This window comes from Haliotis rufescens, unplaced genomic scaffold (genome assembly GCF_023055435.1).
Source record: "Haliotis rufescens isolate VD_foot unplaced genomic scaffold, xgHalRufe1.0.p SCAF_20, whole genome shotgun sequence".
NCBI classification, from domain to species: domain Eukaryota; kingdom Metazoa; phylum Mollusca; class Gastropoda; order Lepetellida; family Haliotidae; genus Haliotis; species Haliotis rufescens.
In genome coordinates, this window is record NW_025963891.1 from 15,435,714 (window position 1) to 15,579,892 (window position 144,179).

At 41.0% G+C, this 144,179-nt stretch overlaps 8 protein-coding genes across 10 annotated transcripts; 6 read left to right on the forward strand and 2 right to left on the reverse strand.

Moving 5' to 3' along the window:
- The first annotated feature begins 1,018 nt into the window (after nt 1-1,018).
- LOC124133832 lies at nt 1,019-8,455 on the forward strand. 2 transcript variants are annotated; one of them, XM_046498377.2, is made up of 7 exons: nt 1,021-1,259; nt 2,003-2,196; nt 4,362-4,475; nt 4,682-4,760; nt 5,962-6,129; nt 7,937-8,037; nt 8,359-8,455. In XM_046498377.2, exons 2-7 carry the CDS (start codon nt 2,047-2,049, stop codon nt 8,431-8,433), a joined length of 687 nt encoding a protein of 228 aa, XP_046354333.1. In that variant the 5' UTR covers nt 1,021-1,259; nt 2,003-2,046; the 3' UTR covers nt 8,434-8,455. The 2 variants fall into 2 exon arrangements, with proteins under 2 accessions (XP_046354344.1, XP_046354333.1); XM_046498388.2 differs by lacking the exon at nt 4,362-4,475 and having other exon boundaries at nt 1,019-1,259.
- A 4,531-nt stretch (nt 8,456-12,986) lies between these two features.
- Nucleotides 12,987-18,644, forward strand: LOC124133835. The gene is made up of 6 exons (XM_046498403.2): nt 12,987-13,188; nt 14,217-14,330; nt 14,539-14,617; nt 17,246-17,413; nt 17,840-17,940; nt 18,487-18,644. The coding sequence occupies exons 1-6, from the start codon at nt 13,039-13,041 to the stop codon at nt 18,565-18,567; spliced, it is 693 nt and encodes a 230-aa protein (XP_046354359.2). The 5' UTR covers nt 12,987-13,038; the 3' UTR covers nt 18,568-18,644.
- A 5,841-nt stretch (nt 18,645-24,485) lies between these two features.
- On the reverse strand, nt 24,486-38,011 carry LOC124132376 (ADP-ribosylation factor-like protein 6-interacting protein 1). Its single transcript, XM_046496267.2, has 6 exons — nt 37,966-38,011; nt 33,272-33,423; nt 32,664-32,783; nt 31,915-32,032; nt 30,942-31,026; nt 24,486-29,300 (listed from the first exon to the last, which is right to left on the reverse strand). The coding sequence occupies exons 1-6, from the start codon at nt 37,999-38,001 to the stop codon at nt 29,185-29,187; spliced, it is 627 nt and encodes a 208-aa protein (XP_046352223.2). The 5' UTR covers nt 38,002-38,011; the 3' UTR covers nt 24,486-29,184.
- Nucleotides 38,012-38,214: 203 nt separating this feature from the next.
- Nucleotides 38,215-47,130, forward strand: LOC124132384 (ubiquitin-conjugating enzyme E2 S-like). The gene is made up of 5 exons (XM_046496280.2): nt 38,215-38,368; nt 41,479-41,626; nt 42,998-43,188; nt 44,242-44,378; nt 45,834-47,130. Exons 1-5 carry the CDS (start codon nt 38,360-38,362, stop codon nt 45,967-45,969), a joined length of 621 nt encoding a protein of 206 aa, XP_046352236.1. The 5' UTR covers nt 38,215-38,359; the 3' UTR covers nt 45,970-47,130.
- A 4,825-nt stretch (nt 47,131-51,955) lies between these two features.
- LOC124132399 (RNA-binding protein with serine-rich domain 1-like) lies at nt 51,956-58,243 on the reverse strand. 2 transcript variants are annotated; one of them, XM_046496312.2, is made up of 6 exons: nt 58,150-58,243; nt 55,992-56,102; nt 55,392-55,565; nt 54,404-54,636; nt 53,839-53,980; nt 51,956-52,718 (listed from the first exon to the last, which is right to left on the reverse strand). In XM_046496312.2, coding segments are annotated over exons 1-6 (774 nt in total). In that variant the 5' UTR covers nt 58,152-58,243; the 3' UTR covers nt 51,956-52,606. The 2 variants fall into 2 exon arrangements, with proteins under 2 accessions (XP_046352268.1, XP_046352260.1); XM_046496304.2 differs by having other exon boundaries at nt 58,022-58,214.
- A 48-nt stretch (nt 58,244-58,291) lies between these two features.
- LOC124132393 (protein-lysine N-methyltransferase EEF2KMT-like) lies at nt 58,292-70,372 on the forward strand. The gene is made up of 8 exons (XM_046496291.2): nt 58,292-58,407; nt 62,130-62,270; nt 63,945-64,055; nt 65,757-65,834; nt 66,734-66,789; nt 67,481-67,986; nt 69,170-69,322; nt 70,129-70,372. The coding sequence occupies exons 1-8, from the start codon at nt 58,297-58,299 to the stop codon at nt 70,230-70,232; spliced, it is 1,260 nt and encodes a 419-aa protein (XP_046352247.1). The 5' UTR covers nt 58,292-58,296; the 3' UTR covers nt 70,233-70,372.
- Nucleotides 70,373-97,142: 26,770 nt separating this feature from the next.
- On the forward strand, nt 97,143-132,850 carry LOC125371610 (protocadherin Fat 4-like). The gene is made up of 96 exons (XM_048401027.1): nt 97,143-97,292; nt 97,409-97,473; nt 97,759-97,999; nt 98,183-98,392; nt 98,506-98,622; nt 98,731-99,198; nt 99,533-100,036; nt 100,143-100,274; nt 100,402-100,725; nt 100,842-101,351; nt 101,465-101,605; nt 101,740-101,934; nt 102,049-102,381; nt 102,491-103,276; nt 103,465-103,656; nt 103,796-103,924; nt 104,038-104,223; nt 104,349-104,495; nt 104,937-105,260; nt 105,376-105,561; nt 105,675-105,797; nt 106,240-106,746; nt 106,871-107,200; nt 107,345-107,479; nt 107,637-107,957; nt 108,097-108,273; nt 108,402-108,530; nt 108,685-109,305; nt 109,427-109,609; nt 109,730-109,858; nt 110,004-110,516; nt 110,741-110,881; nt 111,204-111,395; nt 111,504-111,638; nt 111,775-111,960; nt 112,104-112,427; nt 112,548-113,006; nt 113,158-113,478; nt 113,587-113,772; nt 113,884-114,021; nt 114,155-114,667; nt 114,793-114,924; nt 115,060-115,566; nt 115,677-115,814; nt 115,971-116,159; nt 116,318-116,644; nt 116,889-117,020; nt 117,135-117,311; nt 117,460-117,771; nt 117,887-118,009; nt 118,117-118,302; nt 118,411-118,539; nt 118,646-118,828; nt 118,944-119,066; nt 119,190-119,504; nt 119,591-119,773; nt 119,888-120,010; nt 120,160-120,468; nt 120,600-120,782; nt 120,917-121,069; nt 121,354-121,539; nt 121,710-121,835; nt 121,949-122,131; nt 122,248-122,370; nt 122,528-122,845; nt 122,990-123,175; nt 123,288-123,425; nt 123,555-123,863; nt 123,982-124,164; nt 124,278-124,400; nt 124,515-124,829; nt 124,942-125,130; nt 125,263-125,388; nt 125,502-125,684; nt 125,812-125,940; nt 126,090-126,272; nt 126,386-126,520; nt 126,656-126,847; nt 127,032-127,154; nt 127,279-127,461; nt 127,597-127,719; nt 127,869-128,051; nt 128,139-128,477; nt 128,579-128,698; nt 128,808-128,993; nt 129,109-129,237; nt 129,360-129,542; nt 129,651-129,782; nt 130,235-130,420; nt 130,602-130,721; nt 131,004-131,186; nt 131,319-131,441; nt 131,848-132,039; nt 132,181-132,309; nt 132,424-132,606; nt 132,719-132,850. Exons 1-96 carry the CDS (start codon nt 97,143-97,145, stop codon nt 132,848-132,850), a joined length of 21,303 nt encoding a protein of 7,100 aa, XP_048256984.1.
- On the forward strand, nt 132,725-143,998 carry LOC124133517 (protocadherin Fat 1-like). The gene is made up of 27 exons (XM_046497927.2): nt 132,725-132,835; nt 132,992-133,309; nt 133,432-133,614; nt 133,778-133,900; nt 134,116-134,436; nt 134,620-134,805; nt 134,984-135,115; nt 135,329-135,652; nt 135,964-136,143; nt 136,284-136,589; nt 136,741-137,073; nt 137,348-137,470; nt 137,700-137,897; nt 138,161-138,325; nt 138,473-138,676; nt 138,840-138,971; nt 139,139-139,260; nt 139,497-139,636; nt 139,976-140,125; nt 140,288-140,451; nt 140,709-140,933; nt 141,156-141,349; nt 141,502-141,570; nt 142,159-142,431; nt 142,811-142,910; nt 143,306-143,439; nt 143,613-143,998. Exons 2-27 carry the CDS (start codon nt 133,013-133,015, stop codon nt 143,659-143,661), a joined length of 4,827 nt encoding a protein of 1,608 aa, XP_046353883.2. The 5' UTR covers nt 132,725-132,835; nt 132,992-133,012; the 3' UTR covers nt 143,662-143,998.
- The last annotated feature ends 181 nt before the right edge of the window (nt 143,999-144,179 follow it).

Genomic DNA, 144,179 nt, shown 5'->3' on the forward strand with positions numbered 1-144,179 from the left:
CATACAGGCCATTTAAATGGGGGCATGAACTAAAGCATTTACATGAGCAACCAGAAATTATAATAAAAGCACAAAAACCCTTTCCATAGCCAAGGGAATCGATTGTATGATCCCTAATGTATCGTGAGCATGTGTTTATGAATCACTATAAAATAGTAATGGTACCAGGTGTTCGCGAAAAGGTGAGCGTATCCTGCCCCACCCGTGGCACCCGTCACAAACACATGCAAACACTTGTAGAAGTTACTCCGATATTTTGTTTTAATATCGAGTAGAGTGCATATTTCTGAAGAAAAGAAACGCTGCGAGGTGTGAAATGTTTTCATTGTATCGACACCCTGTGGGCTTTTGGGGAGGCGTCTAAGTGTGACAAACAAAATGAATTTCTTCGATTGCCAAATGTTTCATTAAGTGAAATGTATTACTTGTCACACCTTTCTGTGGTGAAAGATGTATGTTGAGGGACAACAAGTGGTAAGGTGAAATGGCGTTTGACGTCGCGTCTAAGAATATTGCACTTATATAGCGACGTGCATGTACGTGTGTGTGGGGCGAGAGCTGCTTGTACTAGTCCGGAGTGATGTCGATTTATAGTGCTAGCACACTGAGATACCATGCTGCAGTTTAACATGAATACCCCACTCAGACACAGTATACTGACTCCGAGCCGACCAGTCCTTGTTTTAGCCCCTTAATACCGAGCGCAAGGCAGGGTAACAACAAGTAACAACAAGTACCATCTTTGGTATGACGCGGCCGGGTATCGAACCCCGGACCTCCCGCTCTCCGGGCGGACGCTCTACCACTAGACCACAGAGGTGATCGGTTAAAAAGGTAACCATCAAAACAAAGAATAACGTTTAGTTTGTTTTCATCTGATAGGGTTGCTTCGGGAACGCCAAGTGGTATTGCTGTTGGACAACGCCCCATCCCATGCTACTGTCGACATAACTAATGTGAAATGTCACTTTTTGCCAACAAACACCACATCGCACATTCAGCCGGGATGCCGGGATCATAAAGAATTTCAAGCTTTATTATAAGAAACAGCAAATGAAATTACACCTCGACAATGTTGATGCTGAAGAACCACAAGCCCTAGACGTCAAGCGAGCAGGGGACTTTGCGAAATGTGCCTTCAAAATGTTAGAAACAGAAAACACTGACAGACTATTTTAAGTAGATGAAGCAAGTTGTTAAGACAGTAGCACTTGCATTTACACGAGGAAACGTGTGTCGTTGATCATGTGATAAATTCAGTGAGTAATGTCTCTATTGTTATGTATAAATGGGAAAATTATTATTATTTTTGCACAGTCATTAATTATAAATTAAGGAATGAATGAATAAACAACATAACAATATTAATATTTCGTTTTTAATGATTTTATTACAAGGTACACACACGGTTATTATCTATCGTGAAGACGTCCGATTTTCGATCACAAATCACTTAATTTCGTTAATCCGACATACTCGTTCATCTGACACAATCATGTGCAACCAACGATGTCGGATTAACGAGACTTGACTGTATATATAAAATGGTTTGATCTTTGTTTTTGATTGACTATTTTGACATTGTTTTAACATTGTGGCGGATGCCACCGGTCGGGCAGGATACGCTCGTTTTTTCGCAAACATCTGGTATCATCATTATTTGATAGTGTTTCATAAACAAATGCTCATGATATACAGTAAACTACGGTTATTACGAACTCAAAGGGACCACTAATTTTAGTTCGTCATAGCCGTAGTTCGTTATAAGCATATATACGGCATAACTACAGCATATAGTCGGGACAAGAAAGTGAGTTCGTTATACCCGTCAGTTCGTAATAAGCGTGTTCGTTATAAACGTAGTTGGAATGGTACAACATACTTTTACTTTTATAACTGCTTTTACCAGAGATTTCCTGTAATAGTGAAATGGTTTTGTCTTTTCTATTTATGTCATGTTATCTTACATTTACCAATGCGACTTTTAACCCGTGGCCTCCAGCTTTCCTGTGACGTGGGAACATTGGCATTCATCACAGTGTTACAATGCTGTCCTTCTTGTTGTCTGCCATCATCGTTACATCAACGTTGGCAGCAACTCCATGTTGCACAGACCGCCAGTTTGAGGCCAGGTTTGGCGAAGTTGGGGGCGGAATATTCCCAAGTAATGGACAGGCCGCACCTGCATTGCTAAATGTACGTATACATGAAAGATCTAACAACAACATATCTCCTTGCAGGGTTTGTTGTTGTGCCAAACCTGTAACGCAATCAGACACGTACATTTGGGTTAATATTACTACATAATTATTATTATTATTATTATTACGTTCATGTAGTGAGGAGAGGTGAAATGGGGTTTAACGTCGCGCCCAAGATTATTGCACTTATGTAGGAACGTGCATGTGTGTGTGCGTCTGCTTGTACCAGTCCGGACTGATGCCGATTCATAGTTGTATCCCACTGAGATACCATGCCGCAGTTTAACATTAATGCCGAGCGCCAAGCAGAGCAACAACAAGTACCATCTTTTAATGTCTTTTGGTATGACGCGGCCGGGACCTTTCGCTCTCCGGGCGGACGCTCAACAACATGACCACAAAGGCGGCCTTATTTGTGTGAAGATATTTGACAAGTCATGTGCGTTATTTTACCATTTATAAAATTATTCCCTCACCTCAGTAACAGAGGATGCGTGAGAAAACAAGATTATCTCATAACGTTTTCTGAATGATTTCTACAATATTTCTTGCGTAAACTTGCATGCATGGAAATCTCCTCTATAGCTATAGTTTGCTTGATTAACATAAGCCAATGAAATAAATAGTAGACAGTCTAGCGGCGCAGTCGCATTATCTACATAGGGACTCGGCCTGGTCTCCTGAAGTAATAAAATAATATGCATTTTGGAATATCGAAGGACTCCTCAATAAAATCGAAACCCGTGAAGATCCAGGGTAGAATAGGTCTCCAACAACCCATGCTTGCCGTAAAAGGCGACTATGCATGTCGTAAGAGGCGACTAACGGGATCGGGGGGTCAGGGTCGATTTGATTGATGCATGTCATCGTACCCCAATGCTCATGATGTCAATCACTGGATTGTCCAGACTGGATTATTTACAGACCGCCATCATATAGCTGGAATAGTGCGGCGTTAAACAACAAAGAAAGAAAGTAACAATAAAATCGATGATACTGTTTTATGGACTATACATTTGACACTATAGGATTAACGGAAACATGGATACAGGACTTGATATTTCCAGCTACTTCAATAATTACAGCATCATTTCTCAAAAGTCTGACTAGTGTAAGAAATTCACTTAGCGATGCCAGGGGAAGTTACCCAGGTGGTATCGCAGTGCTTCTTAGAGACATCTTCCCGAGACGAACTATGCTGGAATTCCTGGGCTCGATCGAAGCGCCACCAGTGGTTATTCCGAGTTATGTCCTTTCTTTGCCTCTCCTACAAGCTCCTTCCCAGCGCGTGACACCTTCGTTACACTCTCGGTACCGTAACATCGCGATAGTATAGAGAGCTCCGCGAACGGGCTATCGCTGTGAGGAGCTTGCCTCTCCCATGGATCAGTCAGATTCAACTTCTCGTATCACTTGCATTTGTTTCAAACAAAATGGCGGCGCCCAGTCCAGACGATCTGCCCAAACCCAACAGTGGATATGATTCCTATAATCGCCATGATATTGATTCTAAGTTTTGCTCACACAATAGTGGCTCTAGTGCTAGTAGGTTACGCGGTCCTTGTGCAATGTCATGATATTACTGACATACTGCTTGCTCAAAGCAGCGTTAAACCTGCGAGAACAATCAACCAGACTGATGCTCAAGCAAATTAGTTAGTGGCAAAGAACTGATCATTTTGCTTGATAACGGTGTTAGAATCTACACCGAAACGTCGCCCAATTGTAATAAAGAAGTTGCTCACCCATAACAATTTTGTCTTAGTTACCATTCCAACTTCTAAATGCCACTCAAAGAAGTTTGTAGAGACTATTACTTGTGGGGACAAACTTTCTCCAGCTAAACGTTCGTCATAAGAAGTGAGTGAGTGAGTTTGATTTTACGCCGCTTTTGGCAATATTCCAGCAATATCCCGGCGGGAGACACCAGGAATGGGCTTCACACATTGTACCCATGTCGGGAATCGAACCCGGGTTTCGGCGTGACGAGCGAACGCTTTAACCACGAGGCTATCCGACCGCCCCATATGAAGTGTATGATTAACATATATTCTGAAAAATAGGTTATGATGTACATTGGGAAATGGGGGAACCTTAGTTAGTCCACAATGTAAAACATTTCACCCAAGCATCAGTGTCCCCTGTTTGCCTTTTATACAGGGCGTCAACATCATCAGCTATGACGCCTATTCAAGGAAGATGGCAATTGAAGTAACGATGTTCTTCACCAACGGCACCAACCAAACCACCAACGTCATCCTCGATGACAATACGGTACAGACACGCACACAGACACAGACAGACAGACACACACACACACACACACGCACGCACGCACGCACACACACACACACAAGCACAGATATATGCATGCACATCACTATATTAGTGCACTTAAATTCGGCATAAATTATTTTGCTAGTGCATTTGGAACCTCTTTATTTTCTGTAACTATACTCTTTTGCTCTATAATTTAATAGAAGAAAATGACCATACTGACGAAGTATGCATGTTACTTGATGGAAGATACTGCTCCCTTCATAGAGACCTGCATACCAGGTGAGGTTATCATTATTTTCATTTCTTTCTTATCATATCAATAACGAAATATATCTTTTTTGTCTTTCGAATATCTCTGCTGAACGACGAACTGCTTGGTTGTATGTCTTCCAGACCCCCTCTGTGGTCTAGTGGTAGAGCGTCCGCCCGGAGATCGGAAGGTCCGGGGTTCGATCCCCGGCCGCGTCATACGTACTTTGTGTTACCCTGCCTGGCGTTCGGCATTAGGGGGCTAAAACAAGTACTGGTCGGCTCGGAGTCAGTATCCTGTGTCTGAGTAGAGTATTCCTGTTAAACTGCGGCATGGTATCTCAGTGTGCTAGCACTATAAATCGTTATCAGTCCGACAAGTACAAGCAGACACACACACACATACATGCACGACGCTCTATAAGTACAATATTCTTGGACGCGACGTCAAACCCCATTTCACCTTACCACTTGTTGTTCTTCAACATACATCTTTCACCACAGAAAGGTGTGACAAGTAATACATTTCACTTAACGAAACATTTGGCAATCGAAGAAGTTCATTTTGTTTGTCACACTTAGACGCCTCCCCAAAAGCACCTAGCGTCTCGATACAATGAAAACATTTCACACCTCGCAGTGTTTCTTTTCTTCAGAAATCTGCACTCTACTCAATATTAAAACAAAATATCGGAGTAACTTCTACAAGTGTTTGCATGTGTTTGTGACGGGTGCCACGGATGGGGCAGGATACGCTCACCTTTTCGCGAACACCGGGGCCCACTTGCACAAAACGATCTTAGCGCAATGATGATCATAACTCCCATACTTTAACATGGCTTACGATAGTCTTAGCACTAAGATTGTTCTGTGCAAATGGGCCCTGGTACCACTACTATTTGATAGTGATTCATAAACACATGCTCACGATACATTAGGGATCATACAATCGATTCCCTTGGCTATGGAATGGCTTTTATTATAATTTCTGGTTGCTCACATAAATGCTTTTGTTTATGCCCCCATTCAAATAGCCTGTATGGTGTCTGTTTAAATCAACAACAGTTGTAAAGATCTCAAGATCCAAATGACAGACACACAGACGGACAGACAGGCAGACAGACATTGTACATTCCACAAATGTCTGTCATTAATTCAAATGATATGCTTTTTTACTGTTGATGTGGAACCAGTGTCCATCTTATTATATTGTCAAAACTGGATTTTTCAGACGATGCTGTCAAGATACGAGAAAGCTATATCGGATTTGGCGTCAAGGCGATTCCCTTCACAACCTGGCAGTTCTTGGCACCTGGAACTGACAATGTTGTGCGACTCTCTGTGACGGATCACGGATGCATTCCTATTTTCGAATCATTCTTTGGCACCCTCCAAGGAGGTATGCTAGATGTGGCATTATAATCAGTGTACCAGTCGAAATCCTGTAATTAATTGTACTTCAGGTGAGGACCTGCCCAGTCCTTTATTTCCGGTTGAGGGGCTGAAATTTACATACAGACTAAGATAGCCCTAACACTAAACCTAACCCTCGCCCTAGCCCGTGTCAAAATAGGTCTCCAGTAACCTGTGCTTGTCCTAAAGACGGCTTGATGTGTTGTGTGATCTTGCTCGATGACATGGTTGAATGCTTGTTATTGTACCCCAGGCGGAGTTGAACTTTGCTTATAATATTAATAAGTGGTTTGACTAGCCAAGATTCCCGTGATATAGCTGAAATATTGGTGACTAAAACAACAAACAACAGCGGTAAACAAAAAACAACAAAGCAACTTTAAACCTAGACCTAACCTTATCCTTGACCTAACCTTATCCCTAGACATAACCTGATCCCTATCCCTAACCTCATCCTAGACCTACCCTTATCCCTAGACCTAACCTTACCCCAAGACCTAACCTGATCCCTAGACCTAACCTGATCCTTAGACCTAGCCTTATCCCTAAGCTTATCCTAGACCTTACCTGATCCCTCGACCTAACCTGATCCCTCGACCTCACCTGATCCCTAGACCTAACCTTATCCCTAGACCTATCCTGATCCCTAGACCTAACCTTATCCCTATCTCTAAATTTATCCTAGACCCAACCTTATCCTAGACCTTACCTGATCCCTATCCCTAACCTGATCCTAGACCTACCCTTATCCCTAGACCTAACCTTACCCCAAGACCTAACCTGATCCCTAGACATAACCCTATCCCTAACCTTATCCCTATCTCTAAATTTATCCTAGACCTTACCTGATCCCTCGACCTAACCTGATCCCTCGACCTAACCTGATCCCTAGACCTAACCTGATCCCTAGACCTAACCTTATCCCTAGACCTTACCTGATCCCTAGACCTAACCTGATCCCTAGACCTAACCTTATTCCTAGACCTAACCTGATCTCTAGACCTAACCTTATCCATAACCTTATCCTAGACCTAATCTTATCCCTATCCCTAACCTTATCGCTTCCCATAACCTTATCCCTAGACCTTATCTTATCTCTGGACCAAACCAAACCCTTTAACCCTAAACTAAGTGACATAATACAAAATTATGCATAAAGAGGATTTCAATATATGAACTACAGGAGGAATTGTTTAAAATATATTTAGTTTAATTGTCACCAATTTATAACTAAATGTGTCCGTTTAATATAGACACAGCATGGCTTATCATATCACAGGTTTTTCTCTCGCTGTTTGAACCAGGGCATGTCCTGATTTGGTGGTAAAAAATAGCGACTCACCATGTGTGAGATCATGGGTGACAGAGGAATGTAGTGTGCATATACCCGCAAAGTACTGACGATGTGTGGTCATATAACACTCGTTATACGGTGGGGGCACTGGTGGCCCAGTCGTCTAAGGCGCCGCGATTCGTTGTGCAGAGTTGCGTCCCCTGGACACACCAAAAACCTATGATTGTGGGTTCGAATGCCGGTTCACCCCGATTATGTTTCTAGGTTTGTCAGCACCATACCCGTGCTCGTGGGTTTCACCGAAGTGGTAAACGTCTGAGACCTGCATCACTTCGGGCTTTCCTCCCACATTAAGCTGACACGCCGCGATATTATTGGAATAATGTTAAAAGCGGCGTTAAACCCAACTCACTCACTCACTCAGTCGCTATACGGTCGTTTGCTCTTTTTCAAACGACAATTCATTGTGAAAGATTAAAAAAATTCTGACTTTTTGCAGGTTTCGCGGATATTCTCTACGTCATAACCAACTTCCAGCCTGGGATCAGAAACATGAGCGTCTTCAATGTCCCCAGCAACTGCATCTCTATTCCTCCTAATGTAAGCCCAGTTAATCAACATCCCAAAATACCCATGTGACTATCTTGGTTAGACTAGGTCTTCAGCAACCAATGCTTGTGGTAAGAGGCGACTAACGGGATCGGGTGGTCAGGCTCGCTGACTTGGTTGATGCATGTCATCAGATTCCAATTGTGAAGATCAATGCTCATGATGTCAATCACTGGATTAGTCACTCGATTATTTACAGACCGGCGTCATATAGCTGTAATATTGCTGAGTACATCGTTAAACAACAAGCAAACAGCAAACCTAATACTGACATTTGGATGGTTTCTCCACTTAACGATTCTCGACTTTCAGGATGCTCCCGATGTGGTCAGGCGCAGCATTGACAAGGCGGAGAGTTTGATGAAACACTTCCGGATGCAGCTGTAGAATAAATTGACAGTTGAGTGAACATGGTTCTTGTCGTATTTCTGAACGACCAGCCACACGCAGGTTTCTGGTGTGCCAAAGGGACGCAGCTCTGCTCAGCGAGTTCCGGTGCCTTAGGCGAGTGGGCAACCTGTGCCCCTTGCGTAATTATGATAACACAGTCCCGTGAAAACCGTATGAACGTCAAAATGTGTCCTCATGAACGTCAGTTTTGAGTTCATGAGGCCGACCCCACGTCCAATGGAAAAGTCGTATATCGTGTAAAAAATGATCTCATTTTAAAGCACAGGAGAGTATGGGTAAGTTATCAAAATGTATGCTATCGGTCTGGTCACAATCAGGGGGAACATGTTTGTTGCACTTTTTGTTGAAACAACAAGTGCAATTAAAGCGCTTAGTGGTGTAAGTAAATAAAACCTCTATACTTGCACTGAAATCTATACTTGGCCTGAAATTTCTTTTCTTATTTTAATTCGGTTTTGCCTCAAACACATGATAAACATCCCATGGGCTACGGACACTACAAAATGTTATATAACATTGAAGCTATATAAAATGTCTCTTGAAATTGACAGTGTATTCAGCAATTTTTTCAGCAGTATTTAAATGTGAGATACTCATTTAAAGGTATCTCTAAAGAACACCACGCTTCGTAATTTAAATGTGAGATACTCATTTAAAGGTATCTCTAAAGAACACCACGCTTAGTAATTTAAATGTGGGACACTCATTTAAAGGTATCGGTAATCGGATTAATTAATTACCCGCTAGAATAGGTGAAATGCACTCAGCTGGAAATGTGGCCCTACCGGCAATAGCCATTTCTGAAATGTGGCGCTCCCGGCTAGACACCGGGCAGGTATGTGTTCTATTTGACTGGGCCCAATAGGGCCTTTTTCCCTGTCTGAGAAAGCAGATGAAACATGAAAATGAAGTAAACAAACTGAAAGTAGCCGTTTCTCTTCTGAAAACACCTGGTAATCAATATCTAGTAAGTTTTATCAAATCCTTTTAAAACTTTTAGATAGTAGTATAGGGCAAACTTGTAATCCAACAAGTGCAAAGATCAATATCAAGGCAACTGACTCGTGTGCCCTGTACTTAGGGCTACGGACACTACATTTTGCAAAGTGTCTAATTAGTGAACAGACAAACTGTAATAAGATAAAAACTAATGTTAAATTCAAATAGATAACTTTTTTGTGTGGAAACTACTCAATAAAAAGCAAAATATAAACATCTAAAAATCTGGGGCTAAGGACACTGCATTGTGTAAAATGTCCAAAATATTTAAAAGGAAAGGAAAGAATCCGATTAATGTAGGTCTACATATGAAATGAAATGAAATATCTCCTTTGGTTAAGTTGCTAACTGAACTGTTCCTTCAAAATATCAGGTATTAAACAGGGCTACGGACATCCGTGTTCCAGTGACACAGTTGCAAGGTAATTCAAACAACTCCACGAAAGATCACTTACTTGGGATAACGTGTAAAATATATATTAAAGCACCAACAGTCAGCTGTTGTTAGGTACTACAATAGCCATAGGGCTACGGACACTAGATTTTTTAACAAAGTTGGTATTCCGAATGTTGGAAAAAGCAACAAAACAGCTACACATAAACACAATTTGTTGACATATGAGAAGTACAAATTTGTATGTAAAATTCTTGAAAATAATTATAGCAAGCATACCTTTTTTGTGAGTAAGTGTCAACTTGCCAAATTTTCAGATGGAACATTGAGACAAACCTTCAACTGAATAGAGATTGCTACTCTCTTACGCTAATGTAGTAACATACAATGCATTCTTAAATCCTAACATTCAAGTTTCATCAAAGTTAGTGAAAATTTAGGCTTCAAACTATAACGAAAGAAATTCACGTTTTGGGGCCATTGCCTTGGCAAAAAATCTAATGACAAACCATATCAAGACAGTACAACTGCAAAATGAAAAAGTACATCTGACCTCCTGTTCACCCTGTAAGTAATCATCCAAGTCCTTGTAACAAGCTTGTCTAAAGAATATTTTCCCTGATTGTGACCAGGGTCCCGTTCAAGGAAGCGATTTAAGCGCTAAGACGATCGTAACTCCCATACTTTAACATGGATTTACGATGATCGTAGCGCTAAGATCGCTTTGTGGAACGGCGTCAAGGTCTATGTTATTTCGTCCACTAATTCCTGGTTTATATATGAAGTTAGTGAAAGTTAAAGGAAGCCCTCGGAGTCCCCATAACCCTGCAAAAACTATCAACTGAAGTTCACATAAGACAATTATTTCAATTTAATTTACACTCTTCAAAGGAACGAAAAGGAAGTATGTAGTTCATTGAACCTGACTACACAAGAAAATCCGGTATATAAATTGGATATATGTTATAGGAAAATGTTGGTGGCCTGATATTCGACAAACGGTGCGTCAAAACGCAGCCATTATCGATTTGCAATGTCTTAAACGGCATTGTTTTCACACTTGTTAAAAAATGCCATGGAGGAAAACAGTGAAACAAAATGCACGTGCAAGTTATGGCATTCGTAACTCGTGGTAGTGGCTATGAAAAGGCAAGCAATAAGCCAATAATTTTTTTATTAAATTGTCAACATTTTTCAAGTTCGAAAATGCCGAAACTCAGCGCTGCCGATCGGAACGTCCCCATAGGACGTATCCAAAGAGGGGAATCGCAGTCTTCTGTTGCACGCCACTTCAACATCCACCACAGCACCATTTGCCGCCTTTGTGACCGATACGCACAGTTCAATTTTACTGCAGACCGTCCGAGAACCGGCCGACCAAGACTTACCACCCCTGCACAGGATCGCTACATTTGACTGTTCCACCTACGTCATCGCAATGCCACAGCTACGGAAAGTGCAGGACGCATCCCTGGTTTGAGGGGGATATCGGACCAGACTGTCAGGAACCATCTTCGCGAGGCTGCTGGAATCCCAGAAGACCAGTTATCGTCCCTGTTTTGCAACAGATCCATCGACAGCGACGCTTGTGTTGGTGTCATACCTTACAGCCTTGGAATTTGAGAAACTAGAGACGAGTGTGGTTTAGCCATGAATCACGATTTTTTTCTTCACCGGCGAGATGACGACAACGTGTTTATCGTCGTCGAAATGAACGTTTTGACCCAGCGTTTTGACGTGAATTCGACGAATTCGGTGGCCCTAGTGTCATTGTTTGGGGGGCCATATCCTAGACCATGAGATCTGACTTGGTTGTGGTTCAGGAATATTTGTTAGCAAATCGCTACATAAATCAAATTCTTCAACCTCACTTTCTTCCAATCATTGACCGCCAGAGGGAGCTGTTTCAACAGGACAATGCCCCACCGCACACAGCTCGTGTCACGGTGGACTACCCACCATAATGCCAACATCAACGATTTGCCCTGGCCGTCAGGATCTCCAGATCTCAACCCAGTCAAACACCTCTGGGATGAACTCGATCGACGTGTACGTCAACGTCAGAACACGCCACAGACACTCCCACAACTGGCCAACGCGTTACAAGCAGAATGGCGCAAAATTCCGCAGGACAGAATTCGTACACTTATCCAGTCTGTGCCGAGGAGATGCAGAGCCGTGATTGCTGCCCGGGGCGGTCATACGAGATGCTGAGTTCAGCGCAATCTTGTGGCCTTATGTGACATGACAATGAACAGTTTTCAATGCCTTTGTACAACGACAACATGTGACTATCGAGCTCCAAAATTTCATATTTGTATCAGTGATGTTAAATTAAATATATCGACTTTATTAGGTACAATAAATTTACTAAAAATCTACCTGTGCGGTTTTTTTTTAAAGAGTGTAAATGCTTGAAAGGAAGCAGAAACTTTTTCATAAGCATTATCTAAAGGTAATGTGCTCATGATATACCACGTTTATTCATATCTTGTATGTTTAGGTTTCTTTAAGTTCTTTACAGTTCTAAATTTATGTGACCGCCTCCGTGGTGTAGTGGTAGAGCGTCCGCCCGGCGGATGTAAAGCGAGAGGTCCGGGGTTCGATCGCCGGCCGCGTCATACCAAAAGACGTTAAAAGATGGTACTTGTTGTTACCCTGTCTGGCGTTCGGCATTAAGGGGCTAAAACAAGGACTGGTCGGCTCGGAGTCAGTATACTGTGTGTGAGTTGGGTATTCATGTTAGATTGCGGCATGGTATCTCAGTGTGCTAGCACTATAAATCGGCTCCAGTCCAGACAAGTGACACACACACGTACATGCACGTCACCATATGAGTGCAATAGTCTTGGACGCGACGTTAAACCACAATTCACCACACCTCACCTAAATTTATGTCTTTAAGATTTCAGATATATCATTTCTTCTATCGTCAACATTTGTGTAGGACATTTACATTTAACCTATTGTATACACAGCCCTCAGTCAGAATCAGAATTGAGCAAGTCCTTATAAAACATTATTTCTGAGCTGAACGCGTTGACCTGCTGCCAGGTATTTATAATTGTCCGAAGATATCAGAAGAAATGGGCTTGTCCTTTAATGCCCTGGCAATGGGATTTTGAACATATGGCCCAATTTGTGATATCAGTTCAAGCAAATACGTCCCTCAGACGAGTTCTGTTAATATGTTGTCCTTGTTGTTTTCTGGCATCCTCGTGGCGTCAACGCTGGCAGGCAAGCCATGCTGTATGGACCGCCAGTTTGAGGCCAGGATGGGTGAAGTAGGGGGTGGCATATTCACCCAAAAGGGAAAGCCAAATCCAGCTTTGATAAATGTGAGTAGACACGTGGCTAGCAATGTCCGAAACGTAAAGTCCCTCTGGCTGGCACATTAAAGTTTTAAGTAGAGCAGTAATCTACTTCCACTCCCCTATCAATTAAGATATAAACAATGTGTGGGAGTTTGTTTATCGTACAATAAAACGCTGCAGGGAGAATAAACGATGAGGGCCCAGCACCGAGTGGTTTATTCTCCCTGCAGTGTTTTATTGCATGGTAAACAACGACCACAAGTGGTTTATTTATTATATGAGATATCAACATTATGTACAGCCTGTTAATGGATGGTGATAAATTGTACGAGCTTTAAAACTATTAACCCGTATTAAATAATGATGACTCCCTCCGACCTCGGCAATGTCGGACAAGTCCATTTTATGCACAGGTGGGTATTTCCCGCATACAATCCTCACGTCGATAACCTGTACCATTTCTCCCAATACCGATTGTCATATCTCTCCCCCACTTGGGATGCGATTTTTCCGCCATCGCCTTTATATGCTTTGCCCGGCTAAATCCAGGGGGAAAAACTCACGAGACACTAACCTCTAATAAATAACGTCGTCATATGTACGACGTCAAGTTGCGAGCGCATGTTCGAATCTCCAGAAATGACGTCACGATGGAACACTGTTTTATCGTGAAAAAACACGCTTCGTTCTCCATTGTTCTTTGCGATGTGTGGCATAGCTATCTTATATTATTGGATAAGGCGTGTGTATCTCAAATGAATGATTACCTTATTTCCGATAGAATTACATGTGTGTTTGACTTGTGGGCTGTTTCACTATTTCTGCCAGAAAAGGCTTGAAACCAACAGTATTGATCATGATATTTGCCTTGTAGAGACTATATAATCCGTTAAACACATACTTTAACAACGTAAACATATTAGCAGCCCTGTGTATTGTGAAATCAAGGAAATCTAGCATTGGATAGCGAGTGATTGCTCTTCAGTGCCACAGAGGTGACTAGTTTTTTAAGAATGAAAACGCCAAAATAATATTCCCCGTATGCATTTCAGGGCGATAACGTCATCCACTACGATTTCTATGCAAGGAAGACGATGGTTGAAGCGACGATGAATTACGCCAACGGCAGCAGTGTGACCAGCAACGTTGTCATCGATGCCATTACAGTGAGGGCCCATCTTAGTCTTCATCAGATTCTTCTCATCCTTATAAAACGCTCTTTTAAGTCACCAACAAATTCACATCCTGAAATATACATTGCCATTGTAATATATATTGCCACAATCTTGTAATCAGTCATAAACTCTAATATGGTTTGCGATATGAAGCATTGTCTTGAATTTAATTTATGTTTTTTTCATTCTATTTAAATAGAATCAAATGCATGTAATGACAAAGGATGGATGCTTCACAACCAAAAGTTATGTCCCAATGCTGGAAGGCTGTGTTCCAGGTGAGATTTGACACGTAGATTTATTCGTTATTATATCCCAAATAGACAGAGATTCTTGGACATGGTGTTACTATTAATGAGGAACCAATCATTAGTTGTTGAACTACCGATAACGGCATTCAAGCTCTTCCCTTCTTCCACAAGGGAGCAGCCATTGATTTTCAAAGAGGGGCGGTCGGGTCGGGGTTCGGGGTTATTTCTTAAAAAATAATAAAACCCCTAATTTACTGAAAATATTCACATTTGCCTCGCATTGTAGGAACAATTAATGTACCCCTTTCTTGTAGACAGTATGTATCTTAACATTGCAAATATCACAACTTTTTTATTCAACTGTGATCTGACCAATACCGGGGTGGCATTTGGGGACAAGCGGCTATGGGTAGATGCCTCAGGCAGAGGGGTCTCGTTAGCCTTGACTAGTTGCTCTTCCAGGAGAAGGAAGACTCTCATTCCAAACCCCTGCTGCTTTGCAGCTGTACCCATCCGTGGAAAAGTCTGAGGGAAGTCTGAGTAAACACATGCTCATGACAAAGTCAGAATCGTACAATCGACTTTTTGGCAGAGACTTCTTAATAACTTGGAAAGGTTTTGTCGCTTTTATTTCTAAGGCAGTGTGCTGTTGTCTTCAAAATCCTTCAGTCAGTTCTTGTGACGCCTCTGATACTAAGCAGTATTGGCTTTTGCCTTTCCCTTGTATCTGTCAGTGAGACATGGAGACTTCTTAATAACTTGGAAAGGGTTTTGTCGCTTTTATTTCTAAGGCAGTGTGCTGTTGTCTTCAAAATCCTTCAGTCAGTTCTTGTGACGCCTCTGATACTAAGCAGTATTGGCTTTTGCCTTTTCCTTGTATCTGTCAGTGAGACATGGAGACTTCTTAATAACTTGGAAAGGGTTTTGTCGCTTTTATTTCTAAGGCAGTGTGCTGTTGTCTTCAACATCCTTCAGTCAGTTCTTGTGACGCCTCTGATACTAAGCAGTATTGGCTTTTGCCTTTCCCTTGTATCTGTCAGTGAGACATGGAGACTTCTTAATAACTTGGAAAGGGTTTTGTCGCTTTTATTTCTAAGGCAGTGTGCTGTTGTCTTCAAAATCCTTCAGTCAGTTCTTGTGACGCCTCTGATACTAAGCAGTATTGGCTTTTGCCTTTCCCTTGTATCTGTCAGTGAGACATGGAGAAGGACAACAGCTGGCACTCCACATTTAGCTGCCAAGGTCTATGCGCTAGAGCGACACAACCCGAGTCTACTGGTGATGAGCCTAGGTTGATGGGCGTAGAATATAGTACAAAAGAGGGGATACGGCAAGAACAGCTGCAACTGCTTGGCGACTTCAATGCAAGAGTGGGTACCAAATATTAACCCTGGAATACGGAATTGACAAGATAAATGAAGATGGATGGCTTCTCGAGGGAAAGACTCGTATCGATGTCAGTAAGTCAACGGTCCTTTACTCCTTTACTAATGACGTAGATGATTATCTGGTTAAAGAACATCCACAGGGAGATGCCAAGCAAAGATGGAACTAACATGATCTTCTTAGTCTGACAGCTGCACGATAACATCACAGAACAGAAGCAGCCAAGCTATGTCGCATTCATCTACAGCATGATCCAGTCACTCCATACTGATATCTTGCAGTTGGACGGCTCGTCCTCTGAGGCTTTCGACATCTGCAGTGGAGTAAAGCAGGGCTGTCTATTTGCTCCTACCCTGTTTGGAATCTTCTTCACAGTCATGCCGAAGCATGCCTATGAACCTGTCTTGGTCCATCTCTTGTTAACAAGAAAAGAAACTCAACTCCTTCCACATGCATGAGGCGCTTGCTCGGAATTAGCTGGAGTGACCGAGTCACACTCATTGAGGTTCTTGCCCACGCCTAAGTCTCTCAGCACGGACTTCACTGGCTCAGCCACAAGCAATGTATCCAATGTAAACACTAAAGGGCCTCCTGTAGAGCGATCAGACCTCCCACCAAAGGGTACATAATCGTCCTTCTAGTGATTGACTTCATGAACATCGATCCACGCAATTGGTATACGATGACATGCATCAACCAAGTCAGCGAGCCTGACCACCCGATCCCGTTAGTTGCCTCTTATGACAAGCATAGTCGCCTTTTACGTCAAGTATGGGTTGCTGAAGACCTATTCTACCCCGGATCTTCACGGGTCAGATGTAAGTCAAGCAATTAAATCGACGGGTCTCTCGTCGATACAAAATATACATGAGTGTCTAAAAAACACATATCGATTTGTTTTAATTATTTAAACAAATAATAATGCCCTTGTTTATGTTGGAAAAAAGTTAAGTTCCTAAACATAAAGAAAAAATGCTCATCTCAAACCAAAATCAACCTCCCCTCCCCCCACGCTGAAAATCAAATGACCGTTCCCCAAGGGAGTTCCAATCCTAGTTCGCCCCAATTATATTCTTCTGCAGCACACCCGTAGGTTTTTCCAAAGTGGTAAACATCTAAGACCTGCATCGCTTCATGCTTTCCTCATGCATCAAGCTGAAACGCGGTGATATGTCTGGAATGACGCGTTAAACACACGCACCAGCCCAATCCCAACTCTCTCTCTAGAACCAGTGTCACATTCTTGTGTTGTAACACTTGACTTTACAGACGATGCTGTCAAGGTACGAGAAAGTTACATCGGATATGGCGTCACTGCGATTCCTTTTACTACCTGGCAGTTCCTCATTCCTAAGTCGGGCATTGTAATGCGACTCTCCGTTACTGACCAAGGATGTGTGCCCATCTTCGAATCTCTCTTCGGCGACATTGGTGGAGGTAGGCAACACGTGACATTGACTTCTTGCATCCGAGGTTGAATCACTCTTATTTCGATTTAAGAAATACCAAAATATTATTTTTACATTTTCGTAAACAGAAGCACTTCAGTGGCACTTTAACTTTTGGAAATCACAGAGGAATGAAATATGGCTTGCAGGTTGGACTAAAATAGGAAAAATCTGTACTGTTTTTATGTGCATTATTACGGTAAAGTATAAAATGGTACATATTCTTGTTCATTTGGCTATGAACAAACCCCTACCTTTGGTAAAAATATGTAATTCATCAACCGCTTTTTACATATAGATTATGCAGCCATGAATATAAATACATGGTCCTTACAGCACCAGCACAATCAATAATCATATTTTTCTTTCACGTTTTCAAACAATTAATTGTAAATACCTTAAAAAATGTTTGCAGGTTCGGCGGATATTATCTACATCCTTACCAACTTCCGGCCTGGAATATCAAAGCCTAATGCATTCCAGGTCCCCAACGACTGCGTGCCTTTGCCGTCTAATGTAAGTCTTTTGAACCAGTATCCAGACGGAAGTTTTAAGTAGCTTAACTGAGCGTGCATAATTCATTACTGTCTCTGTGTAACTATAAAAAGCGTTCAAACGTTGGGCGGAGGCCGTGGATCACAAGGCACGGGTGGCCCTATGGCGGCCATACCTCGCGTAGTATAAGTAAGGGATCTCGTTTCGTTTCTAATTCTGGTTATCTCAGATAATGGTTCTAAGTTTGTCAGCACCGTATAATTATCCTCGCTTATGGGTTTTACCAAGATCACTTCGGGCTTTCTTCCCACATCAAGAAGACATGGCGTGAAATATCTGAAATACTGTTCAAGGCGGCATTAATACTCACTCACTCACTCGTCCAGATGTTTTGTTTGTTTGTTGCTTAACGGCGCACTAAGCAATATTTCAGTACAAGATTGTCAAAGCGGTGTTAAACTCACTTATGATCTTCTTCAACTAGATACATACCTTTTACAGCAACCACATTGTTAATAGTTTGCTCCAACTATTGTCCAGTTTATGATTCCAAGTCATGACTTTCAGGATGCTCCCGATGTGGTCAGACGCAGCATTGACAAGGCCGAGAGTTTGATGAAACACTTCCAGATGAACCATGCGCTGTAGAATATCACTGTGTTGCAACACGTATGATTCGTCAAGTGAAAATCTGTAACTTAAAATACTTATTTTTTTGGCACTTCTGTCATGTTCTTCTTTTTCAATATCGAATCATCCTTGTTCAAGACAAAACATTTAAACACGTTTCCTTGAATGTATGTATGTAAGGTAAGCTCCTATACAAACAGGATCGGGGTGCCTGGCTCGCTGACTTGGTTGGAGCATGTCATTGCGTGGATCGATGCTCATGATGTCAATCACTGGATTGTCTGGTCCAGACTCTATTATTTACAAACCGCCGTCATATAGCTGGAATATTGCTGTGTGTGGCGTAAAACAACAAACCAACCAACATGAGGTGGCCGCCTCCTTGGTCTTGTGGTAGAGCGTCCGCCCGGAGAGCAGAAGGTCCGGGGTCCGACCGCGTCATACCAAAAGACGTTAAAAGATGGTACGTGTTGTTACCCTGTTTGGCGCTTGGAAGTAACGGGCTAAAACAAAGACTGGTCTGCTCGGAGTCAGTATGTGTGTGCGTGAGGTATTCATGTTAAACTGCGGCATGGTATCTCAGTGAGCTAGCACTATAAAATCGACACCAGTAAGAACTAGTACACACCCACGTGCATGCACGTCGCTATATAAGTGCAATAATCTTGGACGCGACGTTAAACCCCATTTCACCTCACCTCACCTAACTGTACATGAGGTACTATGGTTCTTTTACTAACAATTCTTTGATCAAGAGTACTTTTCAAAACTATTGCTTCTTTAAAACACTCATTACATATTGAGAAGACCCATAAACATGGACCCCAAAAGCCTAGGGTATGATTTCAGGGGTTTGTTAAATGGGGAAGATATCCGCCAAAATCACGCATCAACTTTTGTCTTGATTCTCAAACCTGAAGACATGTCCATTCCTCTTTTTTCACTGGATTCCAACTTGTTTTTGTTTTGTTCCTGCACGTATGTATGTAACGCTGCATTCAGAAATAGTCCAGCTATATGACAGCGGTCTGTAAATAGTCTGGACCAGACAATCCGGTGATTGACCTCTGTTACAGCAAGCATGGGTTGTTGTGAAGACCTATTCTATACTCCGGATCTTCACGTAGCGTAGGCAGTGCGATGTTGATTAATAATTATAAGTTTTCTATGAGTAACTAAAACAGTCACTGCCGGTGTCTAAAACTGTTCACTCTCCACGATGATTATAGTTCACCTTATGGTGCACATTGGTTCGTGACCTGATGTCTTGCAGTCGTGGATGGACAGGACATAGATATTGGTGAATTATTGGTGTTCCCACTGCGCTAGGGCGAATTCGCTAACTCATCTGTCGTTGTAGCACTGTTCCCGTTTGTCATACGATGTTTGTTTGTTGTTTTACGCCGCACTCAGCAATATTCAAGCTATATGACGGCGGTCTGTAAGTAATCGAGTCTGGACCATACAATCCAGTGATTGACAACATGAGAATCGATCCACGCAATTGGGATACGATGACGTGCATCAACCAAGTCAGCGAGCCTGACCACCGGATCCCGTTAGTCGCCTCTTACGGCAAGCATGGGTTGCTGTAGACCTATTGTACCCCGGATCTTCACGGGTCGAGCGTATCGAGCGTATCACTTCCCACGTGCATGATATATTCGGAACCGTACAACGGTTTCTTTTGATCGAAATTGTGAGGGAGTGAGTAGAAAATGTCTACCTACCGTCTGCTGAATTGTGGGGCGGTCGGGTGGCCTAGTGGTTAAAGCGTTTGCTCGTCACGCCGAAGACCCGGCTTCGATTCCCGACATGGGTACAATGTGTGAGGCCTCTGGTTTCTGGTTTCCTCCGTCGTGATATTGCTAATTAAAAGGCGTAAAACCATACTCCCTCACTCTGCTGAATAGTAGTTTATTGAAGGACAAAAACAACCTGTATTTGAAATTTTTATTATCAATACGAATGATGACATTGAAGCACTATAATCGCTAAAATCTACAGCACCATTTCAGTTCCCTTGAAGAGGGGAAGCTAAGTCCAACCGACGATTATCCAAGCTGTGTCAAATACATGACTCTCAGCACTTTAACACCCTCTCTGGAAGGCACAACATTCCATAGAGAGACCACGTGCGATGTTGACAACTTCGTGGTCGTCTACGACATCATCGTCAAGGTTAGCAAAGCGATCATCACGAGTGTCAAATCGGCTTAGTATGTAGCTGTAGCACTCGCGCACCTGATGCCACTTTCGGTTTGCGAGCTTGACGAACACATCCCGCATCCCTTCGGCAACACACTTCCGGTTGAGAAGCAGAAGACCATGTCCAACATGGCCGCGGTTGCTCAGGGTGTCCTTGACTATCTTCTCAGTAATGTCCAAGATGTAGGCGTCCAGAGCTTGAACCTGTTCCAGCGTCTTGTCGTGGACGTCGATCAGGCCATACAGACGAAAGGAAGCGGAGATTGGATCCTGGGGCTCGGTTCTGAAGGGGTGCGCGGCGGGGAGAACGGTGAAGAAAGGCGATGTCATGGCCAAGTTGATCGGCTGATACTGAAGTATATGTGGTAAAGCCTTGTTGAGACTCTTCAGATTGGGGAACACAACTTGATAGACGGAGTTATGCGTTGAAGAGTTTTCCGTTTCACTGGTCTGGATGCGCTGATACAGATGTTGGTTTGTGGACATTTTATATACCCCATAACCTCGTCACGGCTTGTTAGTCCTACTCACCGGCATCCGGCTCCGGCATAAGCTGAGTGAAATAAACTGGTACTCGCAACGGGATTATGTCGCCCAAACACTGTCCATTGTTTTCGGCTCCGTGAATAGAATTAACGCCCGGCCGTAAATAATGATTTGACCAATTAGTGTTCTTAGGCACTGGCATATATATTGTTATTTTAATAGATTATTTATACAGTAGAATATGTTGTAACGACCAGGCAATATGACAGGTCAGCACTAATTCTTAGTTACAAAAGGTAACAAGCAGGGAGACGGTCCCTCAAATGTTGTTTTTTTAACTTGATCTTGGGGCGGCATTGTCCGAAAAACTGGATTATTCTTAATTTCAAAATAGGATAAGATTCTCATGTACTTATCGTTAACATATCGCCACAATCAATAGACACGCACGCGCGGTTTAAGAAAGCAATAACATTCTCAGTACCAAAGCAAAAAAAAAGAGAACAAATGCTTGCAACAAATCAGTATTACATAATTACACTCTTACCAAAACGGGGGCATGGGTAGCCCAGTCGTCTAAGGCGCCGCGATTCGCTGTGCAGAGTTGCGTCCCTTGGATACGCCAGAAACCTATGATTGTGGGTTTGAATCCCAGTTCGCCCCGATTATTGATTCTAGGTTTGTCAGCACCATACCTGTGCCCAGTGGGTTTCAGACCTGCATCACTTGGGGCTTTCCTCCCACATTAAGCTGACATGCCGTGATGTAACTGGAATACTGTTAAAAGCGGCGTTAAACCCAACTCACTATTATCAAAACTATCGAAAACAGGGTGACAAAAATGATATTGATGTTGATTTATCCCTAGTCGTCAATGGGAAATGGACATATCAGCATAATCAACATTACAAGATAATCAACATTACAAGTTACATGGGTGTTCAGCATAAACGTTTAACTCATTCCCCTGTTCAGAAATCAAACTATAACCTAGGCATTGATCATGATCTAAACGTAGATAGCTCTGGGACAGTGAAAGTAATGCGACTCGACAGCAACCACAGAAGAATACAAAATACTTTCAGTTGCCAGTTTTTAAATTCTTATAGAGTGAGTAAATATTTAACGTGGCGTCGTGAATATTTTTTTAGTGACATAAAATTCTTATGGAAATGTGTCTATCCAATTAACTTATCATTTAGGTCGTCCTCAGATATCAAGTTTTCATAAATAGTATACCGTGTGTGAAGATCCAGGTTAGAATAGGTCTTCAGCAACCCATGCTTGCCGTAAGAAGCGACTATGCTTGTCGTAAGAGGCGACTAACGGGATCGGGTGGTCAGGCTCCCTGACTTGGTGATGCATGTCATCGTATCGCAATTGCGTAGATCGATACTCATGTCAATCACTGGATTGTCTGGACCAGACTTGATTATTTACAGAACGCCATCATATAGCTGGAATATTGCTGAGTGCGGCGTTAAACAGAAACGAAACAAATAAACAATTATTTGCATTTTACTTGATGAATTTTTCAGCGTTAAACAAGCACAACTAGATATATATATGCACCGCATTCAGCAATATTCCAGCTATATCAAGCGGTCTGTAAATAATCGAGTTGGGGCCAGACAGACCAGTGGATGATGTTATGAACATCGACCCACGTTGGAGTACGATGACACCCGATCAAACAAGTCACCGAGCCTTACCATCAAATCCCATTTAGTCGCCTCTTATGAGCAATATAGTGCCAGGGTATTATTCTAATTCGGTCCCAGCGGGATGCAAGATACATTGTCTGGCCAGAGGAGCTGAACATAATATATATGTATCAACAAGTACATTAAAGTAGTGTGACTCTGATCTTGTACTAATATTACAACTATATTAGATGGATCAAATAATCAAGTGTGGACAGGACAAATCACTGTGTGAAACCTTTACATCAGTGAAGATGTCCGGGTGTAAGCAGGTCAGAACATCAAGATCACCCATTTTGTTGACTCTCTGTTGGACCTGTTGTATCTCCCAAGGCCTGTTTCTCTCCCTTGGACATGTTGGATCTCCCTAGGACCCATTGTCTCTCCCTTGGACCTGTTGTCCCTCCCTAGGACCTGTTGTCTCTCCCTAGGACCCATTGTCTCTCCCTTGGACCTGTTGTCTCGCCCTAGGACCTGTTATCTCTCCCTTGGACATGTTGTATCCTCAGGACCTGTTGTCTCTCCCTTGGGCCTGTTGTCTCTCCCTAGGATCTGTTGTCTCTCCCTAGGACCTGTTGTCTCTCCACTGAGCCTGTTGTCTTTCCCTTGGACCTGTTGTCTCTCCCTTTGCTCTGTTGTCTCTCCCTTGGGCCTGTTGTCCCTCCTTTGGACAGGTTGTCTCCCTTTGACCTGTTGTCTCTCCCAAGGACCTGTTGTCTCTCCCAAGGACCCATTGTCTCCCAAGGACCTGTTGTCTCCCTAGGACCTCTCTCCCTTGGACTTCTTGTCCCTCCCATGGACCTGTTGTCTTTTCCTAAGACCTGTTGTCTCTCCCTTGGACCTGTTGTCTCGAAATCCTCCAAAGCTGCGAGGAGTTTTACAACTGTTGTCGAAGCGAAAGTAATTTTAACATGTTGGTTTTGGACATAATCAACTGGGATATGGTTGTATTACCCACACAGCCAACAGACAGGCAAAACAAGAGCTGGATTTAGGATGTAACATTTGCAAATGACAAATATACCAATTGTATGTTAGTTTCAAGTATACAAGTACTGTCTGGCTATCAATAATGACATGGTCGTAGGCAGTTATTCAAAACTGGTTATTCTCTAGCTTTGACATTTTGAATTCTCAACAATCAGGCCAATTATCTCTGGATGCAGTGTTATGCCGTATGATGCAATATTCCACGTATGTCGGGGCAAGCTGTAAATAAATGAGTCCGGCAAGGAATAGGTGATGATATGCCCCACAGTCACTGAGTGAGTGAGTGAGTGAGTATGGTTTTACACTGCTTTTAGCAATATTCCAGCAATATCACAGCGGGGGGCACCAGAAATGGGCGTCACACATTGTACCCATGTTAGGATTTGAACCGGGGTCTTCGGCGTGACGAGCGAACGCCTTAACCACTAGGCTACCAGACCGCCCCCTCCACACAGTCAGTGTAGGATGACAAGCCACACAACCAGCCCAGTCTAGCACAGATAGGATACCCTATCCTGAACCGGGACATCAATGACAAAACTAATAATATTCCAATAAAACTTTAATCACAAATTGCGTACATATTACTCTATTACTAATGGATTAAAAAGCATCCAAAAAATCGACACTGTCTACAAAACTACCTGATCGGCAAGAAGATCTCTGTAGTGAAGGTATCCATGAACAGAATGTCTAAAAGTCTATTTATTTCAGCTGCCAGACATTTCTGATAGCTGGGACAGACGTTATGATTGAGCAGAAAGAGAGCCTATTTCATTCATATGATAGTTCATATAAATTAATTAAGCTAAATGAGTTTCGAACTGGCTAAGATAAGGTAGATTTTCAGATCCAAGAAAGACTAAGGAGAATGTATCAAGACTAGTCGTCAATTGGTGGTTGTGAGCATTCAAAGAATCAATGTTTAAGAATCCGATGACAGTAATAGCGAGGTCCTAAAGTGATGAAGCACCTTACGAGTTACATTAATTACACAACACTGACAATGAAACAACACTGGATGTAAAACGCTGGCATCGCTTTCAATGAAGTACCACAGAAAAAATAATTCAGTTTTAAACATTTATGGATCTTCATGATGAAGTTCATGAAAAAAATCATTGGAAAACTGGACGTGTCATCAGAACCCCAAAAATACCCTAAATGACAGACATCCATTAACTCTGACAGCCAAAATGATTTTTTAAAGATATTTTTCTGATATTTGTGAGAGAATTAATAACAAGATCCATAATCCCTTATCAGTTACTGGTATCAGAAATAACAAAGTAATGAATTCAGTGTCAAATGTGGCATGCAATACAACATCAAGTTTGATTTTTTGGCCATATCATTTACAACCAATCTTAAACATTAGATAACATCTTTCACAAAACATCTGATTTACCAACAGAATTATCACAATGTTTATCAAACAAGAACAGATTTATAACACATTTCTTTACAGCACATTGGGGGAGAAAGAAAGTGATGGAATATTGAGATAAAAATATCATAAACAACAAAACCAGAAGTCACAACCGTCTCCTCCGATAGATGTACTCTGGTCTTACCCTCCAACAAAAAACAACCTCATTTCCCCGACATGATAGCCCTTAAAATTTGAAATGTCAACACAAAACAAAATAATTGGGATATTAGGCTTTTAATTTCAATAATTCATAAACATCACCGAGCAGTGGTATGCAGGATATTAAATTTAATCTACTGAAAAAAAGTTTATCAGAGGATGAAAAGATTAATTTAATAGTGTTACGAAATGTTTAATAATACAATGTAGTATTTAAAGACCAGGGTACACCTATCACCCTCAGGGAAGTTAAAATGCACTGACTGAGACAAGCATCTCTTTCACTTGTCATAGATATTTAGTTAAAACATCTAATAAAATGAATCTTTAAAATCATCTGACTTATAAAATAGCCACTGAATAAACATAAAAAACCCTTCTTATACACAAGTCGTATTAATGAAATAACAGACCTGATGGAAGATTTTCTTGAATACTTAAATTTGACAAAACTGAATTCGTTTCAGTCTCGGGGCTTTTCATAACATCTCCGGTATGACATCTGTGATAATTATGATCAATAACATCAAGCCATCTCATTGGCCATTTTGAGGTCATAATGCTTGTCGTGGCATTACTTCCTTGCCATGTATATATGACTTAGAGACACCATCAGGAGGGTCTGTTAGGACCCCAAGAAAATCTAACTGTCACACCAACGTTTGATTTGTGACACGAGTCAATGGCAGGAATGTACAGGAGCATTAAGCTGCTAAAATCTGATACGCCCTGCTATTTAATTTTCGCCTGTGTTATTATTGCATCATGCTGCACAAGCTATCTTGCAACTAATCACTGTGAGAATTCTTGTATGTAACCCATTAAAATATCTATACATGTAGAAGTATCTAATCAAAAAGTGACATTCACGTTAGTCTTTGAATATCTGATTCCTAAAGATCTATAGCACTATACAGCCAGGTATTCATAACGTAATCAAAATGAAAGACTGAAATAAATCTAAAAATGTACAATCTATAAATACTTGATTAAATGTTTACACAGCATCAAAGATGTAAATAGAACAGGTGATAATAAATACCTTGGAATATTGAGAGCCTGGAAAGCCACACAGGAAAGTTAACAGAGCATCGACAATCTACTGTGTACAAAATGAATGTCAGCCACTAGACTGATAGGTGACATACAGAAGCTGTGATTGGACAATCACAATGATAATGAGTTAAAGCTTGGCACAAGGTGTTACTGATTTATACAACGGTTTATAAAATGCTTCTGCATGCTTTATGCATGGCGCATTGTACGACAGAGGACACACATAATCTCATGACACATATGATACTAATTACATGGTTAACATGGAGAAGAGAAATTGTATGTGAAAGAAATGTGAAGCAAAATAATTCTTCAGTACCTGAACTGTAATCGTTGCTACTTTTTCCTACATATAGGAACATTTCATAAACCAAGCACCAGCACTTTAAGCCATTTGACTTTCATTTAAAAATAGGAAGCTCTGGATAATTGACAGGGTAGAATACATGTCAAAAACTGGCGACTTCAAATGAAAGCCTGTATTCTAAAATAGGTTCAAAATGTTATGATCAAACAAATGAGCAAAGCTTTTCCTATAAGACATTTATGAAAATGAAACTCTTAACAAGAGCAATTAGTGTTTTGTGAGAACTAAAAAATGCTAAAAACACCCAGTTTCAAAAGGCGATCTTTGTAATACAGATAACCCACAACAGCACACAATCAACAAACCCACTTCTTAAATAGAAAATGTGTAAAAGTGAAAAGAGGCCATTTTCCATTGTTTTATTTCAAATAAGACCTAAATTATGTATTGACAGACAATTATTGAATAAGCCCAGACCTTTTGTTTATAAACTTACATTACCAAACAAAAAATATATTTGTGCATGTATAATATGAACAGAATTGTCCATAATTGAAGTTGTCCAACATATACTCAAATACATTTTGACTTTAAAAAAATCTACCTTGAGGCACTTTGATGGTAAACTTTTGTGTGTCTTACACATTTCTATTCTATTGTAAAGATGACATTCCAGAAGAACCACTTACTAAGTAACAAGAAAAGGACTATACTATTACAGTAGTATATAAATGTCTTCAATATTTAACATTAATAAGAAAACAATGAAAGGACATATCATTATTTAGTCAGTTCAAATAAAGGGATTTTTGATTGTATGCTTTCTTGCTATTTTCATGGTTATTTGTCTAATTTTTCACACTGACAACTTATCAACCAAGTTTGATCCAAATTTTGTATAACTTCATCAAGATGATATGTCCCTTACACTACCATGTAATATTTGGTACCATTATTCCATGATGGATATACATGCATATATATTCATATACACATATCAGTTAGAAAATATGTGTAAGAAAGATTAATACATAGAGATCTGTGACACCTTTAAGGAGGTTCTCAAAGAGAGAGTTGTAGTAATGACCTGTAGTTGATCATTACCAAATCATATTGTTTGTGCTTGAATTCAACTATAGTCTTGCACGTTCACGTCTCATAGAGAGTAAGTGAGTGAGTTAGGGTTAACGCTGCTTTAAACAGTATTCAAGTTATATCGTGGCGTGTCAGCTTAATGTGGGAGGAAAGCCCGAAATCGATGCAGGTCTTAGACGTTTACTTACCACTTCGGTGAAACCCACGAGCACGGGTATGGTGCTGACAAACCTAGAAACATAATCGGGGCGAACCGTGATTCGAACCCACAATCATAGGTTTCTGGCGTGCCCATGGGACGCAACTCTGCACAGCGAATTGCGGGGCCTTAGACGACTGGGCCACCCGCGCCCCCTTTGACCGTCTTGAACACGTTGCATCAACCCATAATGAACCCATACATATGCCCAGGTCATACCCTACGAGTCATTACTACAACCACACTGTGAGAACACTCTTTAGTTAAACCCTTGTTAATCTATGATTACAGTATCAACCGAGCTAGCCCAGTGATTTGATTACATGAATAATATTAAGAATACAAACAGGAAAGTTTCCCAAAACAGTCTGCCCCTAACAATTTAAACTATTCCCTAGGTCTTGGGGATTTACTTCAGTTGATGTTTTGACAGTTTGTGAAACTACATCCTTACAGAGAGATGTTTCAGTCTGTGAGTAACACATTCCCTTCAGCAATAACGGAAAGAACACACCCATCTGAGATCAACCCAAATTTAAGCCATAGCAACAAACACTAGCTGTGTCCAAAGCAGCCAAGGACATATATATATATAACAGAACCCAGTTCAGTCTTCAAAGAATTTAACTACTGTCAATATTTGTCTAAATGAAATACCATGGCCTTATTTCACTGAAGAATTTAGTCACTATACGTAATCAGAATAATTAAATGCAGAGCCAAATATTGCAAATAATTATGGTCAGACATCTATCTTCTAATACATCTATCTAATTTAAGCAACTCATCTGCGATTCGGGTAAAACCTAGAATATATGATCTAACGTTTCCTTACCTCAAAAGAGCAATAAATACAGGAAAGATAAATTTTGCACATATTACACCAGCAAGATTGGTCATATGTAAAACACTCAACAAGAACATGTAACACACCAATAACTGACTGCAGCAATATTATGCCCAACAGACATGACTGTCCATCAATCCTTCTTCAAAATATTCAGTTCTTCTTGTCTTTTCCCATAATGAGCCTCTTGAAGACCAGCCACACTCCACGGAAGTACTTCTGAATGATGCCATGGCGACGAAGACCGGGTACAAGCAGCACGATGTTGACTGGGGTTGGGAACAGAAGGAGAATAAATGTTTATTTCTATCATGGTTGAAACAGTGTATAACATGTGAAATTGTGTATCAGGAGGAGAATTTATGGATGTCAACTTCTTTATTATGACGAAACACAATGTCATTCATGTGATGCAGGAGTAAGCATATATACTCTGAAACGTTGTGTTTCGTCATAATAAAGAAGTTGACATCCATAAATTCTCTTCCTTATGTGTATCACTTCTAAAAGCCATTCAAAGACTTGACATTGTGTATGCTGAACTTTTGCCATGATAATGTTTGAAAAAGTATGTTAGTGAGTGAGTGAGTGAGTGAGTTGGGTTTAACGCCGCTTTTAACAGTATTCCAGTTATATCACGGCGTGTCAGCTTAATGTGGGAGGAAAGCCCAAAGTGATGCAGGTCTCAGACGTTTACCACTTCGGTGAAACCCACGAGCACGGGTATGGTGCTGACAAACCTAGAAACATAATCGGGGCGAACCGGGATTCGAACCCACAATCATAGGTTTCTGGCGTGCCCAAGGGACGCAACTCTGCACAGCCAATCGCGGCGCCTTAGACGACTGGGCCACCCGTGCCCCCAAGTATGTTAGTAAATATATCGGAAATGACAGTGCAGTACACACATCCATGGTTATAATAAACACTGAGGATTCACAAACAATACAAGATATCTGTTAACATACATTTAAAGTGCCAAAAATAGGTAATAAGTTTAAGAGCACTTAATATGCTATTTTTCAAGAAAACTTCAAATGATATGTTTGTCTGTGCTGTATGTGTGTATGTGTCTGTGGCCTCAATATTGAATAAATTGTCTGTCTGTCTGTGCTATGATAACATTTAGAGAGAGCATGGTGAGTGAGGGAATAGTACTATAATGAACAGAAATGTGTATCATCCAAGATAAGAATACAGCATGTGTTGGGCTGGAAGAACACATCTTCCCGAGGCAAGGGAGATAACTGACTATGAGATTCCAGTTTCCATCCTTGCCGAACTAGGCTGGTATTATGCAGTTACAGTTTGGCTGGACTAACAAGTCTGTGCATAGACCAGTCAAAATCGTGTAACAAAATCGACATCCGGTTAGACATGTTAGAAAACAATATTGATTTCAACAAGCAAATTTCAGTTGAATTCAGGATTTGCAAAGCATGTGTACCGTCAACTGGGTGTGACAGATATTTTGCAAATCTTTTCATGTTTTAATCAAGGTGCTCATGTGATTTGATGCACTTTGTGGGGTAAGACCGATTCTATTACAAAACAGATATTGATCATCAATCATATCGTCTTGACTGGGTGCCGCCAATATGCAAATGCAAATGCAAGTGATATGATAGGTGGAATCTGATTGGTCAATAGGAGGGACATAGAAGGGACATAACTTGTAATAGCCACCGGTGGTGCTACGATTGAGCCTGGAAATCCCAGCCTAGTTCGGCAAGGGTGGAAACTGAACTTTTCTAGATAGTTAACTCCCTTGCCTTGGGAAGATGGGAAGAACATAAAAGATTACTCTATTCAGTAAATAATCAAAAGTTGATAAAACAACACGTCGTGTTTTCTATTTCTTGAAACAAAATAATTAGCTTCATGACAAAGAATGGAAAGTGTCAACTTACCGAGGAAGTATGTGAGGAAGAGGTTATCGAAAAGACTTCCAACCCAGGCAAACACAACCAGGATCCCCATGACCAGGATGAAGTACTGGAAGAAGACAGATGCTACAGTCATGGTCCTATACAACTCACGGATCATATACTTCCAACCACCAGCAAGCCACTAACAAAACCTTAGAGTGAATGAGTGTGAGTAGGCTTTATGCCACTTTTAGCAATATTCCAGCACCGTGCGGGACATGATAGACAGGCTTCACATATTGTATCTATGTGGGAATCAAACCCGGGGCTTCAACGTGATGAGTGAAGACTTTAACTACTTGGCTACCCCACTGCCCCAGCAAAACTGAAGGAATCAAAACAACTGTACGCAACAGTAGTATGAACAAAAGTATGATTTATTTCATACACAATATGTCTGCGTTCAACTAATGTTGATAACTTAAGAGGACATTTGGTAATAAGACCTGTGAAGATCCAGGGGTAAAATAGGTCTTCAGCAACCCATGCTTGATTTAAAAGGCCACTATGCTTGTTGTAAGAGGCGACTAACAGGATCAGATGGTCAGACTCGCTGACTTGGTTGATGCATGTCATTGTATCCCAATTGCATGGATCAATGTTCATGATGTCAATCACTGGATCGACTTGTCCAGACTCGATTATTTACAGAGCGCCATCATATAGCTGGAATATTGCTAAGTTAATTGAAAGTAATTAGGTTTTGAATATTTGGGGGTGGGGTGGGGTTTTTTGTTACGCAAATACATTGCTTATCTAGATCTCTGTTCTAAAAAACAAATTACCCGAACACTTTGGAAGTTCTATTGGTATGAGACAGGCTAAGGTAATTCATACTCATGAAGTTAACAGAAAATATCAATAAATCCCACACAAATAACCTTGTTTCATAGTTGAGGCCTTTATCATCCTCGTTCCACTAGTACTGATTGTTGCATGGTTGATATCAACTCACCACTTTTGGTTTCTCGACCTTCAGTGTGCCCATGGTGTTCTTGAAGTTGACGAAGTGGTCGCGGGCATGCATCAAACGCAAACAGATCTGCTCATACTGCTGCTGCTGCACCACTGTCCTGAAGAGGGAGAAACACGTGTCAGGACAGATACAGTGGAAACTTGTCAATTTTACTTCAAGTACTGGGAGACAAACATATTTGTTTATCCATAGTTGAAGAGTGCTAATATTAGACCATAGTACCGAAAAGGATTCTGCAAGACAATAATATCATTCTGTCTTAAACTATCTTTTTATTTTACAGGACACCTAAAATATGATCTTAGAATATTAATATCAGACGCTCTGGGGTAGTATTTAAAAATCATTATGATGTATTGTAAAAATGACTGGTTGAAAAGGGGTCATACTATGCATGAAGTTGGAAACTTGGTTCAAGAATGTTTCTATGTCGGGGTCGAAAAAGAAAGAGGAATCCATAGTGTGAGATAGGATAAGTTTAAAAATTGCAACGTGATACAGTGCCAGGACTTCCAACAATAAAAAATCTGACCAATCAGCAGGGGTTTTACTCTCACTGAAATGTACGCAGCAGTGAAAGAATTGGCAGATTCTATACAAATATTTAATACTTTCTCATATTTTCCAAAATTTTCTTATTCCAAAAATAGTGCAATGATCAATGATATGATCATGTCTGCCTCCCTTGTTATGTAACCATGGTAACACAGTGATTGTTTATATCTCACCAGGAGCCAGAAGCAAACAGGGTTGGACCAACGATTGGAACGAGGAAGTCAATCAAACTGATGATCAGGCCAAACAGTGAAAAGGTAGTCAGTACCGATGGCTCAAAGTACCAGATTAGTCTGAAAGAAAATAAAGCCAAGGAATCACCCAAGTCTCATTTCTCTATGTCCTGGGCAACAACATGGTCAAGCAAGGATGCTTATATCAGCCAAGTTTATATCTGATTAGGGTTTGTTTTACACTCTTTTTGCTTCAAGCAGCAATAATTGTCAGGATGTCCTGAACATGTTAAAATTAAAAAGAAACACCCACTCTGATACACACTCTGATTCAAACTCTAATCACTTCATCATACATATGGGGCAGTTGGGTAGCCTAGTGGTTAAAGCATTCGCTCGTCAAGCCGAAGACCCGGGTTCGATTCCCGACATGGGTACAATGTGTGAAGCCCATTTCTGGTGTCCCCTGCCATGATATTGCTGGAATATTGCTAAAAGCGGCGTAAAACCATACTTGCTCACTCACTTATTATACATATAGAAAACAAAGCTAAATTACGCATTTTCAAGAATTGGATGAAGGTGCATTTTTGCAGGAATATTCTTACGCGAAAATAATTGTGGATAGGCCCAGTATAATAGCAGGGTGGTATGGCTTGTCCCAGTTGAGGAGCCTGGTCATGGGTAGAAGCACCTCTCTCCAGCCCTCCAGGTCCTTCTTAAGCTCCTCCAACTCATTGTGGGGGCTGGGACGAGGGCTCTGCAAATACAACACCATAGACAATTAGAAGAAATCACAGATATATGTTTCAGACTGTCAAAATCCATTAATTGCACTATACTGTCGGAACATTAAAATTTGAAACGGACATATATCTTGACAATAAAATATGACCGATATCAGCTTTGTCTGATGTTGGAAAACCTAATTTCTAAAAATGGAACAGCCCAAATGGCAAGCTCTTAGTTGCAGCCAATCAGAATTAAGTTTCAATAGTTGCCTAGCGGGACAGTTGTTTTTCATGTCAGTCACTGTCAAGAATAGGTTACGCCACATCATGTAAAGAGTTATAATATTATATAGAAGTTCCCTTATCAGTCCATATCAATCGGTTATCTGCAAATATAATAACAAATATTGGACATTACAAATTACATGTAATTAGATTAGCAACTGTGTAGGGAGTAGATAAATACTTAAAACATGACTTAAACAGCTTGATATTAAGATATTAAGCTTTAAATTATAAATTAAAATCATTACGAAATCTAACATCAATTAGTATTTTGTTAAAATGACCCCCTTCGAAAGACATATGACTCCCTGTATTACAGCTAAGGAGTCATTATGACCCCCAGTTTTAAGAGGCCAGGGAAAACCATGGTGTGTGCTTATCCATAATCCCATGCTGCCAGAAGTAGGATTTTTAAAGTTAAGCTTTTACATTATTTTGCTTCAATGTAATCACATTACTTTAAACATTCCACAAATGCACTATGGGGCCGAGCTAAGAAATGTAAACATAGCCAAAGTTTGGTGTGGCTGGTTTTTGTGTGTTGAGATGTTTTCTGTCGTACAAGTTGTAACCTTGTTTCCACCACTAATATTAGCAGACCGCAGCAACTGCAAGGCATTACCGAGTTTGTTGTGCTACATGATACCATAATCCACATGAATCCATGGCTGGGGGCATGAAATGGCGTCACTGTGGGACAAGCATGGGGGAAGATTGATTGTTTGTTTGTTGTTTAACGCCGCACTCAGCAATATTCCAGCTATATGATGGCGGTCTGTAAATAATCGAGTCTGGACCAGACAATCCAGTTATTGACATCATGATCATCGATCCACGCAATTGGGATACGATGACATGCATCAACCAATTCAGAGAGCCTGACCACCCGACCCTGTTAGTCCCTCTTACGACAAGCATAGTCGCCTATTACGGTTGCTGACCACCTATTCTACCCCGGATCTTCGATCTCATGGGGGAGGAAGAGCATGTAGCGGCTGTTTTGTCTGACAGCAGTTTATTGCTAAATGCTGGACGCTGAGCAACAGGTGTACATGTGGTTAAGAAACTTTTTTAAGGATTGATCATTCCTTCTTCCAAAGATAGACATAACTCGAAGGCACCAACACCTGCCTCACACAATTTTGTGACTGCTATGGCATGGACACAGTGGTTTGAATATGTTTGTGATGAGCCTTGACATGGGAGATGGTTGAAATAATCTTGCCGTATTTCTTCCTACATAATAATATTCAAATCTTCGACAAGTTTAAAGAAACTATTTCACCGAAAATTGATGTGGAACCACAATCTTGCTTGACAGTAATGATAAATGAAAGAACGATTTTACCAAGGATATATTAGATCACGGGGGAGGTGACTCGAACAGCGCCATGATGTCAGTCCATTATGACGTAACTCAAAAAGTGTACTTTATCACAGGCTAAAGTACAGTCGGGGCCTTTGATCTTTTAGTAAAGCCTCTTAGAATGTACAGAGCTACAGATAAGCAGAGTATTTGCGTAAAATAGCCCCCTAAAATATTCAAAACCTAATTACTTTCAATAAACTTGCATACAGAGAAAGGCATGCATTAAGGCATGCATTAAATGAAAAACTCAAATTATAAAAACAGCTTGTGTGAATACCCAATGAAGCTTTTTCAGCATGCGTACAAAGGAGCTTATAACCAAAACACATTTACGAGCTAAATTTCTTTCCGAGTCAATCCTATATATTTACAACAGTTATATACATCTGAAACATTATTTCATTTGATTAAATCTTAAAATTTTCACTAATTTTGGGAAAAACCCAATAGAGTGATGAATAGATAAGTGAAAAATATTGGTTACAATGGTTACCCAATGGAAAATGTAACAACTCAATTAAAATACAAACCCTGGAGTAAAAACTCAATTGCTCAAAAAGTTAACTGGAGCTCTGATGTGACATATGTGTAAGATTGGTGATGCTAAAACAAGGCTGTTTGTTTAGGAACGTTGGCACACTCCGACCCAGTGATGACTTCGCATCAATGAGGCAACAAGCAAGTTGAGTTTCACTTTGTATGATATTCAGTCAGAAAGTGCTTCTAGTCACTATTCACAAGTTCTATTTTTGATCAATCAGAAGTTAGTTGTCTGTCATTACGAACATGAACTTCCTGTAACCATGTGTACCTATATCAACGTTAGCAAAAACTTGTTTTTTGTCTTGGTCCTTTGTGATTAATAGTTAAACCAAGAAAAATGTCATTTGTCCTATATACACATACATGTTACCTACAGCATGTTGAGAGCACACTTCTTGCATGATGGGCTGTCCCAGTCGCAAAATGTGCTCACTATTATTTCCTGATCTCTGGCTGTGACTTAGTGTCCACATGTTTAATGCAAACCTTTACAACAGTGATAGTCTGTCTTACAGACCCTGATACAAATATATATCAAATACAGCCCATGCAAGTCTATAATGTTTGGCAAGTCTAGATCACTGGAGAGAGTCACTCGGCTCCTTTTTATTATATTTTTATTAAGATAACTGAACAACTGTTTTTTTATGTACGATATGTTCATTTCAGAGATTAGATGTTAGTCTACAACAGTGAGTGTGTTTAGATTAATCCTCTTTAAACAGTATTAGTAAAATCTAAATATTTTGTACAATTGTCTACTTATCCTGCATTACTCCTTTAAGCATTTACTGTTTACCTTACGACAAAGAAGACAGCGCCTTGCAAGGGTCCTGGGTTAAGAAAAGAAATGCTGTTTTTGACTCAAGTCCACATTATACAAGACCATCGCTGCAGTTATGTGTAAAAAGTGGACTTGTGTTGGAAACAGCATTTCTTTTTTAAACCCAGGACCATTGCGAGGCGCTGTCTTGTTTGTCATAAGGTAAGCAGTAAATGCATTAACGAGTAATGCAGGATAAGTAAAAATTTATATTTATATTACAGCATGTAAGTATTTGAAGTATGGAAGTCTGAAGTGATGCAGGTCTTAGACGTTTACAACTTTTGTGAAATCCACAAGCATCAGTAATCCATCAGGGCAAAAAACGGGATTGGCACCTACAATCCACTGGTTGTGGCACTCATAAGCATGTGATTGGGGATGCAACTCTACACGGCAAGTTGGGGCACCTTATGTGACTGGGCCAGTGTTCATCAAGGTCGTTGATGGATAGGCTTCTCTTTATGCTCATGTGCCCATTTGCTAGCTGTTGTAATAAGGGCCTTGATTGTAATAGCAGACTATGTTTATTATAAGGCAATCCGTTACTGCTAGATAAGAAAAGCATAAAAACAAGACTCAGCAGATCAATAAAGTGTTTGTCAATCAATGTAAATTTATGTGTCTTTAGACAAGTTAGAAAAATTATAATGATAATGATTATATAGATATGAAAAAAGGTGACAGGAAAAGAGATTAGAATTTCATGTCCACTAAAGGCAGAGCTTATTGTCACTATCATCCATATTGCTATCATATTTCATGGTCATTTTTGCATAATTATTGAAAACAAACGTCTTTCACACTTTTGATTTTGCAATATAAAGTTGTTATTGTAGGTGACTGCAATGCACCAGAATTTCCAAATATATATATGAAAAGGAAGATCGTTTGATGACAAATATGTTTTACATCATCAAACGATTGTCTTCTTTTTTTCCCTGACAAAGTGCGAAGTTCAAGACATGTGTTTTTCCCCTTATCTATAAATAGAAACTACAATGGCTACTTGTGTCGGGGTTGTACTTACTAATTTAGAAAACGTAACTTAATACATAGAGTACTACAACCCTGGTTGACTATAAGGATAAAAGAAAACATTTGTACATTTACTGATTACAGTGAAAACACATACCGCCAGAACATGGTGATATATTAAGAAAATTATTAAGCCTATTGGGATTAATGCGCTTTCAGCAGTTTCTGCACGAAATATACTGACAAACACAAAGCACTTTCAGTTTCTAGAATCACAAGCCTCATTCTGTTCAGTTGGCTTTACGTGATTGCTCATCTAGCTGTGATTGCGGTGAGAAATAGCTGAGCCCTACTCTATTTTGGAATGCGCCGCCCGATTAGGCGGAGACGACATATCCTGTGATTTGATTTGACAGCTTTATTTATTCTACTTCTTTCACGTTCCTACAATTAACAGGAGTCCTTCATCACATTTACTTGGCACGATCGGGTCCTTTCAAGGTTCATTCACATCCATGCAATATTCTGCACAGTAATTGTGAACACATTACATTTAAAAAAAGATATACCCACATCGTCCTGAGGCCGAGATTCAGTGCTATCCGCCATTTTACTTCTTTGTTATGATCTCGCAGGATCTTTAATTTCCGAGACTTTTCTTATCAAACTATTTTTATTTCTTTGTTACTAAAACACATTTTAAATAAATAATAATGATATTTTTTAATCCTTTGATAAAATAATGCGACCTTATTAATTCGAAGACTAAGCATTTCTGTTAACAATTTCTTATCACGGTATGGATTGGCTGATAAACTAGGTCACGTCTGTAAACATCGGTGTGATTGGTTAAAATTCATATATGGCCTACTTCAACGTTTACAGTGCAATAACAGAGAAGGTGATCGCCTAGGATTGCCAAATTATTTTCTAGATTACTACTTTCTACTTCAGTTAGTGTGTAAATATGTCGAGTGTAAGTATCTAAGTTACTTTTCTATCTGTTCTCGTCATCAGTAATGATTTTGGAATGGAAATATTGTTGATAACCAACATGATATATTCTGCGTTTTGTTCAACTGAGGATGTTCATTTCGCACAGCTGAGCGACCAAATTTGTGATAAAGTAATTTACTTAATTATCGTTATTTTTAGTCATATATATTTATAATTTTAGACAAATGTACTAACCTAACAACTTTATCTACGTGGTAGTCACGAAAAGCAGACAATTGCGCAATTTGATGCTCGCTTTGAAGACACAGGGTATCTATGTGTTTGGACTTGTTATTTATTGACAAAAAGTGAAATTCAAATTATAATTTTTATATCTTTCACTTCGTATTTTCTGTATGGCCTGCAATACATCACTGCACTACGCAAATGTGAATATAGTCTGCTATATAATCATATGCATTGTCATCGGCTAGTCATGGTCTGTTGGGCCTTTGAGTATAATGTTTCAACTGACTGAATAATTTCCCCCTTACAATCTTGTAATATTTTGTAGGAAATATGACAAGAGATCAGGAAATAATCCTTGTCCCCCATGCTAATTACCATGCAGAATTATACTCGACACTATCTGCCCCACCACTTTGTTTGAAGCTCTTGTACAGCAAGGAGCAATAGCAAGCATATTTGAAAAGCAATTTCTATAACTGTGCTAAGAAAATTAACAAAAAGGAGGGCTGATAAAAAACCACGCTCAATGAGTGATGTCAGATCAAGCAGCAGGGAACAGACACAGTTCAAACACTGATGACAGATATAACTAAACATTTTGGGATAAAAGTTCACAAGATTTACAACTTGAATTGTATTTCCTATTGTAGGTCTTTTAGCAACCCAGTCAATACTATCGCGTGTGATTTTCTCATATAGTATCCAGGAAATAGCCATCACATTGTTTAACCTTTGTTCCGAAGATTTAGTTTAATGACCACATCATTTACTTCGAAGAGATAAAAAACAAACATATCATTGTGCAACAAAAATGATTTTCACCCATCTCAGTATTTTGGTTACTCTTGCAATAAATATATTTATAATACCTTGTCAGTATTGCATTTGTCAATTTGACAAATTTGATCTGTATTTTTATCTGTAACAGACACAGTTATTTACTTTTGTCAAGGGGGCACGGATGTCCCAGTCATCTAAGGCGCCGTGATTTGCTTTGCAGAGTTGCGTCACCTGGCCACGCCAGAAACCTATGATTGTGGGTTCAAATCCCGGTTCGCCCTGATTATGTTTCTAGGTTTGTCAGCACCATACCAATGCTCGTGGGTTTCACCGAAGTGGTAAACGTCTGAGACCTGCATCACTTTGGGCTTTCCTCCCACATTAAGCTGACACGCCGTGATATAACTGGAATACTGTTAAAAGCGGTGTTAAACCCAACTCACTCACCTGCTCACTCACTCACTACTTTTGTCGATATGGATTTGTTACTCTATTTTCGCAAAATAAGCAAATGAGGGGATATAGTAACCAACACTAATTTAAACCAATAAGTACTGTATAGCATCATCTTCAAAAAAGTAAAAGATAGAATTTCATTATGCTTAAATTAATGTTATGTGTACTTTGATTGAAGCTCTCTCTGTAGGGGTGTAACTATCTAAGGCTCAGTTATTGTGATACTTTTTGCTACAATGTGACTAAGGTATCATGTAGATATGTATCAATACAAAATGATACAAGTACACAGTATTAGGAGGCTATGTAAGAAAATATGACAGTGAATTGTAAAATACTATTTTTGACCGTCTTCAGAAGTTCTGAAGCCACTGTTATTTCTTTTGACTCAGATTTTCTAAACTTGATTGAGTTGAGCACATTGAAGGGGTCTTGGAAAGACTTCTGCCCGTATCCACCCTCCAAAAGTTATAGAAACATGTATATGTAAGCATTGCCGCTCAGTCCTTTTATATACATCTTTGAGGTGAGGGGATACAGGCGGAAGTCTCAATTTGCTGGAATGCTTCAGGCATACAAGATTGCTAATCTTGATCCTCTGAGAGCAAACAATCTTCACGAGATCAAAGCGGTGGCCTCAACCATGGCTCTACATTATCATAGGAACTTTTCTATGAGAGCAATCACGGAAAGATGTTTTTGGAGGTCTGACACTGTCTTCGCTAGCCACTGTCTTAGAGATGTGGCACTTTAAGACGTCAAAGGTGTTTGTAGCTTTGGCCCTGTGGTTATAGCCCAGAAGGTAACCAACCCCTAACACAAATTATGAACTCCTCCTGTCCGGAGCCAGTCTTACCCAAATAGCACAGTCTTGTTGACACGACCGATAGGGAGATCATCAGGCTGTCAGCCTTGGCCCGGTAATTCAGTTTTTAGATTCTAGCTCACACTATTTTCTTCTTACTGTATTTTACCTTGACTTATCCTCAATTCTCGTTTCTCTCCATTGAGCGATTAATACCGATCAGTCCTTGACACGTGGGTCATATGAAGGGTTTATCCATATTGAGGATTACATCTGAAGGTGGCCGCCTCCGTGGTCTAGTGGTAGAGCGTCCGCCCGGAGAGCGGAAGGTCTGGTGTTCGAAATCCTGGCCGAGTCATACCAAAAGACGTTAAAAGATGGTACTTGTTGTTACCCTGTCTGGCGCTCGGCATTAAGGGGCTAAAACAAGGACTAGTCGGCTCGGAGTCAGTATACTGTGTCTGAGTGGGGTATTCATGTTAAACTGCGGCATGGTATCTCAATGAGCTAGCACTATAAATCGGCATCAGTCCAGACTAGTACAAGCAGCCACACACACACATACACGTGCATGCACGTGGCTATATAAGTGCAATAATCTTGGACGCGATGTTAAACCCAATTTCACCTCACCTCTTCAATGAGCACCATCGCTAGGTGCTGTCTTTTTGTCAAAGGTAAGCAGTAGATGCATTAAGGAGTAATGCAGGATAAGTATACAAATTTAAAAAATATGTAGATTTTACTTAGCTGCTCAGTGACATAGGGTTATGTGGATATTGATTTGACAACACTCATCTCACTTTGATGTGCCATGTATTCATCTGTGATTTCAGACTTGATTTCCATGTTCATTTCAGAGATCAAACGTAGAGAATCTGTCCCCACAAGTAATTCGACAGGTGTCCAAAGAATTAAGTGATCTAGCTACCAAACCCCCAGAAGGAATAAAAGTGTTTTTAAATGAAGAGGATATCACAGACATCAAAGCCATCATTGAAGGACCAGGTGAATGCTTGAAAGTCATGGTACCAGAGAGAAATTTAAAATGTTTATAAGAAACTCTTAACAACTATAACGATAACATGCCCACCTATCTTCTCATACACTGTATCATGTACACACAGAGAGAAAACTTTGCATTTTACATAGGATCACATGTCAGCTTAAGTTTCAGTGAAATATGTTACCTCTGTGTCATGTACTTTGCTCTGCTGGTGGAATCTTCTATTGCAAGTTCACCTATTGGCAGAATAGGACCCTACATCAGGTGCTTGTATTGCGAGCATGTTCAAGCATTGTGTCGTCCCAGTGTGTGACTTCATTTGGCTAATTGTGTGTCATTGACCAGAGTTTGTCTGGTCCACATGTGAATATAACTCATATGAAACGGTGGAATGATCATGTGGAATAACTTTCCTATATTTGAGAGTGCATATTTAGAGATTCTCACTTTTGGGCAAAATACGATATGACGTCCTCCATTGTCCATGACATTACAAATTGATTACATTACGTCATCTGAACAATAGGCTGCCTTCTGACATGTCATACTTTTTCTTCATTTTCTCTCATAAAATGTCAATAAGTACTATACAGAATAACCTATCAAAACTCAGAATTACAGTAATTTGTCCCTCGTGAATACATGTTGTAAGTTCCTCGCCAAAAAGGTCGGGACTTACACCATGTACAGGGGCGGTCAGGTAGCCTAGTGGTTAAAGCGTTTGCTTGTCACGCAGAAAGACCCGGGTTCTTTTCCCGACATGGGTACAATGTGTGAAGCCTATTTCTGGTGTCCCCCGCCGTGATATTGCTGGAATATTGCTAAACATCATGTACACTATTCATTCACTCAAGACAGATAATTCCACTGAGTTTGTTGGTTATTCTCTCATTACTGACCAGGTTAATGTGTGACTGACAGCAGGCGACATGACGATCCAGGTTTGAATAGGTCTTCAACAACCAATGCTTGTTGTAAGAGGCGACTAAAGAGATCGGGTGGTCTGTCTTGCTGACTTGGTTGATGCATGTCATAGTATTCTAATTGCATAGATCGATGCTCATGATGTCAATCACTGGATTGTCTGGTCCAGACTTGATTATTTACAGACCACCGCCATATAGCTGAAATATTGCTGAGTGCAGCGCTAAACACCAAACAAACATAGCAGATATATTCTGTTGTTCACAAGCCTCCAGGGTTATAACTAACTGAAAAGCTTTACTAGCCCGGGTAAAGATAAAATGCCCTTGTAATGTTAAAACAATAGGGAAATTTGTAAATTTGTACAAGCCCGCAGGAATTTGTACTAGCCCCAGGCTAGCTGGATAGTGTTTATTTCTAACCCTGTGCTCACTCCTATCTACTTGCAGCTGGAACTCCGTACGCTGGTGGTGTGTTCCGCATGAAGCTTGTGTTGGGCAAAAATTTCCCATCAGAGCCACCTAAAGCCTATTTTCTCACCAAGATTTTCCATCCAAATGTTGCAACAAATGGAGAGATTTGTGTGAACACACTAAAGAAAGACTGGAAAGCAGAGCTGGGACTCAAGCATGTGTTACTGGTGAGAATGTGCTGAATACAACTGGCTGGTGGTCATCATGGCTGTGTGCTACATGTGCCATATTTGACAGACATGTATAATGATATAACCCCCATGCTTGTTGTCAGTCGAGTGATAAGGATTGAGTAGTGAGCGGTTGGGCATAAAAAAAGTTACCTTGGTGTTCCAGAAACATTTGAACCTACAACTAGGGCTGGGGCGGGTAACTGGGGTATTTGGGTCGGGTGGGTAATGAGTAGGACCCGCGTACCCACAGGACTACCCGGACCTGTGGTCAGTCACGTGATATGTTGTTTCAAGACAAAAATATGTAGGACTGTATGTTTAAACTACAAGTCACTAATGTTTGCAGTTCTTCCTGACTACTTCGCCCATTCCTTCTGACTTTTATATGTTTGAATAAAACTAAAACTTCAGTCAACTTCAGTGTATACACCAGATCGTTTTATACATGTATTTAAACACATTTTGCCAGGGCTACGGTCAAACATTTCTCAATCGGACAGTTTGTACCTACCTCTTGAGACCTACATCAGGTATCTGGGTAGGGTCGGGTCCGGAAATAGGAGGTGGGTACCCGGGTAGTAAATTTGGACTCGTCCCAGCTCTACCTACAACCCTGAACCTGTCCTTCCACATCTTTCTCAGTTGATAAGACTTCCTGCCCTAGTTTGCAGATCAAGGCACTGCTATTGTCCCAGTTAGGCTTCGTTATTCCAGGGGGCATGGGTGGCCCAGTCGTCTAAGGCGCCGCGATTCCCTGTGCAGAGTTGCGTTCCTTGGGCACGCCAGAAACCTATAATTGTGGGTTCGAATCCCTGTTCGCCCCGATTATGTTTCTAGGTTTGTCAGCACCATACCCGTGCTTGTGGGTTTCACCGAAGTGGTAAACGTCTCAGACCTGCATCACCTCGGGCTTTCCTCCCACATTAAGCTGACATGCCGCGATATAACTGGAATACTGTTAAAAGTGGCGTTAAACCCAACTCACTCACTCACTCACTCGTTATTCCATGTTGACGGTCATGTAAAATCTGCCATTCCTATCCTCAGACAATAAAGTGTTTGCTGATAGTGCCAAATCCGGAGTCTGCCCTCAACGAGGAGGCAGGCAAGCTGCTGCTGGAACAATATGAAGACTACTCTCATCGAGCGAAAATGTTCACAGAAATACATGCAAAACCTCCGAAGTGAGTAACATCGTCATTTATTACCCATAAGGTTAGAAATAACCGAGTACATAAAAATTGTATGTGCATGACTGCATGGCATTGTTATGTCCATCGAATCTTATTGTGACCAAAAATTGGATGATGATGCCACACTAGAAACGATGTCATAGCTGAAGATTGTTGACGACATTCGACAATTGTGGTTTTCTAAGACAGCAGTCGTGATCAGTGCATTTTTCTAAAGGGGAGCTCAAAAGAATTAAGAAATAATGGGTAATATTACTAATAAAGAAATTATTATGCAATGTACAAACTGATTTAACAAAACTTGTGTAAGAAATGAAGTTTTACTCTCCCTCTGGAAATACAAAAATTTCTGACACTTTTTTGCAAATTAATATGACATACATGCTCATATAATAATCTCTATGTACTACTCAACATATGCAGAGGACCACACCTTTAACTACAGATTGAATACTGTTGTCCAATGAGGCACACTGCTCCAATAAAATGATGAAAAAGCACTCACACAAGATCCAGGGTAGAATAGGTCTTCAGCAACCATTTCTTGCCCTAAAAGGCCACTATGCTTGTCATAAGAGGCAACTAACAAGATTGGGTGGTCAGGCTCACTGACTTGGTTGATGCAGGTCATCGAATCCCAATTGCGTGGATTGATTCTCATGATGTCAAACAGTGGATTGTCTGGTCCAGACTCGATAATTTACAGACCACCGTCATATAGCTGGAATATTGCTGATTGCGGTGTTAAACAAACAAACTTATTAATAACTTTCGATTGTTATTGAAAGCCAGTGACTATGTACTATTTCCAACTGTCGTGGGGATTCCGGGTTAGAAAAGGACACCAATAACCTGCACTTGTAGTAAGAGGTGACAAAATGGTCAGGCTGACTTGATTATATGTAATACCCACCCATGTGGGGTGTTGCTCATACTATCAACCATTGGATAGTCTGAAACAGACTCGATTATATACAGGCTGCTGTTAATTAGGTAAAGTATTACTGAAGTGCATTAAGTTACAGACTAAAAATGTTGCTAAGGCTAAAAACAATATAATAGTCTTGGTTCTCAGGCACCGCCTGCATCATCCTAAAGTTCGCCGCACGTTTAGTTTTCATTTCCATTTTTAAAAACAACCCCAAAAATCCTTAAATATTACAAGTCCAACATGTCCAATGGTAGTCAAAAACTGTATTCAAGTATTTTACTCATCAAGGAATACATTTATGTAGGGAGTCCATTCCCCCCCCCCCCCCCCCCCAAAAAAAAAAACCCAAACAAAAACAACAACCAACAACAAATAACAACAAACCCCCCACCAAAAAAACAACACACTGCCCGCCCTATATTTTCAAAAGCCATTGCCTGAGAACCAATTCTTGTATTTTTTTAAGCCTAATAATTTCATTTTTCAAATGTAAAAAATGTGCTTATTTCATTCAGACTCATGACAGCCGATGCATATAATCCAAAGGAAGACAAACTTACTGATGGTCCAATGGCAAAGAAACATGCTGGTGACAAGAAGCTCTTAGACAAGAAGAAAAAGGAAAAGAAAAAAGTGTTGAAGCGCTTGTGATGTGCTTAACAGACATATTGTGGACCGAGTCCGCTATCTCAGTACTGCATCAATGCCAGCCCTCCTTTTCATGTGATGGGGCCGTACAGCGACCGTGTGGGTGCATGTCTCGGGTGGGGCAGTTTGCCCTGTGTGAATGTCTGGGGCCTCAAGACGGACGACGTTGTGCCCTGGCTCGATCTGTCTGAAGGGTCATATTTTAGTTTGCCTGCTGACCAGGAAGTCATGTGGGGATGTCTCTAATCTTGACTTTGCGTGTCTTGCAAATGAAAACCTAATTTGGCTGTATTTGAGCATACACTGTATATGTGCATGGGTTGTACATGTGACATACTGATAAAAACGTTATATGTTGCCATTTATTCATTGTGTGCTCAAATACAGTTGTGTCTACTGAGAAGTCTGTTTTTTCTTCATTCAAGAGACCGCATGTACTTACCATTTCACCTGCTTAGAACAGTGCTCTCAATTTTATATACCTCAATCATTAAGATCATGATACAGCTTGTCTCAGTAAAGATTATGATCAGGGATTTACTCATTCATTATCAAACTAAAGTTAAGAATTCCAAAATGCATCATAGTTGAAATAAACACATGATCCAAGGTCATTGGGGTGCACGCGTGGTTTAATAGTGCTGTTAAATATTTCCATACATTCATTACAATCACTTCATGCAAATTTAGTTTCATCAATAAAACAATTTTTATGAATCCAATGTCATTTTCATAATCTGTCAGGAAAAAGTTTGTATCACAACACCAGCTTTCCAGCCAGTATGTCATTCTCAGCGAGCATTGTTCTTTACAAGTGATGGGGTTGGAGATGCATGCAGTTGTTAATTACCTCAAGAAAAAGAACTGTAATTTCAGATGTCTCTGAATGAACTTTATTCTGTCTATTATGTTCTTGACATTTTGTCCTCCTGTTACATTTGTATTATTTATTACTCAGTGAAGTGATCCTGTGCAGGTTTGCAATTTTACATTTGCAGATTAATGTATGTTGGTCTACAAGACTTGTACATATGTACACTCATCTGTGAATATATCTCTTTTAATTTATGACCGAGTCTTATGGCCCTGAGTGCATGCATGTGTGTAAATGTCATTGTCATTTTTCATAGATCATCAAGATAATAAATTTGTACATACACTTAACGGTGTCTTCTGTTATCTCAGTGTCTGGGGTCATCAAACATGGAGAAACATCTGGAGCATTAACTGTTATTTAACAATCAGTGCAATTTGTAATTGTGTGCCTCCTATGCCAAACAATGGGGTCTATAGCGTTGTTGTCCATAAACCGGTCGAGTAACAAGTGCATGATTGTCAAAATATGGTGCAACAGGATTGACTGTGTCCAATTTACAGTCATGAGATATTGCACCCCACACCATGATGGAGCCTCCACCATACGTGACTGTTGGTACACCATGTTCCTTGGAAGTATTTCTGTCTCCCCCCCCCCCCCCCAGCCATGTGACGTGCAGCAAGAATATGCTTTCTTCAGACCAATAGATCCATCGCCACGTCCTCAGAATCCAGTCATACACCAAGCCAATCAAGGTCGCCAATGATGGGCAAATTAACAAGGGATGGCTGATGACCCTTCGTGACTTCAACCAAAATAATTCTAGCTGTTGTTGGACAGTTCCCTGGTGTACAGATGCCTGTTTAGTCCATGAGCCAGACCCCTGATTTTTATGTTTGACTACCAAATGGAGGGACAAATTTCCATTGTGGTTTTCAGAGAGCCTGATGCCTAAACTACATGAAATGACATGATGGACATCCCACATGTCCAGCTAAATGTCATTTTGGCCACCATTTTCAAGATGGCCGCCATTTTCTTCCAATTTGCACAAAATTTCAGAAATGAGCATGAAAAACAGAATTTACAATTCCTAGACAACTTTTGTGTAATGAAATGTGTCAGGCACTAAATTCCACACATTTTGATATACGATTTGTATGCTTTTGAGTGATAAATATTTCTCTGTTATCAAATTATATTGTAAAATCTATTTTATTTTTTTTCATTATGCAAGGACATTAAGAATTGTTTACTTCAGTGTTATGACTTTACATAGCATTAACATTTTGTGATTGATAACAGCTGTTGGTTGTATTTGTAATAATAAGTGATCACAGAAATTACATTGTTTTCTTGCACTGCAAAGCCTGTTTTCCTTGCTCAAAATGTTCTCAAAATTTACACACAAATTTCAGAGTGCTAACCCCATGTTTGAGAAATCTCTGCATTTCAGTTTAATACAAAAACAATTACATTTTGCAGATATTACCATAGTTAAAATAAACATTATCTACTTAAAACCCTGCAAGAAAAAAAACCCAATATTTTCTTTCATATGAAGTTTAATTACTCACTTATAATGAGACCTAAATTTGTGCAACAAAAAATATAATTCCCAAAATAAAATCTGAAACTACTGTCTGTTGTCAGTTAATGGATAAATACAATGCATCTGTGTTTATATAAAATTGATAAGGCAAGATAAAGTTAAAACAACAACACTCAGACAACTATGGTACTGTCAATACAAAAGTGTCTTACAGTATTAATTATACTGTTCTTTAATAAAACCTGTCTAACATGAGCTGTCTGCTATGTGGACAAGAAAGAGAAGCAGCGAACAATTGAGCCTTCTGATCAACTACTTCCTATCTACACTGAGTGCATTGGCTGGTCACGGCAAGCTGAGGGCTCTAAAACTGCTTCTAAGATGAAACTTTCAGAAAGGCTTTTGGAGTGGCATCTTTCTCCTGAAGTGTTTAAGATCATCCAATCCTTTACCTGTCAGCTATATTGCAGCAACACAACGGTAAACAAGGTCAATGAAATGCGTTACCAGATATTTCGAGGTAGAGGCGGGGATGTTGAATCTGGACAGCTTCCACCACGTAAAGATGCGCCTTTCCAGCATACCCTCCGTGCCAGTCAGCGGTTTGGAGGAGGAGCCTTGAAAAATCTCCAGACTTACCAGATCCCTCTGCAGGCCATGGTTGGGAAATAAATGAGACAGGAAATCTGGCAATCAAATGGATGACGGGCTTGCCAGCTCCAGAAGTGGTCCTTGGCTTGCGTCATGCAGATGTTCTCGTACTTGTCGACCACGTGAGTGCACATGTATATTAAATGATCTTAAATGTCCCTCTGCCTGCAAGTTGTCACCCTGCTCCAACATGGATGACAATGGTGAAGAGATACATCAAGATGCAAAAGACTCAAGCGATGAAGATGACTGAATTTGACAGTTGGATGTGTATCACATAGCAGGTTTTTGGACGGAATAAGACATCCTCATTGTTGAAATTATTTATAGACATTTTCTTGAAACTGTTACAAGTACTGGCCATATTCATGCTAAATTGTGTTACAATGTTAATGTCAACGGCATGAAACTCTAGAAAACAGTCTCCTGTTTAATATGGTGAGTTGATATTACTAGATGCTGATTTTTAAGAAGCAGGAGATTTGTGAAGTAGAAGGACTGTGGTAGCTTTTGAATTATGAACACGTTATATTTGTCTGCAAATGTTATTTTTTATAAGAAAATATAACGTTAAGTTGGTACCAGACATTGATCTATGTTTCTTAGAGATCCATTTAATTGCAGAAGGGTCAGGTGGGAATGAAAGTGGAATTTTGTTTATATGTATAATTTTGATGTTATTATTAAACACATATAAATATAATATCACAATGTGTACATTTTAACTTTAAACACTTTAGATTCTTGGAAATTTAGCTAGGAAATATAAAAACAAGTTTTGGTTGCAATATGTACGACTTTCTTAATTTTTTAATTATCTGTGAAAAAGTGCACTATATTGAAAAATGGCTGCTTATGTTTATGCACTATCGTGTTTTAACTTCCGAATGGTATTTTATATATGAAAATACATTAGACAATTTTTATCTATCATAAAGTGTGAATTATTACTCAACAACGTTGCATTGGAAAGAAACAATGTCAGTAAAATGTTAAAAAAGGGTAATTTCTTTATATAATTTCAACATTAATTCAAAAAGTTTAACTCAATGACATACAAAAAGCATAACAGAATGTGTGCAATGTAGTGCTGAAACAATATCAGTAAATAAAAGTTGTCTGAAGTTAATAAATTCTGTGTTATAAGCTTATTTCTGAAATCTGTAGAAAAAGTGAAAAAATGGCCGCCATCTTGGAAAATGGCCACCAAAACCGTATTGAGCTGGGCATCTGAAATGTCCATCACATGAAATTATACAGTTGAGACATCAAGCTATCTGAAAATCATATTGGTAATTTGTCCCTCTGTTTGGTAGTCAAATTTTCTCTGGCTCATGGACTAGTTGGGAAGCCATTGTTCTTTTAGAGCTCTACTCATAGCAAATAGGTTGTTGCCTCAAAAGACGTGCTAGAGCCCTGTCTTCCCATACAGTTGTCTTTCAGGGTGGCCCTGGTCGTGGATGGTCCATTACTTCATGTGTCTGTCGGTATTTTCTAAAGAGTCTGCTGATGACAGTAAAGTCATAGCCAAGTTGACGTCCAATGGCTCTGTGTGATATACCTGTGTCATGCATTACAATAATTAGCCTTAGTGCCTTTGTTAGACTCCCGCGTGCCATGGTTACATGTGCTGACTAAACAATCAGCTAATTGCCACTTTATATACCTTTACTTGCATCAATATGAATATACTTGAGGGTATCATGCTTCATGTTCATATGTCTGTGTGATTGGGCGACAGTCAGTTATGTCATGAGTACTAGAGAGTGACAGCTATTTCATGAATGTGTATCATGAAACTTTAATTTTCATAAATGGTTATTTCACTGTTCTTTATTATCCCCCGCCACGAAGTGGAAGGGGGATATAGGAATAGGTGCTGTCCATCCGTCCGGCCGGCCGTCCTTCCATCCGTCCGTCACATTTTGTTTCCGGAGCAGATCTTGAAAACCGTACCATATTTCTTCACCAAACTTGGCACATAGATAGTTCTAGTTGTGAACTGGTGCCTTTTGATAGTTTGGGATTTAAAAAAATAATTTTTTTTCGTGTTTCCATGGCAACGAATTTGATTTAGACTGAAAATTGCGGTAGTCCTTGTTTCCGGAGCAGATCTTGAAAACCATACTATATTTCTTCATCAAACTTAGCACATAGATTGGTCTAGTGGTGAACTGGTGCCTTTTGATTTAAATTTTTTATATTTTTTGAGTTTCCATGGCAACGACTTTGATTTAGACTGAAAATGGCGGTAGTCTTCGTTTCCGGAGCAGATCTTTCAGGAGCCCTTAATTTCTAGGTGTATATAAAGAGTTGAGTCCCTTGGTAACATGAAACAAAAATAGAATCAAGTCAGATCCAGAGAATTCTGTGATTAACAGGAGCAACAATCTGTGCCATCAACCAAGTTGCAAAAGCGATACCAGAATAGTTTGCCAAGGACAAAATCTAACCCGGAATCGCACGGGTTGTTTAAGAAATGAGCAAAACATTTATAAACACTCGTGAAAGATGTCAGAAGTGTTTATATAATGAGAATTAGACCTCTATATTTATCTATCCACTTGCACAGTTTAGACTGCATTGGTGATGCCTAGATGTTTCCAAAAGGAGGACTTGAAAGGTTTTAGGAAGACTTGTATAAATTTGACCAAAGCTAATTTTCTCAGATGTAGAGAGAGAAAGTACAAAGGTATGGTTCATGTGATGTCACCCTTTTGTGGGTGTGTTCTCAGATCTTCACCCAGATTGCATGAAACACACTCCTGATGGCCAGCATAGGTTGCTGTGAACCTTTCAAACCCAGAATTCTCACAGGAAAAAATAATTACAGAGTTACCTCCCTTGCACAAAGACCAGACCTGTGTACATCCCCATTTGCCAGTGACAAACAAGTTATGGATAAATTCTTGGCAACGCCATCTACCTATTCAACTGTATTCAGTTCAAAAGATAATTGGACACAAATATATCTGCTGTAAAATCTTTAATGAATAAAATGAACATGATTACAAATGAAGGACAATTTCCCCCCAAATGAATGGGTTTCACACACAATTAGTCTGCTATCTGACATAACATTGTACCTGTGAGGAATATGGTCAGGCATTGACATTCAAGTAATGCCAGAATAAAATGAATCGAAATTAAAAATGTCTCAACAAAGCAGAAATTTTGGACACAGGAACTATTATATACGGAACCAAAAAAAGGTTAGGGATTATGAATATTTTTAGGGATATTTTTATGAAATCATGTGCTCAGTCTTCACTACAAAATAAAAAGTTCATGACCCTAATCGTTCCTTATTCAGTATAAATAAATATCTGACAAATTTCTTTTATCAATTGCAAGATAAACACTTAGATGTTGGTGACATTGGTTGTTGGAACATAATTTACATCACGCAAAACCTTGACTGTATACACAGGAACATTTGATTGTAACATGCTTAGTGTAACAGATGACTTCACTGCCAAATGTTGGAACCTAAACACAATATCATTACAATGTGTATACATGCAAACCAAAAGACAGAAGAGATAAAATCGTTGTTTACTACCAAACAGTACATAAAAATGTATGCTTAAGGAATGAGTCAGTGATGTCAAATGGCTATACTATCGTGATGAGCTGGAACTGGATCGACTGTACCGCCTACGTCTTGCAGGTGACCTTGACCTTGACCGGGATCGCCGTCTTGGTGGTGAACGTCGTCTTGGGGGAGGAGATCTGTTGATGAATAAACTCATTGTTTTACTTCTTAGCCAACATTTGATTACATGATGCAAAAAGCTTTCTCGAGATATCATAGAAACGGAGTGAGTTGGACTTGCCCATTTGAACATTATTTGAGTAATATCACAGCATGTCATTTTAACATGGGATAAAAGCCATCTCTGATACAGGTCGGAGACACTTTATAGCACCTTGGTGAAACCCATGAGAATAGGTATGGTGCTGAAAAGACCAAGAACCATAATCCGATCTGAACCCACAACAAGAGGATCCTGGTAAATCTGCACAGCCAATTGTAGTCTCTTAGACCACTTGGAACCCATGCTCCATTTAAATGCCCCATTTCAAATCCAACGTAGTCAAATTAAAAGTAACCTTTTTCTTCTCGAGGGAAAATATGTCCTATAGCCGCAACATCACAATATAGTTAAGTGAGTAATTTTCAGATAGTGAAATTTATTTAACAGTTACCTTCATAAATAACCGTTTCCAAAATATCAGTATCATTTTTTGTCTAATAACCACTAGATATAAGGGTTATTGTTAACAATTTGAATCATGTAAAGGAGCCATGTGTATGGTAGTTTGATCAGTATGAACAAACAGTAGAAATCAATCTGAAACAATGACCAGCCACAAAAGAGATAGTATAGGTGAGGTGAGGTAAAATGGGGTTTAACATCGCATGACTATTGCACTTGTATAGCGATGAGCATGCACGTGTGTGTATGTGTGTGGCTGCTTGTACAAGTCCAGACTGATGCTGATTTATAGTGCTAGCCCACTGAGATACCATGCCGCAGTTTAACATGGATACCACACTCATAAGCCCCATAATGCCAAGCGCCAGACAGGGTAACAACAAGTACCATCTCTTTAACATAACTAACCCACTCGGACACAGTATACTGACTCCGAGCCGAACAGTCCTTGTATAGCCCCTTAATGCAGAGTGCCAGACAGGGTAACAACAAGTACCATCTTTTAACGTCTTTTGGTATGACGCGGCCGGGGCGGACGCTCTACCACTAGACCACGGAGGCAGTCAAGTGATAGTATAAAGAAACTGTAACAGCACAAACTGTTCCATCCCTTGAAGCTAAACACTACCCACCTCCTCCTGTCTCTGTATCTTGGGGGTGACTGCCTCCATCTTGGGGGTGGTCGACGTGGAGGACTGCGGCGTGCTGGGGGGCGTGGCGCCGGTCTTGGCGCCAACACAGCAGCTGCTGTCACCTCTTGTCCATCAATCTGACCTGCAATAGGGAAATCAACATTTGTTTGAATGATTCACTTACTACAAAGAAATCAGTTCGTGTAACACATTTTCAAGTATGTATATTTGTTGTTTAACGTCACACTTAGCAATACACACTGGCTACTTAACCATGGCCTGTGAATAATATGATCTGGAACCTGTTTCACAAAGCGAACGTAGCACTACGACAATCATAACTGTCATACTTTAACATAGACTTATAATGTTATCAAGTAATCAAGAGTCTGGTGCTGAGAGACTAAGGAACAAAATCGAGGCTAATCTGGGATTTGAACCCATGACCAGCTGATCCAGGCAGAGCTAACAGATGCGCATCTGAACAACAATTTTTTTTTACCATTTGGTCATTTGTATCCATCTGACAAGAAGTAATAGCTGCATACAGCTTCACATCTCTTACCTCCATCCATGTATTTGATAGCCTTCTCTGCCTCCTCAGGGCCTTCATATTCCACATAGGCGAAGCCCCTGTGGTATGGGTGAACTCTCTCGGTGGGCATCTCAATATTCTTGATGGTGCCATACACAGAGAAGATCTCCTGAATGTGTTCCTTGTTAACATTTCGAGTCAGTCGGCCAATGTGAACTTTGCAAGGCTTGGGTGTGGGGCTACGCTTGCGTTTGCGTGGAGATCTATAATTATACATGAAGAGAAAAGTTCAAAAGAAAATATCAGAGTGAGTAAGTATGGTTATATGCCGGTTTTAGCAATATTTCAGCAATATCACGGCAAGGGACACAGAAATGGGCTGCACACATTGTACCCATGATGGGGAATCGAACCCGGGTCTTCGGCATGATGAGCGAACGCTTCAACCACTAGGCTACCCTAATGCCTAGAAAATATTTGAACCTAGAGGCATAAAAAATTCATGTGCATCATTTCTAATAATATTTAAAATCAGAAGGAAAAAGTGCAAACATATCATAAAGTATCATGCCTTCCTCTTCTGCAAACTTCTGACTACCAAAGAAAGTCACAACACTGGTAGCAAGTTTGGTAATATGAGTGCTGGAGGAAGCATATTGGTAATCACCAGGAGACCTTTTGAGTTATATCCATTGTAATTACAGATTAGAGTTTCCAATGAATGACATTCCTAAATCACAGAAATTCAATTATTAATAGTTTCCTTTCACAACTTGTAATATCAAATTATAATATCAAATTGTAAAATCAGCAGAAATGAAAACTTAAAACTTTTCATTTCTATCTCACACATATACTACACAAAATTCAATCTGTCATAGCTGGTGGGTATTGCAACAAACAGCCTTCCAATTGTGGGTGTTCTGAGTTGAATACATCCAACAAGAAACCCTTTACCATGATTACTTCTTATCACTTCTCAAGACATGGCTCAGTGAAACAGTAAGGCAAGACTCACGATGACTTGCGTCCTCTGCTCCGACTGCGACTGCTACCAGAGCTGCTACTTGACGATGACCTACTTGAGCTGGAACTCCCTGATCGGGAACTGCTTCCGGAGCTGCTGCTCCCTGAGCTGCTGCTTCCAGATGACGACGATGATGAACCTGATCTGCTTCTCGAGCCTGATGAGCTAAAGATGGAAAACATCAATAGTAACTGATAAGGATGACACATCTCGACTATCCCTGATACTATACATATTGCAATACTTTGTTCACAATATGAAAGGAATCGTGATACTTTGTTCACGATACGATATGTATTGCAGTACTTCATTTGCAGCAATCTTGAGTGAATTTTCATATTTCATAGGGCATAAACACTATATAAAAGGCTTGGAACTTTCTGAATATCAGGTTTCAAATTTGAAAATATGTATGAAGGAAAAGACTAGGACCGAGTTCAAGCTTAAAACTATGTACATTGTACCATGTAGATACAGCATAAATTAATAATAATGTTCTCAATATGAAGTTATGATTTAAACCAAAGTTACTTTCTTTCATGAAAACCCTATACATGATATTATTGAACTTGAAGTCAAAGGATAACTTACGAGCTACTTCCACTACTGCTAGATGCTGCTCTCTTCTGTCTATCTCTTCCACGTTCCTTCTTTTCAGTGGCACCTTTCTTGCGCTCTCTGCTTCGACTCTGGCTTCTTGCCCTTTCAAAAATAATGTTCATGTAAAATCAAATATTCTTGGTTAGAGTGTAATGTTGCCATCCCTTGAAGAGAGTAGTTCAAACAGAAGAAGGCACGCTAGAATTAGCCTTGAGGCCAAGATAACTCTGTTTAAGACAACATTGTTTACATTAAAGTGTATAGTAGTGTTAGCTTGTGTATTTGATACAGTTGTCATTTGCAATTCGTCCGTATTTGACAAGTTTTCATCCGTACAAAATGTCAATTATGGAGCACAAATTGTATATCACATGACTTACCAAGGATCCAGGTAGACCCGTACCCGAGTTACCCACACTTATATAGCGATATGCATACATGTGTGGCTGAACCAGATAATTAATACTGTAGTGTTCATTATTGGTTGAAGTGCACAACTAGCACTGCAAACTTACCCTAAGATTGTTAAAGGGACCCCAGTGTTAAAACACTGAAAGCAAGTAGTATCAGTGAAAGGGAGGTCATGATGGATCATAGAGAAAATGTCACCGTGGAAAAATGTCCCCAGACAATTTGGAGAAAATGTCCCCAAGGTTTAGTCATGTTAGTGAAAAAGGGCACCAAATGTTGGAGAAAATGGCCCCAAATAAAACTTAGTTGATACATTGTTACATGAGACCCTTGTCTCCCTCTGACATTATTAATTGTTTGTTTTTCAATTAGTAGTAAGCATTGTCACCAAAAAAGCCATAGGGCCTGTGAAGATCCGTGGTAGAACAGGTCTTTAGCAACCCATGCTTGCCGTAAAAAGGCGACTATGCTTGTTGTAAGAGGCGACAAACAGGATCGGGTGGTCAGGCTTGTTGACTTGGTTGATGCATATCACTGTATCCCAATTGTGTGGATCGATGCTCATGATATCAATCACTGGATTGTCTGGTCCAGACTCGATCATTTACAGACCACCATCATATAGCTGGAATATTGCTGAGTGTGGCGTTAAACAACAAACAAACAAACAAACAAACAAACAAACAAACAAACAAACAAATAAAATACCATAGACACATACTGGGGGGCATAGCAACTTCCAACAGAGGTGCAAGCAAAGGAAAGTTCATTCGCAACTCTGTGACAGATATGGACAGCGGTTCCAGTAGTGGCAACAGTATGTGGCTGGGCAGATGACAGTTTCCCGAATACTGACCATGCTGACGGGAGTCCAGTGCGATCCATGGACATGATGGACCACTACGTTGGGAAGAGTTGAAGATGGACTTCGAAACCATGTGACATTTGAGACATTCCAGAATATCCAATCAATAAGTAAACTAAATGTCTAAAATAAGAAATTATGTCACTACAGATTGTGTTAGTATTGTTTCTTCATTATTTGGGGACATTTTCTAAAAATTTGGGGCCAATTCCCTTAAATGTGGGACCATTTTCTCCAATTTGTCTTGGCCCTTTTTAGCACGGGGCCATTTTCTCCTGCACCCGGTCATGATAAGCAAGACATTAGGCTCCTGCACCCTGTAAAGTATCATCATGCCAAAAACGTATGGTATACATCCACATATCTTTGGAATGGTTTGTTGTTTTATGCCTCTGAAGAAGCTGGTTAGCCATACTTTTTACACTCAAAAACTTAGGAGAAGGATTTGGGGGGCTATATTTTGTTCAATGAGCATGATGAGATTGTTCCACGGAGGTTGAAGAAAGGATCAGATAATTACCCTAACAAGTTTCTCATCAAACCTTGTATGATTAGAGACACACGTAGTCAAAGATAGATGCAACATACTAAATCAAACATCTAAACTCACTCATACTGATACAAAAGTTTTTTTACACGCATTATGCTGTACAGAGACTTGAGTGTTTCCGTTGTGAATGCTCTGGCTTCAACAAGCAAAAAGTAAAACGACATGCTGTTAACAGGTCAAATTAGTTGAACTTACATCTTCAAGATTTACACCGGCGCACAACCACTGTTTGCCGGGTGAAGTTACTGACAATAAACCACAACCACCAGCGAATGTGGGTTTTCTTCGGTGACAGTGTACCTATAATTTCAATCTAAACTCACATGATCAAAACATAGAGCACACGTTTTTGACGAACACCAGACGCCGACACACCGAAGAATTATGGTATCGGAAATTTGATTGGATTGAACCGACGACTACACGTCACCAACCAATGACAGCCCTCGATACAAAGCTAATTAACCAAGATGGCCGCGTCCTGTGAAGAGAATCAGAATGCACCGTGCCGAGAAGAAATGCTCAGAGAACTTAGCTCACAATTCCTAGAAATGGTGCCAGTTCGCAGAATGAAACTTAGGGCGAGTTACATGTCTGGTTATTTTAGTAAGGGATGAAAACTAGTAACAGCTGAGATATGGTCAATTACATGGCCGACATATTCGTGAATCGTGTTTGTCTTTTCGGAGCACCTTTGAGTGTCATTGAGTTTGACTGTTTGTGATGGTTTCTTACACTCAGAAAGAAGTGATCAGTTCTAATTCAGTTATAATCAGATCATGAAGGAATGATTAAGTCAAACGTTTTATTTTGTTGGAAATCGACCCAATCGGCATTGTAATGAATCACGATCATTTGACATACAACATATTTTCCCAAACTGCTGATAATATTGAGATGAGGAAGAGAATATATGGATGTCAACTTCTTTATTAAGTGAATACATGGATGTCAACTTCTTAATTATGAAGAACACAACGTTTCGCAGTATATGACTCCTTCATCAGGTGAAACAACGTTTGGGAGTATATGCTAACACCTTCATCAGGTGATGAAGGAGTAAGGATATACTCCCAAACGTTGTTTTCCTCATAATAAAGAAGTTGGCAGCCATATATTCTCTTCCTTATGTGTATCACTTCTAAATGCCTTTCCAAGACCTAATATTGAGATGGATGTGAAAACAACACTATGACAATTGCACACATTTCAGCCCATGAATGTCAAGGAATATCAGGTGCATGCAACTTTTTGTAAAATATACAATACCATGTATACTGACACTACAAGTTGATAAGTCTCCATATATTAAATCTTAGATGATTCATTGGAACATAAAAATATATGAACTTTGAGTTAACAGTGTAGAGATACTTTGCCATATTAATTGTGGCACCTATACTCAGTAGAGTGCAAACATTTTGTTTCTTGTTGATGGGTTGTCTTGACTACAGTTCACACACACATCATCAACTCTTTAACTGCGACACATACGGTAATGACACACCATGCATGAAACTAGTTCATAACTCATTTCAGACAGGTGGCTTTGGTATCTTAACTGCATTAACTGCAAGTAATACAGAAGCAGGGCACTTCAAGATTTAAGGTTGGATAATAAACCTTAGGTTATAAGAAATATTCCCACCCTACCCCCAACACTTAATTATTGAATTAACACCCTCCAACATGTCCAAGAGATTCTTTTCGAAATAAAAGTCCCTTGAACTAGCACAATCTTTCTTGTATTTCAAATTGATCTTGCATCACCAACGACCATGATGGTAATGATGCTGTTCAAACCATCTACATGGTGTAGTGGATAAAGTATCTGCCCATATTACAGAATGTTGGTGTTTTGAACCCCTGACCATGTCATACCATAAGACGTTGAAACATGGTACTTGTTGTTACCCTGCCGGATGGTAGGCATGACAACAAATTAGTGCATGCATGTCTCGATATGTGTGCAATGATCTCAATATAATTAAAATCTGTTTTTAGTGCTTGCTACCGCTATGTAAAAATCTGAGGACATCCCATTACAGGTCACTTCTGAATGACCTTTTGTGAACTTAGATCTACCAATAAAATGACAAACAAGAAGTTGACATTAGCCAGTCTGAAGCAGCGTTCTTGAACTTTATGGCATCAGTTTCAACTGGTGACTTCCTTTCCCGACTACGTTTTGAAAAACATATCGACAAAGTTCTCGATTCAAAATTTAAAAACTGAACAAGATTTGTCCTTAAAATCCAACATAATAGATGATTACATAGCAGCACTCCCATGGGGTATGGAAAGTCACTTCCTGTTTCAAATGTTTATCCCACTGAAGTGAGCATGGTGAGTGACCAAGAGTGACTTTGACTGAGTCTGTTGTACTGCCCGTAACTTTTTTGAGGCGACATGATCAGAAAACATGTTTTGATTGCTCAGATGTCTGTTGTGACACGTCAGATCTTTGTTTAGTGATAGCCTGCAATACGATCTAATTTTTATAAGATTGCAATCATCTTGAAGGATGAGCGATGTTAGATACTATTTCACCTCACCTGATGCCGATCCTTTTTCGTGTAAAGATATGAAGATTAGAACTTACATTTATTGACCTGAACTGTGAAACTCCTGAAAGTTTATCGAATTGTAAGCTCGCAAAACTGTTAATCCACCTACCCCTAAATTTAAGGAAATGAAATAACGAACAAATGTTATATTTGGGATTAAACTTTCTCATTCAAGTACAAACTCTTGTACATCTTTGGGTTAAGTCCATTCCAGGATTCAAACCAACACTCTCAGGGTGAGGGTCGGCAGCAATCAAAGTCAGCAATCTAACCCACTCGGCCACTTAGGCTTCCACAAAATGAAAGTTAAAGTCTGACAACTGGTAGCCTACATCACATATATTGTGTATCCCTCTGATAACGTTTTTGACCACTTTCTAAAAGGCGTTGTGTATTTGTAGCTTTCAGCCATGGGAGCCATGACAAGTTACACTTGGAAACATAGACTCTTTACTTCATTCAGTGCACAACCACTCAAAATTTAATATCTTGAACGATAGTTTGCAAATGTTGAGAAGACTACTTTTTCGTTGTAAATTAGGAATAATTTTTATTACCAATTTCTAGATTTTTCACGGTTCGCCCGATTATGTTTTTAGGTTTGTCAGCACCATACCCGTGCTTGTGGATTTCACCGAAGTGGTAAACGTCTAAGACCTGTATCACTTCCTCCCACATTAAGCTGACACGCTGCGACGTAACTTGAATACTGTTAAAAGCGTGTGAAACCAAACTCACTCACTCTAGATTTTTCATTTCCTCATTATACATAAACAAGAATATAATATTTTCTTCTATAAATAGAAAAATGCTGTGGTTGAGATGTATTTTAAGCTTACCTTATATGGCAGTAATATTTACTGTAATTGTTAGGGAGTGTAAGGTTGGTTGACTCACCTTCTCTATGTAGTGCATCACTGGAGCCGACGTTCTTGCTATAATTACACAAATGGATTTATCATGATTGCTAGTATTATTGTATCTACGTATCGACATCAACAAACGTTTTTAATAAGTACTATAACGTGTGAAATTATGTAACAAGGCAATATTGAGAAAAAACACTTTCTATCTCAAAAGCCTACAATATATTACAACGCAAGTCTGCACACACCATAATACATGTATGTATAAAATGGCTGGCCTAAGAAGCCAACAGTGGTCTTCTTTGGATTCCCTTTTTAAAAAATTTGTTTTATTTATTTTTGTTTCCCGAAATACATGTACACATACAGCAATAAACAATGTCATGTGGATCCTAGATTATTCATCATAGAATACCAATAGTGTTTACATTCACACACAAGATTAGTAAAATCTTGGCTGTTTCTCTTTTTGAGAGGTGATAGTAATAGCAATTATTATATGGACATTTGAAAATATTGAAGTGTTAATTCCTTAAAATATGTTTATAACGAACACGCTTATAATGAACTGACAGATATTACAAACTTAATATTTGGTCCCCACCATTTCTGTATTAATGTTGTATATATATGCTTATAACAAACTATGGTTATCACGAACTAAAATAAGTGGTCCATTTGAGTTCGTCATAACCATAGTTTACCGTAATTAATAATGTGAACAGAGATTAGTAGAGTTGTTGCCATTTCTCTTTTTAAGAAATGAGAATACTACACTAAAAGTACAGGGAAAATCAGATAGGAGGAATTACTGTGGTCTTTTGTATTTTCACCTCAGGAATCCTAATGGTAAATGTGTGATTTATTCAGGATGAGTATGCAGACAGTTTGGTGACTTATGCTGAAGGACAGAGACGCATCCTGCAGAGCACCATCCTGCATCCAGTGTGTCGGGTGTACCCCCCCTCTCTCAGCTACAGGAGATACTTCATGAAGCAGCTCATCCACAGGGTCAGTTCCTCACCACATGTACATTCAGCTCGGAACAGTCGACCGCCTCCGTGGTCTAATGGTAGAGCGTCCGCCCGGAGAGCGGAAGGTCCGGGGTTCGATCCCCAGTCGCTTCATACCAAAAGACGTTAAAATATGGTACTTGTTGTTACCCTGTCTGGCGCTCAGCATTAAGGGTCTAAAACAAGACTGGTCGGCTCGGAGTCAGTATACCGTGTCTGAGTGGGGTATTCATGTTCAGCTGCAGCATGGTATCTCAGTGTTCTAGCACTATAAATCGGCATCAGTCCGGACTAGTACAAGCAGCCACACACACATATATACACGTGCATGCACGTCGCTATATAAGTGCAATAATCTTGGACGCAACGTTAGTCCCCATTTCACCTCACCTCACCTCAGCTCGGAACATACAGAAGTCCTTTGATCTCACCTCTCAATGATGTCATCTTTCATATATCCTAAACATGACTAGATGTCTTGTATATCACTTGTGCCACTAGCAATATGGAATTTTGACTTTCTGTGTGTGGCAATGTTCCAGCTATGTCAGTGTGGCTCTGGCATTAAGCTCATCATCTCGGATTTTTTAGGTCTCATGATAAAAAAATATTTCCTTTCATCAACCAACCACCAACATCACCATTGTCATGTGATTAATATGTTAACAAGTTTGACATCTTCCCGGGGTAAGGGAGTTAACTGACTATAAAAGTCCAGTTTCCACCCTTGGCGAACAAGGCTGGGATTTCTGTGTCGATCGTACGCCACCAGTGGCTATTATGAGTTATGTTCCTTCTATGTCCCTCATATTGATCAATCAGATTCCACCTCTCGTATCCTTTGCATTAGTTTCAAACGAAATGGCGGCGCCCAGTCGAGACAATCTGATAGATAATCAAAATCTATATTGTGATATAATGTCTCCTTATTTGCGAAGTGTACCAAATCAGGTGAGCACCTTCATTAAAAAATGAAAAGTTTTGGGAAAGATCTGTTGATGCCGTGTTGGCGGTACCAATGCTTTGCAAATCCTGCATCAACCAAAATCTGCACGGCAGTTTACAAACTGGATGCCGATTTTGTTACAGGATTTTGAAATGACTATGCATAGACTCGTTAGTCCAGCCAAAATATAACTCCATAATTCCAGCCTAGTTCGGGAAGGGTGGAAACTGGACTTTCAATGTCAGTTAACTCCCTTGCCTTGGGAAGATGCAAGTTTGATAACTGTGATCAAGAATAAATATTTTACATAATTATGGCCTTGTTTATTTATTGTTTTAAGTTATATTTTTTTCAAATGAGGGTTGGGTTTGCTTCAAGAGCATAACTCAGAAACGGTTTTATATATGTTATGAAACCTTGCATATACTTCAAGCAATTGCTGAACTGGTGGCTTTTTATGCTATTCCAAGGCAACAACTTCAAATGAGCATGGGATTTGGTTTTGGTTCCAAACCTTTTGGCTTTTTTCCCCATGACACTTTGCTAATGTATAGGCTTGTAAGGACCGGTGCTTCTCGTTTTCACAGAAATCTAGAATCATTATTATTACAATTGTAAGCTTGTGAGGGTGTTGTTGACACTGTTTAGAGTTGGGTCTCCATGTACAGGGTTTCAGTGTAAGTTGTCAAGCTAGTGCTGCTGATACCAGGATGTATGTTTGTGCAGCTGGAGGACTACCCCACAGAGGTGTGTGATGAAGTGTACGAAGCCTACACGGACCTGCTGGGGCAGCAGGAAGAGGAGGATGACACTCTCTGCTACAAGACATACACGCTGGTATGTTTATTTATTTGTTTGTTGTTTAACCCAGCACTCGGCAATATTCCAGTTATATGATGGCGGTCTGTAAATAATTGAGTCTGGAAAAGACAATCCAGTGATTAATATCATGAGCATCGATCCACGCAATTGGGATACGATGACAAGAACAGGTTGCTGAAGACCTATTCTAACCCGGATCTTCACAGGTCCGCTGGTATATCAGAGCTACCATTTACTGATTACTGATAAATTGTGTGTTTTTTTACATTTGCACAGTTGTACCTATGCAGCTAATCAATAGAATATTTTGTAACTATGGCATTTTAGACTGTTTGAAATAACAGAATATGATACACCACGTCTATTGTTTTCCGTCCACATTATTCTCCCTTATTATTTACTAATTAAACATGTTAAATAGGTGCTGTCAAATAAATAGGTTATTATTTCAAACACAATTGTCCTGTTTTCTGAATTAATGATTTTGTCATTGTAATTGCAATTCATTATATACAGAATTGTTTTCCTTTGGATAAGGAGGATTCTATTATCCTGGGATATGACGACAGTTTGTCGCTGATTTAAGGTCCTTGGTTTGTCAGCACCACACCCTGCTTGTTGGTTTAACCAGACTGTTCAATGTGTACGAGGGGCGGTCGGGTAGCCTAGTGGTTAACGCGTTCGCTCGTCACACCGAATACCAGGGTTCGATTCCCGACATTGGTACAATGTGTGAAACCCATTTCTGGTGTCCCCAGCCGTGATATTGCTGGAATATTGCTAAAAGCGGAGCAAAACCATACTCACTCACTCACTCACTCAATGTGTACGACCTGCGTCACATGCAATATTATAGACTGTTTACCAAAATCACTCCCTGCCATAATACATAGTGATTAAGTGCACAGCTGTAATAAACAAGTTTCCAGGTGAAACCTACTTGTTGAACTGGCATAGAGAGAATCTTACCTAAATATGAATTGACATCAAATATATCAACATGATTTGAAACTTCAAAGTTTGGCACTGAGGTTTAAATTATTAATGATTGTTGATACATGTGATAAAAAATGCACAAAGATGTACAATATCATTCATCCAAGACTTCATTTGTAAACAATAGTAACCGATGTAAAAAGTACAGCTAACCAGTTCATTGCAGAGAAGTTAGTGATGTCATTTGATTCTGATGGCGTTGTAACTTATGACATCACAATGACCTGCGAAGCATTGTGATGCAATTTCATTGTTGCGATATCTCACCGAAACCAATTCTTCTGTGGAAGCCAGTTATGGATGATGAATGCATTTCCTAGTAGTTGTGACCACCTCCGTGGTCTTGTGGTAGAGCGTCCGCCCGGAGAGCGGAAGGTCCGGGTTTGATCCCCTACCGCACCATACAAAAAGACGTTAAAAGATTGTACTTGTTGTTACCCTGTCTTGCTCTTGGCATTAAGGGACTAAAACAAGGACTGGTCGGCTCGGAGTCAATATACTGTGTCTGAGTGGGGTATTCATGTTAAATTGCAGCATGGTATCTCAATGAGCTAGCACTATAAATCGGCATCAGTCCGGACTAGTACAAGCAGCCACACACACACATACACGTGCATGCACATCGCTATATAAGTGCAATAATCTTGGACGCGACGTTAAACCCAATTTCACCTCACCTCACCTCATCACCTAGTAGTTGTACATTCTGTACTGTTTCAGCCACTGGGTGATCAGATATCTCTACAAGAGTCCGTGCACCTCGTGTCTCAGGGCACGACTGGCCTCAGCACCTGGCAGGTAAGGGGGACAACTCTAGTACAGCGTTGACTACTGTTCTGACAGTAGTCAGCTCAAAACGATATACATCAATGTAAAACCTGTCCACGGACCAGACTTGAATTTAAATTACTGGAATGTATTTTGCTCCATTTAACTGAAGAGTTTACGGGATTGTATGTTGTGATTCCCAAGGGTGTGGGTTCCAGAAACAATGGTACATGTATGTTAGTATGTTACGTGTCTGTAATCATAATAAAATCTCATGAAAACTTGGTAATCAGCTCTTTTAGTCTGTTGATACGACAATGGTTAAAATGAGGTCTTTATCTTTGAACATAAAACTTGAACGATGGGATATTAACGTCATGAGGGCAGTTTATCCAGGGGTTTGAAACATTGGGCTTGCACACTACCCAAGTCATGTGTACAGACACATGTGATGGGTGCACCTCCTTATGTTGAGGCTAGTAAGGTGGAAGATATGGTTGCTTAGCATAATATGTGTTTGAATGAAAATATGAATAATATGCCAATCTACGAAAATAATCACAAGGACTGAATTTTCATAGACACTGGTTTAGAGAGGGTAATTATTTAGCCTTCCTTATGCTGTCTGCTGTGAATGCGATTGCCTCTTGTTTTTCGACTGGTATGACTTCTATCTATAGTGTGCATCTGTCCAATCAAGACACTCCACCCGTATTATCGGAAGTGGCAGTAGTCAAAAGAGACACTAAGATAAAATATCGTCAGGCTTTGACTAGAAGAATTTTGGAACGTTGGCAGCTGTGTCCATGTTACCATCTATCTAATAGCAATAATGTCAATATGAACTTCATGTGACAGTGTGTATACGTTGACGTCTCGCTATCTATCACATCACATGATGTTGCTGATTGTGTAAATTATTCTTTCAGGCAGCACAGCATTTGGCAGAATGGGTTTTTGAAAATCAAAATATTTTGCAGAACAGGTAGGTTGCTTGAGTGACTCATTATAGTGACCACCTGGCCAACTGACTATTAATGAAAAGAGGATAACATATACATGTAACTGTGAAATAACGAAAACATTCTTAATTTCTTCCAAGGCAAACAAACAAAAATGTGTGAAAATGATAAAACCATTTCATGAAGATACAAGGTTTTTCAAATATGAGTGTTCACCGAACAAATGCCAGTCCACTTTCACCAAGGTTAGTATTTTAAGGATCGAGGTAGTGTGACTTGGTCATGTTGGTATGACTTTAACACTGTTCTTCTCAAATGGTCAAATATGAGTGTTCACCAGACAAATGCCAGTCCACTTTCACCAGCGCTAGTAATTTAAGGATCGAGGTAATGTGACTTTGTATGACTTTAACACTGTTCTTCTCAAATGGTCAAATATGAGTGTTCATCAAACAAATGGCAGTCAACTTTCACCAGGGCTAGTAATTTAAGGATCGAGGTAGTGTGAATTGGTATGACTTTAGCACTGATCTTCTCAAATTTGTTGAAACCTGACTATAACAAAACAATGGACAGGAATTAGGCCATGTTAGTTCCATACAAGGACAATAGCATCTGCTACCTTCCCTTGGTGGTTTCAGAGCTATTTAATCCCCCTTCTAGGAGAGTAATTCTTCAGGTATCAATGCTTGTACCTATCTGTATCTCTTTCAGGAATGTGTTGGAGCTGGGAAGTGGCTTGGGGTTGACGGGCGTGGCTGTCTGTCGCCATTGTGGGGGCAAGCTCATCAGCTACACCTTCAGTGACTGTCACCCTCAAGTGTTGTACATGTTAGCTAGAAACATTGAACTCAATCTCAACCACAACATTCAGAAATCCGATCCCGGCTCAGACAGGGACAAGAAAATTCTCCGAAAAATACGAAGGCAACTCAGCCTGAATGCAGAAACAGGCTTATGTGATACTGAGAGACTTGAGAATGAGGCTGTGACCTCCCCCACAAGGTCAGAAGAGGAGACAAATCATAACGAGGACCCTGATGAGATTCACACTGATCTGGAGGACTTGGAGCTGAGTCACCGCCACTGGAAGCTGGATGAGACAGGCTTGCGGGGCACTTTGAAGAAGGATGACAGAATTCGGATTGCCAAGCTTGACTGGGAATGTGTCAGTGATAAGCTGGTGGAGAAACTCAAGCCAGATGTTATTCTGGCAGCAGGTGAGCATTCACTGTACAGAAACAAACAGTTTCAGAAATGGAAGCAATAATGATAATTAACTTCCTCTGTGATCTATTTGACCATGTTTAGATGGGTTTTTTCCTACATTTTATTTGTCAGATTTCATGTTCTTTGTAATGTTGAAAAACTGATTCTTGACTTAAGCCACCTGCTGCAGTAGTCACATTGTTTCTCACTTAGACTGCCGACCCATGAAGATTTGGGAATAGCTCTTCTGCAACCCATGCTTCCTGTACAATGCGACTATGCTTGTCGTAAGAGGCGATTACAGGATAAGCTGGTCAGACTCGATGACTTGGTTGATGCATGTGATCGTATCCTAGTTGGATTGTTGCTCATGATGTCAATCACTGGATTGTCTGGTCCAGACTTGATTATTTGCAGACTGCCGGCATATAGCTGGAATATTGCTGAGTGCGGCATTAAACAAGAAACAAAACAAAACAAAATCATTAGACTGCCATGATGTCATAAAGAATACATACTACAGTAGAACATTATGTAGAGTAAAAATTCTGCATATCAAATTAAAGGCTATAGGGAACAGTGCTCACCCCAAAGAGACATACAATAATGTTTTATACTTGAGAATCACACTGGTGACACTAGTGTCAGTCATCCCCAGGCAAGCATGTCCACTAGCTTGTATCAAAGCCTAGTTTCTATCCTTGCCACATCAAGCCCACTTTCCTTGGCTTGATCGTGGTGCCACCTCGCGTAGATCACGAGTTGTGCCCCTTGTCATGAAAACGCGATATACAATCAGATGTCTGGTCTCAACTCGTATAGCTTCACAAAGATGACGACTACCATAGACTATGACCTGATCGATCAGATGATACGAATGTGTACCAGTTGTGTTTTATGACTGTTCTCATCATCATACTCCTTACACATGTTACAAGCAGTGGGCAAATTGATTTAAAACTTGGAAAGACTTAGAAAATACTTGTCTTTGCTTAATTATTGAAAGAACTTTAGCACAAATTCGACAAGCTATATGGCAGTGGCCATGTTTTCGGAACCTGGATGGGACCTTTGGGACCGTATAAGGTCAAAGTAAAACCCTGTTTTAGGAAGGTGAATTACAAGCCATTGCAAAACATCCCAGAACTTTTTGTTTCTTTGTTGAGCCATATGCCTACTGTTACCCTGTTGCAGATGTGGTGTTTGACACAAGCATCATCCCGGCCCTCGTGTCCCTGCTGCGTCAGCTCCTCACCTGCACCCCCGACACAGGGCAGGACCCTGTTGCCTACATCACCTCCACCGTCAGGAATGAGGACACCCGCGACTGCTTCCTAATTGCCCTAGGTCAGATGTACTGATTTTTTCTTTGTTATTTAAGGCAGTGTTCCTGCTTTATGATGGTAGCCTGTAAATATACAAACAAACCAGTACTGGTAGTTAAGTACAGTACTTGCAATTAACCAAGTCACTGAATCTGTCCACCGATCCAATAAGTCGTCACTTACAACAAAGTTAGATAGCTGGGGACCTATTCGAACCGCGCTCCCAGTGTGGTGTATTCATGATACGTGCCAAGATGTTGTGAAAACTTGTCATTCAGTCCTCATTCTCATTAAAATCGCCAAACAAAGATCTGAGGACATCCCATTACGGGTCACGTCAGAACGACCTTTCTACGGACCAGCAAAGCATCGCTTACCAGATGATGAAAGTGACAGTCAGAATGTGTTTTCTTATCATGCAACCTCGAAAACGTTAACATGGGGTATTCCAAAGGACAGTTATGGCCCGTAAGATTGATTCCGTCAAAATTATCTTCTATCTCCCACTTCCGTGGAATAAACTTTTGATCAGAGGAAGCTTTGCACAGTATGTGGGAAGCACTGCCATACAATCTCAACCTTAAATTAGTCATTCCGGAATGCTCGATTATTTTCAGACTGCCTTCATATAGCTGGAATATTGCTAAATGCAGTTTTAAACAACAAACAAACAAACAAACATTGATTAAAAGAATGACAAACTTTGGTAAAAGCAATTTTGGGAATGAAAAAAGACCAAAGGTTTTGCAATAATAGTAACAAATTGAATGATTACGTATGTTGCTCATTGACATTTGTGACTAATTGAATGTTTTGTTAAATTTACAGGAAATGAAGGTCTGGCATATTCTATAATGGAGCCGCCAACAACGCACATATTTCATTATGACAGATCGGTCCCTATCGAGATAGTGAAGATATTTGTGCAGTGAAGTGTCCCAGCATATTGACTGTGACATGACCGTGCATGTATGGAGAGATATGTCGGTCTGTCCTCAGTGTGACAATCACGTCCCCACACCGCTGATGTAACTGCACTGTGTCTGTGTCATACACAAAAGCTTGGACTTAATCACTGGGTGGGTGGGTAAAGGGAGGGACTGGGGGGGGGGGGGAGGGACGAAGATGGGTATTGAGGATAATCTTCCTCATCTTCCTGAGGCAAGGGCGGTAACTGACTATAAAAGTCCAGTTTCTACCCTTGCTGAACTAGGCTGGAATTCTGGAGTTACAATATGGCTGGACAGACGAGTCTGTGCATTTTTCATTCAAAATTGTGTAACAAACTAGATATCTTGTTTGTAAGTAACATGGATTTCAATGTGCAGATTTCTGTTGACTAAAGGATTGGCAAAGCATGTGTACCACCAACTGGGTGTCTACAGATATTTTGCAAATCTTTTCATGTTTTTGATCAAGGTGCTCAAGTGATTTTATGCACTTCGCAAGGTAAGGCTAGTTTTATTACAATATAGATCTTGTTTATCGATCAGATCGTCCTTACTGGGTGCCGCCATTTTGTTTGAAGCAATTGAAAGTGGTGAAGAGGTGGAATCTGATGGGTCAATAGGACTCCGATAAGGAGGGACATAGAAGCGACATAACTCGTAATAGCCACTGGTGGCGCTATGTTATAGCATAGAAATTCCAGCCTAGTTCGGCAAAGGTGGAAACTGGACTTTTATAGTCAGTTACCTCCCTTGCCCCGGGAACATGAATCTTCCTGGCAATTGCCCTCTTTTGTTTAGGACACCATCCAATATAGTTAAGAATCTGTTGAGAAATGGCATTAGTAATGGCAATTTATAAAATGATCAAATATTTTTGTTCATCCTTCCTTTTTATATATAGCAGAGCAAACTAATGTCTAACATAATGCTGTATTTCCTTGTGATCATGTCAACTCTCTTGCTTATAGGGTAGCCAAATGTTACATTGTTTTGTTCATCATTCAGTCCCAAGACAGGTAGGACGATGAGACATCAGTGATCCCTTACGCGATATGTGGAATAATATTGATAATCAACATGAAGAAATGATGAATAGGTAAATAAACTGGAAATGTTAGGAACTTGTGAAATTGGCAGTTTTCTAGCATTTGTCGGGTTCAAGTACTACCTATGTGATTATGTTAATATTTCACTGGAAAATACCATGCAGGGCGTTTCAGTGTGTGCTTTAATGAAGCGGACATAAAATTAAAGGAAATGTTCTAGTCAAACTGTTAATGAAAGTAATGTATCCCAACTTCCATCTTGATGTGCCAATACAAACATAATGTCAATCGACGCATACATTTTAAATAAAGTTATTTTTTTGCTTGTTTTCATGGTGTAGAGCAGACTTACATCCTGGGGTCAGCCTCCAGAAATTGTATACAAACGAGAATTCAGACTTTTCATGTCTCAGCTAACGATATGAACTCTTCTATCCTTACAAGGGGTACCCAGTGGGGACTCCGATTTGGAATAGGTCCCCAGAAACCTGTGCCTGTCCTAAGAGCGACCAAATGTATTGGGTGGTCAGCCTTGGTGAATTGGTTTGTAGCATGTCTTTGTACCCCTCAGCATGGATCTAGTCCATAGAGTTTTTTCCCCCCTTTAATAGATTTCTCCATCACAACTACCGTATGGAGTTGTCTCCCCTTTATTATGCAGTATCTTCTGTCACCACTTTCAAGAAAAGTTTTAGTGAAATTTATTGAGTGTAGAACTAATGTAGAACTGCCTCTGAAATTTCTTGTAGAAAAATGGTGCTTGTAAACTTTTAATCTGTTTGATGTGATAATCCAGATAATCAAAAGAAAAAGTATGGGTATTTGCTGTGGGCAACAGGAAAGAGTGAGGTGAAGTTTTTATACGTTTCCTTGTCTGTTTATATATGAAATGTGTTTAATATGTTCCTATATTTATATGTCTTCATATATATTTGTTTTGATGAATGTAATTTTCAACTTTTCTACATCAGTGTCACATGTACTTGTATATAGATGATATAGAAGCTTTAAGTCTGACTGTATGAAGAACTTGCTCCATAATAATTCTACAGTTGATATTTGTTTGAAAAAATACCACTTTGTTCTCAGACATTTTTGTTTTATTGAAATGAAGAATTGATAGTCCCTGGTGGCGTATGTTTGCTAAATAAGAAAAAGTATCAATCTCATTAAAATCAGACCTTAGTTCTACCGCTAAACTAAGATCTGAAGACATCCCATTAGGGGTCACGTCAGAACGACCTTTCATCTGACCAATCAGTGCGTCGCTTACCAGATTATGAAAGTTAGAGTCGGAATGTGATTTCTAATCATGCAATCTCGAAAACATGAACATGGGGTATTCCGAACGATAGTTACGGGTTTAAAGACTGAATCCTTACAATTTAGACCATTCCAGAATGTTTTTTTGTTCAGGTTTCAAATTTGTAATAGAGAATTTGTCAAAATATGTTTTGAGGCGCAGTCTCCAATTTGAAATTAGTGCCGTAAAGCACGAGAAAGCTGCCTTCTGATTGGTCATTCCATTGGTCGGTCAAAGTTCGCGCAAGGTCGGTCTGACGTGACCTGTTATGGGATGTCCTCAGATCTTTGTTAAGCGGTAGCAAGAACTAAGATCTGAATTTTATGAGATTGGAAAAGGTATAGGACATTGAGCCAAATATGTCTGACAGTTTGATGTGATGAGAACTGAGCCTATTTCTTTTCACTGCAAGACCTGATATTCAATATGTCTGACATTGTCTGTGGTACATTTGGATTATGTTGATGAGTTGGTTTATGAAAGTAACTAGGGCCTTTTCTTAGATTACTGGGTTCACAGGTCTGTTTTCAAATTCTTAGCTCAAGAAAACAGAAAACAAATGTGAAAAGAAAGATACATACTGATAAAAATGTTTCTTGACAAAAAAGAGAGTGACCTCCCTTTCCATATTGATCTCCAAGCTCCTTCCCAGCGTGTGACACCTTCGTTGCACTCTTGGTAACATCGCTGCCACCAGTGTGGGTGCGGGCATTACAAGAATCTTGAAATTTGCCCTCTAACCCCAAATGTAATGTTTATACTTTTGTTTATGTCTTTGGGAATGCCATCATAGTGAGTTTTGAAAAGGTTTACGACTGACCATATTTCCCAGATGAATTTACCTTTTTGTTTGTTTGATCAGGTTGGTTCGAGATTGCAGATGATCAGAAAATCAACCAAATTCTCCTTTACATTCTTACTATTCCAATTACATGATAGTTGTAATGAAACAGAAATTCAAATTGACAAACAAAGGAAATAATTTAGCAGGGGTAAGAGATTTCAGCTTCAAGGCAGTCATCACTTGTTTGGATACATCATGGTCAGTCGGTTGCGAGATCAACTCCATAGAGAGTATAGAGAGCTCCGCAAATGGGCTTTCACTGCGAGGAGCTTGCCTGTGCACCATACACCACATCTTCCTGTTCTGCAGCTGTTGTCCCAGCCCTAGTAGGGAGCTTTGACTGGTGGCAGCGATAGTATAGAGAGCTCCGCAAAGGGGCTATCACTGCGAGGAGCTTGCCTGTGCACCATACACCACATCTTCCTGTTCTGCAGCCATTGTCCCAGCCCTAGTAGGGAGCTTTGACTGGTGGCAGCGATAGTATAGAGAGCTCCGCAAATGGGCTATCACTGCGAGGAGCTTGCCTGTGCACCATACACCACATCTTCCTGTTCTGCAGCCATTGTCCCAGCCCTAGTAGGGAGCTTTGACTGGTGGCAGCGATAGTATAGAGACCTCCGCAAATGGGCTATCACTGCGAGGAGCTTGATTGATCTCCATCTTCCTGAAACATGTTGCTCTATACCTGAAATATTGTTTATTGTGACATTAAATTTGATCTCACACTCAATATCAATGAAATGTCTTAGTATGTTAGACTGGACAAAAAATACTTTAAATAATATTTATGGTCAGTTTAAGGATGATCTGTGAACCAAGTACTTCTAGAAACAAGCTTGCTAGAAAGGATGGCAGCTGTCCTCCTATTGTTATATTGTGTTGTACCTTGGTACAGATGGCTGGTTGTTGACGTCGATGGGAGTCTATGTAAATATCACGCAGCTTTACAGCAAGCGTTGTGTCTTATTCCTCTTATTAAGTTTATGGAAGACTGGTTACCTCTTGTACAATTATGAACAAGATCGTGTTTGTTATGACACATCTCGTGTGTGTGTGAAACTGGGGTCTTGACCAAGATGTGACAAGTATAATTGTTTCATGGTCATTGTCATAGACTCACGGTCAGACTGGATCTCTTTGTCGTGGGAATGCTGATCAACTGAAAATGTGTTTCAAAGTTTGCATTATTGTGGATATGTTTCATGTGGGTCATCCTATTCCAGTTGGGTATGTTATGAAATACTTAAATTTGTTTTTGTGAAGAAAAGCATGAACATCATTTGTAGGATAGAGTATTATAAGTTGTAGCAGGATCACGAGGGGTACATGTGTTTTTTATGCGACCTAAATTAGGTTTGTGTGGCTTGTATAAAACCTAACGAAGGACATATAAAACCCCATGTACCCCGAGTGATCCTGCTACAACAAATTTATCGTACCGACATGTTTTAAAATGACATTGTAAAAGAATGAAAAATTAAAAATTGATAGAAAACAGCTGTTCGATTGAGCTGAGGTTAGCTTGCGGTAAGTTATGTGGCTTCCATTGACTTCGGAAAAAGCGTGAGGCTTTTTGCTTTGAAGTTGGTATAATGGATTTTTTCTGTCTCCGAAATCCAAGTGCAGCCTGACATGCTTGTGCCGGGGTATAAGAGATTTATTCCCCTGCAGAGAAATTTATTCCCCTCCAAGGGGGGATACACAGTTTTTTATCAAGATCACGTGGACCAGTCAGATCTCATCATTCTGACGTGGAGGTATGGTAAAGTCATTTGTGATACAAATTGCTGCCAGACAATCTCTGTAGCATCAACAGAATTTTAGAGTTATTCAGTTTTACTAACCTGAAGGCCCATGGATCAACGTGGCTGTTGTAGTCCTGAGTGACTAAATATTGTTGTTATTTTTTGGAAAGAAAGTAATCGTCTTTACAAGCAGGACAACTCTTGGGTATCTTTTGAGACAGCGGTAATGCATGATCTCGGCTCATGTGTGGATTCACAGTTCTAGGTATGTTATCACACAGATAGGAGTTCCGCAAGAGATACAAGTTATCACACAGATGGGAGTTTGACCAGAGAGATACATGTTTGAAACATGCAATGCTTTGCCTTGTTTATTTGTACATTTCTCTTTACATTCCTTGTTTATTTGTATATATCTTTATCTATATGGTGCTCAATATCAGTGCTGCCTTCGTACGTTGTTGTCAGCCAACACTCCTTTCACACAGACTGCCAAAGAGGTCATGCCCTGCTGTTCTCCATGTATCTACAACAGGTTGAATGCATGTAACAAAGCTCTGTTGCTCTGTGGGGATTCGGGGGCACGGGTGGCCCAGGGGTCTAAGGCGCCACGATTCCCAGTTCAGAGTTGTGTCCCTTGGGCCCGCCTGAAACCTATGATTGTGGGTTCGAATCCCAGTTCGTCCCTATTATGCTTCTAGGTTTGTCAGCACCATACCCGTGCTCGTGGGTTTCACCGAAGTGGTAAACGTCTGAGACCTGCATCATTTCGGGCTTTCCTCCCACATTAAGCTGACACGCTATGATATAACTGGAATACTGTTAAAAGCGGCGTTTAACCCAACTCACTCACTCACTCACTCATTGTTGGGATTCCAGATTAGAATAGGTCCCCTGTTACCTGTGCTGGTCATACAGCGACTAAGGTTGGTTAGTGGTTTGGCTGATTGCATGTCATCATACCCCGACTGTGGATCTTGCTCATAATATCAAGTGAATGGTGTCTAACCAGACTTGATTATTTACAGACTGCTGTGGTATGGTGAGAATGTTTCCTGACTGCAGTCAAGATGTAACATGGCAAGAGTCATGCATGTAAAGGGTTTGAGAACCATGCATGTGCTCATGTCAGAATCCATGCATATAACTTGACTAGGATGCACATATATAGGAATATGCATTCGGACTTGGTCAGAATGCATGTAGCTAGGTTAGAATGCACACTTCTAACTTGACAGGATGCATGCATGTAACAAGACTTAAGATGCATGCAAGGGTTGTACTAGACAGCATGTACCAAGGCATGCCTTGCTTACTCTCAGAGACATGGACTGATTTAGACATCGTATTTGTTGTATACATGGACTTGATAAAAACTAGACAGTCAAATGGTTGAATATGAATATTACTGGTTTGGGGACCAATTTATAGCCCACAAAATCAACAGCACTATTCATTATGCGTTTCTCTGAAACTGTTTTCCTGAACATTTGCACAGATTTCAAATAAGTGCAGAAGTGGTTCTTTTTGATTAGGTTATTTTAAGTGTTTGAATGGCATTTGGAGACTGTTTGATAGGCATTACTTAGAAGTTGACGGATGACAAGGTAGACACAATTTTATGGATAACAACTTCTTTAATACTGTAAAAAGCGATGTTTCGGTATAGATCCTTATACCGTTGTCAAGCAAGACTGAATAAGGGACATAGTACAGAATATATATAGTAGTTGGAGGATTAACAGTAGAGGATTAACAGTAGAGGGGGGGGGGGGGGGGGGATGGGGTGTGTTAATCCTCCACCTACTATATATAGGTGTTGTACATAGATCTATTAGATGAAATACACACATCAACCAAATGCTGATGTACATTTTTTAGTTTTTGTTAACCAGTATATTGGGCCCAAAAAATAATAGTCTTGATTCTCAGGCACTGTCTGCATCATCGCAAAGTCTGCCGCACATTTCATTTTTATTTCCATTGTCCCCCCCCAAAATAAATTCTTAAATATTTCGCATATCGAACACATGACACTGGCAGTGAAATGCTACAACACTTAAAAACAGTGTGATCCAATATAGCATGTAGTTACTTCCCTTCACATGTGCACTGTCAAGCTCCTTCTTAGCGTGTGACACAATGAACACTTTTATAGCAAGATAGTGTAATAACAGGACTAACTTGCGTACTTGAGTACAGATTTCTTGACATGCTTCTTCTGGTGTTGTGTGCACAAATACTGTATCCAAGTATTTTACTCATCAAGGAGGCCCTTTTCCAGGTTGGGGCGGTCGGGTAGCCTAGTGGTTAAAGCGTTCGCTCGTCACGCCGTAGACCCGGGTTCAATTCCTGACATGGGTACAATGTGTGAAGCCCATTTCTGGTGTCCCCCGCCGTGATATTGCTGGAATATTGCTAAAAGCGGCGTAAAACCATACTCACTTACTTACTTTCCCAGGTTGATTGTACACACCTGTTTATTGGGTTACATACTATTTGAACAATCCCCCCCATAAAACAACAACAAACAAACCCAAAACAACAACAACAAAACAAACTAAACAAAACAAAAAGAACAACGTCCATGTGCACTCCATGTATATATTCAAAAGCCATTGCCTGAGAACCAATTTCTTTAATTTTTTTAAGCCTTGTTGCTGTGGAAACACAGAAAGAACTATCAATTAAGTCATCAATTAAGACATCAAGAGCTTTTGTCCTCATGGCACCAAGCACACACATCCATGTGATGAGGAGGTTTCCAGAACTACTCCTACTTTTTCAATATCTGTTTCATCGCATTTTAAGAAATGTCCTTTATTTTTGTCATTTGTGGTTGAAGAATTTATCAAATTTGTTGTGATGTATGATTGAGGAGGAGGTCAACAGTGTTGTTTTGAGTTGCTTTGCCAACCATGAGATTATGATGGGGTGGGTTTGGATGAAGAAGGGTGGGTTGGAATGAAAGTTGGGGTGTGATGAAGAAAGTTGGGGTGTGATGAAGAAGTGGGGGACAGCTTGATACCACACGATGGTAGCTTCCAAATGTGTAGCCCCGCCCCTCCAATTTGTGACTGTATTAAGATGGCATCCTTGCAAAAATACCACCTTAATTGTTCTACTTGGGTCCAAATGTTGGAACTCGGCCTTCAATGTGTGGATGTTGTCAATCTGACTGTCGGCTTGATATCCAGATACCTTAGACAGCAATAGGACTAGATTACAGGCCATCAAGCCATCTAGTGATGTGAGGGTGATTTTGACCTTGCAAACATCCCCTAAGAGCCTGTTAAGATATTAGAAGACATGTTTCTAGCTCAACATTAGCTTTGTTGCCAAAGGGTAGCTGTGGTTTATGTATTGTTGGTGTATAGTGTGTATGTGTTATGAGTACTGGGTTTTGTTGGCATTATTGCTATGTATTTGCATGAGTTTGTGTTGGAATTATGATGTACAGGTTCTACAATGAAATATTACCAATACTCTTGTATTGTAACATGTCAATGGCAAATTTTATAAAATAAAAGTAATGTCCAAATGTTGTGTTGTCATATTTTCTGAAACTACTCACAGTGCTCAAACATTCTTCGAGTTGGACTTTGCTGAGTTGCTTCCCTTATCTACGTGAGGATCCACTGATGGTAGGTTCGAATCCCCGAGGGATTTCACCAAAGAGGTCAATGTGTATGCCTCTTGTGTTCCTTCCATATTAAGCTCCCATGGGGATACTGATGCAGAACTTATCCTATGCTTGTAAGAGTCGATGGAAAGTGATGAGTCAATCTCACAAAGAGTGATTTTCAAAAGAATATAAAAGAGGAAAAACAACAGTCATTGATCATATTCTATTTTTGGACATTGCATGAACAAAGAAATTGCTGTTAATTTTAGTATGGTAACAGTGTGGACTAACAGTATATGATATTTTATTGTGTGTTTGGAATGACATGAATGGATCCTGCATAAGTATTTCATCAGCCAAATAACATTCATTCCTGCTGAAAGCATAACAAATTCATTTGAATCATCATTTTATACTCCCTGAAAACTTGGTAACAGAGTGGCCACAAGGCTGGATGTTCGACTTGAGATTGAATGATGTTAAATTCTTATTCAGAACCAACTTAAGCCAGATACCACAATGAAGACAAGTGGAAGGTCAAAGACAGTAAATAGAATAACAGGCCAGCTTGGGAGCCAAATTTTGGCTTTGGTAACTATAGACACAAAGGTTTGGGATATGTATATTTTTGGTAAAATTAAAACAAAATACAAAATGAACAATATTTTTTAAATGGTTTACGGTTCTTAGGTGTGTGGAAGATTAATTGTCAATGCAAGAGAATAACCAGTCTAGATTATCCGCTGAAACATTAATATTTGGCTTAAAGGAAAAACCAGCTGTGAGAATGATATGAAACACTGAAAATTAGTGATAACACCAGGTGTGCGTGTAAAGCATGTTCTGCCTTATGGGTAGCACTACCAGAATATATATTGAGTGAGTGAGTTGGGTTTTACGAAGCTTTTAACAGTATTCCAGTTATTTCACGGCGTGTCAGCTTAATGTGGGAGGAAAGCCCGAAGTGATGCAGGTCTCAGACGTTTACCACTCCGGTGAAACCCACGGAGCACGGGTATGGTGCTGACAAACCTAGAAACATAATAGGGGCGAACCGGGATTCGAACCCACAATCACAGGTTTCTGGCGTGCCCAAGGGACGCAACTCTGCACAGCAGATTGCGGCGCCTTAGACGACTGGGCCACCCATGCCCCAGAATATATATTGAAGGTGAATAACCTTACCACAGTGCATTCATTATGTTGTCTTCTGAGTTACTATCTCTTGTAACCATTAAACCGCTTCAGATTTATAAGGTCTTGGTCATGGATTTGGACACACTTCGCAAAATTGACTCCGATATATTTTTCAGGCTGGAGCAGGCTCGTTGAGTTGTGTGTCATCATACCTGGTACTGAGGGAATGGGACGTTGCTCATGACATTAACCACCGGTTTGTCTGAACTTGATAAGTTACAGGCCACCAGTATATGTCTGACGGCTGCGTTCAATAACAATACACTCATTCACTAAAAACCCCATTACACAGGGCTGCGACCTTTGTGCCACTTTCGAGCGATCATAAAGTGGCCAGGACGCCCAATGGTCGCCTAAACCCAGAAAACCATGTTTCTATGTAACTGCTCCAGTAGTTGTTCAGCAGTAACTGCTAGAGTTGTTCAGAGTCTGCAACCACACTGAAACACTGCAGGTACAAGCCCTCTATTTATAGGCAGGCTGAGGAGGCACTACAGGTAGCTCAAAGGAGGCAGAAGCATTGCCATGGTGTCTCAAGGGTTGCCGCTGTCGCTGATGGAGGCGACCGTATTTCAGTTATATAACGACGCGTAAGCTTGATGTGGGAGGAAAGCCCGAAATGATGCAGGTCTCAGACATTTACCACTTCGGTGAAACCCACAAGCACGGGTATGTTGCTGACAAACCTAGAAACATAGTCGGGGCGAATTATAAGTTTCTGCCCAAGGGACGCAACTCTGCACAGCGAGTCGCGGCGCCTTAGACGACTGGGCCACCCGTGTCCCCTACAGAGTTATGACATCACCAATCACTTACACATTATTTACAAATATTGATGGGCCTATTATGAGCGAACAGCTCTCATCCATACAAACGTATTGTACTTCATATCTTATTCACTTCCTTTGCCAAGCAGGTGGGGAGTATTTATCTTTAATAATAGCTTTTATAGTGGTGTTTTTTTCCAAAAGATTGGGATACAGGTGTTATTATACCATTACATAAAAAAAGGTTTAATCTTATACTCCGTTCACATGCACAAGATTTACTACCGTAAGTCATTTTACACATGTGTAACTATACATACGTTCGTATATGTAAATTCACCATGCGTCCACATGCAAAGCATCTTAGGTGTGTAAATAAAGTATGTAAATTGTGTAAGGCACTCAGTCTGTTCACGACTTTCAACACAAAACAGGTTGTTTTCCAATCCAAGTTGAATGAGAAGAGAGTGACTTCACCGAAAATTTTCGCGTGAAGCAACATGTGTTTGATTAATTTGTACGCTAACTTTTGACTCCTTGAAACCAAAAGAAAACACCGTCCGCTCTGTGTATACGCATAAAAGTTGGCATCTGTTGACAATTTGTTTGGTGTTGGCAAAAGAACAGGTATTAATTAGATCATCTTCTTACATTGACATAAACGTTCACATTACAACATATACACACAGTGCAAATTTACATTTACACCTGCTCCAGACATGATGCAAATTTGCTCCTGGTGTAAATATACACACATGAGTAAACGCATTCACATGTAAAGTGTACTCACGTATGTATTTCTACAAACGTATGCACATATACACACATATTTATAGAGGCGCATGTGAACGGGGTAAAAGATAACTTTAGAGCTATTGGTTTATTGAGTATTTTGTCTAAAGTATTATAATACTAGATTAGTTTTTTGCAGAGATGTATGACAAAATATCAGAATGTCAATCTGGCTTTAGACGAGGACACTTGACAATTGACAATCTATTTATCTGAAATGCTATTATTCAGCGCTATTTAGGTATGTCTGGTCGTAAGTTATATGTAGTCTTTACAGACATTTCAAAAGCGTTTGACTCTGTTCGTCGTTCTTATTTGTGAACATTAATTTGAAAGCACGGTGTCAGCTCTAAGATGTCCAAAATGTTAAAGTCAATTTATAGTAATGTTAAGTCATGTGTCAGAAGTAATAACCTGTTGTCAAACCAATTTCAATGTAATTTAGGTGTTAGACAAGGTTACGTTTTAAGCCCTTTCTTATTTCAATTATTCAACTACATCCTGATATTATGCAAGTTTTATTATTGCTCTTTGCAGATGATTTGATTTTAATTTCAGTCACTATTAGGGGATTACAGAAGGAATTATCTACCTTAGATAAATATTGTGTGGACTGGAGTATGTCAGTTAATATTGATATAACTTAAATTGTAGTTTTTCAGAAAGGTGGGCGGCTGAATAAAAGTGAAAAATGGTATCTGAATTGATAAAATAAGAACAACGTTATTTTCTCTCGGATTCGGTCATGTTTGGTTATGACAATCACCCGGTAATGTACAGGTATTTACTTCGATGTTATTGCAACATTTGAAAAACAAATTCCAACAAATATGGCACAGAAGTTTATGTAATAGCTCTAACATGTCCTTTATTCTCATTTGGATGAACGAGTGGCCCCAGGCGTCTAAGGCGCCGCGATTCGCAGTGCAGAGTTGCGTCCCTTCGGACGCGCGAGAAACCTATGATTGTGGGTTCGAATCCCGATTCGCCCCGATTATGTTTCTAGGTTTGTCGGCACCGTACCCGTGCTCGTGGGTTTCACCGAAGTTCGGGCTTTCCTACCACATTAAGCTGACACGCCGCGATAAAACTGTAATACTGTTAAAAGCGGCGTTAAACCCAACTCACTCACTCTATTCTCATTTTAAATTAACTTTGAAGTGTGAAGAATATTTGTATTGTGTAACCGTGAGTAAAATCCAGTCATGTTTGTCAAGGTTTACATGCAGTGGCTGGAAATAGAAACCGATAGAAAACTTAACGTAAAGAAAGATTTTGCAAACAATGTCAATTTGGCCTAATAGAAGACGAGTTTCATTTCCTGTTAGTGTGCCCTGCATATTCTCACCTACGCCATCTCTATATTCCTTCAAAGTATTACACCCAAATGTCCATAAGTTTAATATTCTTTTATCTACAAGTAACACAAAGCTCATTATCAATGGACCCGTGAAGATTCCGGGGTAGAATAGGTCTTCAGCAACCCATGCTTGCCGTAAAAGGCGACTATGCTTGTCGTAAAAGGCGACTAACGGGATCGGGTGGTCAGGCTCGCTGACTTGGTTGATGCATGTCATCGATTCTAATTGCGTGGATTGATGTTCATGATGTAAATCACTGGATTATCTGGTCCAGACTCGATTATTTACAGACCGCCGTCATATAGCTGGAATATTGCTGAGAGCGGCGTAAAACAACAAACTAAATAAAAAAATCATTATCAATGTCGCTAAATATCTGTATCACAGTAAAGAAGATGGAACACGTATTTTATCACTGTGACTGTTGCCATAAATATGTCATACATTTCGTACAAAGGGCATGTGGCCTGTATAGTACTTAATAAAGAATTCAATATAATGTTCCATTCGGAACTGCCAGTTTATGTTCGTATTCGACAAACGGAAATCAGGTATCATATATTTAGCACCACGTGAGTAGAAGATCGAACTTGCGTTGCCTGCTTAAGTTTTATCTAGACTGATTGGTTAACCAGCCAACACTTTACCAAGGGGGCTATCGAACCTAATCAGTGCTCATAACCTAGTGATCCACTTTTCCTGTAAAACTTGGCGAGGTGAGGTGAAATTGTGTTTAACGTCGCGTCCAAGATTATTGCACTTACATAGCGACGTGCACGCACGTATGTGTGTGCGGCTGCTTGTACTAGTCCGGACTGATGCCGATTTATTGTGCTAGCCTACAGAGATACCATGCCGCAGTTTAAAATTAATACCCCACTTAGACACAGTATGCTGACTCCAAGCCGACCAGTCCTTGTTTTAGCCCTTTAATGCCGAGCGCCAGACAGGGTAACAAGAAGTACCATCTTTCAACGTCTATTGGTATGGCGCGGCCGGGGATCGAACCCCGGACCTTCCGCTCTCCAGTCTACCACAAGACCAAGGAGGCGGATTTTAAAACTTGGCACTCACTGTACTGATTTACTCCTGACAACATCAAATCAATTTGTTAAAAGAGTCGAAATACCTAACCTATTTTACCATACATTTCTCGTGGGATATGACATCACCGACTAGATAGAAACAGTTGATTTGTTTTGTCATTATTTAGCACATACAAGTTCGTTTCCCAGCCTCACACATTTAGGGGCGGTCGGGTAGCCTAGTGGTTAAAGCGTTCGCTCGTCACGCCGAAGACCCGGGTTCGATTCCCGACATGGGTACAATGTGTGAAGCCCATTTCTGGTGTCCCCCGCCGTCATATTGCTGGAATATGGCTTAAAGCGGCGTAAAACCATACTCACTCACACTTTAGACGATAAAACCACCCCTACCTCAGAATGTTCGTTACAGGTGAGGAGAGCTCACTTAAAAACCCATATTGATTTCACCGAAAAACATGTGTGACATTCAACACTTGTACTTGATAATAAGTGAGTTATGATTTAGCGTCGTATAGGCAATATTTCAGCCATATTGTCATTGGTTATGAAACAAACATCTTCCTTCTGACAACTTATACAACTGCTTTGGGTTACCAAATGCGGAATGAGAGATTATGTGTGTTAAGTATACTACAGGCGTGCTATTTGGGGCAAGGTCGTGGTCACAAGCTATTCAGGACTTCTGCAGTGACATTTTTTCCCTGGCCGTTGAGCTGGTTATGAAACTTAATATGGTTTCGTAATACCTGTTGACATGTACATTTACCGGTTCCAGCCGATGGCCTTGTAATTTACTTTTCAGTTGACCCGTGAAGATCTGGGGTAGAATAGGTCTTCAGCAACCCATGCTTGCCGTAAGAGGCGACTGACGGGATCGGGTGGTCAGGCTCGCTGACTTGGTTGATGCATGTCATCGATTCCAGTTGCGTTGATCGATGCTCATGATGTCAATCACCGGATTGTCTGGTCCAGACTCTATTATTTACAGACCGCCGTCATATAGCTGGAATATTGCTGAGTGCGTCATTAAACAACAAACCAATCAACTTTTCAATTATTCGATTGTTTTTCTTCGAGGTAATGTAACACAAATAACATTATTATTCTTACGGTAATTCCTCTTTAAAACATATAAAGTGGTTGTCGGACGTAGCAGATAGAGAACAAATGACAGTACATTATCGGGATAAATTGGTTTCGGATCTCGGAAGCCGTGCCTTCTCAGTCAGTCGCGAGTTTCTCTTTAATGTTAAAAGTACCAAGCATCACGTTTAGCATGAAATGCACTTGCAGACACAATCTTTGAAATCTGGTGACTGCGCTACATTTCTCGAAAGTGTACACCACGTGATCAAATGGCAATATCTCTAAGTGTTGCTGCAAGAGGTGGGGTGAAATGGGGTTTAACGTCGCGTCCAAGATTACTGCACATATATAGCAACGTGCATGTACGTGTGTGTGTTTGTGTGGCTGCTTGTACTAGTGCTGATGCCGATTTATAGTGCTAGTTCACTGAGATACCATGCCGCAGTTTAACATGAATACCCCACTCAGACACAGTATACTGACTCCGAGCCGACCAGTCCTTGTTTTAGCCGAGCGCCAGACAGGGTAACAACAAGTACCATCTTTCAACGTCTTTTGGTATGACGCGGCCGGGGATTGAACCCCGGACCTTCCGCTCTCCGTGCTGACGCTCTACCACTAGACCACGGAGGCGGTCCTGTTGTTGCAAGATTGTACAACCAAAGATCACATTTTGCGAGGGGGGCACGTGACCTTTAGATAAAGCAACAGTACTGATGTGCAGCATCGGGGGCATCAAATACTTACTTTAAATACAAATTGTGTGAATGGCAGGTGCTACCGGTAGGACATGCTTACCCATTTCGTTAACACTGATTTTCAATGGCCCCTTCATATAATGTTCTATTTTACCTTTTACGCCAAATGTAATCCGTTTCGGTGGATAATCTAGACTTGTTATTTTCTTGCACTGACAATGCATATTTACATATGCAAACCCCTTCTTAGTTCCGCCAGGGGGCTTCGTAGAGGAGTTGGATACCTAATCTGCATATCTACTGCAGCTTGTAATTTTGGTTATTTTTATACTCTATCTTACTATAATAAGTGCATTAATTCTCTAGCGTTTCTACTTAAAGAGATATGGGACAAAACAGTCGTCTTTTTGTCGCCTAAATCCTCTCCCCTCTACCCCGGCAAATAAATACATAGAAAATGACTTAAGATATATAATCTTCTTACACCGTTACCCTGAAGTGATTACTGTCACTAATACTGGGACAACACCCGCAATAAGTTCAATGGTGACGATTCTACATGACCAGCTGAAATACTCATTGGCGTTAAAATCAATTTTCAACTGCATTTCATCTGAGCTGTTTTATCAATAAACGTTGATCGTAATCCTTTACCGATAGCGTTTAGATGGGCGTGGTCACTGTATGATGTGGTGTTCATAATTATTTACACGGGGCGTGTGAGCGTTTCATTGCGAGTGAGTAACCAATTTCTAGGTGTGTAACGACAGATTGCAATAAAATCGATGGCATGATATAAATTAATACCACACAAGGCTTAACGGACTAGAGTTACGATAATTATCTACTGTTTTAAATACTGTACCATTCGCCTCATGGGGATTCGGGGTTAGATTAGGTCCCAGCAACCTATGCTGGGCGTAAGAGGCGACTTAATGAGTGAGTGAGTGAGTGAGTTGGGTTTAACGCCGCTTTTAACAGTTTTCCAGTTATATTGCGGCATGTCAGCTTAATGTGGGAGGAAAGCCCGAAGTGATGCAGGTCTCAGACGTTTACCACTTCGGTAAAACCCACGAGCACGGGTATGGTGCTGACAAACCTAGAAACATAATCGGGGCGAACCGGGATTCAAACCCACAATTATAGGTTTCTGGCGTGCACAAGGAACGCAACTCTGCACTGCGAATCGCGGCGCCTTAGACGACTGGGCCACCCGTTCCCCAGGCGACTTAATGGATCGGGTGGTCAGACTCGGTGACTTGTGTGTCATCAAACCCCGACCGTTGTTCGCGATATCAATCACTGGATTGCCTGGTTTAGACTGGGTTATTTCCAGACCGCCTCTTAAAGCTGGACTATTACTGAGTGTAGCGTTAATCAACAAACAAACAAAACCCCAACTTTCATGTGTTTTCACCTACAGACAGATCTAGTTCTTTAGAAACCTCGGTAGGAAATAGCGGACATGTTAGACTTTACATCGTGACGGACCCGTGAAGATCCGGGATAGAATAGATCTTCAGCAACCCATGCTTGCCGTAAAAGGCGACTGTGCTTGTCGTAAAAAGCGACTAACGGGATCGGGTGGTCAGGCTCGCTGACTTGGTTGATACATGTCATCGATCCCAATTGCGTGGATCGATGCTCACGATGTCAAACACAGGATTGTCTGTTCCAGGCTCGACTATTTACAGACCGCGATCATATAGCTGGAATATTGCTGAGTGCGGCGTTAAACAACAAACCAATCAACCAACATGGCGACGACTGAAAGCAGGAAGCCACTCCGCTGTTAGAATGTCGTAATAGTTATTACATTGTGACTAACCCAGTATATATGTATTACAGAAATCCAATCGACCCAGAGAATATCTTAAAAGCTCGGAAGTCTGCAGTGAGAATATCGTTATATACATACTTACTGGAATTATTCCGCGGAGCATGAAGTCCTAAGAAGCAAGGCTAAGTATCGGAATACTTCATGGGATCTACATGAGCTAATAATAATCTGATAATAACTTCAGACGAGACGAAACCCCTACGTGTTATCTTAACCAAGAAGCCATTTTGTGACAGTAGTTGGGGTACATACTTGAGAAAGCCGGTTATAACGACGAATACTGTAGCATAGTAAGAAACCTTACAACTTTATGGATAAAAACTTCTGGTTTATCGCATTTAGCGACGTTTTGATGTAGATATTTGTCCCTGGAAAAAAACGATGTAAGAATCTACGTTGAAACGTAGCTGAATGCAATAAATCAGTTGTTACACACGAAGTTGTACATTTTCTTATTTTCTCGCCACTTTTTAGAATACCAATTTACAGTTGGAAGCAGTATTCAGAGAATGTACATGAGATATTGGACCCGTGAAGATTCGGGGTAGATTAGGTCTTCAGCAACCCATGCTTGCTGTAAAAGGCGACTATGCTTGTCGTTCGAGGCGACTAACGGGATCGGGTGGTCAGGCTCGCTGACTTGGTTGATACATGTCATCGTTTCCCAATTGCATGGATCGATACTCATGATGTTAATCACTGGATTGTCTGGTCAAGACTCGATTATTTACAGACCGCCGTCATATAGCTGGAATATTTCTGAGTGCGGCGTTAAACAACAAACAAACAAACAAACATGAGATAATGTAGATGTGAAGTATAATGATTAACAGAACAGGTATAGATAAATGGTAACATATGCAATCATCGACTTTATTTTACCATTTTTTAAAGGTTGACAGGTTGAAACACAGATTAACGTTATTAACGACTCATTTAATATGTCTCTGTCCCATCACAAGTTGAAATACGTCACTGAACTTTCGAACTGTTTTCGTGACATTAATTAGTATTGTATTTTCCAGCTAGCAATCAGGCAGTCCTGATAGGATTATGCTGACAAGATCTGGACAACAAGACATTGTAATCCGCTGTATGAAACGTGTTGTTACAACAGGAACAATGTTCGGCCGGCGGCAAAAAGTGACACCATTGTTTTAATGGGCCAGGACAAGGCTTAGTGCATTAAGTGCTAAAGGCGGAATGAAATACCTGTAATGTGAATGCATGTGCATTGTGTAAACGCAGTAGAACAATAACAAAAATGGTGAAAAAATGAACCTATCTATGACATAATCCCAAAAGTGTTTTATCAGCTTGGGTGAATTACTTTTAAAAACTACAGCTACAGATGAAGCAGCCTCCATTCTTCCTACTGAAATTATTGCAATTTCATAATAGCTTTTTAAGAAAAACTTAAAATGTAGTTTGAGCAAAAGTATAAATAATATTTTTTTATGAGAGAAACTAAAAGATACCGAATTGAATAAGAAAATTAGCTATTTGACTTATCAAAAGGAGAATTGAAACATACTGCATATCGTAGAAAATATATAAGACATACTATAAATATCACGTTGAACATAGAATTTAAATTTCAGTAGAACATGGAATTCAACTCAATCATATTTAAATTACCCAATTTGCATATGTCCACTTTGTGATTATTTTCCAGCGACCACTATCTATTTTTAATTATTCCCCTCGAGTTTCTAGTTTATTTGTGTGTTGTTTAACGTCAAACGCAGCAATATTCAAGCTCTATGACGGCGATCCAGTCATTGACACACATTGGGATACGGTGACATGCAAATGAGACGTTAATAAAATCTTCTTCTTCTTCTTCTTCTTCTGCATCAAGTCAGCAATCCTGACCACCCGATCCCGTTAGTCACCTCTTACGACAAACATGGATTGCTGAAGACAACATGGATCTTCATCGGGTCGCGTTTCCAGAACTGATAGTAGAATGACTGTCTTTAAAGCACATGAAACGTTTAAGATGAATTTTATTACAAAACCAGATTTCTCTTCTGGAACTTCATCTTTGGTTCTGTACCCTTCGTTAGGTCGCACAATGTAGAAGCTGACAACAGTTGAAAGTAAGGACACATCATCACCCCCCCTCCATTGACATCAATACCAACACCCCCACTACAAAAGGGATAACATTTGACAAAGTTAGTCGGTGGCAACGTGCTAATTTCCTTTGACCTAATCCTCTATTGTCTTCCGTGGCATGTTCAAGGCTTTAATCAAATGACGCGACAACAATTCAATATGAGGAAACCTGTTTGACCATGTCGGGATAAAACATGTTTACAACTGCCAGAGGCGTGTCCAGCCACAGCTTAAATACCTGGAACCACTGACTTGTGGTCAAAGGGTTTCTTGCCCTCATACAGGACTATACACGATACTCTACTACCCGAATACAGAGTATTGACGTGAACTTTTGGACTTGGATTACTTACCTGACTTGGCTGCACTACACTTGAAGGTAGGAGGGTTGGCGTGGAAGAAAATATGATATTTATCAAAGTTTGAAAGTTATCTAGAACTAGTGGAAGATTTTAAGGTTTTTATTCATGAATGTGAAATTGGAGAATCTTATTAAAGCAGAGAAAAATACATACCATGTCACCAGATATTAACAATCCTGTTGCAATTTGATAACAAGTTTTGATAACACTTTCATTTTTATGATCATTATACGGGTGGCGAGTGGAACCGGTAAAGCAGAACATGCTTACCCTTTTCGCAAACACCTGGTGTTATCACTGAATCTTCAGTCATCCATTCATGTCATTTTCATCACAATGTTGCCTTTATAAATTAAGGCCCCATGGCCTATTTTTCGTCGGATAATCGAGACTTAAATTTACATAACGCCCTGGCAGTGCATGGCAATTTTCTTGGAATAGGAACATTAGGATAAAATAAATTAAGGATTGCAACGATGTAAACGCTGTTGCACGTACTCGCAATACTTTACTGACCACTTATGATTTACTGTTAACGCACTCGCGTTAAAATTTGTTTTCATAACGTCGTTCTCGTATATATTTACATAACTCTGAAACTAAGAACGTTAAGCTTTAATACTGAGTATCGCAATACGCTCGTGATAACGCTACCCTTTAGTTGCTGTGCGACCATGTTGTGTCCATCCTTGGCGTATTGAGTTGACTCTTAGTATACATTCGACACAATAAACATCCCCTCTTTCATTCATATCAATATTCTGTATGGATGATATTTGTATTGGATTCTGAGCGATCTGAGCAAAGATATTTGGTTTGTATGGACCCTAACGCATTTTTTTATATCGGACACGTATATTTGAATATGAAAGTAGTGATATTTCAAAAGTAATGACACAGACGTTTATGAAATTAATAGGTAGCTCGACAGCATAGAAAATTCAAACCATTTCACATAAAAGGCTGACATGCTTTATGCTTGTTAATATCCCGAGTGCTTATGGTGTATTTAATCGTGTTGTTCATTTCACCAGAGCAGTCGATCAGAAGAAGCATAGGAGTGAAATAATTCGATTGTTCCACTAGTAATGTAAACAGAAAAAGAACACACATGTCGATGATGATAACGGATATTTATCAACCGTAAACATTTATGGAATTCAATGGATGGTTAGATGTTAAACTTTGAGATTATGAATATTTAAACATGCCCGCATATAACGTTCAACCAAATATCCCTTATTCAGATTGTATAACGAATTGCAATATAAACAGTGTACAATAGGAATAAAATAGCAACAATCAGAATCTTAACGGTATATTATGGATTATATTTTAAAAGAAATATTTCTGATATAAGCATTCGTAACAGCATTACATCTAAACTTTTACCCTATTGAAAAAATACAGATATGAATGACATATTTTAAATGACAATTGGATGACCATATCAATTCTCCTTATAATTCAATTTAATTACACAACAGCCGTCGGAATTTGCTTCGGGCGTTCTATAACGATACAGACACAGAAACTACCTAAATAATTTTATGAGTAGTTAAAGACATAGATAAGGCCTTGTAGTAATAGCTCTAAGACACACTTCAAAGTCTCGTTTATGTTTTATCTATCTACCCTCGAAATCAAGGCCATTGTTTCAGCGATGTCTAGAGGCAATGAGGAATTAACTAAATCCGCCGTCTAAAGGCGATAATTACAAATGTAGTATAAAAAACTCTAAGCTTGGGGCATAATAACGGATTAAAACTGTGATTAGGCCTACTGTTATATTCCAGCCAATAGGAGCACAGGGAATGGATTATCAGCCAATCCCTATTAAGCGGCGCCCACCTTTCATAGTTACAGTATATAGGAAGCCGGTTGGAATGGTGTAGCCAGATCAACCAGTTTCGTTCACCTCACACACATACCACTTGTCAGGTGAAGACGTTTACTTTCGGAAATTGTTTTTTGACTGTTGTATATTTTCGTTGCAGGGCTAAGCCCAAATAATTCACAGAATGGGGACTCTGATGATGACAGACCTCACCGCCTTGTCGCTACTACTCATCCTAGGCACAGCGTTATCACAAGAACGTAAGTCATGGTTTATATATATTTCTATTTTTTTCATTTGAGTAAGTTGGTTAACTCTATTAACTAGGCTAGAGAGTGCAATAACTCTCTCATATATATTCTTATATAAGTGTCCTTGTGTCGTTAATAGATGAATAAATTTGCATAGTCTTTTCTTCATATGTCCCCTGTGTTTATCCTTGTAGCATGCACACCGATAGATTCTGGCGGAATCTCAACGCTAACAGTGTCAATTTTGGAGGCAACAGAAACAGGTACGTTTTTCAGTTAACGAATGAATATTGTTTATTTTTTGAAAGTTTGCAAACCTTTCAATGGTTCATGGTTATAGATAATAAACACGCCATATTTTAGTATCTTGCTATATGTTTCTACATGTACAGTAAACTACGGTTATAACGAACTAATTTTAGTTCGTTATAACCGTAGTTCGTTATAAGCATATATACAGCATAACTACAGCAAATAGTCGCTACTAAAAAGCAAGTTGGTTATATCCGTCAGTTCGTTATAAGCGTGTGCGTTATAACCGTAGTTAACTGTACCATTATTAATTGAGACTCTGTTTCCAGATCTGCAAGCAAACCCCGACTATCACGTGGCCCGGATACGGATATTCGGCACTGTGGGAACTACAGCGTCCCTGACGTTATTACAGAGCACGGCTAGAATCAACCCAAATGATTATTTCCGTATTGAAGATTTCCAAAGCGGCATATATATTCGATTATTTCGGGCACTCGACAGAGATGTACGTATTCCTTGGTTACGTGTGTGAATCCAAACATGTTAAATAAAATCATAAACGGATACATTATGTTAACGATTTCCTGACGTTTTTTTTTAATCTCTGTCGTGATATCACACGCGAATATCAGGATTTACAAATGTGTGTTTCAGGGCGCTTCCCCATTAAGCTTTGACGATCAAAGTGTGTTTGAATTCACAATGGAATGCAACTCTCTGATCTCATCAACTACCCGGTTCTACCCACTACGAGTTGCAATCGAGGACACCAACGACAACGCCCCCATCTTCGTCGGCGCCCCTTATACTATAGCAGTCAGCGAGGTAACATAAACTGAGATTAAAAATCATGAATAATATTTACTCTTTGGAAAAAGTAAAAATGCTCATTACAAATCAAGTAACGGCATCTCAAGAACACATTTTAAAATATGTTAAACATAGTCTCTCCCTGGTTTGTGCTAACTTTACTCCTTCTCTTCTCAGCTTGCCCCAATTGGAACAACGGTCTTCCAAGGACTTTCTGCTACCGACCTCGATTTTGGAGGAAATAAACACATTGACTTTAGCATAATGCCTGGATCAGGTGATCAGGTGAGACAAACGTACCATAAGGTACAACTGTTATATGTTTCACTGCTATAATAAACTAATGTTCATCTCTCATATCCTCTAAATCAACCACTACTACTCTCTGACACAGGTACTGAACCTGTTCTTTATTATTCTGGAATTCTAAGTATTCATGTTCATAACATTTTTTTTTCAGACTGATGGCAGCGCAGTATTCCAGATTCTCCGTCCCAGTGAAGGCTTTGTGACGGTGTCAGGAGATCTTGACTTTGAAGAACTGAACGCTATCAACCATGCATACTTCGTTCTTAACATTTCCGCCTCGGTAAGGTTCAAAACAGTTAAAACTAAAATACAATATGGAGCATGTGATGTATTTCCTTTAGTTCTCATATTGAACTATCTCCGTATCTATAACACGAAAAGCTGGACTACGATCATGGGTTTATTCTTCATCATGGCGTCAGTACATCGGTCTGCGCTGACGTCACCAGGTACGTCATAGCGCGAGCAAGCTGGTACTATTTACTATAGCACTAATCTCAATGACAATACACTACACTACATAAACCATTTTCCGTTTGAACTTAAAGTTTGGTACCTTATATGCATGTATTTCTTTTGCTTACAGGACCGAGCGTACCCAGAAATCAGCCGCAAAAGGTCATTTACAACTCTGAGGATCGACATCAGAGACGGAGATGATTTGGGCCCCGTGTTTGAATACTCATCCTGTACTCGTTACGACGGGGTCTGTTACAACCCACGCTACACCACCAAGATCACCTCAAATGATCTGGTCAGTAGTTTATACATTTATTTCCGAGATAAAAATGTTTAACTGTCTGAATACTGTCTGAATACATTTTATGTTTAACATTTATGTTTCAGACTGGTCAGCTGACGTTCTTCCCATCCCCCGCGATCACGCCAGTACAACAGACCGTTATCATCCAAGCCAGAGACCAGGATACCCTGAACTCTCCAATCAAATTCTTCATCCAAGAGAGTAAGTAATCTAATCCACAGCTTATCTTAAATGAAAAAAAGAAAAACTTCCAAGAAATTATTTTCTGAATAATCAATAAGGAGACGTGTTCATCAAGACAATCAAACTTCATGACTATCAAAGTGAAAGAAAGCGAGATATTTGTTATTGATTTTAATATTTCTGCAACCTTTTGCAGCAATCCCGTCAGGACACATGAGCAAGTTTGCCGCCAACACCCAAAACCCCGCTCCAGGGTCTAACACGTACACAGCCGTTATTAACCAGATACAGAGCATCAGCAGACTCTCAACACAGACGCTCACCATTGTTCTCAGGGTACGTATATGTATGGTGATAGACAAAAAGGGAGTGAGTGAGTTGGGTTTAACGCCGCTTTTGACAGTATTCCAGTTATATCGCGGCGTGTCAGCTTAATGTGGTAGGAAAGCCCGAAGCGATGCAGGTCTCAGACGTTTACCACTTCGGTGAAACCCACGAGCACGGGTATGGTGCTGACAAACCTAGAAACATAATCGGGGCGAACCGGGATTCGAACCCACAATCATAGGATTCTGGCGTGCCCAAGGGATGCAACTCTGCACAGCGAATCTCAGCGCCTTAGACGACTGGGCCACCCGTGCCCCCTGATAGACAAAGAACACAGCTGAACGACCAATGAAGAACTGGTCGGTGTTTCAGAGCCCAAATATACCATATTTCCATCATAACTATCTTTCTGAATTATTGTAATCCCAGGCAAAAATAATGATCATCACAATATTTGTCTTCATAGGCCGAAGAGCAATCAGACCGGAGGCGTTACGAACGGGCCCAGATTGTCTTGTCCATCAACTCTGCTAATCTGTTTGCCCCATCTGTGACTTCATCAACCGGAAGCTTGACTGGCTACATCTCTGAGAACTCCCCCGTGGGAACGCTGGTGACGGATGTGACTAACTCACAGCTGCTGAAGCTGCAAGTCACGGATAGCGATACGGTGAGTCCCACTTTTGTTTAAAGGTCAAACCAGATAGCCACTGCCTTGCCGTATCCAGTAGCAATATTTTACAAGTTCTTCCTTCAACTGATCTTGTTTTACCTCCAGCTTGCGTCTGACCCCAGCCAATCTTACACATTTACTGTAACGGGAACAAGCATCTTCAGCGTCAACAGCAACGGCTATATCAGCCTCAACACCAACAACCTGGACTTTGAAACAACACCCGTTGTCTCCTTCCCCGTGAGTAATGGACCTTAATATCTATATAATTTGTATTTCTAAATTCAAATGACTAATTTTCTGACTTTAAATGGGAACACTAGCAACCGAAACATTTACAATCCTCATTTCACGGAATATCCTTTTCAGGTCATTGTTGCCGAAGCAAGCACTGCAGAGAAACGATCATCTACAGTTTCTCTGACGATCAACGTGTTCAACAAAAACGACTACGCCCCAACCTTCCCAGCTACAACATCCGTCACCAAGGTCGGAGAGGGAGACTACTCTCTCAACCCCCAAACCATCCTCACGGTAAGTTACAGATTATACGGAATGAAACAAGAATGCTAAACCATGCTGCCTTTGCTTATGACATTATCGTTATCATTTAATTTTTGTTGACGATAAAACAATGTACAATTTTTCAACATCTTCACTATGACATTGTTATCCCTTTGCTGTCTAGGTTACAGCAACTGATAATGACATTGGTGTCAACGGTGCCATCACCTACTCCCTTGTTAGCGTCAGCGGTGACGGGGATGGCAAGTTCCAAGTTGACAGTACAACTGGAAGTATTCGAGTTGTGGGAAGGGTGGTCCAGAACAACCTCTACACCCTGTCTGTACAGGCTACTGACAACGCCATCGTCGGGGAACAGAAGTCGGCACAAACCGCCGTCATTGTCAACATCACTAGAACCGGAAACCAGGGCCCATCAATCCCATCACCTAACTACAGCATCTTCATCAGCGAGGGCGTACCCATAGATACCTCGATATTTTCAGTTCCGGTAAGTATAGTTACATCTGTTGTGCTAAAATCTTGGTCCACATGTCATTGTAAGGTTGTGACACGGTTTCGTTTCAAATCAGAAGATTTTAATACAGTGTTTTTATGAATTACCTTCTCTGTTTGGCAGGCAACTGATGTAGACAACGACGTTCTGACATACAGCATCATCTCAGGAAACGGCAACCTTGACTTCACCATAGAGCAAAACAAGTGAGAAGATCATGTTTTATTATGATGATGCATATTCTCTAATTCTTCATCATATTATTATCACCAATGTTATCTATAAAAGTGAAAACGCCAAAAAGTATTTCCCTTTTCCTAGTCTTAAGAAATCTCTACTAAAAATATTGTACGATTCAGACTATATCAAAAGGGTATAATATAACCTGTTTTGTTTCAGTGGCGTCGTAAGAACGAGAAATCGCCTGGACCGAGAGAGTCGCCCTAACTACTCCCTGTTCGTCTATGTGTCGGACCCCTCGAGCAGAGTAAGGATATACAACGCGTACATCACACCACTCTATCACTAAACCATTATTTCACGGGTCGTAATACTCACTATTATCACTAACTACTGTTAGAGTAAAACAATATAAAATATCCATTATATGTTGAAATGAATGCTTATTACATGTCGCTATTCTTGTCACCCCAGACTGCAACTACTACTCTCAGCATCGTGGTCACCGACATCAACGACAACAACCCCACCTTCCTCAGTCCGCAATACAACTTCGCTGTTGACGAGAATGTGGTCAACGCACCTGTTGGGCGTGTATCGGTACGTGATAGTTTTCAGTTTGTTTTCTTTATTGTTAAAAAATACTAACCATCAAATTCGATTATACGCAGTTTAAAATACAAACTGATTTATTTTCTTAATATCTACGTTTGCAGGCAAACGACCAAGACGAGCCAGGCACAGTCAACTCGCAGATGTTCTACTCACTGAGTGCTGAAAAGTAAGTTCAACCCTTATGATATCGTAAGTTTATATTTTGTAAGTAAAATGCCTCATATGAAATTACGCCCTCATTCCTGGCCAGATAATGACATGGGTTAATCAGTGTGTGAGTGAGGTATTACGTCGCTTTTAGGAACATCTTAATTGGGCTTCACACATTGGACCCATGTCGGAAATCGAACCCGGGTCTTCGGCATGACAAGCGAACGCTTTAACCTCTAGGCTACCCCACCGCCCCCATGGGTGAATGAAGATATTATAACCTTCATTTGATTATTTTCAGATTTACGATTAACTCCCAATCAGGGGAGATAACTACTACCCAAGCTCTGGACTACGAGATACAGAAGGTGCATTACGTTCTTGTCATTGCCCGTGATGCTGCAGTTGACAGTCGCAGTGGAACAACCACTGTCACCATCAACGTTCAAGACAAACAAGACAACATCCCCATCTTTGTGCAATCACTCTACGAGTCCAAAGTTCCAGAAAATGAGGCCAGTCATCTGGTCGCTACTGTTAAGGTGTGTTGCATTATAAATCATAGAATAGTTTGTTACAGTAGGTCTTTTAAGTTTAACGCCGTGTCCCATTTTACGACCAATACTCGAAATCATAAGAATGTTGATAAACGTGTGAACTTTAACGAATATGTGTAATGCACAATAATGCATTTTAATAACTTTCCATGATTTGATTGTTAACAGGCTGAAGACGCAGACTCTGTCGACAACATCGTTTACCAACTGATCGGCAGTGGAGCTAGCAACTTCACCATCTCACAAAATGGCGAGATACGCACTCAACAACCACTTGATTATGAAAGAACGAACTTTTACGAGTTCTTCGTCACAACAGCCGATGGCATCAACTCGTTCCTCCCATCAGCCACCGCGACTGTCAGAGCATCCGTCATTGTGAGTTATCTCCCCATTGATATACATCCAAAATAAACTAAAACTGATTTTATCTGCGAAAAAAACATTATTGTTGTATTTGACTAATGATTGTTTCATAAATGACTTTTCAGGATCGAAACGACAATGCTCCAGTAGTGAGCTTATCCTCCACGGCTATAACCCTGCAGGAGAGTACCCCTGTGGGAGACGTCCTTGTCACAGCCACAGCCTCAGACAACGACCCTGCTGTAAGTATTATGTCCACGTGGTCTCTGTGAAACATACAAATTCACTGATTGAAATTAATGCAGTATCCTCGGATATATTTAAAACCAGCTGTATGTTTCTTCCCACAGAATATGGCCAACAGCCGCATTTCCTACAGCATCAGCAGCGTTGTTCCCTCTCAGGGCAGAAACCTCTTCTACATCAACCCCAATAACGGCCAGCTCCATCTGGGTCAGTCTTTTAACACAGATACGTCTAGTGCCAACAGTTACCAGGTCGTGGTGATGGCCACCGACTTTGGCACTCCACCATTATCAGGAACTGCCACCATGAACATCAACGTTTTGAGGAACACCCAGGCCCCAGTCTTCAACAGTGCCAACTACCAGGCCACCATTGATCATACTCTGGGGGTTGGTAGTAGCGTCTTGACCTTGTCGGCCACTGATGGGGATACACAGTCACCATACAACTTCATCTCTTATTCACTTGTTGGGGATGGCAATGCACCTTCCTTCTTCCGACTTGATGGGGCTAACAGTGGCTTGATCATTGTGAAGGATACTTTGACAAGGGATTCTAGCCTGTCTTACTTGGTGAGTTTTCTACGAAGTAACAGTTACCATTCAAAGAGTAAATTTTTATTTTTATAATAATAATAATAATAATAATAATAAAGCGACAAAACCCTTTCCATATCCAATAGAAATCTATGCATAAAGCAGAGTTGATAGTACGATTCCGACTATTTCATAAGCATGTGTTTATGAATCACTATCAAATAGTGATGACACCAGGTGTTTGAAAAGGTGAGCGTATCCTGCCTCACCCGTGGCACCCGTCACATACACATGCAAAGACAAGTCAATAATCTCGATGACATGTTGGGTCTTTTCATATGAAGTAAGATCTTCAATATCTATATTTCAGTTACGAGTTGTAGCTACTGATGGTGGAAGTCTTGCAACAACAGCAACAGCAACAATAATCATCAACAGAAATCTGAACCGCCCCGCATTCGTTCAAACATCACTGTCAGCTCAAATTGTCGAGAACTTCCCACTGGCTACTTCTATAGCCAAAGTCCAGGCAGTGGACAGTGATATCCTAGCCCCTTACAATCAAGTGACCTACAGCATCACTGGAAACCAGGACGCTGTGAATTATTTCGCTATATCCTCTAGCGGAGAAATCTCCCTGAAGCGCTCCCCAGCCGACACCACCATCAACACATTCCAGGTGACTGTGTCCGCTCAGGACAGTGGTCTTCCAGCTCCGCTTGCAGCCCAGACCAATGCTGTAGTCACAGTGACAATCTCGCGAAACCAGAACCCTCCAATCTTCTTCAACTCAAGCTACAGCGCCCCTATTACAGAAACGTCTCCGATCGGGTCTTCCGTCATCCAGATCTCTGCAACCGACTCGGACTCAAATGTAAGGAAAATAATGAGTAAAATAATCAGTATAATGCGTAATAATTTTTTGATGAATTAATATGAAATTTGGTATAATTTTTTACCATGTTTTTTACCATTTTCAGCCCCAGTTCAACCAGATCAGATACACTGTTATTGGTGATGATTCTGCCGGGACCTTCTTTGGTATCAACCCCATCACAGGACTCCTGTCAGTCAAGGCCTCCTTACAGTCTGAGAACGTCGACAGATACAGTGTAAGTGTATTCACATTGCAATGCCCTATCTAATAATATGACATCTAAAAAGCACTATCCAATATTACTGTTGTTATCTACTGCCTATTAATGCTGAAAATAACTTGTACACCATTTTCTCTTTAAGGTTCGAATTGTCGCCACAGACAATGGTTCCCCAGCCAGAAGTGCGACTTCAATCGTCCTTGTAAATGTTCAGAGGAACTTCTTCGCACCAGAATGGCAGAGTCAAACCTTCACCACCAACGTCCTTGAAACACAAGCTTTGGGTGTCCCAATCTTGTCAGTGATTGCAACCGATCGTGACCGGCAGACCCCACATAATGTCGTATACTACCAACTAACCGGAAGTGCTACAGTGTTAGCACACTTCCAGATCAATGAGGTCACTGGTGAGATCAGCATCAGGACTCCCCTGACTTCAGACTCGTCGGATCCTAATCAATACGTAGTAAGTACAGTTTGATCCTAATCCAACGCGATGTTATCCATTCTAATGATGCTTTGATAATTCAAATATATTTCTAACTATCAGGTTCTAAACTGATACATATTTATCTGTTTCAGTTTTCTGCTCGAGCAATCGATCGTGGTACCCCAGCAAAAACTTCAACCAACGATGCCAGCGTTGTCATCAATGTTGTACGCAACCAAAACGGTCCTTCCTTTGTTAGAGGACCTTACAGCAGATCCATTCGCCAGGATCTGGCTGTTGGGTCGTCTGTCATTCAGATCACCGCTGTCGACCCTGACACACAAGCGTCTTTCGGAGACATTAGCTACAGCATTATCGGCATCGACACCGCCCCGTCTTTCTTCAGCATTGACAGTGTCACCGGACTGATGTCACTGAGGGCTAGTGTAGCCACTGATTCAACAACGGAGTACAGAGTGTTGGTACGAGTCGAGGACAGTGGATCGCCGCCCAAAAGTGACCTCACAGTTGTGACTATTACTGTCAACAGGAACCTTGCAGCGCCCGTGTTCAACGCTCAGTCCTACAACATCACTATACTGGAAACTCAAAACCTGGGAGACACTATAGTCACAGCCAGAGCCACAGACTCTGATCTTATGGTAAGTGGCTTGCGATGCAAATTCATCACTGATCTTAAGCTTCGATTTATCCTTTTCCGAATGAATATAAAACCAAACGCCATGCGAACTATATTGTTTCGATTTCTTTCCAGTCCCCTAACAATGCTATTGTGTATAGTGGAGTGGGAACTGCAAGAGCGCTGGAATACTTCTACATCAACGTTGTGACTGGCGATATCTCTGTTCGGCGCTCCCTAATTGACGACACCACCGCGAACAACGACAGATACACGGTACGCTGACTGCATGGGATGTCTAAATATTCTATACATCTATATCCTATTGAATCAAAAGGATCAAATTTATCTTAATTAATTTAAAAAGTTTACTCCCTAATTGAAAGTATTTACTATTTCCACTGTTTCAGCTTACCGTGGCTGCCGAGGATCAGGGTGTCCCAGTCTCCCTGAGGGCCACACTACCTACAACTGTCAACATCTACGTGATCAGAAACCAGTTTGGACCCGCATTTGCAAACACTCCATACCTTGACACTATTTCTCAAGCCACAGCTCTGGGAACAAGCGTCTTTAGAGTCAAAGCCAATGATGGCGATCTTAGGGTGTGTACAACCTTCATTGTCAGATCTGAAGCACTTCAATAACAAATCTGAAGTGTATGCTCGTGATGCTCTATTCTTTTACCATCTTAAATATGTCCTAATTTCTCTTCACAGTCTCCCTACAACACAGTGCAGTACAGTTTGATTGGCGACGACAACGCTCCCAACCTTTTCACCATCAATCCCGTCACTGGACAGATTACGACACGCGCATCCATTTCCAGCGACACCGCGCCCTTCTATAGACTTCGTATTATGGCCTACGATGGTGGCAATCCCTCAAGGAATGCTTACGAAGTTGTGACGCTGACAGTGGACCGCAACCTATTTGCACCTGCCTGGGTCAACCCCTCCGGCCCCGGCTTCACAGCTGCAACCACAATCTTCGAGAACGCCGACTTCAGCACTCCTGTCTTCCAAGTGTCCGCCATTGATAACGATGCAGCGGTAAGATCATTGACCAAACAATTTCAATACGTATTAAAACATAAAGAATTTTTTTTTCAGAATTTAATTCAAAGTTCAGTCCATATATGTGAGTATTTTTCACCTTCAGGCTCCCTATAATACTGAGGTTTACAGTCTGGTTGGAGACAGTTCGGCCATGACCTACTTCTCGATTGACCCCAACAGTGGCCACATCCGGCTGAAGACCTCGCTCCTCCAGGACACTGCTCAGCAATATACTGTCCTGGTCCGTGTCACAGACAATGCCCAACCCCAAAGACCAGCTGCCAATACGGCAACAGTCCTGGTCAATGTCCTGCGTAATAAGTTTACCCCCTTCTTCCTCAACTCTTCGTACTCTCGTCAAATCTCGGAGAATCTCGCAGTGGGTTCTTCAGTGGCCCAGGTTACGGCTTTGGACAATGATCCACAGAATACCTTTGAACGGGTTTACTATGACATTATCGGAGATGACGCTGCCCCAGTTTACTTTGATATTGCTCAAACCACGGGGACACTGTCCTTATCACAATCATTGGTTGGCGTAGTCGAGAGTACATTCTATGTCCGGGTTCGGGCCTATGATAATGGTCAACCTATTCCAAGAAGTAACACCACTGTGGTCACCGTCACCATTAAGAGGAACCTCAATGCACCAGTTATCTCCCCTACACTATACGAGAAGGTCATCCCTGACACCACTCCGCTGGGAACGGTAGTTGCTACTGTCGGCGCTACTGATGCCGATACAAGTTCTCCTCACAATGTCATCCGATTCTTGTCTAGTACTACGAACTCACTGGCCGACGAGTTCTTCTTTCTTGATGCTGTATCTGGTGATGTGTCAGTGAAGAAATCTCTCACCCTCGACACGACCCAGAACTCAGTTTATGTGGTAAGTACTTCTAAAATAATATATTATTATAGTTTTTAATTGTAAACATTCCCGCATTTTAGCGATAAACCGCTTTATAAATGACTTAAAACGTAATTTAAAACATCTGTAACTGGATGACATAATCATTCATAATAAGAATTCTTATAATATCTGAAATATATGTAACTTAATATCCCCCATTACAGATGACCGTTAGAGCTTCTGACTCCGGGGTCCCCCCTCTGACAACATCACAAGAAGCCCAGGTTCGAATCCAGGTGACACGGAACAGCCACGCCCCATTCTTCTTCCAGTCTCCTTACAGCGTCACTATTCCAGAGATGCGCAGTGTTGGGACTGTCATCACTCAGGTTACTGTTTCGGATGCAGACACTGTGGTGAGTTTCTTGTTCAGGCACATTTTAATGTAAGTCCCTCTAACTTACTTAAACATTGAATCAATCTGTTTCATTCATCGAACTATGAATATGCCATTCATTGATCAAACGACTTATTGATGAATTTCCTGAATTCCAGACTCCTTTCAATGCCGTGACCTTACGGGCTGTCGGTGACGACCTTGCTACAACATACTTCGGCATCAACCAGACTGGTTCTGTGTATATACAGGGAGATCTCAGGAGCGACACACTCCCGTTTTACAGGGTAAGTTCGTCTTACAGATGCCTTTTGAAATGAAAACAAACACCTAAATACTACTACTATCCATCAAGATATTTGAAATGAATTTATCTATATTGTCACCGATTTCTCTCCAGCTAAGAGTGGAAGCTCGCGATGGTGGCTCTCCACCCAGAAGCGCCACTGCACTGGTCAACATCAATGTTCAGCGCAACCTCTACGCCCCAGTGTTCAACCCAACACGCTATGAAGAAACCATCTTGGAAACCACTGGACTGGGAGTCAGTCTCGTCAGAGTGCTGGCTACTGACGCAGATACAAGGGTGAGTATTGGAATATAATATTCATTGTACCTATCATCAACTCTGTTCACAACAGATATATAAATCGCATGGAACTTGTGTACAGTAATTGTGTACAGTAATCCTTTCAAACTTTAATGTTTCAGGCTCCCCACAATGTAACACGATTCAGCATTAGCCAAGGCACGTCCAGTTCTCGGGGACGCGACTACTTCATCATCGATTCCGTCAGCGGAGATGTAACCCTCCGACAGTCTCTAATGACCGACACCTCCCAGGCTACAGTTTATACCGTAAGTTAGAGTGAGTGAGAATTTAACGTCGCATCAGCATTATTTCAGCCATATAGCGACAGTGAGTTAAAGTTGGTTGGTTGATTTGTTGTTTAACGCCGCACTCGGCAATATTCCAGCTATATGACGGCGGTCTGTAAATAATCGAGTCTGGACCAGACAATCCAGTGATTGATATCGTGATCATCGATCCACGCAATTGGGATCGATGACCTGCATCAACCAAGTCAGCGAGCCTGACCACCCGATCTCGTTAGTCGCCTTTTACGACAAGCATAGTCGCCTTTTACGGCAAGAATGGGTTGCTGAAGACCTATTCTACCCCGGATCTTCACGGGTCCAGTAAGTTAAAGAACAAGGTGGAAAAACTATAATCTATATTTAAAACGTATTCGGAAATTTGTGTACAGTTATGACCTTAGTATCAATTTGTCTTTACAGTTCAACGTTGACGCTACAGACAACGGTGTGCCTCCCCTGTCTGGCACCAACCCCGCTACCGTCATCGTCAACGTCGTCAGGAACCGCAATCCACCATTCTTCATTGGCAAACCTTACAGCGCCCGCATCAACAGTACCTTATCAGTGGGGGCACCTGTGTACGACATAGATGCCCAGGACTCGGACACCAGGGCTCCTTACAACACCATCCAATACGACGTCATCGGCGACGATGTGTCACCTGTGTTCTTCACAGTCGAGTCACAGTCCGGTCAAATCAGGCTGACGCAGAGCATTCTAATGGAATCGGAACTCATCTACCCAGTAAGTGTCTTTATTGTTCCTTATGCAAATATACCGAACCATTCGTCCCTTTCAATCAGATCAGCCGGTGTTAATATTCTTGTCAGCCACTGTCATTCATCATTTACCACTTCAGGTGCGAATCCGAGCACGTGATGGCGGAAACCCACGTCTCACAGCAACAGCCCTTGTTTCCGTGATTGTCAACCGCAATCTGCACGACCCTAGCTTCCTCAGACAATCGTACGACATCACCATTCTGGAAACTACTGCTCCAGGAACCAGTTTCATCAATGTCGTTGCCAACGATGCTGATGTCACAGTGAGTAGATTGTACCAGATATTAACATGTTTATCCCAGGAAACCCAATAAACACAGTATCTATTGTAGAATACCTCCATTGCGCGTGTGTAACAATGTACATTTTCTTCCAGGCTCCCTACAATGTGGTTCGTTACTTCTTTGCCGCTCCCGAGGATCGCTTCTACCTCGACCAGATCACGGGTCAAATGAGTGTCAGAAAGAATCTTGTTGGAGAGTCCCAGAGCTCATTTACAGTAAGTTAATAATCGAGTCTTGACCAGACAATCCAGTGATTGAAACCATGAGCATCGATCCAAGCAATTGGGATCGACGACATGCATCAACCAGTCAGCGAGCCTGACCACCCGATCCCGTTAGTCGTCTCTTACGACAAGCATAGTCGCCTTTTACGGCAAGCATGGGTTGCTGAAGACCTATTCTACCTCGGATCTTCACGGGTCAGGACTCAATGGACAAAACACACTATATATTAAACATTTACTTATAAATTCAATCATATACCGTTTTAAATTGATAACAATATTATACTAATAAATTCATCGTATCCCGTTTTTATATTTTTGTCATAAATATGTCATTCATATTCATTCTAATAAATTCATCATATCCCGTTATGTAATAAATATGTCATATGTCATATAAATTCTTCATTATTTGGTGAAATTGATTTTTCAGTTCAGTGTACTAGCCCGTGATGGCGGAAGTCCAGCGAGGAACAGCACTGTTGTCCCCGTTACAGTAACTATCCTCCGTAACAAAAACCCACCAACCTTCATCAGTGAGCCTTACACCACAGACCTCAGTTCCAACACGCCCGTCTCCACCAGCCTCGTTCAGGTAGCCGCCACTGATGCTGATACACAGGAGCCATTCAACAGGATCCGATTCAGCATTATCGGGGATGATGCAGCACCTAGCCTCTTCGTCATCGACGGCTCTACCGGCGTTATCAGGCTCAACGGCAACATCAACACCGATTCCAGCAGCATCTATAAGATTCGTGTCTTGGCTCAAGACGGTGGCAGTCCTAGTTTGTCAGATACGACAGTCGTGTCTGTGAACATCACCCGTAACCTCTTCCCTCCAGAGTTCCAGACAACATTCTCTAACGTTGCAATCACTGAAAACCAAGCCCTTGGCGAGTCCTTCTTCAATGTTCTTGCAAGGGACAATGATGTGAATGTAAGTTACTACGACTTGAGAAAATCTAACATCCTCTTTGTAAATCACCTTCATTTCATTTAAAGTAATAAACAAATCATAATCATAATAATTGATCATACTAATCATAATAATTCCTCAACAGATTCCCAACAATGTGGTCAAGTACACACTGTCTGGCAATGCAGTGGCCAAGGAGTATTTCCAAGTGGGCAGTCTGTCTGGTCAAATTTCCCTGCTTCGCTCAGTGTCTGTTGACGGCAACAAACCATCCACATACACGCTTACCATCACCGGGCGAGACATGGGCATCCCTCCCCGCGCCGCCATCAACACGGCTACAGTGACGGTAGCAGTAGCGAGGAACAACAACGCCCCCACCTTCCAGGGCTTGCCATACTCCAAAACAATCTCCAGGACTCTAGGCGCTAGCGGCAGCATCATTCAAGTCACAGCTGTGGACGCTGATACCAGAGTACGTTTTTTTTACTGTTATTGGTATAAATCGTGATGATAAATTGTAACAATAAATAGTTAAATAACCGAGGTATTTTCTCATATTTAAAATATATTGCTCTTATGAAAAACTATAATATAATATTTTATTTTATTTTTTTAGACCCCATTCAATCAGGTGACATTGAGTGTTATTGGAGATGATTCGGCGCCAAATCTCTTCACTCTTGACAACTCTGGAACCATCCGTGTTGCAAACAACGTCGACCTGGCCAAAGATTCCGCTCTAAACTACAAGGTGAGTGAATGTTTCAATGGAGTCACGTTATATATCGTCAATCAATTATGAACATAGACACAAACTAAATGAAACCAGACAAGGTCATCCTTTCTCCATATAACTCATGGTAGTCTAAAACATTTGTTCATTTGAAATATCTTCACTCCACTTGTAGCTGCGAGTCCTTGCCTATGATGGCGGTGTCCCCTCACTAAGCGCTACAACAACTGTGGACATCACTGTGCAAAGGAACATCTTTCCACCCATCTTCACAAACAACGATGTCATCCGCATCGTCATCCAAGAAAACACAGCAGTAGGTACGCTGATCGCCGATGTCAACGCTACCGACGCCGATCCTGATGCTCCCAACAACGTCTTTAGCTACAGCGGCATTGGCGATGGAGATGCCACTACCTACTTCTTTGTCAATCCAGTCGATGGAAGGATAACTCTTTTGAAATCTGTGAATGGCAGCCGTATTTCTGGATTCAGGGTAAGCGTGAAGGCCTACTTTGATTGTTCATTATTGTTTCGTATCATATTTATTATCGCTACACGTTATGAATAGTAATAAGTGTAAGCACATTTCGAAATAATATTACATAGTTACTTATGTTTAATTTTTGTTTTAGCTAATTGTTCAGGCCCAAGATGGCGGCTTCCCTCAGCTACACAGCACCACCACCGTTGAAATCAGCATTCTGAGGGACACCGACTCTCTTCAGTTCAGCCTCCCTAGTTACAGAGCCAGTATATCCGAGAATCTACAGGTCAACACTGCAGTCACAACTACTGTTGCACAGCCTGGGGTAGGTGCATCAATTCTCAGAAAACAACATTTTCCGCGTTTATATCCCTTGTCGTATCAGACACTTCTTAACTTAATAAACACACATATGATAGCAAGAGAACATTAAGTATTAATATCTTATTCCAGCCTGGCGTGAGCTACATGTTGACTGGGTATAGCAGCGGGCCTGACTACTTCAGTATAGACGCCAGCACTGGAACCATCTTGGTCAAGAAAGATCTCAGGAGTGACCTCAACAAACTCAATATGTACTATGTAAGTAGCTGTAGAAATAGTATTAAAATAATCCTAGGTTTTCACCATCGTATCTCAGCGGAACATAACCTATCCAAAATGATACAGTTGTTTTTCACTTTCGTCGGTTGTTTTCGTGGTGATCTTACCTGGGTTTACCTTACTTTCCTTTCAGCTCCACGTTAAGGCTTCCCGTCAGTTCACTACTGGTCTTAAGACGGCTATGACACAGGTAAATATCTCTGTCATCAGGAATGAGAACCCACCTGTGTTCAGTAGAGAGATCTACCAAATGACCATTCCAGAGACCCGGAACTTAGGGTCATCTGTCCAGCAACTAACAGCCACTGACGCCGACGCTCAAGACATCCTCGCCTACTCAATTGTTCCCCAGGGGAACATCTCCGACATCTTCTACCTTGGCCCTTCATCAGGACTCATCTCTCTCAGGACGATTCTGGAAGGGGGAACTATTAATGTCTATCAGTTTAACGTCATCGTCAGTGACCAGTCGCAGCCTGCCAAAACCGACACCGCAACGGTTATTGTAAGCATTTTGAGAGACACCTATGCCCCAACCTTTGTGAGAGAGCCTTACAATACCGATGTCTCCTTCAACGTTCCTGTTGGCACGAACATATACAACGTGGAAGCTACTGATCAGGATCAACAAGGAAGCATTGTATACGAAACAATCGGATATCTTGCTGGACCAGGCTACTTTAAAATAGACTCCAATACAGGAGCTGTGACCGTGAGGGCGCCTTTAACAACTGATTCCTCATCGTCATATGTGGTAAGATGGTTATTAAACTTCTATTCTAAAGTCGTTATGTAACTATTGCAAAATATTTGGAAAATAAACTGACATAATTGTGAAACTAGTACTTATCATTACTGTCTTGTTTCGTTTCCAGCTTGGTGTGATGGCCTATGACAGCGCAAGACCTCTTCAGAAGGACTATGCCAACTTAACCATTGTCGTGAACCGTAACCCAAACCCCCCAGTCTTCACGCAGACCACCTATGCCAGACGTATTCCAGAATCCTTTGCTCTTGGTGCCAATCTTGTCCAAGTCACAGCCACTGATGCTGACTCGGTGAGTATTGGAATTATGTTCTTACAATGTTTCATTTTAAATATTTTTCAGCTTCTGTGCTTTGACGTCATAATGTCATGATATATTCTTCCATAACATGTCAATATTATCATTTTCCAGCACTCTGTGCAATATGAGATTGTATCTGCCACCCCATCTGAAGGAACGCTCTACTTCTATATGAACAAAGACACGGGAGTGTTCACTATCGGCCGTCCTCTCACAGAAATAGCTTCAAATGGATTCACAGTAAGAATATATTAGCCTAAATCTACAATTACATTATTTGATGATTTCAAAGATCTACTCCATGCTTTCTATTAATAAATCAAAGAATCACTCTTGATCATCTCGTTAAACCCAACTCACTCACTCTTTGGCTTTTTTTTTCAAGTTCAACGTTCGAGCAGTTGACAACGGTGTGCCTTCTCAGCAGAGCTCCACTTTAGCCCAAGTGTCCATTTCAATTGACCGCAACCAGTTCAGTCCCTTCTTTGTCGGCGGCCCCTATGAAGAAATCATAAGAGAGAACGTTCCTGTAGGAACAAGCGTTCTCCAGGTCTCTGCCAGCGACAATGACCCCCAGGGATCAGCCTTCTCCAACATATCGTACGTCCTCATCGGAGACGACTCTATGCCATCCTACTTCACCTTGAACAGCATCACAGGAACTATCTCTGTCAGAGCTAGTCTTACTGCGGAAACACTTGCCACGTACCAAGGAAGAGTAGTGGCTTACGATGGCGGTGCCCCGCCCCGTAGTGCTACGGCAGTGGCTAAGATCACTGTCTTGAGGAACTTGTTCGAACCTCAATTCAATGAGCGCAACTATGAAACAGAAATTCTGGAAACTATCGCAGTAGGAACATCGATACTACAAGTCCGAGCTGTAGACAATGACACAAGGGTATGTACAAGTCAAGGTTTTCTTAAAGTTAGTATTTCTTAAAACTTCTAAAAATGTCATTACTGATTTCCAGTGATCCATTCATATAATTTTTTATAGCGTTGACGTTATATATTTATAGATTGCATTCAACAACTTTGCATCCAAGAGTGATATGATGTATGAAAAGGGGACATGGTTTTGTCGCTTTTATTTATACTAATTAGATATATCAATATTTCCAGCCTCCCTTCAACACAGTCCGGTATGAAATGCAGAGTGGGGTGTCTCAGGCTGATATCTACTTCCAAGTGGACAGTTCCTCAGGAGCCATCTCAGTCCGAGCCCCCCTCACTGGCGACACCCAGAACCAGGCTACGTTCCAGGTACACGACCCTTTACTTTAAAGCAGCGAAAATCTCTCTTTATCTACCTTCAAATACACCATAGTGTCCTAAGACCTTTCATATCTCTTTATCTCCCTTCAAATACACCATAGTGTCCAAAGACCATTCAACTCTCTTTAGCTCCCTTCAAATACACCATACTGTCTAAAGACCATTCAACTCTCTTTATCTCCCTTCAAATACACCATAGTGTCCAAAGACAATTCAACTCTCTTTATCTCCCTTCAAATACACCATAGTGTCCAAAAACCTTTCATCTCTCTGTATCTACCTTCAAATACATCATTTCATTTTCCTCCAGTTCCAGGTGTTGGCGCGGGATCTTGGCACCCCGTTCTTGGTGTCCACCCTTCTGGCTAATGTCAGGATCAACGTCCAGAGGAACATTAACCCACCTTTCTTCATGGCGGAGCCGTACAAAGCCACCATCAACTTCAACACTCCAGCCGGGTCCAGTGTCATCACTGTCTCCACCCGTGACAACGATCTCAGGGTATGTGATGTCGAATAATATTAAGTCAGCAAAATATACCCTGACATATACCAACATTACTTAAGAAGGATATATTTTGCTTCATTCGCTCCCCTTTTGTTGTTCCAGGCTCCTTATAATATTGTATCCTACACCGTCATCGGCGACGACAATGCTCCAAACATGTTCACAATTGGCGCACAAAGTGGAGACATTTCCACCAACAGCCAGGACCTACAGTCCGACACTGCTTCGGAGTACAAGGTGAATAATTCCTCAATATTTAACTTGCTTCAGATTAATAGGTTTCAGATCATAATTGAACTATAACGACTTAATGTGTATTGTCATCAAAACGAATACAAATACAAAATGTCATAATGAATATTTGTTCATGCAGCTCCGAGTATTGGCAAGAGATGGCGGTTTTCCCTCGCTGACAGCGACCACGACGGTTCTCATCATCGTTGAGCGCAACCTGAACGTTCCCCGGTTCCTTACACAGAACTATAGCGTCAGCATTTATGAAACTCAAGACCTGGGCGTTCCAATACAGCAACTCTCAGCTATTGATCTGGATATATCTGTAAGTAGATAATCGCCTAATGTTTTTAATGACAACCGTGCATACCCAAGAAACGCTATATTGTAAGAACCAGGGATAGACCTATTTAGCAATGACCTGCTTGTCTGAAAAACCGAACTTATATTGATGCTCGACTATTTCAGAGTCCTTACAACGATGTCACCTTTAGATTGGTTGGTAACAGTCTAGCCCAGGAGTATTTCGCCATCGACCCAAGCATCGGTTCCGTCTATGTGAAAAAGGCCTTAACGCTCGTCTCCCAAAAGCAGTTTGTAGCCACCGTGTCTGTGCAAGACAACGCCCGCAACCCCCTCATTGCTCCAGACAACGCCTTCGTCACCATCAACGTCATCAGAAACGACCACCTCCCTGTCTTTGTTGGTGAATCCTGCAACCGAGATCTGAGCCAGAATGTAGCTGTTGGAACCAGTGTCACACAAGTCACTGCCGTGGACAGTGATTCAACGGTATGGTAAAACAACAATAATGATGATAACAATTATAATTATCCTAACATAATGGTAATATAAATAGTTCTATTCTAAACCCGTTGATCAATGAGATAACGGTTCTTGTACATTTTTCAGAACACTCCATTTGGTCGTATCACTTACGACATCATCGGCGACGACTCTTCGCCCGTCTACTTCAACATCAACCCTTCGTCTGGTCTTGTGACGGTAAGCCGGTCTCTATCCCAGGAAAATGTCGATAAGTACAGTCTCCGTATCCAAGTTCGTGACCAGGGCGTGCCCTTCAAGTTCAATACAACTGTCTGCGTGTTGACAATCACCAGGAACTTCCGTGCACCAGTCTTCATCAACAACCAACACTCCGCCACTATTGACGAGACTCTGCCACTTGGAAGCGTCATCCTCACCGTCAATGCTACCGACTCAGATACTTTGGCACCAAGCAACATCGTTCGTTACGAGGCAGTGGCTAATACAGGCGACGAGGAATGTTTCCTTGTCAATGAGATAACAGGACAGTTGGTTCTCCGTAGAGCCATCATGTACCCTCCATGCACAGCAACTGTCCTCACCGTAAGTACAAACAAAATACAAAAACTACAATATATTTAATAATTTATTTACCACCTGAATACATTTGTTCATCGTCAAATAATTACAACTGGACACAATATTGTCGATCAAGTAAGCAAAGTGCATAAAATTATCTAATTGATTTTTACAGATGTACGTTCGGGCATATGATCTTGGGGTACCTCGCTTGACCAGTTCAGTGGCCAATGTGACGGTCATTGTCAACCGAAACAGTTTCACTCCCGAGTTCCTCAACACCAAGTACAACACATTCCTTCCGGAGACGACACCAGCTAATACTCTTGTGTTTGATGTAACAACTCGAGACCGGGACACCGTGCCTCCCTTCAATGTTGTCCGTCATAGCATCATCGGTGACGACTCAGCAACCACCTTCTTCACCATCGACGACGTGTCTGGACAGATCGCTCTAGCTCAATCCATACTTCCTGATACTGAGACGTCATACAGAGTAAGTGTTGTTGGAAATACCAATGAACATTCTGCAGACATTCTGTTGGTAAACAATTAATTCGAAAACAGAATATTCTATATATTCACGGGGATATTTTTGTTTCAGATCCGAGTCCTGGCCACTGACCAGGGTACGCCCTCACGGACAGCCACGGCCACGTTCAATGTCCAGGTGACAAGGAACCTGTTCGCACCACAGTTCAACCCTCTTAACTACGAGGCCGACATCTACGAAACCCAAACCCTTGGCACATCCATCATTAGGATCAATGCAACTGACAGAGACACCAAGGTACTTGATAAGTGTTTTGCATGGATGTCTAATAGCCAAGGATATTTTTTTGCATGTTAGTAAAAACTGATATAATTATGTTATTAATTTCACAATGTTCCTTTTATACAGAGTCCCTACAACAGCGTGCGGTATGAGGCTACAGGCACTCAACAGGCCCTCACTTACTTCAATATCGACAACGTTGATGGAACCATCTCTGCTCAACGCTCTCTCACTCTGGATCTCACCGATACTACGATCTATACGGTAAGAGGATTGAAAGATCATTGCAAATTTTTGTGATATAGATACGTACCAATATTATTCATGAAGTTGAACTGCTGTGCAGTTTCCCGTGTCTCTGTACATTACTTAAATATCCGTTTTCTCTGTTAATCAGATGACAGTGAGAGCCTCTGATCTCGGTACTCCAACCCAGCAGAGCACTCAGGTTGCCACTGTGAGGATCAACGTCCTCCGTAACAACAACTGCCCGCAGTTCACCAACCTCCCGGCAAACATCACCATTCCAAAGTCTGTCAACTTTGGTAGCAGCTTGTACAACATCACCGGTGTTGACAACGACCCACCAGGACGATTCAGTACTCTCATATACGACATCATCGGTGACGACAATGCACCTGTCTACTTCAGCATCAACACCGTCACTGGTGCGGTCAGTGCACTGCCTAATCTGTTCTCTGACACCACGACCATGTACAGGTTACGAGTACGTGCCCGTGATGGCGGCTCTCCTTCGTGCGAGAGATATGAAGTCCTCACCATCCACGTCCAACGTAACGAACACCCACCCACTTGGGTCCCCAGGGGTGATTACACTACAACCATCTTGGAGACACACAGCATCCTGAGCCCCATCACACAAGTTTCTGCTGGAGATCAAGACACAAATGTAAGAACAAGATGTTTTGGTATCTCATAAAAATTCTAACCTAAAATATGTTCTATTTTGGATATAATATTGTTCGTACGACACACCAACGTATTCTAATTTTCTTGTACACGTTCTGTCTTCAGAGTCCAAACAATGTTGTGATGTACAGTCTCGCACCAACCTCAAACTACAGGGACATTTTCTTCGTCGATGATGTCAACGGCAACGTTTATTTGAGGACCTCCCTCATTGGGACAACCAGTAACAGTTATGAGGTAGGATCAATCAGAATGTCAACTCATGTAATATTCCTTTATTATGATGATGATGATGATTATTATTATGTACCGGTGCACAGTTTGCGTGGTATTTGATGACTACTGGATAACACTGAACCTCTCTGCTTCCAGCTTTTGCTCATGGCTACTGACCAAGGGTCCCCTGCTCTGTCAAGCACACTTGCCAAGTTAACCGTCAATGTCATCCGCAACGTCAACCCACCCGCCTTCACTTTGGAACCATACACGCAGAACATCACCCAGAATGCTGTAACAGGCGCGCAAATCATCACCGTGTCAGCAACAGATGCCGACCTCACTCCACCATACAACACCCTGACATATGACATCATCGGTGACGACTCCGCACCAACCTACTTCGTCATAAACCCATCATCAGGTGTGATCAGCTTGTCTCAGTCAATCTCATCTGATTTCGATGACCAGTACCAGATTCGAGTACGTGTCCAAGATGGCGGAAGTCCGAGACTAAGTGACGTCACTGTGGTGCAGGTCAACGTTGAGAGGAATCTGTTCCCACCAACCTTTACCAGCAATTCGTATGGAGAAGTTATCTTGGAGTCTCAAACCGTGGGAGCTCGTGTTCTCAGAGTCTCAGCCAATGACCCTGACACAACAGTAAGTACCGAACATTGCAAACTGAACGTTGGCGACAGTCCCATAAATCGTGCCCTGCTTATTTTCTAACACTTTTCATTTGTTATATCAATATATATGTCGTTTTTCAGACACCAAACCAGATTGTACGCTATGGTATGTCAGGAGACACACTTGATAACGCATACTTCATGATTGAAGCCGTGACTGGCGACGTCATCGTAAGACGTCCTCTCACCGATGACACCCAAAACACTGTTGTGTTTACTGTAAGCATCAACCTTATTCTACCATGATGAAATCAATACTTCGTAAATGCAATATCGAATTTTAAAGTTTTATTTATCTACCATATTTTCTTATTCACAATTCGTTCTGCAAAATAATCATACTCATCATTTATATATTTATGATACCTCTTTTAGTTCCAAGCAACAGCACATGACCTTGGCGCCCTTCAACGTAACGCGACGCCCGTTGATGTGACCATCACCGTTATGAGAAACCAGAACAGCCCCCAGTTCCTTCAGGCGCCCTACAACACCACAGTCACGCAGAACCTTCCGGGCGGGAGCAGCGTCTACCAAACTACTGTTACAGACAGGGACACTATGGTACGAACATCACATGGTCATACACAGAGATGCATGTATAATCCTTACACCCCAGCAAGTGCAACATAAACAAATCTACTATATCTTTTAATGTTTATTGCAATCTTTGACATCATGAAAATAACAATTTTATTCTAACCAGATCGATTTTCTTACAGGCTCCTTTCAATGTTCTCGCATTCGAACTCATCGGCGACGATTCTGCGACCTCTTTCTTCACCATTAGCCCAAGCAGTGGTCTCATCACTCTGAGAAATGGTGCCGACCTCACCACCGATACTGAAATTCGGTACATAGCTCGTGTTCTTGCTCGAGATGGCGGTGTTCCTTCGAGGAGTGCCACGTCGGTGGTAGTCGTCAACGTCTTGAGGAATTTGTTCTCTCCCTTATTCACGAATGTGGACTTCATAAGGACTTCTATCAAGGAAACACTAACTGTTGGTTCTAACATTGCTGATGTGAATGCAACGGATGCCGACACCAGGGTATGTTTCGTCTGATTACCTAAACGATAGATAATGTTTTATGTTTTATCACACAATGCCATTTAAAAAGTGGTCAATTGTAACAAATGTTATATTTGGAATAACATTTTCTTAGTAAAGTACAGATTATCGTACTTTTTGGGTTGAGTCCCGTCAGTTCGATAATGTTCTAATCTCCGAATGTCCTTATATCATGATGTATGTCTGAGTGATGTGGTTGTAAAAGTTTAATACTCTGTTACAGGCTCCAGACAACGCCATTCTGTACTCCATTGCTGGAGGTGATGTGGCAACAGAGTACTTCTTCATCAACCCTAACACAGGAGAAATTACTTTATTGAAACCTGTGGAAAATATCAACATCAATCTTTTCAGAGTGAGTTCACATTCAAGTCATACTTGTCCTTAAAATCATAACTCCAAGGTTTAATTTGAACACTATATTTTATGTAAATATTTATATAAATCTTTCCAAATGTTTCTTCCTCAGATCCGAACGATTGCAACAGATGGTGGTTCACCTAGCAGAAGTGCCGTTACTTACGTTGAAGTAACGGTTCTAAGAGAGACTGGTCGCCTGGCTTTCACTCTACCCTATTACAGAGTGGTCATCAGTGAGAACACAGAGGTCAACAGAACCATCCTGGTCACTCTAGCTCAACCAGGGGTATGCACATCTACCTTATGATAGTCCACGATTTCACTGCAACAACTTTGAACTCAACCTCTAATACCTCTTAACGACTAAAATTGGTTAATTCATTGGTATTTCATCAGAACCGTAATTATTTCTTCCTATTATTCTCTCGTTTCAGACTGCAACTTACCGAGTGCTTGGGATCTCCCCAGCACCGACCTTCTTTAACGTCAGTTCCCAAACTGGTGCTATTACTGTTCGCGACGATTTGAGACGTGACCCTGCTCGCCTGACCTTCTACCAACTCCAGATCGAGGCTACAGCAACACTCGACATCAGTGTACAGACCGCCACAACGCTAGTTAACATCACTGTGACAAGGAACGAGAACGGCCCTGTTTTCACTGACGACAGCTATGTGATCAGTATCCGAGATACCACTGTCATAGGCACCGTGGTTCTGACAGTCACAGCAGCTGATGCTGATGGGGTAAGTTCAAATTGTAAATGACGATAACTGCTTTCAAATATCTTTTACAATTCTTGAAAACATATTTATTGTTTGATATATATTTTGTATCCTGAATGAATATTAATTATTTCAGGATCTGGTTGACTACCGAATGCTGGACACTAATTCTGCCGGAACTTACTTCTACCTTAATCCTAGAACTGCACAACTCTCGACGAAAATCTCACTCCGTGAGCTTACCATGCAAAGCTTCCAGGTAACTCAATCTACATATACCCTCACAGAAATCTTAAACCCTCAAACAAGAACGTTCTTCTAAAAGATTATGTTCACAATTGTTTGACTTAAGTTTTTCCGTTCCAGTTCCAGATCCAGGCTGGTGATCAACGCGCACCAGAGAGAACTTCGAGGACCAATGTCACAGTCGTCATCGAACGTGATCAGCAACGACCACAATTTGTCCAAGATCCCTACACGACTGCGGTACAAGAGACTACCGTTAATGGCTCCACCGTCTACCAAGTGTCTGCTTTCGATGCCGATTTACAGGTTCGTGATATTTGCATATGAGCTAAAAGAATATGAATTTGATGACAGAAGTAAAAGGCCCGTGTTCCTGTCCGAAACATGCTATTATAATCCTTTGTCGGTTTTCAGGGCTCCCTTATGTATGAGATTACAGGCGATGGCGTTGCACCAGCTTTCTTTGAGATCAACTCTAATACTGGCGTGGTCTCAGTCTATGACAGAGAAGCTCTGCTGTTTGACAGAGGAACAAACTATAAAGTAAGTTGATAGGTTTCAAGGCTGTCCTACTGATAATACGAATGGAACATCTAGTTTCTGTTCCGAGACTGTATGCATCAATGCTAATGTCATCCTTGTTTTGCAGCTTGTTGTCGTTGTGTATGACTCCGCCTACCCTGCTGTTAGGGATACAGCTGAGGTCAGTATTGCCGTCCTCCGCAACATCAACTCCCCCATCTTCACCACCAACACCTACGAGGTGACCATTCCAGACACATACGAACTCGGAACTAACATCACACAGATCTCTGCAAGTGACAGTGATGGGGTAAGTCTGCATTCTGTTTACTATACATTTCATTATGATAACTGATAATGAATTCTTATCAAAGGACTAATGCTTTTTTTGTTTTTCATGGATGAATTCTTTTTAATTATTTCAGAATATTGTCAAGTATGAGATCATCGGCGATAACCGAGCCTTTGAATTCTATTACGTGAATCCCGATAACGGAGTTATCTCATTGAAGAAGCTTCTCACCGAAGGATCCCAACCCTCCGATACGGTGAGACTGAATGATATCCTTTTGCAAACTACTCAAGTTGATGAAAATATGAGAAAATAACTTAAAAATGTAAAAGGGCTAAATTTAAATAACTTAATTTAAATCGCCATAATTATGTTTCAGCTGACAATACGAGCACGTGACCAGGGTGTCCCGGAGAAGTTCGGCAACTGTTTAGTGATCGTAACTATCAAGAGGGACGACTACGCTCCCGTGTTCACCCGTACCCCTTACCAGGCAACTGTCCAGCGTCTGTCGCCCGTCAACATGACCGTCATCCGAGCTACCGCCACTGACCAGGACTTACAAGGAGATGTCCACTATGACATCCTGGGGAACTATCCTGCTCCAAGCTTCTTCGAGATCAACGCTGCTACTGGTGACATCACAATCAAGCGATCACTAGCATTTGACAGCCTCCTGACAAACACGTACTTTGTAAGTAGGACGAATTGGCGTTTTTTGTAAGTCGGATGTTACACATCATATCAACACAACACATAATTGACATTATTTTATTGCAGGTGACAATGGTTGCTTTTGATACGGTGTACCCCAACAATAGGGCTACCGCCACAGCCACCATCTCTGTGAACAGGAACCCCAATGGTCCTACATTCAACCCACAAGTCTACAAGCGACAGATAGACGAGGACACATCCCTCGGGGCGCTTATCGTGGATGTCAACGCTACTGACTTGGATAACGTAAGATAACACTTTGTGAAAACCATTTTGCTTTTATCGCATTGTTTTTCAATTTTCAAAAACTGAAATTAGTTTGAATAGAATCATCTTAAAATGTGGTTTATTTTTTTGTAGGACGTCATCCGTTACAGTCTAAACGGCGATACCCTTGACAACGAATTCTTCTACTTGAACGAAGACACTGGCTACATTTCCTTGAGGAGAAACCTTTTGTCTGTCACTGATCGGCAGTTTAGAGTAAGTAAAATATTCTCACTGTTGATGTAAATTACCAATAACTACAAATACTCATTTATATTTATGTTGGTTTTGACAATCAATAACGATTAAAACAAACTCTATGTAATCTCTGACCACCCTCTGATATCTCTGTTACTTTTGTCCAGTTCAACGTTATCGCAAGTGACCAGTCCAATCCAGAACGGATTTCAACAGCTAACGTCATCGTTAACATCATCCGCGATGAGGCTCCACCCCAGTTCGTCCAACTGCCCTATGATACGGTTGTCCTTGAGACATCAACTATCGGAACGTCAGTGTACAGCGTTTCCGCCATCGACTCCGACATCAAGGGCACCATTGTGTACTCGGCTACCGGAGACCTGCAAGCTCCTTATTACTTTAATATTAACGAAACAAATGGAATCGTCACCGTCCGCAACAACATCAGAGACGATGTCGCATCTCAATATGCTGTAAGTGTTTCATATGTTCTGAAAGTGTAGTTTTCATCATACGATTGTATGATTTCATTAAAACACTTAAGAAATGTAGAAATGGTTTTAGAAACAAATATTTACTACATTGTACCATATATTTCGTTTAGCTGCGTGTGGCCGCCTTTGACAGCGCATCTCCCGGGAAGACGTCCACGGCCCTGCTGAATATCCAGGTTCTAAGAAACCCCAGCTCTCCCATCTTCACAAGCAGCCGTTATGAGATCACGATCCCAGAACACCAGACTCTTGGGTCTGTAGTGCAACAAGTCATGGCTAGCGATCCTGACGGGGTAAATATTCATTTCATAGTTTCAAGATCATTTGACAATCCATAAACACAATATATTGATAGTCTTTACAAATGAAAGTGCACATTGGTTCGATGTCACAGATGTTTCATACAAAATGCTCTTGTGATTTATAGGACGTTCTGCGATTCAACTTGGAAATAGACAACACTGCCGGTGCATCCAACAGCCTCCTGGCCCTAGAGTACTTCTACATCCTGGAACAGTCAGGCGTCATCTACCTCCGTAAACCTCTAACAGACGATAAGACCGACACTGCCAGATTCACGGTAAGTTTAAAAACCATTTGTTGAATCATTTGTTGTTTAACGCCACACTCAGCAATATTCAAGCTGTATGACGGCGGTATGTAAATAATCGAGTCTGGACCAGACAATCTAGTGATTGATATCACGAGAATCGATCTACGCAATAGGGATACGATGACATACATCAACCAAGTCAGCAAGTCTGACCACCCGATCCGTTGGTCGCCTCTTACGACAAGCATAGTCGCCTTTTGCACTCGGAGCTTGTAAGTTTTCCTTCCTAATCTGGCCCATTACTGTTCCAGATGTTGGTCCGAGCACGTGATCAGCGAGACAATGAGAAGCAGTCGTTCACCGTCGTCGTCGTCAACGTAGAGAGAGACCAGTTCCTGCCTGTGTTCCAACAGACGCCGTACATCACCGGGCTAGCGGAGACCACCTCTGTAGGCACTGTTGTCTTTAGACCATCGGCATTTGACAGAGACCTTGTGGTAAGTGTATAGAATCGTGAATACTGTTGTCATGATTACATACAGTGTTGGCTATTAGCAATGACTAAAGGGCATGAAAAACTTAGACATGATATAAGAAACGATATTCCCAAGAATAAAGGTTTACAGTAAATTGAATTATACTTAAATTATAAAAAATCTGTTTCCAGGAAGAACTCGAGTACAAAATGATCGGCGACACCATCGGCCCCTACTACTTCGGCATCAACTCTACCAACGGCGTCATCACACTGAAGAACAACCTCAGGACAGACAATGCTAATTTCAATTACATCGTAAGTGTGAATACATTGACATATACCCAACTGAGATATAAATATATACATTTTAAACAACAAATGTACACGATTCAGTCCCTATAGTATCATATTTACCGCGTATGTTTCAGCTGAGATTGACAGCTATTGACACCGCCTACCCGACCGAGATCGCCACCGCAACTGTGGACATCCGGGTCACTCGCAACATCAACCCACCTCAGTTTACACAGTCCCCCTACCGCGTCATCATCAACGAAACAGCTGGTGTAGGCGTCGGCATAATGCAGATTTCTGCCACGGACGCTGACGGGGTAAGTTATCATGCCTTATTCACCAACACTATCGTATTTGGTAAGACATGGATTATGTCACATTGATTCAACATTTTTTATTTTCATTGCTGACATTTGTACTGGTTTGTTTTCAGGACCGAGTGATCTACGAAGCAACTGGCGACAATGACACCCTCCAGTACTTCTTCCTGTCTAGCGACACCGGCCTCATCAGCATCAAGAAACCGCTCACATCCTCATCTAGATCTGATTATAGGGTGTGTAACAAGCGATTATCATTAATTTTACGGAATTCTCGGAATATATCAATAACTCAAGGACGGTGAAAGGAAAGCCCCTTCCACTAAAAAAGGTTTAATGAATATTTGTACTTTGTTCAGGTTTCAATATATCCACATGTTGTTCTATCATCAGATGACGATCATAGCTCGAGATCAGGGCAACCCTGAACAGAGCTCGCCCGTCCTTGCCCTCATCACCGTCATCAGAGACCAGGCTTCTCCTTTCTTCATCAACACACAGGATTACAGCACCGTCATCAACGAAGTCCTTCCCGTCGGCAGTACCGTCTTCAACGTAACCGCACAGGACGGTGACCTTCTCGGCGCCATCAACTACGAACTTATTGGAGATTATCCAACCCAGAGTTTCTTCAGCGTGGACAAACTAACTGGGAGTATTGTCACAACTGATAGCTTGAAGAGTGACAGCCTCAGAGCATCCAGATATGTGGTAAGTGTTAAGTTTACTAATGGAAATTGTTTGACACACGTTTTCTGTCTCATTTTCTAACGAGAATCATATCAAACTTCGGAAATAGCGGACGATCTTCACTCCTACATGTCATGTATATTGTGTACGTCTTTGTCTTTCCAGGCCCGGATAATTGCTTATGATACAATTCGTCCAATGGTACGAGCAACGTCAACAGTTGATATCATTGTACTGAGGAACCCTAACAAACCCCAATGGCTTCAGTCCGCCTACATCCAGATCATCTCCGAGACCATGATGGCGGGGACTAGTGTTCTCAACGTCACGGCCACTGACAGGGATGCTGATGTAAGTCTTCAAACGTTAAGGAAATATTTGTTCTTAAAAGTGAAACTAAGTCTTTTTCATTCATTTGTTTTTATGGTTTCATTACCTAAATATTTATCTTCTTTTATTGCAGGATACTGTGACCTATGAAATCCTGAGTCAAACGTCAATGCCTTTTGGTCTGAAAACTCCTTACTTCTACATTGAACGCCAAACTGGTATAATCACCCTGAGAGAGTCTCTTTTCAACAACGACGTCAGCCAAGTTCTGGTACGAATATTACATATACATTGTACCTTGGAAGCATCTTTAACCAGAAATTATAATTCTCCCTTAATATGTGACATACATATATTAATATAATTTTCATTTAGGTAACAGTATTTTGTTTTCTTGCAGATATTCCTCAGAGCCTGTGACAACGGTATTCCCACACAGTGTGCTAACTCCTCAGCAGGCATCGACATTATTAGGAATCAGTTCTCCCCAGTTTTCCAAAACCTTCCATACCAGATCGTTCTTCCCGAAGCAACAGAGCCAAGCACCCAGAATACCCTTCTCAACGTCTCAGCAATAGATCAAGATCTGATTGGTCAGATTGTATATGAGCAGGTGCTTCCTGGCAGTGCCTACTTTGACGTCAATCCTGCATCAGGGGCGATTACTCTCAGATCGAGTCTACTCCTCGACAGCAGACTTCAAATCGTGGTGAGTAAACTAAAGGCTAGTTGCATGAATATTTAATTGAAACAGACATTCAAGTTCCCCACCAGTTCCGTGTACATTGTTCTATTATGTATATTAATTCGAATAATCGTTTGAACAGTTCCAGGTATTGGCGTACGATGACAAACACCCCCAGAGAAAGACAACAGCTGATGTAACTGTCAGTGTGTTGAGGAACCCAAGTGGACCTCGCTTCCTCCGAGATCCTTATGAGGTGACAGTGTCGGAGACGTACCCTCTTGGCGACAGCCTCATCAACACCACCGCCGTGGACTCCGACGGGGTGAGCTATTATAACAATACATCAAATATTAAATACTTCCGAAAGGCTTGGCTTCATTTTCAACAATATCTGTAATAAAGTCAATGACATCATACGTTTTGTGATATTTTCAGGATACTCTCCGGTACTCTCTCATGTCCTTATCAATCGACGAGAATCTCTTCTACATCAACCCCGACAATGGCCTCATCTCTCTCAGGAAACTTCTCTCAGCTTCCGCAGCAACAAGATACTCGGTAGGTTCTGTCTGCATCATTATCTGATATATTTAAACAATCCAGCCATTTCATGCCATTAATAATACGGTTACATTCTCTGGCCCATATTCAAAATTATATTGTACGTTTCAGCTCACTGTTAAAGCCACAGATCAGAGAATTCCGGAACAAACTGCTTCTGCCCTGGTACTGATTTCTGTGACACGGGACAATAGTGCACCATTTTTTGTGGGAGCACCCTATGCTGTCAACGTACCCGAAATTCAGGAGGTCAATTCCACCATTCTCGCTGTCAGTGCTCGGGACAACGACCTGAAAGGGTCTATTCAGTACGAAGCCGTCGGGGTTTACCCCGCAACATCCTTCTTCAATGTTGAATCAGCCAGTGGGAAGATCAGAATCACCCGTAGCCTGCTGACAGATGGCCTCCTGTTCACGTCCTATACAGTAAGTAGCTGCACACGCTGTTCAGGCGCCTGTCAATCCCATTCGACCGCTTACCCGCTGTAATGATAATCGGAATGTTCTTTCTAAAAAACGACTGGGTTTTGTTTTTCAGTTGAGAGTGGTCGCCTTTGACACGGCCTATCCAACAACGAGAGCCACAAGTGATGTGACGATCGTTGTTATTCGAAATGAAAACGGGCCTATTTTTCTCCCATCCGCGACATACGAAACACAGGTGTCAGAAGATGTCGTCATTGGAACTAACGTCATCCAAATCACCGCAGTCGATCAAGACGCAGGGGTAAGTCGAAGGGTATTGCCCCACAAGGGATCAGTAAACTAAACAGCGTTACATAGACATCATGATACTGTTTCGAAGACCGATATTATTCACCTGCCTTTGTTGCTCATGTTATCTATGTTGACGTTTTAGGACGTTGTGACGTACCAGTTGGTGAACGCCACATCTAGTGGAGCTCAGTACTTCTTCCTTGACCGCGATGCCGGCATCATCAGCACCAAGAAAACCCTCAGTGAAGCAACCTCTGACCTATACACTGTAAGTACTCAACCTTAGTATTGACATTCCATTTGACCATTCGAAATACCCGACCCGAATCTAGGAATGTATCTAGGAATATACATAACACATCAACTATTTCTCGCCAACAGATCAACCTCAAGGCAGAAGACAACCGAGGTCGATTTGCTCAAGCATCAGTTCGGATCATAATAGTCCGTGTTACAGACAACCCGCCTGTCTTCCTTAGCACACCATACAGAGCTACCATTGACATCAACAGGCCCCTCAATTCATCTGTCATCAATGTGCGGGCAGTCGACCCAGACTTCGACGTAAGTAGACCACCTGACCTTTTCATCTTTAAGGGCCTTTTTCAACATGCTTTCGCTAGAACTGTAAAATTCACAACGTAAATACATTTGTCAATGTGACTTTTAACCTTTCACTTTTGTTTTTCAGAATGAGATCCGGTATGACCTAGTCGGCTACTTCCCTGGGACCGAATATTTCACCTTGAACCCGAATAGTGGGGAGATAACTCTGAAGAACAACTTTGGGATTGATACATACAAGACCCTTCTCTACGTGGTAAGTGTTTGTAGTGAGCGACGATCAAAGATGGTTTTATTGAACCAAAAACATTATGTTTTGTATCCATTCAATATTAACGTGTGGACAATATTAAAGAAGTTATGCACACACATCCTCTGTATCTAACTGGGACGATTTGTTTCTAGCTACGAGTAGAGGCTTATGAAGTCTTGCGTCCTGAAATCCGTGTCGCCGAGGACGTGTTGATCGACATCATCCGCAACCCCAACCCCCCCATCTTTCGCAGAGGCTTGTACGCTGTGACCATCCCCGAGTCAACAGCCCAGGGAGCGAGTGTCATACAGATCAACGCTACTGATGCGGACGGGGTAAGTTCCCAGAAATATCACCCAAACTCTCAACTCGTTCAGTGAAAAGGTTCGGTTTACAGTAAGCTACAGTAATGACAACGATGTAGTAAATGAACTTTGTCTTTCTTCAGGACATCCCGATGTACCAGATTATACAGTCCACCGCCACTGGTCAAGACGCAGCTCAGTTCTTCTTCTTGAGTGCCTCAACAGGCGTCATCAGTGTTCGAAAACCACTCACAGAAAGCAACACTCGACAGTACACAGTAAGTGACTACTATTATTCAAGTCCGAAAACTTGTATGTACAAATTACTAACTAAAACTCACTTACTCACAGTGTGGGTACATGAAAGGAACATGTTATAAGCATGTTTAATTACGTAATGATTTTAATTACAGTTCACTGTGCAAGTCCGCGACCAAGCCTTCCCTGAGCTCTTCAGCACAACCACCGTCCAGATCACCATAGAGAGAGATCAGTTCACACCCCTCTTCACTCAGACGAACTATGTCATCGCTATCACTGAGAATACTGATGTCAACTCCACGCAGCCTCTTCTTGTGGTACAGGCAGTTGACAACGACAGAAGGGTAAGAGCTATATACATGATAATGACTTCAACTTCAGTAAAACATAATACCGATATCATACTTATAATAGAGCCGAACAAAATTTCAAATTATATTTGAAATAAGATTTTAAATATGATGCAATTTCAAATATGAGATGAGACCTTGTTTTAACCATTAACTAAACCTTAATGCTTTATTGCAGGAATCTATTGTGTATGAAGCGATCGGAGATGGGTCAGCTCTGGCTTTCTTCAGAATCGACTCAGCCTCTGGCGCAATATTTGTCAAAACACCACTTATCCAGGACAGCCTTGTTCAATATACAGTAAGTAAACGGGTAGAGCAATTCATATAACCACCGGAAAATAAAACCAACACAATAATAGACTTCTAAATGAGACCAAATGTGACCATTGGTTATGAAAACATATTTTCATTGTTATTTCCAGCTTCGTGTACAAGCCTTTGACACGTTCTATCCAACCAACATCGGCTATTCCACCGTTAGCATCAACGTCGTGCGTAACCCCAGCGGCCCCATCTTCAGCACCAACGAGTATGCCAAGTCATTGCTGGAATATACTCCTGTAGGATCCAAGATCATCACCGTCACTGCAACTGATGCTGATGGGGTAAGTCGATGTTACCATTGATACAATACACGGCAATAATTTCGTAGTCTTATTGCAGATTAAGTTCATGCTTCCATGTAAAGTGTGAATTTATGTAAATGAAGCAAGTTGCCAATGTGACAATTCCTGTTCCAGGATGCCCCAGTCTATTCTATTGTGGGAAGTACTGAGGCCATGCAGTATTACTACATCTCGCCCAGGTCAGGGGACATCTTCCTTAAGAAAGCCCTCCATGAAAACCCAAGTAACCAATACCAGGTAGGTACCATGTTCTCAAAAGGTCTCAGTCAACTTAAAATGCAAAGACGTTGTTGTGTCATACGTCCAAGAAGACAACGTCTTCACTTCCACCTCTTTCAGTATAATAACCCTTCGGTAAAATGTGATCTTTATTTGCCCTTTTGCAGATCTCCGTGCAAGCCTCGGACCAGCGTAATCCCGTCAGATTAACCAATGCAACAGTTTTTGTGAACGTTGTAAGAAGCCAGCCTCCTCGCTTTGTCCAAGGACCCTACTCCTTCAGTACTTCAGAGAAAACAGCGATTGGCTCGTCAGTCTACAGTGTCAGTGCCATCGACTCTGACCAACAGGTATACATTGTTTCCTGGTTCCTCTGATAACGGTAAACCGGCTTTATGTGTAACGTAGTTTCAACAATTAAGCATGTGACTCCCCAGAAACCGAAAATTAACACAGACTTTCGATTTCAGGGCACCGTCATGTACGACATTCTCGGTGATGCCCCGGCGCCAAGCTACTTCGCCATCAACTCAACTACGGGTGTTGTGACAGTCCGCTCCAACCTACTGCTAGATACGAACCAGAACTATGTCCTCCGTGTCAAGGCGCATGACTCAGCGTTCATGTCTCAGTCAGCGACAGCCATCATCACCATCTTCATCGCAAGGAACGACAACCCACCTATCTTCATCAGGGAACCATATGCTATCGAGCTGCCGGAAGAGTTCCCTCTAGGACAACGAATTTTCAACGTAACTGCGGAGGATGCAGATAACGTAAGTGTACTTAATTGATAAAATCGGTAAACAAAGAGTTTCGAATATTTACTCGTTTACATTGAAGAGGACTTGGTGCTTTATATTAATTTTTCTTTCAGGACAAGATCCGTTACAGCATGTTAAACTCCAACCTCATCGACTACTTCTACCTCAACCCAGACACTGGCGTCATCTTCCTGACGAAGAGTCTTGAATCAGCAGCCCAAAGCAGCTTTTTGGTAGGCTCTAATTCCATCTGAGGAAATAATACCGCCTTTTTAAATTAATAGATGAAATGAATATTTGTGATTTATATACATATTCTAATTTTATTTTCTCCTTATTTAGTTGTTGGTACGGGCAAGTGACAGCCGTATCCCTCAACGTAGCAACGATGCGACGGTGACAATTACTGTCAGAAGGAACCAGTTCATACCCCAGTTTGTTGGTCTTCCCTACACCGTCACCATTGCCGAGACGCGCCCTGTCAACGACACCATCCTCTCTGTAGCCGCCGTCGACAACGACCAAAGGGTATGCTTCTTAGTTTCCATGAAACATTTACTCAGAAACATATTTAATTAATTGATAAAGAGTTTTTTTTTTTTTGTTCAAACAAAAATATTAAATATTTGTGTATTTGTTATAGGGCACCCTTGTATACGAGGCTGTAGGATTCTACCCAGCACAGAGCTTTTTCGGTGTTAACAACGCGACCGGCCATATCACCATACTACAATCGTTGAAAAATGATGGCCTCGCTCGCACAGAATACACGGTAAGTACTTTTCGTAGACACAAGGTAAATCAATCTGATAGACATATGTTACCCTCCATGCATGAAAAGACCGATTTATTTAAACGATTATTCTCACAAATTGTTTTTTTTTTAAATTTCAGCTCCGAGTGGTTGTTTACGATAACATGGTCCCTGCTCAAAGACTTTCAGCAGATGTCTTGGTGTCCGTCGGACGCAATCTGAACGCACCAACCTTAACTCAGACCCGATATTCTCAGACTGTCGACGAAGATTACCCTCTCGGGGTCCCAGTTCTCAACGTGACTGCTTCGGACCTTGATAGGGTAAGTGCACCGAAGCATCTTGGAAGAAAAAACCAGCATTAAAAACTACGAATTCTTCTAACAAGATTGTCTTTAAATGTTTAATGACACTATTAACGATTTTTTCAGGACACCATCTCCTATGACATCGTGGCTGATAACAGCAGGGGATCTGCACTTTCGTTTTTCTTCATTGAGCGACCAACTGGGGCTATTTTCCTTAGACAACCACTATCTGCATCAAATGCTAATACGTTTTCGGTAAGTAATCTAATTGGATGTTTTAGTGGAAAGTAGGAATAGGAATTTTGGCTTGAAAGAAGTCTGAAGTTTAACAGTTTGACATTTTCGTAAATGTACTGACAACTTTTGTTTTTCTTTTCAAGAACTTTTTTGTTGTATGTTTTCGTTTGAACAAATGCACGTTTTTGTGGTTGCAATATGCTCTAAAAGTGGTCAAAAATTATTAAAAAGAAAACGTTGTTTTCAAAGGTATTTTATTACTTAACAAAACATGTGTGCTGTCTCGAACTAAAAATGATTTTTAATCTCAATTATTTTTATTTAAAATTATTTTTTCCCAAACTCTTTAGATATGTGAAAATATATCATTATGAGGAACCCGATACACATCTGATTATAAATAAAAAAGGAACACATGCACAGACTGAATCTAAAGCCGATGTTTATCCGTGCCACATTCTCACTTGCAGATGACGGTCCGAGCCACAGACAGTGGTCGACCAAGTCGTGAGGCGAGGGCGGAGGTTATCGTGTATGTACGAAGGGATGAGTTTGCCCCTCGGTTCGAGAAATCCCCATACGTTGTTGTCATCCCCGAGACCGCCGCCAACGCCTCGGCAATATTCACCGTCACCGCCACCGACCAGGACAGACAGGTAGGTCATACATTTAGTCTGAACTTGTTTAAGATTGCGAATTCACCAAGTTTAAAAGGGGAGGCAAGTTTCGACACTCGCTATTTCTTCAATTGTAAATAACTCTTATTCTTGCTTTAACTAAGCAATTTTCTTACTTGTATAACATGGTGACCTGATCCTACTTTTTGTACCTTCTCAGGGCTCAATCCAGTACAGTGTGATGGGAGTTCCGCCAGCACCAACCTTCTTCACTGTTACATCAAGTGGCAATATCGTCGTGAGAGGCGACCTCCGAAATGACCGCGCTATGAACTATGTCGTAAGTATATCACAAAAATAACAAGCAATTTCCAACGAATGGGCGTCCGTGGAAAAGGTTTCACTCCTCTTTTAGCAATAGGCGGTGAATACCAGAAATTTGTTTCCCGTGTGGGAAATCCAACCCGTCTTGATGAGCGAACACTTTAACATTTGGCCATCCCTCCACCCATCTAACGAATGGGTATGACGTTATAGCATGACATATCCTTGATCCATTTAACGCAATGGTAACAGATAGTTTATTCTTGGTATTTAATTGGCATCATTTGATGTTTTATAGCTGCGTGTTCGAGCTGTCGACAGCGCCAATCCTAGCCTGTACACCGAGGAGGATGTGAAGATTTCTATACTGAGGAACGTCAACCGCCCTAGCTTCCAACAACAGTCCTACTCCACACGGATCTCCGAGACAACGCTCATTGGGACATCACTGTTGAATGTCGTCGCTAACGACGCCGACAGTGTAAGTAGTGTTACAAAACAAGCTAGCGTCAGTTCATGAATTGGTACATGCATTGTCCAGAAATATAATCGTTGATCATATAGAAAACACAAATTATGAATCAAACATTCATATTTCATTTCTTTGTTTCAGGATCGTCTTACTTACGATATAAGCGGCGACGAGCGATGCGTCACCGTGTTTTATATTGGAGCAGATAATGGATTCATGTACCTACGGCAGTCAGTTGTGGACACGGCTGATAGTTCATTTACAGTAAGTCTTTCATAAGTCATTAACACAGAATGAGACCCAGAAGATCCTGGTGGAGAATAGGTCTTCAGCAACCCATGTTTACCGTAACAGGCGACAATGCTTGTCGTAAGAGGCCACTAACGGGATCGAATGGTCAGGCTCGCTGACTTGGTTGATGTATGTCATCGTATCCCAATTGCGTCGATCGATGCTCATGATGTCAATCACTGGATTTTGTAGTCCAGACTCGATTATAAACACAGACCGCCGTCATATAGCTTGATTATTGCTGAGTGCGGCGTTAAGCAAACAAACAAATCACAAACAAATATACAGAATGACCGCATTAAAATCTATGAGATTCCATGAACCAAAACACTCCACCTAGTTTTGAGTTATCTCTAAATCCTGTCATGTATTATTTCAGTGTACCGTATCCGTCTCTGACAATGGCTACCCCACTGCCAACACTGCAACAACAACAGTCTTCATCGGCATCGACCGCGACACCGTCCTACCTGTCTTCTCAGACAATGGTAGATACGCCATCAACATCAACGAGAACATCGCCGTCGACAGCTTCATCACCTCCGTGCAAGCGACAAGACAGAACCTGGCTGTATGTTTTTGTCTAAGAATATATCAACATCATTTCAGAAAATGTCTGTAAAATATTAATTAGGGTCTGACATCGCTGCCGTCATTATAAATATATTATTTGGAACGTTATTTTTCAACGGAATATCTACACTGTTTCCAGGGTCGGATGTATTATGAAATTATCGGCAACTACCCTGCTCCAAGCTTCTTCAAGGTTCAAAATATGACCGGGGAAATCACTGTTGAGGAAAACCTCCGCAATGACAATCTCCGCCTTGGGTCCTACACGGTATGTATTGATCTAAAAATATATTAAAACGCCTACTGAAATTGTTTCAGCCTGGTAGATTATACCTGACTCAGATCTCGACCATGTTTGACACTGTATGTTTATTCATCCCAGTTGCGAATCCGTGCCTATGACACAAGCGTGCCGCACCTAGCTGCCATTGCCGAAATGTACATAACGGTACTGAGGAATCTCAACGGGCCCGTGTTCAGTCCCTCCACGTACAGCGTCACCCTCAGGGAAGATGTGGAGGTGGGGACCTACATCCAGAAACTCAACGTATCGGATCCCGACGGCGTAAGTAGACCTTATTTCAATGTCTTGGTCAAGTTCTTATAAGAGACTACACAATAATATTTTAAGAGCATTCTGTTTGCTGATAACTAATCCAAAACTTTTCTCCCTTCAGGTTCAGCTAAGTTGTTCTGTGGACGCACAGGCCTTTTTCGCCATCGACGCAAGCACCTGCTTACTACGAGTTTCCCAAGCTCTTTCGGGCGATCTTAGCAAGGCTACTGAATACACCGTAAGTATAGTATGAGGTTGAAGCATACAGAGTATCGGCAGTGATTTGTTTTAGCTCTTCCACTTCTTTCACACAAACGTCCGTATATTTTCCAATTATTATTAATTATTATTATTTTTATTATTATTATCATTATTATTATTATTATTTCATCAGATTTTCGTGACTGCTACTGAGATGACAACCAGCAACCGCCAGTTCGCCACGGCAAGCGTGCAAGTGACAGTCCTCCGTGACCTGTACCCCCCTCAGTTCAACAACCTCCCCGCCACCATAGACGTGAACGAGGATCTCGCTGTCAACGGGACCATCTTCACCGCAGACGCCTACGACAGGGACATCCAAGGAACCATGAAGTATGAGCTTATAGGGGTCTTCCCAGCCAAGAGCTTCTTCGAGATCGACCCTTCTTCTGGTGCCATCGTCCTCAGGAACAGTCTGCTCTCAGACACGCTTGGCCGCACAGCGTACACGGTAAGTCCCTGTCCTATACCCAGCACGGAAATTTTCAACAGGTTGCCAGAGACAATTTCTCGTACAACAGAACAGGTAATGACGTCTGATGTTATATTTATTGATTCATTTCTTTAATTTAGGCCCGGGTACAGATTTACGACACCGCACGACCGGACAATCGCACCCAGGCAGATCTCAGCATAAGGGTCGTGAGGAACTCCAATGGTCCCATCTTCTCTTCAACAAGATACGAAGCATCCGTGGCAGAGAACTTCCCCTTGTATCAGTCCCTGGTCCAGGTCGGCGCTAGTGATGCTGACGGGGTAAGACTTCAAGTGCTATTCGCCATGGTGTTATTAATTAAAATCAAAGAAGAATATTCATCCATCTTCATGGTCAACCATTTTTTAAATGACAAACATTTACTATTTAGCTAGAATTCTTTTAATGACAAACGTTCTGATGTATAATTGTTATGATTTCCAGGACAAGCTTACATACACCCATCTTGGCACTGCTGAGGAACAGAAACTGTTCTATCTGAATCCAGACAGTGGGGTTATCTCCCTTGGCTCATCTCTTCAAACCACCACCAAGAATCAATTTGTGGTACGTTTATACCCCCATCTATTAGCACGTCAGAAACCTTAAATGTTACAAATAATATTTACTAAATTAAATGTGATAAGTGGTATTTGGATTTTACCTAAAACTGACAAATCACATTAACTTAATCTGAGTTCCATTATGACTAAGTGGAACAAAATTTAGGTAAAGAAAATACAGCTAGGATCAACTTAATCTGATTTTCTTTACATTTCTAGTTCGAAGTAGAGGCCTCAGACAATCGTGTGTCCAGCATTGCCAGAGTGAACAGTGTCACCGTGGCTATTACTGTACAAAGAGACAGTGGTCCCCCACGGTTCCTCAACGCCCCATACGTCTTGGACGTCCCCATCCGACAGCCGGTCAACTCTAGCGTGGTCATCGTCATCGCTCGGGACCCTGACGCCAAGGGTCTGATGAGGTACCGACTGGACGGTATCGACCCCGGCACTCAATACTTCTCCATCAGTGAGATCACTGGCAACATCATGGTCAAGCAAGAGTTGACTCTCAACACCGATGTCTATGCTAAATATACGGTGAGCTGCATATCTTACGATAACAAATATCCTTTGCAGCTGAATTTTCGGTATTTTAACAGTTATGATGTCAAACATCTAGTAATCAAAGTCACGATTCATTATAAATCAATAAAAAAAATTATAAATCGTTACTATAGCAATTTTTTAACTTTGTTTAATTGTATTTTTGTATTTTCACAGCTATTGGTATCGGCATATGACACCAGCAGCCCCGAGATTGTCATAACAGAGCCAGTTCAGATTAGAGTATTAAGGAACCTGTATTCCCCAGTGTTTGTGAACAAGTCATACACGCAAACTATCTACGACTTCAAGCCTGTGGGATCAAACGTGCTGCAAGTCACTGCCATTGATGATGACATAACGGTAAGACAACCTTTGAAAACATATCTCGGCCAATATCTAAATGCAATATAACTTACTTAACATAGGGAACCGTCAGCGTAATTCCTAATGAAATTATACACCCATTCGTTTTGCCATGGATGATGTAATCCGTCATAAGTTTGCCTAGTTTTGATGTTCTTGTATTGTGTTTATTCAGGCTCCGGAAAATACCTTCACATATGATATAGACAACAATTCGCCAGCCAACGAGTTCTTCTCAGTTGATCCTTTCAGTGGTATTATAAGAATCACAAAGGAACTGTCACAGAGCACCGCCTCTTCCTATTTGGTAAGTAGAATTTAATTCTGATAAAAAATACTGTATAATTTTTTGTCATAAGATTCAATCATACGCACATTTTTTGTTGGTGCCTAGTATTCATACTGAAATATTTCTATAAGGCACACCGACCCGATTTAGCGAATCCCCACTCTGGATTTTTGTTGGGAGAACAAGCAGTTTAAAAGAATGCACGTTGACACTTTGTATTTTTCTTTACAGTTTAATGTGATTGCTCGTGATCTGGGCGCCTACAGTCGATCTGATACGGCTACTGCTACAGTTATTATCCAGCGAAACAGTGGACGTCCAGTGTTCATTGACCCCGGTCAGTACGACGTCACCGTGTCCGAGACCATGTCCGTGCTGTCACCTATCCTACAGGTGGCAGCTGTGGACAGCGACTCTGCTGACACGCCCAATGGCCAGATCGTCTACACACTCATCGGTCCATCGGGGGCTCAGCGATTGTTTGAGGTTGACATGATGACTGGGAATGTCACTGCTAGGGTCTCCCTCACTACAGCTGCCAATGATACCTACAGGGTAAGAAAATATCGCGATGGATTACAACGACAAAGGATTTTATCAATCTTCAAAATAGTAAAAAATATTGTTTAAATTTGACATATATATTTTTAAATTGATGTTCTAACGGAGTCGGGGCGGTCGGGTAGCCTAGTGGTTAAAGCGTTCGCTCGTCACGCCGAAAACCCGGGTTCGATTTCCGACGTAGTACAATGTGTGAAACCCATTTCTGATGTCCCCCGCCGTGATGTTGCTGGAATATTGCTAAAAGCTGCGTAAAGCCATACTCACTCACTCACTCTAACGGAGTCTATTTTTTCCCATTACAGCTCACTGTTCGTGCCAGCGATCGAGGCACACCAACTCAGAGCTCAGAGGTAACCGTGGTCATCCGAATCCGTCGCGAAGGAACCCCGTTCTTCCAACAAGCAGAGTACATCGTCAGTCTGACTGAAAACACGGCCGTAGACACCACCGTGATTGACTTGAACGCCACAGACCCCCTTGACGTAAGTTGTTAATGCCCTGCTCCAACACCAATTTACAACAGACATGACTTAATACAGAAATGCTATTTCCCGACATCCATACGTAAACTATCAGATACTATAAGAACTGTTACGATTCATATTGATATTGTCTATTTCAGAATAAGTTGATCTATGAGATCAATGGTGATGGAATGGCATCTACATTATTCCGCATCAATCCAGAAACTGGTCTACTGAGCGTGGCCCAGCCGTTCAAGACAGACACTCAAGAGTCGTATGTTATTCGTGTGCGTGCCTACAGACAGACGGACGCTGCTATCTTCGCCACAGTGATTGTGAGAGTGGTCATTACAAGAAACACCAATGCCCCACGGTTCCTCCATAATGACCTAGTGTTTAATGTGGCGGAGAACTATCCTCTGGGCGTTTCATTGGGTCGACTGAATGCTACTGATAAGGATACCGTAAGTACATGGCTGCACATTCATCCACTTCTCTCTGGTATTTGTCTAATTAGAAATTGAATACATTTAATTAATTTTATTTTGAAAATTAGAAAAAAATATCGGAAAAAAATTAAACAACTTATTTTAGTTATTTGATCGTTTATTTCAGGGTAATAATGGTAGAATAACGTACACCATCGACGCCCAGAACTCCATACCGCTGTACGTGCGCGACTTCTTCTACGTTAGCCCCACAACAGGTGCTCTGTCGGTAACAAAGAGCCTCCAAGAGGACGACAACCAACCCCTGAGTTATATTCTCAGTATCCTGGCAACAGACAATGGCTTCCCAACTAAATTCGCAGCGGTTCAGGTGGCAATTAACGTTGTGAGGAATCGGAATGGTCCTACTTTCTCCGATGACGTGTATCAGATTAATATCGATGAGAATGTTTCTCTCGGAACCAGCCTCCTCCAAGTACAGGCACCAGATGCTGATGGTGTAAGTGTGATAATTCATCATCATCAGATGCAGTTTTCTCTCTTCTTCATCATCATCAGATTAAAATTAACTGGTTTTCAATCATAGTTATCAAGTTCAAAACATTTAACTGTTTTTGTATCGGTTGAGGCACTGAATATATTTCACCTAAACAGTGCTTAAAAGCATTTAATTCAATATGTGCATCATTGTCAATTTCCCTTTCAAAGTGTTTTGTCAAACGTGTTTTATAGATGTTGCTGACACGTCTAATGTCATGATGTTTCAATTGCAGGACCGAGTGACGTATACTCTTCTGTCAGCAATGCCCACTTCCCTGTACTTTAACGTCGACGAGAGTACAGGCGTGCTCAGTGTTGCCGCCTCTTTCCTGATTGACAACACAGCTAAATACATCGTAAGTTTCGCTATCAAATCGTAAAACAGAACTAAAAACCCTTTTCCAGAAATCAAACTCGATATCTGATTGCGACATGTTTGTGAGAGCCAAATATGATTGTGGGTTGTCATCGACAGAAACTACTTCCAACTATTGACAGATGTTGGAATGTCATGGTGTAATTAACTTTTGGGAATTATCTTTCATATTAAAAGTGAGAAATAACCACAAACAAATTATATTCCAGATGACAGTGAGCGCCCACGACTACCCAGGTGAAGGCGCCCTGCCCCGCAGCAGTGAGGCTACAGTGATCGTCAACGTGCGACGCAATCCTAACACCCCTTTGTTTATCCAGTCATCGTACAACATCACCATCTCCGAGTACACGGCAGTGCAGGCTGTCATAGCAACTATCAGGGCTACAGATGCTGATCCCGGTGACGTGAGTTGGCTTTGATCGTTATAAGGATTAGTATTAAATCATTGTAACAACAACTATGTCACGAAACAAATTGATAGTCTTTTGTCTTCTCTTCAGTTTAATATAATTCATCTAACGAGAAGAAGAAGAAGAAGAAGAAGAAGAACAAGAACAACAACAACAACAACAACAAATAAATAAATAAATAAATAAATAAATAAATAAATAAATAAATAAATAAATAATATTCTGCAAATAATAATGATAATAATTTTGTCTTCCAGACGCCTAGCGGCCAGCTAGTGTACAGAATCACCAGCGTTACGTTCCCCGGCTTCCAGAGCAACACCCTCCCAAATAACTACGACTTCTTCATCATCAGCCCCACCTCAGCTGACATATACCTGGCCCAGACTCTCAGCAAATACGGTGTCCCAGACACGTTCTATGTAAGTGGCATCCTAACGTGGAAATATGTCCAAAATGGCAGCAAATTGAAAATACAGCTTCCACATCAGATACGATGTTAAAGACTGCAGCGATATCATTCCGTTTCACACAAACATAAATAATAAATAATAATCTCTTCTCTCCAGATTACTATTGAAGCTGCCGACAGAGCCTTGCCGCCTAAGACCTCTACAGCTCAGCTCGAGGTCCACATTCTCCGCAACATAAACACCCCTCTCTTCACGTCCACAAGCTATAGTGCCAGTATTGAGGATACTTCGGTGGTTGGGAGATCTCTGTTCACCGTCACCGCTGTTGATGCTGATAAGGATGTACCTCTTAATCAAAATGTGAGTTCATTTTATTATTGATACATTTATAACGTCTGCAATTCATTGTGAGATGTTAAACAATTCATATCATGTCCCAGTAAATAATGAGTGGATTGATTTTTAAAGACATATAAAATGTCACTGAATGTTCAAACAGATAATCCAATTTTCTACATTTCAGACCCCCAACGCAAAATTCGATTACATTGTTGACCCTGTATACACCGAAGCCGTCCGGTACTTCGACGTCACTTCCGACGGCATCGTGAACATCAGGAACCCCCTCATATCTGTCGATGTTACATCGTTCTTCGTAAGTATAAAACCTGACTCGGGGATATCTTAAGTTGGCGTGAACTCAATTATCAAAGGGGTTAGACATTATTTTAAATGAATCTTATTCCTAAAAAGAATCTTATTGCCATCGTTCTTGTGATTTTTATTTCATACGGATATTGAGGATGTTTTTTTCCTTTTCAGTTTTACATTATTGCTATTGACAAGAGTTGGCGTCCTCTGAGTAGCCGAGTCCCAGCTCGCGTAAACGTCACCCGCATCAGCACCGGACCCAGGATCCTCGGCTTTACTGCCCCTATTCATTAGTAAGTCTCTTTAAGGGCCCTTCATTATTCAATTGATGTCATAAAGCTCAACTCGGGTTTTATTGGTGTCAAGTCAATATACTCAAAATGTAAATCCTTCCTTTTCAAATGATCCCATTAAAATTTTCATTTAACTTTTATTTGCTAGTTCGTTTTTGTCGAATGTCTTATCAAAGAGCAAAGAGAATAAAATTCGGATTGTTAATGGTTAATAACTTCTGTTTTATCTGTTTCAGCGTTGTGATACCAGAGAACTCGGATGGGGATGGCAACCGCGTCAAATCATTGATAGTACTGGACACAGAGAATCAAGACATTGATCTCAACGTGGAGTGTCGCATCGTCACCATTAACGGGAATGCTGAATTTGGAGGAAGTAAGTGTTAAAAGACTTCAGTAGTGAGTGCGTCAGTATGGTTTTATGCCGCCTTTAGCATTATTCAAGCAATTGGGCTTCACACATTGTACCCATGTTGGGAATCGAACCCGGGTCTCAGGCGTGACGAGCGAACCCATTAACCACCAGACTACCCGGCCGCCCCAAAAGACTTCAGTAACACCATTCCAGAAACTTATCACAGAAAAACAGAAGCTTTGAGACATAATAATGAATGATCAATTTAGTGAAAGTTTTATTACTACTTAGTTATATATTATATTATTCTCTGTTTTCCCATTGTTACATATTAAATTATTCTCTGTTTTCCCATTGTAGCTATATTCAGTGTTCGCACAACCCGAGACGGGAAGAACTGCGAGTTATACATGATTGGGAACTTGGACCGAGAGCAGGGAGGCCTTTACAACATTACCGTGGGAGTACGTCACCAGTCCACCATAAGCAAACGATCGATCAACAACGCAGGTACGTCAGCACATACGTCTTCCTCAATTGTATTATGGCACCACCTTTCTCCCATAGTTGTCTAACTAAAATTAAATTAAATTAAAACTCGATTAATACAACTCAATTTAACAGTTTCCTAGTTGAAGTCCCCTTTAATTGATGTTCTGTTATTTATTGCAGTCTACAACACATGGGAGTACACCAACATATTGGTGTCGGTGACGGACGTCAATGACAACGCTCCATCCTTCCACTTTCCCGTGTATCCCGTCGCTAGCCTGCAGGCGTACGTGACGGCTATAAGTATAGCCGCTCCCCCCAACAGCAGAGTCACACAAGTGCAGGTATGTTTCACGCACCACTGTATCTATAACATAGGAACTTTGGTAAGCCGGAAAATCCTTTCTTTTAGTTCTTTTGATATTCTATTTAAAGATAATATAAGTAATGTGTTTCTATAGTACCTTTTTTTAATCAAATGTATGTTTTTCTAAACCAAAATTTTCTGAATCCCGTCTTTGTTTTCGGTATGGTTTAGATATTTATAATAAATCATAATGACCACATGTCCAAAATAGTAACGCACTGCTTTCCTCACCAGGCCTCTGATCCAGACTTGGGTACGAACGGGATGGTGTCCTATTCACTTGGTCCTGTCCCAGGGCTGTTTAATGAGGTGCCATTCTACATCAACTATGGCGGGGAAATCTATACCACAAAGGACTTCTCCCACGAAGAGGCTTTCCCCCGCCAGTTTGTGTTCAAGGTCACGGCTAAGGACAACGCCATGACGTCAGAACCGCTACAGTCGGAATCAAACGTTTACGTAAGTAAACACATTGGGTTATTAAGATAGCGTTTTATAGTGTTGTTGTCTTGACAACCATCGCTATGTCCATTATATCACATTCCATAATGTAAATAATCTTCAAAATTAATGCTTTGAATTCAAAATCATTCTGTAAGCGAATATTTGGTATTCAGATGTCGGATATATAGTTGTTGTACAAGGCTGTATGTCTTAATGAATTAAGGCTATCTTTTACAGGTAAACCTCATTGAAGACAAGAACCGGTTTATTCTTGTGTTGACGAGCACCCCTCCGGAAAAGGTCATCCCAAGGATCGAGTTCTACAGACAAACACTTCAAAATGTCACTGGACGTATTATTATTATCGAGAAAATCCAAGGCCGCCTGTTTACAGCAGTAGGGGCCAGCCTATTGGACCTGGACATCACTGGGTAGGATGATACTCCTCTCTTCCGTCTCCTCTTGTTTGTTTCCAAAGGGAAAGATCAATATAACTAGTTATCAAATAAGCAGTAACACATGCATCTTACCTTGACTTATTCAAAGATGTACGAGTGTCTAATCAGGTCATTGTTGTTTTCAGAACGGATATCACATTCGTAGTAGTCAACGGCGACAGTTTCCGTCTTGAAGAAAACACTGATATGGACATGTGAGTATTACATTTCTTGCGATAGTGAGTGAGTTGGATTTAACGCCGCTTTTAACAGTATTCCAGTGATATCGCGGCGTGTCAGCTTAATGTGGGAGGAAAACCCGAAGTGATGCAGGTCTCAGACGTTTACCACGAGTACGGGTATGGTGCTGACAGACCTAGAAACATAATCAGGGCGAACTGGGATTCGAACCCACAATCATGGGTTTCTGGCATGCCCAAGGGACGCAACTCTGCACAGCGAATCGCGGCGCCTTAGACGACTGGGCCACCCGTGCCCCCTTCTTGTGATAGCCATTCGTAAGCACATGCTGATGGTTTAGTCGAAGTCGTACCATAGTCTCTGCTTTTTTAATTATTTTTTTTATGATTAAGCAAAGGGTTGTGTCGCTTATGTTTACAGGGTATTCTATTTCGAGGCATATTTTCATTAAATATGAACTATTTCCTCCTAACACAAAGCGGAACTGGCACTACAAGTAATATATATTGAGGGCAATTAACATTCATTGTGAATAGAAATGTGCGGTGGGGGCACATGTTCACAATCAACGCACAATTGACAACATTATTATTCATTTACAGCATTACATCGGAAAGCGATCAATCCAAGGCCATCTTGTCACGTGTGAAACAATCTGCTCTACGGATAGGCAGCTTCGTCTCCATGATCCGCAAACCATACGAAGCTAACATGATGTCGCGCAGTTCGGCATTTTTAGGCGGTGGTGCGATACAGGTTACCAAGTCCTACGTATGGTGGATGAACGACCCCTGGGCAGCGTTTGTGGCTCTCGCCGGCATCATCATCGTCCTCAGCATCGTTGGAATCATCATTCTGCTTAATCTATGGTCAAGGTTAGTAAAGAACACAACACAGAATACACTTTTATAGTCTAACAATGTGATCTACGAACATTTACGGTGATGTGTATATTTTAAACAAACGAATCACTGAATATATTCTGGGGCGGTGGGGTAGCCCAGTGGTTAAAGCGTTCGCTCGTCACGCCAAAGACCCGGCCAAATTCCCCATATGGGTACAATGTGTGAAGCACATTTCTGGTGTCCCCCGCCGTGATATTGCTGGAATATTGCTAAAAGCGGTGTAAAACAATACTCACTCACTGAATATATTCTGATGTTTTCACAGACTGTGTGTGTCTCCAAATATGTCGAAACAGATGTATTATGAATATTTGAAGAATAGTTTACAGTAATGTTTCTATCTGTCCAGGTACACCAACTATTTGCATCGGGTCAGGATCTACCACACCAACTTCACCAACCCCGATTTCACAGAACCACCCAGCTTCCTCAGAGAATATGAAACCCAGGTAAATGGATAACACTTACATATTCAAATTACAACTACTATTAACTATTTACAGCACATGCAGCGAATGTGTATGATTCATTAACACATGCTCAGAATCGTACGACCCACTCTGCTGTAAGCAGAGATATCTTATGACTATGAAAGGGTTTTGTCGCTTTCACGTATTTGAAATATCACCTGTCGTTCGTTGTTGGCAGTATTTTATAAAGAATGGAATTGAATGCAAATGAGAGCAACATTACTATTTATGTATATACTATTTATGTATAAAATTGATTCAATTTCAGTAAAATTAACAAATTTGTTGGGAAGATTCATTATTGTGTCACACAAATGAATGATTGTAGCGTTACCATGGATACGTGTTGATCATGTACTTTATTCTTCCAACAGAGTCTCAACATGTATGTCCCCCCTGACGAGACGGTGCAGGAGCTTGGCGAGATTAACATGAACTTTGACGCAGACACCCCCCGACCTCCAGGCACACACGGAAGAGGTTCAACACGCAATCCTATTTACCAAAGGTGAAAAAACGTGAACCATTTGATTTATTAAAGGTTTGGTTCCCATCTGTGAACTGGGCGTGGGATTATTCTGTGTGTTTGTTTATTACCCCCCAAAAAGTTTGTGTATTTAAAAAACAAAATTTCGTCTTACGTTCGTAACATATATATAATATATCTGTTTTATGTTTCAGTCCCCGTGAACACCAAACTGGCTTCATAGAAGGAACTACCTTTTTGTAAAAGGAGACTGGCCTACTCGACTTGATGCACTTCACAGCTCGGAGACAACCCATATTATGAGTCCTCTAATCAAAGAAATGTGTTGTATGTTTTGCACATAAAAAAACATTGGTGTTGAAAACACAATAGTCGTAATCAGATGTATTGATGTACAAATCATATTTGTAGATATGTACAAATGTATATAAGATTGAAATATTACAAATGATATTGATGTATATAGAGGGGCATACTGTCTCGAGAGTTATTTTTTCCATTGCCAAATGAAATCCTTTTGTATATTTATACACATGTCTTTTTATACACCGCTATTTAATAAAAAAATCTTTAATATAAACATGCGTTGTGTTGATATTGATTAGGCGGATGTTATACTTTACTACGACATTAATAGGAACAGTCTCACAAAGGATAAAGATATCGTATTGCACTGGGCAACCTTTCAAGCAACATAACAGAGGCTTGGTGAATAGTCGAGTGGTTTATGGTATGCGCAACGATCCAGCCGACGGGGTGCG

Coding starts and splice junctions, on each gene's coding strand:
- LOC124133832 (XM_046498377.2), top strand. CDS start 2,047: ATGCTGTCCTTCTTGTTGTCTGCCATCATCGTTACATCAACGTTGGCA. Junction 4,761..5,961: donor CATAGAGACCTGCATACCAG/GTGAGGTTATCA, acceptor TGGATTTTTCAG/ACGATGCTGTCAAGATACGA. Junction 6,130..7,936: donor CTTTGGCACCCTCCAAGGAG/GTATGCTAGATG, acceptor GACTTTTTGCAG/GTTTCGCGGATATTCTCTAC.
- LOC124133835 (XM_046498403.2), top strand. CDS start 13,039: ATGTTGTCCTTGTTGTTTTCTGGCATCCTCGTGGCGTCAACGCTGGCA. Junction 13,189..14,216: donor CAAATCCAGCTTTGATAAAT/GTGAGTAGACAC, acceptor TATGCATTTCAG/GGCGATAACGTCATCCACTA. Junction 17,414..17,839: donor CTTCGGCGACATTGGTGGAG/GTAGGCAACACG, acceptor AAATGTTTGCAG/GTTCGGCGGATATTATCTAC.
- LOC124132376 (XM_046496267.2), bottom strand. CDS start 38,001: ATGGCGGATAGCACTGAATCTCGGCCTCAGGACGAT. Junction 32,784..33,271: donor CTATCCACAATTATTTTCGC/GTAAGAATATTC, acceptor ATTTTCTTTCAG/ACTAATCTGGTACTTTGAGC. Junction 29,301..30,941: donor CTTCCTCACATACTTCCTCG/GTAAGTTGACAC, acceptor TCCCAACCCCAG/TCAACATCGTGCTGCTTGTA.
- LOC124132384 (XM_046496280.2), top strand. Junction 43,189..44,241: donor GACTCAAGCATGTGTTACTG/GTGAGAATGTGC, acceptor TCCTATCCTCAG/ACAATAAAGTGTTTGCTGAT. Junction 44,379..45,833: donor ATACATGCAAAACCTCCGAA/GTGAGTAACATC, acceptor TATTTCATTCAG/ACTCATGACAGCCGATGCAT.
- LOC124132399 (XM_046496312.2), bottom strand. Junction 53,981..54,403: donor TATCAAATACATGGATGGAG/GTAAGAGATGTG, acceptor TCCCTATTGCAG/GTCAGATTGATGGACAAGAG. Junction 52,719..53,838: donor AGATACAGAGACAGGAGGAG/GTGGGTAGTGTT, acceptor ATTCATCAACAG/ATCTCCTCCCCCAAGACGAC.
- LOC124132393 (XM_046496291.2), top strand. CDS start 58,297: ATGGCCGCGTCCTGTGAAGAGAATCAGAATGCACCGTGCCGAGAAGAA. Junction 65,835..66,733: donor CTGGCCTCAGCACCTGGCAG/GTAAGGGGGACA, acceptor TTATTCTTTCAG/GCAGCACAGCATTTGGCAGA. Junction 67,987..69,169: donor AGATGTTATTCTGGCAGCAG/GTGAGCATTCAC, acceptor ACCCTGTTGCAG/ATGTGGTGTTTGACACAAGC.
- LOC125371610 (XM_048401027.1), top strand. CDS start 97,143: ATGTCGCTATTCTTGTCACCCCAGACTGCAACTACTACTCTCAGCATC. Junction 107,480..107,636: donor ATTCCGCTCTAAACTACAAG/GTGAGTGAATGT, acceptor CTCCACTTGTAG/CTGCGAGTCCTTGCCTATGA. Junction 130,421..130,601: donor CCACCGACCAGGACAGACAG/GTAGGTCATACA, acceptor GTACCTTCTCAG/GGCTCAATCCAGTACAGTGT.
- LOC124133517 (XM_046497927.2), top strand. CDS start 133,013: ATGACAACCAGCAACCGCCAGTTCGCCACGGCAAGCGTGCAAGTGACA. Junction 140,452..140,708: donor GCAGAGTCACACAAGTGCAG/GTATGTTTCACG, acceptor TTTCCTCACCAG/GCCTCTGATCCAGACTTGGG. Junction 142,432..142,810: donor CTGCTTAATCTATGGTCAAG/GTTAGTAAAGAA, acceptor CTATCTGTCCAG/GTACACCAACTATTTGCATC.